Here is a 144,179-nt window from a genome sequence, read left to right as displayed (position 1 = left end):
TCTGTCAGTCACAGACCATAGGCAATGGGGTGACCTGGGATACAGAGCTACAGGAAGAGTTGTGCCTTTTGCGTCCTTGCTGATGAGACTGTGATCTTTCTACAGATGTAAGGATTCTCATATCAATGCCCTCTTCTCTTTCACCATTCCACTGACTGCCCGTCACACAAGTGACCCACCACTGGACACCTCCTGCCCCTCCACTCTTCCCCTTTTTTGTCAACTGAGCCCTAACTCTTCACCGTTCCTGAACACACACACTGGCCCCCATTTTCACTGCAGAAACTCAAGACGCTTGAAGTGTCCTCAGCCTGGCAGGGGCCCAGGACCAGATGGTGCACTCCTGCTTCTCATAAAGCCTTGACTCACAAACAGGTCCAAGCTTACTGGCCTCAAAAAAAGCTGTTTTTCCCCATCCTCCAAAGCCGTAGATGGAAGGACAACTTGTTGATTGGCTCTCTTGCCATCACTGTCAACACCCTGTGACCTCTGAATGGCACACAAATCTTCACTTGTGTCCCCCATGATCCCTGGAAGGCCACTGATGAGAATGACCTCCTCTCCCTGAAGGAAAGAAGGAACTCAGGCCATGAGACATTAACAACAGGCGACAGAGGAGTTCTGCTGTGAACCCGCCACCTCTCAGATGGGACTTTTCGCAGCTTGGTGGTGACAAGCCCCCTCAGGAAAGCTGAAACCGTTAATTGCCAAGCTGACATCATGGGGTTTGGCTGGCAGATTGGCTCTCAATCCGATGTAGCTTTCTTCCTGAGCCGATGGGGCATGCCACACATGGCCCTCGGTGTTACAGCACTCTTGGGTGACTGAAGAGCAGAGGGACTTCATAATGGAACAGAGGACTTCTCACCTCTCCATCACCGACTCAGGTGCAAGAGCCGAAACCTTCTGGATTTGACATGAGTGTCCAGGCTATATCAGCTGCACAAATGCCATTTGCGTGACCAACAGTCACCACAACATTTCATGGCAGGACTTGGAAGTGCACTCTCTCAGGTCACGCCATGAGGCTAAGGAACAGAATCCATGGCCCTTCTCCACCTGCTCTGTGACCTCTAGGGGAGATGGTTCTCTGCCAACATCAAATATTGCAGAAATGCAAATTTCCTTTGGCTGCATTGAAATTACATTTACAGTTCAACAGCTTTGTTCTTCCTGGCTCTTAATGTTCATCCATTGCTGACAGAACAATGGAAACACGTTACCAGTTACCAGTTAAAAACTTTATGGTAAGTCCTAGCTCACCTGCCTCATGGGAAAATGAATACTGACCGTGAAATCTGCCTGTACATTTCAGTTCACAAATATTCGCACACTAGGGAATTTTCCCCAACCCTGGAGCTCCCTCCACAGCAGCGTGGGACCTTGTCTTGCCAAACACCTGAGTTATTTCTGGAAAATAACTTTTATTTCCCAAGAAAAAATGGCAGGTGACACAGAAACGTCCCTTCTTGTTTACCCCCTGTCCATCATAAGGTTCTCTTCTGAGTTAACCCCTTTCCTTCTCTTCACTCCATGGGGTTTCTCTTGCCTCTTTCTGGAAACTTCTTGCATAGTCCCAACCCCCCAGAACTCACTTCTTAGAGTTGAAAGCAGAACTGTCCTTTCCAAGGGGCTTAGTCATCCAGGGAAGCTTCTGGAATTCGTGCTCATATCACCGAGGGCCCAGCAGTGAGACTCATGATGGGAAACTGGCATCATAAGTGAACACCCTTCCCTCCTTTATCCCCCTCTGCCCTTCTGTGCCCAAGCCCTTCTTTGCCCAAAGGCCCTTCCTACCTGCTGTGACCACCTGGATCCTAGCCTCCCCAAGGAAGCCCTCCCCTGCCTCCTCACATACAGGAACTTACAGTGAGCACATGGAACCCAAAAGCACATATGACCCAGAAAGATCTCCATTGCCCCCTCTAGCTGAAGGCTCCAGGAGGTGGGGGTGAGGACAATTCTTTCTGATCACCTTCTCTCCTCTGAATCCCAGAACTACATGAAAAACCGGCACACTGTGGGCACTCTGTGGACAGGCATGGGATGACCAAGTGTCTCATTAATGTTCATCACAACTCAACACCTATGCTTTTTTAACTCCCTATTTGACTAATAGAGACTTAAGGGCTCCAGGAGGATACAACCTTGCCTCAGACTGTGCAGCAAGATGGCAAAAGCAAAACGTGAGCCTGGGGCCTCGAACTCTTCTCTTTCCATTGTGTTAAACCTGCTTCTGAACCTCAGACAGTACTGAAAGGTTCATGGAAAACAAAACACCCTTGTCCTCAGCTCTGATCTTCGTCTTTTTTGTGGCAGCCAGGTAGGGTAGGAAACTGGGTTGCATCCATACAGTTAAAACCTATGATAGTCATCAACCATTCCCCTCAGTTGAAATAACCTCTCTGGTTCCTGAGATGCCCTCATACCCACATCAACATGGTTCTGAGACACAGTGGGGTAGGTGAGGCACTTGTCTTGGATTCCAAACATAAAGTCACCAGGATTTCAATAAGCAAAAAAGTGATCCAATGCAGTGTTTAAAAACTGACATGCAGGGTTGGGGAGAGAGCTTGCCCAGTGAAGTGCTTGCTAGGTGACCATGAAGACCAGGGTTTGTGTCCCCAGCACCCATATCAAAAGCTGGGTGTAGCAGCACCCTTCTGTGATCCCAGCACTGAGGAGACAGACAGTGGAGATCCTGAAGCTCTCTTGGCAGCCGGCATAGCCAAGTTGGTGAGCTCCAGGTATAGTAACAGAGCCTGTCTCAAAAACTAAGGGGTAGAGGAATTGAGGAAGACGTCCTGTGACAACCTCTCACCTCCACCTGCACATGCCCACTCGTGCATACACACCTGCATATATATGTGCACATGCATCACACACACACACACACACACACACACACACACACACACACACACACACACTAAACCTGACATCACTGGTAAAGACATAGCTCCGTGATTTATTAAGGCTATCATTAAGGAGTTGGAGAGAGGGAGCTAAAGAGATGGCTCAGTGGTTAAAAGCACTCAGTGTTATTGCAGAGGACCAGCTTCATTTTCCAGCACCAACCAATTTGGCAGCTCACAACCATCTGTAACTCCAGTCCCAGGGTACCAGTCCCAAGGTATCACATGCCCTCTTCTGACCTCTGTGGGCACCAGAGATGCACATATATCTCAAAGATACATGCAGGTAAAATACTCATATATGTAGAATAAATCTCTTTTTTAAGTGGGGAAGGAGAGGGGAAGAGAAAGTCAAACGTTTGATAATAAGCAAAACATCTATGTTTTGCAGAAAAGCAGAGTGGGCAAACTGATCTTTGCACTGCCTCAAGTTCCAAGGTGGCTGCACAAGGCTCTGCTCTGAGTTTTGTAGCTCTCAGAGGTAAGCAGAGGTGGCAGACGGCTTGACATCTATCAGACACCTCAGTCCAGGCCCAGGGCAGGTTAGGAACATCTGTCTGGCCTGCTACGCGAAGAGCCCAGAGGAGCATCCACAGACATGTGAGCATTTCATTTTTTGAGTGTCCTCATTAGAAGTGGAGCTATAAGCCGGAAAGCCACAAATGATGGAGTACCGCTTCCTGAAAGAGTTTCAAGGGCATCTGGACCACCCTACGTTCTAGGAGAAGCACTACCCCAGGAGGCCCGGAGGTCACAGCTCTAGGGAAATGGACAGGATTAAAAGCCCCCAGGGGCTACCTTAGCATGATAGGAGCTCCTATGAAAAGGGACTAAGATCTGTAGCCTTGAAGGATAAACATGAATCAGCTCTAAGCTGAGGGGACAGGAGCATCCTGGGGTTGACATGGGCTGGTGTCCAAGCTTCCAAAGTGAAATGGTGGCTAAAGAAGAGCAGTCACAGAGTCTGGAGCTGATTTTATAAGAAAAAGGAAGGTTATAGCTAAAGAGGGGCTCATCTGGGGACCATAGTAGCAATAAATACTCAGTCTACTGATGGCTCAGTTGGAAGGGAGGGAGCATACGGGTGGGGAATAGGACAGTGGCATCACAGTGGTCCATTACACCAGGAGCTACCAGGTGAGGTGAGGAAGAAGTGACTGACTCCAGACACAGTCCAGGAGGTGAAGCAGCATGGCTTCCTGAGAGGTTCAGTGTGGAGACGGAGGGAGGCTGATCCTTGGATCTTGTAACAGGGCGGGGTTGGAGAGGCAAGAGAAGTCTTAAAGTGCAGGAGCTGTGAGGTTCAAGTTGGAGTAGGGGGTTCTCGTCAGTCTCTGGCCAAGGTATGATATGAGAGAACAGGATAAACAGCCACTGCAGTGCCCTGACCCCCAGCTGAAAACAATCACCCCAAACGGCAGTCTCCATCAGCCCCTCCCCCTCTCGTCTTACTCACAGCGATGAAGTTTATTCCTAATAATACGGTTGTGATAATTTATTCACCGCCCTTGTGTTTTAGAATTACCATAGCTGTGGAATTTATATTCAACAGCACCATTACAATTTTCAGCTACTAATGAAATTATTGTTTCTGTTTGTGATGTGTTTGGGAGCTATAATGATAAACATTTCCTTTCAAAAATAACCACTGCAATGTTTATGTCCTCAAAACCTGCCATAAATGACAAATTGCCAAGGGCCCCTAAGCAGTTAAACTCTCTTCTTGGGAAGGCTGAGCTTCTCGCTTTTGCCATAGTGGGAATTAGATCCTGGAGTAGATAGGATTTGCAATACCAAAGGTTGACATTTATAATCTAGGACTGTGTGGTCTCCAGGTATTTTTGATACTATAGCTCATCAACCACAACAAAAAAATTTAAGTTTGGTACATACTCATAAAGCATGCTGATGCTCGATTTATAATATAACATAACGTAATTTCGCTGTGATTATTTTCCACTGAGCTAATTAATATACAATGCATACAATGAGACATCCACCAAAAAGAATTTGAGGGGATAGTAAATAGAGTCACACAGACCTGCTACCTCCATCCCTCTCCCCATTGTGGGGAACTTGCCTGGGGAGTCTCCCTGTGATGTGGAGAGCCTGGCCTAGAACATTGTCTTCCCACATCCTCCATCTTTCTCATCCATTAAGAGAGGAACTGATATAATATTGGATTCCCAAGCCCCAGGGCTAAACACAGAACCCTGAAAGAAGGCTTGCTGGGGAGACGGGAGCACCATTTTCATCTGTTTTAAATTTGAGGGTTTTGAGTGAGAAATTCTGCTGAGCACTGGGGCTTTGTAGTTAATAAGATCAGGTCTAAAAATCCACAGCTCCCCAGAGCAGTGAGGGCTCCTGATGCATGCTGGGAAGAAGTTGCCTGCTCGCCCCCTTCCATGCTTTTTCTATAACCCTTGCTACACTTGGCCCCCAGGCTTTTCTCTCGGGTCCAAGGCAGTCCCAGTGCCTCCTTACAATGTATAACTGTTACTGGGCAGACTCTTATACCCAGGGGCAATACAGCCACCATCTGGGTTCCAATAGCAACTGCTTTTACCTTAAAACAATTTTTTTTCAAAGAAATGTTTAAAAGTCTATGCCACCTCTGACTAGCACCCATGGGAACATTGAAGTGGCATGGAGTGACTTTGCCATAACTGTTCTCATCCCTGGACATCAAAGGTTCAAGACTCAGCTAATAAGATGACCAGTAGACAGTTACACACAGCAAGACCTAAGGCCCTAGCTTTGCTTGCTGTGTATGCCTCTGCAAGTCCCTTACCTCAGAGCATCCTCTCCAGAAGGAACATGCCCAAAAGAGAAGCTATCTTGAGTCCTTCACTCTGAACTTCCCTCCTCTTTATCCTCTCTATCTCAAATAATATGCCTGTTCCTTTGGTTCATGGAGATCCTTCAGTCTAAGAAGCACAAAGAGAGGTCTTCCTCCTTTCTCAGAGTTCCTGTAACAGGAACTCTATCTCATTCCCTTGCAATTGAATCCTGAGAGGCCTATACCATGTTATTTCAATCTAATGGTAGGAACATTTGCAGATACCCCTTCATTGCTCTGAGGTTGACCAGAAGTATCTACAGAACAGAAACCCTTGTACATTTCCCTGCACACAGTGGTTATCAGGGAACATTTGTTGAATTCCAAGTCTCTTCCAAGCTCCTCATCAATTTCTTCCTTTAGCTCCTATCAAGAGGACTAGGAATCCCAGCCTAAGAGTGAGGCTAGACCAAGAAGGGAGGAAACTAGATCATAGAAGATGCTTAGTACCACATGCCTCACACCTTAAACCAAGCCAAAACCTGTAGCCCTGGACACATTTATGCACACACCACCCCATTATTTGGTAATGTTTAAGTTTTTGTGGTTTTGTTTGGTTGTTGACATTTAAAAGCCAGCAGACTCACAAAGCAAGGAAAGCATAGGTAAAAGTGGGATATCCACTCATGCTGAAAAAGCCAAACCCACAGGGCAATGATGGACTACTAAAGGTTTCCTCCTCTCCAGACATAGAGGTCCTTTTTGCTTTACAAGGCCCTCACATTGCCCAGAAATCTAGAGCAGCGTGAAGCTAAGATTTGAAATCCTATCAACTTCACATTTCTTTGAACAGCTGTCACTTACTGGCCAGAGACACTGTAGGGTAGTGACTACTGTAGCGAAGGGCAAACACACGCTCTAGTCACCACGCAGCCAGACTCCTGCAGTCCTGGGAGGGTTCCACCTGCAGTGTTCACTTAGCACAGGTTTCCTGACCCACTTCCCCTATCCTGACACTCTTCTCCCTGCTTTGATTTATTCTCACTATAATTACCTAATTGCTTCTGTGTCCTTCCACTTCCTTTTCCGATTAGTATTCCCCTGCCCTGTTCCTGCCATGAGATCCTGTTGGTAGGACATCTGAACCAGACCTTACCTCATTCTCAGAGTCTAGGCTGCTGCAGCCTTGCTTCTGAAGCAAGTCAATGAGGAAGGAGCAGGGGCAGGACCATAGGCCAAGCCATGGACCTGGCCAAGGGCAGGGCTAGCGGCAGTAAAATTCATTCCTAAGGCTGGGGCGACCTCAGTCACAGGCCCTGGAGGCCCAGGAGGTAGGAGAAAGGGTCAATGCCCAGAAAGTGCAGCTTGCTGGCGTAGGTGAAGGCCAGCCTCACATCTGTCAACCCCTCTGACCAGGTTCTTTGCCAGGAGAGGAAACAGAAATACAGAGGCAGAGGTAGAAAAGGGGGAGGGGCGGTAATAGAAAGAATGGCAGCAAAGGAGTTTGCAAAAGGAGAGGAGAGCTCAACAGAACCCCTGAGATCCAGCAGGCTCCTCGCAGAATGCGTTCCTACCCAGAAGCACACAGCATCACCTGATTTAAGCAACGCAAGGAATGTGAAGTACGATTTGTCCTTAAAATTCAACAGCACAAGAATGAAAAGAAAAGGCTCCGGCGAGTTGTGACATTTAAGTGGTCATGCATTTTTCAACATATCGGCTATGCAAAGATGTTTATATTCCTCTCCTCCGCAGTCATGTTTCATTTAAATAGGGTGAAAAATGCCTTCAAAAAGTTTAATTAAATAAAATAGAAGCACAGAAAGCAAAGTTAGCTGCAAAAGACTTTAAAGGTATTCTTCTTAAAGGGGGGAGAGAAATATAAATTCCATAAATAATGAGGGAGAGAATAAAAAGCCAAGGGGTAAACTAAATAAATACCCTTGTTATCTCCACTCCTTGCCGTTTCAAATCCAAGTGCATTTTTATCTTGTATTATATTTCTAAAAATCCAGAAGAAAAAATGTCAGGAGTTGACAACATGTAAAGGTTCATGGATGCTGAGTTAATCTAAAGCCTTTCACGAAAGGGGGGAAAAAAACTTCATTTAAAGAAGCAATTTTTAAAAAAATCTGTAGGGCTGCACGGACGGATTTAATTCATCATCTTGCAAGCATGCACAATGAAGTTCACAAAGGTCTAATAGCAGCCCTGGCTAGATTCTGGCCCATCCATCTCGGCTCTCTGTTCATACACGCCGGCGTTAATACGCACCATAATGACAGCAACAATAATGACCTTAACTTGGGTAATCCATTTGTTGACAGCAGGTGATAATTCGGCCATCCTGATAGTAATCTGTTTTTTTGGCAAACGGGAGAGAAGGCTATTTGCCACGTACATTTATTTTTATGGGGATGACATGTTTTATAAAGCTGGATGAGGGACAGTACAGGTGTGGAATTAATTGTCCAAGTTGCAGAATATGTTCGTGCTGGTTAAATCTATAGCACACAGTGGCCCTGACACAACGAAATGCTCGCTTCCATTAAGTAACCACAGGCCTGGCTTTCCAGTCATGGCACTGCCTTTTTGCTGAGTGAAGAGCTTGGGGCTTCCTTTTGCTGCCGGTTTATGATCTGAGCTCTTTAATTTTCCCAATCCAACTCTTAGGGCCACAAAGACAAGCCGCCTGACTTTTAAATAACATATTCCCCCTTTTAAATTTCTGCTTCCTACCATTTCCTGTCATGATAATTACAATAATTTGTATGTAGTTCCTGGGATCACATTCCTAATTGAGTCCTAAATTGGTTAGCCTCATGAAGTTATTAGTATGCTTTTTTAACCTGCACAAAATATCTATTTTTTTTCCAGCTGGGCAAACAATCTTCATTGTTTCATATATTCTTTACCTCCCTTCCTTTTGTTTTAATATCACTATTTTAGTTCAAAAAAAAGTGAGACTTTTCAAAACAGAAACATTAGAACCGAAGGGGAAGATTTGGTCAGAGAGAGTCTTGCACGTGACCAACCAACCAGGTCAGAGTTCAGGCTGGCCTAGAACATTCTAGGTAGCCCAGGCTACTCTTGCCTGAGTCCCAGAGTTCTGGAATTACAGATGTGGAGTCACTCTGCCCATCCCGTGAAAGTAGTTGTTTTTTAAAGGGATTATCACAGCCAGACTTCTGTTTTAGAAACATTGATTCTTAGGCAGTTCAAATTAATAGTCTATGGAACTTGTCTAAGCTAAAAATATGTAAATGCAAACACATAAACTAAAGTTAGAGCAAAGAGGAAAAAATGAGATTGGGGAATTTTCACCTGCAGGGAAGCGCCCATTCAGCTGGAAGATGAAACTAATTCAATAAAACAGAACAGCTGGGCGTGATAGTGCACACCTATAATCGGAACCCTCAGGACTCTGAGCACGAGGCCTTTAAGTTCAAGACCACCCTGAGCTACACAGAGAGACCTTGTCTAGATGAATAAATAACAGAGTATAATACAAAGTTGCTATGGTCTGAAATGAGTTATCCTTTAAACGCGCACACACACACACATGAACTTGCAATCCCCACTATAAAGTGTTGAGAGGGAGGGAATGAGGACTTTGCATTAGGGAATGGGTTCATCCGTCTGTAAGGGAAGTGCATCAATGGTAAATGGGACCTCTCACAAGTAAACTGTTTGGTTAGATCTTTTGCCACATGATGCCCCAGCATCACTGTGGGACTCTATAGCTAGAAGGTTGTCACAAAACAAAGTATCTTGACAGTGAGCCAGAACCATGGGCTAGCTTCTTGCCTTACCAGGAAACAGTGGCTTGAACGTGTATGTAAGTCATCTGCCTGGGAGAAAGGAGAACGGAGGATGGCTCTTTGGATAACCTCACCCCAGACCTGGCAGTGCAGCTGTACTTCAGCCTGCAAGGCCTGAAGTCAGTTCAGGGAATCTTCCGCTGAAACCTTCTCCCAGGGTTAGGCCACTGGAATTTCAGGTCTACCACAAACACACATCCATGTTTGATCACTACATCGGCCAGAATCCAGACTCCATGGTCAGTGGCGTCCACAGGTGTGACCATTGAATAAGATCTCAAGATGGATCGCCTTGCTCTATTGAAGGCACATAATCCCTGACTGCTTTTTCATTTAAGCGTTTTCTAAATCATGTGTCTGTGAGGCTGTGTTGAGACAAAAATCAATACGCTGACAATTCCTCTTTGTCTCTTCTGACGACAAACCAGTCTGTCAGTGCCCCTATCCTGCCATTTCACACAGGCTCCTTTCAAAGTGGCAGGGGCCGGGTTTAATATAATTATACAATAGTAATGACCTCACGTGCGGAGGATGAAATGTGGTGTTTGCTTGGCTTAGGGTTTAAAGCATGTCAGTGGACCAGAGCGCCGATCCTTAGCACGTTGGAGGTTCTCGGGTCTGGGTAGGGCAGGAGAGAGGTCTTAAGCCCTTCCATGTTTATTGGACAAATGCACACACTCTGAGAATGCAGAGAACATTTCCGGGAAACAGGTGTTGATTCAACGCCACTGAAATGGGCTTCTAATTCCCAGTGGCGCCTTGCCCTGGAATCTAGCATGTATCAAAGTCAGAATGGGAAAGCAGACAGCGTGCTTTCTCCACATCCTCACTGCCTCCTGTTGTTTCTGTTTCTCAGTTTGTTGTTTTTGTATAGTTTTTATATAATTGGTTTATAGTGCTTATATATATATCTTATATTGTTTTTATTTATCACACAGAGGTGTGGTGATATCAAAATGTGGTTTTGATTGGCATTTGCCTGCTACTCTAGTGACTGAGCGTCCTCTCATACTTCTGGGCGTCTTCTGGTGATCCGTGTATTCAGGTCTCTGGCCTACAGTCTTGATTATTTTTAAGGTAGCACACAGAGTGGGTCTTGTCATGGCACTTGTGTACCTGTCCTTATACTTGATTTTCCTTTGTTTCCTCCCCGTCTTCCCTCATTGGCGTCTCCTCCCCTTCCAGCCGGTTCCCCTTCTCCCCCAAGTCAGCCCCACCCTGCCTTTTACTTTCTTTTCACCGAAGTCCCACTACTATTTCTGTTTCCACCTCCCAAAAGATCTCTCCCTTCAGAGTTGGAGAGGTGGCCCAGTTCTTAAGAGTGCGTCCCTCTCTTGCAGAGGACCCAAGTTTGATTCCCAGCACCCACGCAGAGCAGCTCACTCTAGCTCCAGGGGGATCTGACTCCTTTGGCCTCTACAGGGCAGCACTCATATGGTCACTCCCACACACAGGGACACCGTAATTAAAAGTAATAAAATCAATCCTTTTTAAAAATCTCTGTCCCTCTCACGATGCCACTTCTAGCTTCAAACTGTACAAATTTACACACACACACACACACACACACACACACACACACTTAAGCTCCACATAGCAGAGAAAGCATGTGGTATTTGTTTCTTTCCTGAGTCTTTTTAACCCATTTGGACTTACACTATCTAGTGCAGAAACTCATCACATATTTTAATCCATCAAGGAAAGGAAAGAGACAGTCTATGTTTTGTGTAATAACTCAGAAGATGCTGGGGAAAGGTCTGGCTCTCACAGCAGAGAATGTGGGAAACAGAATCTTCTAGAGAATTGTCTCACATCTTTGCCTTTTCTTGCAAATCTGTCTGCAAACTACATATACATGTACACACACACACACACACACACACACACACACACACACACTCCTTTCCAGTAATGTTCTTGTGCCCTGCCAGGCTCTCTCATCCACCTGACTGTTGCCCCTTCTTCCCTGTGTTCCTCTAGTCCTCCCTTAGAGCAGCTGTGGAATTCTCCAGAGCCCAAGCCAACTGGAGAACACCAGCCAAGTCTTCTTCAAGAATGACAAGAATTGGGGCTGGGGATTTAGCTCAGTGGTAGAGCGCTTGCCTAGGAAGCGCAAGGCCCTGGGTTCGGTCCCCAGCTCCGAAAAAAAGAACCAAAAAAAAAAAAAAAATGACGAGAAATGCTCTCTGTTCTCCGCGTCCTGCGCCACGATGGCCAGGCCTTTGAGAGACGGAAGATGGTTCTTCACCAGACAGTAGTGCATCTCCAGTGTTACCTAGCCAGCTCCACTGACACGCTGCCCAGCCAGAGAGCCCCAGGCTCCGTCAACCAATGAGGATGAGGCCTGTGAGTCCAAAGGCTGACCACAAAGCACTAACTGCCCTCTTTAAAACTGGGACAAGTAAAGCAGAGACAGCCAGTGCAGTGCCACACAGAGATGGCTCTGCCCCTGAGATGGAGAGAGTATAGGATCAGAACATGCCGGCAGCCCTTTGCTGACTCAAACCCAAGTGAGTCAGAACAGAACTGGGCTCTAAGAACAAGAGACTCAGCTTCACCTCACTCTTGACCGTGATTGCAAGGTACGCCAGAGTCCTCCCAGGGTATCTGCTATGCTATCCACTCTTACAAACCAAAGAGCCAAGCAAAACAAAGAATAAAAACCAGGTCCCCAGGTTCTACTGTGTCCCTCGTCCACTCCTTTCTCTCATACTTAACCTAACCCTCCCCATTTAGGTTTCCCTCAGCATTAGAAAAAAAAATTGGCTTGAAACATTCCCAAGAGACATTCTTTTCTATGGGACAATGGCAGCCTATGACTCACATCTCCCAGAAATGTCGTTCTGACTTATCCCTTCCAACTGGGCAGCTCTTCTGCTCCCTAACCAACAGAACAGCTGTCTGCTTTAAGAAAAAAAATCCAAAGCCCTCCACTGTTAAAAACTGAGTGCCTAGACTGTCTCCATCCTTATCAGCCATGGAATCCCATCTCATGATAGAGAATCACGGACACCTGCCCTTCGCTTCTGCCATGCTGAATTCCCTAGTCTCTCCCTCAAAAAGGATGGTTTCCTTACATAGGCAGATGGAACATTCTCAGAACTTTACAATAACCCAGCTGTCCGAGCCAAAGGCTCAGCACACCTTGGGTGTGGGGTTTGTCTGCTGTCCAATGCCTGAGGGACTGACTTCAAATTCCTATGCTCTTACCAAACACGCCCATTAGCCTGGCATACTGCTGGCAAGCAGAAGCAGCTGCACAAATGCTTTTTGGTTTAAATTAGTGTCTTAGCTTCTTCTCCTGTTGCTGTGATAGAAGACCCTAATGAAAACAATTCAAGGGAGGAGGGATTTATCTGACTTGCCATCCCAGGTAACTGTGAAGTAAGCTGGCAGCAGCAGGCCTTGAGGGAGCTGGTCACCATGCATCTGCACTCAAAAAGCAGAAAGCTGTAAAGGCTTGCTTTTGTGTACTTAGCTTACTTTCTCGATTTTGACAATCCAGGGTGGCAGCCAGGGAATGGTACCGCCCACAGTGGGCACGCCTTCCCACCTCAATTAATGAAATCAGGATAAACCTCACTAGCATACCCAGAGATTATTCCCATGTTAGTCTAGACTCTACGGAGTTGACAATTAATGCCATACACAATGGTTAGCAATTCACTTTCTTTAATCCCTATGACAGCCACCTCTCACCTGACTCACACAAGAGGCTCCAACTGACCTCATTCTTACCCCTTCTCTGTTAAGGAGTCAGACATCAGAAAGCATCAATCAGGCCTAGTCCTTCCTCTGCTCCAAACATTCTCAGTGGTTTCCAATGTCATTGAAATCAATTCTAGATTCCTCATGGGGCCTGTGGTCCATCATGACCTGGGCTATGTAATTCCTGATCTTATCTCTCACCGCACCCTCTCTGTTCCTCAGCCAGTTTGCTGAGTGGAGAATGCTTTCTCTGGAGCCTGCCCTGAAGAAGGCTCAACCAAGCCCTTCCAAGGAAGGTGACAACTTCCAGCCTGGACATTTCACATCTCATGCAGTGTGACCCATTCTTGTCACAGGTTACTCTCTGTGGCCCATTTTCATAATGGTCACAGACATTTTCAGATAGTATCATGTGTTGACACCACTCTGTCCAGTGTTGTTGGACTGATTATTTTGTTCTTGCTTTCTGTGCCCAAGTCTTCAAATCATGCCTGCTCTGCTATAAGTACTTGCAAAGCATTGTTCCCTTATTCAGAAGGACAACCTCTTAGCTTGTATTCAAAAGAATGGGTGTTTTTGAGACACTTTTGTTCATAAGACATTCCCCATTTCTAACCCCAGAGTACTAATTTCCACCTTGATATTACTTTCTCCCCCAATAATAGAAATAATAGCCACCATTTGGTTTTGAAATACCACTCTATATTAAATACCTAGACAATCTGCATTTATTATAGGTCAACCAAAAAAGAACTGGATATTACCTGTCTTCTATAATTGGATTGTATTTTCTGAGGAATCATGTTATTCTGGAGTTTTGCCTTCTAATTTTCTTTGGTATTATATGTTTTTATTCCTTGCAAATAAATGGGCAAATTGTTCCATTTTTGCATGCAGAAATCAGGAGGGAAATATTAAAATCTTAATCAGACTACAAACCTCCTAGAAATGACCTGACTCGTGTATATCTGAGCATAAGGCTTCTGAATAAAGCAATAAACAAGTGCATTCTTAGAAAATACTGTAAAGAAACTGAACTCACCATCATCATGATCTCTGGGAATAAATCCAGCATAGGATAGCTGAATCAAACAGACCATGGTTTCTCAAAATGGTCTCTTGTATATCTAATTAACATCATTTAATATACCACCCCTCTGTCTCTTTCGTTCTTAATGTTTTATTAATATATGTAAATTATACATAATAATGGGTTGTTATGACATTTTTATACATGTACATAATGTATTCTATCATTTCCCTCTTATTCCTCTCTGTTCCCCTTCTCTACCCCCATTCCCATTAACCTTCTTCTTCCTCCCATCCCTCCCAACTGGTCTTTCCTTTGTTTCCACTCAATGTGTGTGTGTGTGTGTGTGTGTGTGTGTGTGTGTTGTCCCATTTGGGTTTCATTAGGGTTGTTTGTAGTAGTTTGTTTGAGTGAGTTTGTTTTACAGGAGAACATTTGCCTTACTGGTGGCTATACCACTGAAGAAAATGTCCCATCATCCCCCACCAACCGTTATCTGCAAATAACTGGAAGGGTAGGACCCCAAAAGCTCCTTCCCTAGGGTGCTGACCAGCCTAGTCTTCTGCAGAGCTTGTGCAAGTTCTCGTAGCTTCTCTTGACTTCAAGGTTACCACAGCCATGCCATGTCTTCTGTCAACATTCTGCACCACTCCTTTTGTCCCTTCTCTGCGTCTTGGAGTTTGGAGGGATGATACAAATGTCTCTCTTATGTCTGAGCATTCAACAGTCAATTATTCTCTACACTTTGACCAGTCTGTCTCTCAGTATAAAACTGACATCATGACTTGCTCCCTATGTGTCGAACATGTTCCTAAACTCATAGAGCCTATAATCTCATTTAACTGCTAAAAATCAGAAAGTAGATGTTGAAGGTCCATTTCACAGATCAATAGACAGGGTTAGTGATGTGCAAAACCAACTGTGAAGCATGCGACTTTCACTGTCACATCTAGTTACACTACCTCTGAAACTTTCTTGTAGAAGGATTTCTCCCAGGGGAGGCTACAATGTTAAAGCAAGGCAGAATTCTTATACGAGTCTGCCTAGGAAGACAGAAATGTTTTGAGAAGTCTCCTGGTAAAAGCGAAGGGATGACACTCACTAGGAAAAATGGTGGCAGCATTACTAACAGCCTTGTTGAATTTATCACTACAAGTAACCTTTCTCTCGCGCCTTGATTTTATAAACACTGCATATTAAATCTGGGCCAGGTGCCTACAGTCATCTTTGAAGAGCGTATTTCATCATCTGAATATCTGGCCATTGAAGAAAAGAGAATCGCTTGTCCCAACTTCTACCAGTGTTTTCTCTGCCCTGTGATAATACAGGGACCCGCCCTTTCCTGCCTCATGAATGCCACCCAGGGACAGTACTTTTGCTACAGAAAGATTTTCTCAGAAACCAAAAGCTATCTAGGAAAACAGTGGTTTCTTCTCTGAACTCCTCTACATCTGCTCCAAGTCAGGAAGCATCGGACATTTGAAGAGAGCCACAGACAGAGTAGATACAGGGGGAGGACAAGGGAACACAGGCTGTCAGCACTTGAGCCTGCCCTCCTGATCAAACACCACACGGTTTTCACTGTTTTACCATTCCAGGCACACGCCATAAACTTTGATTTCATGTTTGCATAAAAAGGAATACTGTTTCTATATTTCTGTTGTATCTTATTGACCAGAATTTAATTAACCCTCAAATAAGAATATTAAAGTTTCCTTAAATATTCAGGGCTTTTCCTATCTCCGACAATAGTTACCCCTAAGTCCTCTGACTATTTATTTTTAAACTACTGAGTATGTTTTTAAACATTGACTGACATTGAAATCAGGCAGTATCCTTATGATGTCTTCAAGGTCATTCACTTCTACCCATGTATACAATCAGTGGCTAAATTATTTTTAAATACTCTTGCCTACACTATGGCTACTACATTCTCTTCCCTGGGATCGTCAAACGTGGAATGTGTGATATAGTTTGCCAAAGGTTTGACCAGACAATTTTCTGAATGTTTAAATTGGATGATCAACATTTAAATGAGTGGATTTGAGCAAAGCAGATTACCCTCTCTGGGGTAGATAAACCTCATCCAGTCTGATGAAGGTTGAGTGACGTTTTCTTGTAAGTTAAGCTGTGACTCTTCCCTGCATCTCAAGCCTGACAGCTTACCTTGCAGACTTTGGACTTACCAGGTCTCTAGAGCAGCATGATCCAATTAATTACAAACAGATCCAGTAGATGAGAGATTTATAGATAGATGAAGATATATTGATAGATGATAAATAGGTAGATAGATAGAGATAGATAGATAGATAGATAGATAGATAGATAGATAGATACTCTTGTCTATTTCAGAATCCTGAATAATATAGACTGATTCAGACAATTTTAACATCATCGTCATTGGCAAGGTACCCCATTTCTTTAGTTAACAGAACATGTGCTAATCACCCAGCAGATCTGGCAAGTTCCACTCTGTCAATTTTCAATCGTTCTGTACTGGTCAGAATCCTGTTGCGAATGAGTAAAGAACAGAATCTTGTCCATTCCATGGCGATGGTCAGACTAAAAGCATAGAATCGGGGTTCACTGTTCTTCTTTGTCTTATAAATCTTGAGACCGTCATGTCTCTGGCAGACTATGTCCTCAGAGTAGCTAATTTTACTTCCTTTTCTATAAGCAGAAAAAGTTGGCCATTTTTGTTCAAGGTAGTCACTGTGTATCAAGGGATCTACTCTTCCATGACTTAGAAGTCATGAAGGCAAATACCCTACCTTCAAAAAGCTTAGAGTCCAGAAGAGCAGAGAAAAATAACAACAATATTTGACATTAGGACCAGAACTCTCAGACTCCTCTCTGGACTCATCCCTGTTCTGTGTGTGCACATTTGAATTTGTGTGTGTGATTGCAGACACATGCACACACTGGCAGGTGTATGGAGGTCAGAAGACAACCTCGGCTTTTATCCTTCTAGGTTATTTAAAGCAGGATCTCTTGGATAGCTGTCCAAGATTGGCTTCTGTCTCGGCCTCCCTTTGCCCTACAGGAGGGCAGAGATTACAGACATGTGCTATCATGTCCAGTTTCATGTAGGTGCCCACTGAGCCATCTCCTCAACCCACAGTGGAGTGAAACTGAAAATTAGCTGATAGAAAGTTATACTAACAGTATTACTTTGGTTAAGTTCAGGATGTGGTCAGGTTGGAAGAAAGGGTCCTTGCAGGTATAAATACATGCAAGGGACAAAATTAAAGTGTCCCTTAATCCAACATGACCGGTGCCCTTATAAGAAGATGAAATGTGGACTGAGATGCTAGAACAGGAGTATTCTATGAGACACAGGGAGGAGGTGGCCATCCTCAGGGAAAGGATCCAAACCGCCAGTATCACAGACCTCAAGCCTGCAGACTACAATCTGTAAATATCAGTGGTTCAGGACACCCAGCTTCTGGTACTTTGCTACACTGGCCTTAGAAAACTAATGCAGATGTCAAGTATGAGAAACGTGTTGGGCAGCAGGTGAAGAGGTGTGCAAGTGGGGGAGCCACCATCGAGACAACATTATCTTCATCAGATGACTGACCATAAGTAAAAGAACGTTCGGTGTGAATCATGTAGGGTTACAGGTACAGTAAGCTATGAGGTGGCTACTTGCTTTGTCACACATGCGAGAAACTTTCTCACAGTATGTCTTTAAAGACTCTCTGAAAGGTAAACTCTCCCATCAAGAGTTAGAGTACCTTCTTCCTCTTCTCTCCGAATATTGGCCTGAAGCTGGCCCTGTGATTTGCTCTGACCAATAGGATGAACTAGAAGTGATCCCTTGTGTGCTCCACTCCAGGCCTCCTGAGACCTCACTCTTCTTGGTTTTTTCCAAGAATCCTATAATCACTACTATTGGGTAAGTTACAGCTAACTTCAGAACGATGGGCTCCTAGCTCAGTTACCCCACTCCCCTGTCAGTAGCCAGTCATCTGCCACCATAGGCACAATTACCAGCTGCTTGCTGGCTGCAGACACAAGTGATCCAACAGCAAACTCCAGCAGAAGAACCACCCAGCCGACCTCGACACATGTCCTTGATGCATATTGTACACTTACTCATGGATGCTGTTTTAGACCAAAGTCTTGGGGTGACTTTAGTATGCTGCAAAAAAAATAACAGCACACACACACACACACACACACACACACACACACACACACACACACATTATGTATTGTTGCCTTCTACCCAGATAAGTAATTCAAAAGCAATGGAATCTGGATGGAAATTCTCTCTTCAACATTCTGTGTTACAAATGTCTATGACACTGTTGAGTATCTTGCTGGTTACATAATCCTGAAACTCACAGGCGAGAAGGCTTATCTGAAATACAAATCTGAAAAACAGTGAGGTGGCTGATTTCCATGCACGGGGAGGTCCCTCTAAAAATAATATGGACAGAATGAAGAGGGAATCAATTCACAGTGAGAACTCGGAATCAACATTTAAGGTTAAACAAAACAAGAGAGTCGAGAAAGGAGAGGAGACAAGATGACAGATAATAGAAGGGCCACAGAAGAAAAAGGCAGTTCTCAGCAGAGTCAAGTCATTGATACATATGTATGTATATATATATATATATATGTGTGTGTGTGTGTGTATATGTATATGAATATGTATATTCTATATATGTATATACAGATAGATAGATAGATAGATAGATAGATAGATAGATAGATAGATAGATAGATAGATAGATAGATACACACACACACACACACACACACACACACACACGGCTAAACCAGGCATGGTTTACTTTTTATCCTAGTACTAGAGAGACCAAAGCAGGCAGAGCTCTGTGAGTTCCAGGCTAGCCCAGGCTACACAGTGAGACCTTGTCTTGGAAAAAAAAACTGATAAGATTCCAACATTTATGACATTATGAGGAGATGGAGATAAAGGAGCATCCTCACCCTGATAACCTGATTTCAGATCCCTGGACCCTACATTTAAAAAAAAACAACAACAGCAACAAAAGCCAAATCCAGTACCTGTACATCTGTCACGCCATTTGTCTTAGAATGAGATGGGGGACAAGGGCACTCCAGGAATAGCTATCCTGGACACACAGTGTAGCAACAGACACAGAAAGGCTGCCCCCTGACCTCCATGTGTGTGCTATGACTCATGTAATATCTCTCTCTCTCTCTCTCTCTCTCTCTCTCTCTCTCTCTCTCTCTCTCTCTGTGTGTGTGTGTGTGTGTGTGTGTCTGCATCTCTCTGCGTCTCTCTCCGTCTCTCTCTATCTCTGTCTCTCTCCCTCTCTCCCTGTCTCTCTGCTCTCTGTCTCTCTGTCTCTCTGTCTCTCTGTCTCTCTCTCTCTCTCTCTCTCTCTCACACACACACACACACACACACACACACACACACACACACACCCCTTGCACCAAGATTTAAGAAAAAAAGAATTCCAACATTTATGAATTAGGCAACATTACTACAAGACCAGCAAATTATTGAAGGCTAAATTCATATTAGAGGTCACCAGACGGAGGAGGAGGAGGAGGAGAAATGAATGAATGAATGAATGAATGAATGAATGAGGTTTTAAAATCATGAGTGAATACAATTCTCTTGCTGAGTAGCACAAATTTATCACTCTGCCTTAATATTACCTGCCTCTTGCTCTAAGAACCTGTGAGCTACAGAACACAACCAACCTCAAGCATACAGACTGACGTCATTAAAATGTATGGTCTCCAGTACAAGCTGAGCCTTTCACGTCACACAGTAAAAGGAAAGAGACAGCCCTCGAGTGGAAGTGAAAGGCTCACAGAGGGATTTCTTCAAATAAGAGATTTGGGGGCATTCGTTCTGAACTTGATTGAATCATGAAGTCATAAGTTAGATCAAAGTCTAAAAGAAGGAAGGAGATACGTCCACAGCACTGGCCAAAGGAAAGCCTCAATGGGGATTGGGTGATAAGAGGCCAGAAAACTTGGATTACCAGGATTCCTTATCTGGGAAGGAGCCCGATGATGCTCAAGGGACTCAAGAGTAGCAGACAGTGTTTGAAGTTGCAGATAAGATAGTGAATGGTACGGACAGAGGTGGAGGACACTAGATTTTCACTGTCATTCTTTGGAATAACTGGTCTTTATCCAACACCATGGCTTATATGATGAAGCAAAGAGGATGGGTAGACTGAGGAGGATGGGTTTTTTATGGACACATATAGGGGTGTAAGAAGCTGTGGTCTTTGTGACTTAGGCAAGGTAGCGGTTTAAGTGATGGATCCTGAGATTCATCACCCATTTTCAGGGAATAGGGACAGCAGGTGGTTGAAGATCAGGGGGAAAAGGGGGTTTGGGGGTTTGCAAATAAATGCTCAAAGAAGCACAGGGAAGAACTTCGAGGCTGTCATCCAATGCTGTCATCCGGTGTGGTTATAATGGAGGCTTCAGAAGGGTGGGGCTAGGGTGGCATGGCTGGGCTGCCTGAAGTGTTGCAACTGTGAAATTAAACCACCAGATAGTCCTCTGCAGGGGGATACTAAAGACCACCACAGAGGTAGAAGTCGAGGTAACGGAGGAAATAAGACCAGCAAGTAGCTGAGCTCTCAGGAACAGTATCTGGGAACAGAGTAAGGTGTGACATGTGTGTGGGGGTAGCCATACAACTCTTATGTGTACACAGATCCTCTAGGCTAGCAGTTCTCAACCTGTGGGCTGCAATCCCTTTGGGGGTCATATATCAGATATCCTTCATATCAAATCTTTATGTTACTACTCATAACAGTAGCAAAATGGCAGTTATAAAGCAGCAACAAAATAATCTTATTGTGATGTTTTGTATATGCTAGGTCCAGGGAGTGGCACTATTAGAAGGTGTGGCCCTGTTGGAGTAGGTGTGTCACGGTGGGTGTGAGCTTTAAGATCTTCATCCTAGCAGCCTGGAAGCCGATATTCTGCTAGCAGCCTTCAGATGAAGATGTAGAACTCTCAGCTCCTGATGCACCATGCCTGCCTGGATGTTGCCATGCTCCCGCCTTGATGATAATGGACTGAACCTCTGAGCCTTTAAGCCAGCCCCAATTAAATGTTGTCCTTATAAGAGGTGCCTTGGTCATGGTGTCTGTTCACAGCAATAAAACCCTAACTAAGACAGTTATGATCTGGGGAGGAGTCACCTCAACATGGGGAACTGGGAAAGCAGCACTGGGAAAGTTGAGAGATGCTGCTCCAGGTCTAAGGAGTGTGAACAAATGAGCAGTTCCTGTCCCCTCCCCCTCTGTCCTTTCCTAAGGAAGAATCAGACCGTAGCAAAGGCAAGATGTGGAGAAGAGGAGTTAGTTTTGAAAAGACAAGACCCAGCAAAGCTGTGACTGTCACCTGAGGACAAATGCTCAAGAGCAAGCATGGCAACTGTGCCTGCACCACGTGGACACATTTCATTTCGTTTAAAAACTTTATTTTCACAGAAATATTTATGTTTCATGATGGTTGGGTCTGGTCTACACCAGAAACGTGATGCTTTCCTATATTCTACAATGGTGGTCTTAGACTTTTCCTGGGAATTGCATTAGAACTTGACTGAGAGGGAGCTTAGGCTGACTTCTTGCTCCCAGTGACTAGAAAGACATTTTCTGTATGTCTCAGAGGATCTAAGCTGGTAGGTGTTTTCAGGGCTACGGAAAGGAGAGAATCAAGGACCCGCCTGATAACCAGGGTCAACACTCCACACCACTGGCTTAAATGACATGCCAGACGTTTGGTTCCAGTTTGCAGAATCTATGGCGGAGAAAGTTCTCTTCTGGAATGAATGTGACCTTTGGACTGATACAGCAACTAAAAAAAAAAAAGTTTGTTTTTGAGTTTTCAGTAGATAGAGAATATTCTGGGAAAGAGGGCACATTTTAAAATGGCCATCATTTGGTACCCTGGGCCTGGAGCTGTCCGGAGTGAGCTGATTCATCTTCATGGAGAGGCAACAATCATGAAGTCTTGAAGTTTTGTGTGCTCTTTATCCAAGTCTTTCTACTACTGTGCATTGTCCTAAAGAAGGAATTATGATGTGCATCACTAGTATGAATTTGTGATCCCTAAATACCTAACGGTCCAGGAAGATTAAGCAAATGGCACTATAATTATGCAACAGAATATCTAACAGTCACATATGACACAGAGGGATGTGAAGCAGCATATGGAAAATGGGTTAAAAAGTCAAGTTATAAAAACATTTACAGGTGATGCCTAGGGGAAAAGTTGGGGCTGATGAAATAAGTTGTCCTCTGTGAGCCGTACACACACTGTAGTCCTTATACCCACTCACTCGCACACAAGACAGAAATAAATAAATAACTTTAAAAACTGGGAAATTATGCATTGAAAAGTGATCTGTAATTCTCTTTAAGTGGTCAGTTAAAGGTGGTTTTGATTTTCTTCGTTTTTTTCTGATTTTTTCTAAGAAAAATCCAAAACAAAAAAGTTACCACAAGATATACATCTATAACAAGAAAAAAAAATGACTTTAATCATTTCTCCAGATATAGTTTCCAGCAATGGTACTCCAGGAAACAAAGTTTAAATATATGTTTAAGCTAACCAGTAAAATATAGATACATATTCTCTATAAATTAGAATGCAGATTGAGAGAAAGTGTGTGTGTTAGTCCTCCTAGGCCCAAGAGAAAAACACCACTTTTCAGAAAATGTCCTTATGTGGAGATGCTTTAAAGAATCTTCCTTACCCTCTAGCTCCTGGTCCTCTTGATTCCTAGTTGTGTGACTATGAGATGATCATGTCTCTAGGTTGATAGAAGGAGTTCCAGGTTACTTCTCTCATAAATGGCCAATAGGATCTTAGTTAGCCCCTATCCTATGCCTTTTGCTGTATTTAATGTTGCAAGTGATATGTGATGTCATTTGGTGATGTCAGAGGCATGCCAAAATACACAGGCATGCACGCGCGCGCGCGCGCACACACACACACACACACACACACACACACACACACACACACCCCAATATGAAAAAAGAGGCATTTATAAATCAATTGACAAAAATCTGTAGCTATTTTTACTCTAAATATAAGGGACATAAAGGAACTAAAGCAACTCGCCTTCAAACAATGCTTAATATTTATACACTGTTGGGTTTTTTTAATTGCATTTTCGAGATAGGGTCTTGCTGAGGAGCCCTGGCTGGCCTGCAACTTACTATTATATCAGATAGAGGCCTTCAAACTTACAGTGATCCTCCTGCCTCAACTTCCCAACTCCTGGGATGACAAGTTTGGCTTGCAACTTCCTTAAATATGGTCTATTCCTACATACAAGATAAAAAAAATTTTCCCAAAATTCTCTAGGAAGGGACTATTTTAATATCTTCATCCATTCTCGCATTAAGGAGCGTCTCTAATTACTTTATTTAAGCAACTAAGTGATGCTTGGGGGAAGCTCTTTAGCCCGAGATGACCTCAATAAAGCTACAGGAAGGGATACTTAGAGAGACTGTAACTGGTTATACAGACAATGAAGAAATGTAAGAAGGCTAGTGATGACTCGCAGGCACCACAATGCAAGTATCACTGTAAACAACCATGCTCACATAACTTCCTGAGCAAGTAGCCAGTATGGTTCTTTAACACTTCTTCTGTTCCTGAGTCTGCACTCAAGGCTAACAGTCCCTCTTTTCACAGACGTACTCTTCTTCCGTTGTGAGAATGACAAAGAGACAACCATGTACACTTCACAAACACGCCCCAGACAGTCTTCATCCTGAATTATACTGGTGTAGCGAAAGGAAAAACAAGACCAAGGCTTTTTAAAAAAAAAATAAACATTTATTTGTAATCCACATAAACAACGTGAAATCAGGGAAAATACTTTAAAATTATTTTTAACCCAGCTATTACTATCAGGGTCAGAAAAATCAATTAGCAATGGAGTCTTACTTCTTAAACCATAAGGCTTTGACAAGTATTGCCAGGATCGTGCCATTCCTATTTTTTTTGCGATGTTTTGGGCTCTTTTCTTCAAAGCCCTGTAACCCTTTTAGGTTGACATCATGCAAAGCAAGGCGTCAAGGATTTCATTAGCACGGCTGCATGGGCCTCAGAGTGTGTCCCAACCTCCGATACTATGTCACTCTCTAGCTTGGGTGACTAATTTTAATCTCAAATAAAGTTTAGCAATCGAGTGAAGTGCAATAAAACCTCAAAATAAAGCTTTACGTTTGACTTACTAATTAAACTGTTCTTTTGACATTGTCAGCCAAGCAAATTTCAGTAATACAAAGATCTTAAGGTTCCCCCCAAGTTCAAAAGCTTGTTTGCTTGCTGGCTGGTGTGAGATAGAACAATGTGTAAAAGAACTCCCCCAGGCTGGCTCACGAGATCCCAACTGTGCCATCTCTTTCCCTTTGCTAAGAAAGAGTTCGAAGAGTATCTGTTGGTAAACAAAGTCAATGGACCCAAAGAAGGCCTCAAGTTCACACTGGAAAGTGCCTCCCTGTCCATTTCCAATTAAAAGTTCATGATGACCAGATGAGAGATAATTAGATCGTAGGTAGATATCTGACAGATGACAGCCGGGAGTATACACACCATACATGAATCGATGATAAAAGATAACATATGCATATATGCATATATTATGTATGTATAGATATGTCTATATGCTTTATATATAGACATGTGTAATAAAGATGACATTTATCTACCTATTCACCTATCTCGTGTATACATACTATAAGCAAATGTGTGTGTATGTGTGTATGTGTGTGTATGTGTGTATTTGTGTGTATGTGTGTGTATGTGTGTATGTGTGTGTATGTGTGTGTATATGTCTGTGTGTGTATGTGTGTATGTATGTGTGTGTATGTGTCTGTGTGTGTATGTGTGTATGTGTGTGTATGTGTGTGTATATGTCTGTGTGTGTATGTGTGTATGTATGTGTGTGTATGTGTCTGTGTGCGTGTATGTGTGTATGTGTGTGTATGTGTCTGTGTGTGTATGTGTGTGTGCGTGTATGTGTGTATGTGTGTATGTGTCTGTGTGTGTATGTGTGTATGTGTGTGTATGTGTCTGTGTGTGTGTGTATGTGTGTGTGTGTTTGTGTACATCCTACTAAATTATATATCCTGGTAAACAGACATAACACAAGTACAAGAAAAGTGTTAGATACATTTTACCGAATAAAAAAGTTTTACCAAACAACTGCCCACTCTGAGATACATCTCCATTGTGCTTTCCCTCTGGCTGGACTGCTCCTTGCACACCTATCCTTTTTGCCTACATTGTTTATCCCTCAAAGTCCATGGCCTATGGACTGATCTTCTGAAACTCTGCAGTTCCTCCAGCAAGAAGGCAGGTCCCTCCCCCATGTTGCCATAGTGATGTTTGTGCCTTGGTCACTTTCCAATCACTCTGAGCACAAGTGAGGGTCCCCATGCTGTGAGAACTTTTCCTTCATCCTCGATTCTCCTCTGACCATTCACCCATCTGTTCACCCAGCTGATGGTAGCTGGTGGTGGCTTCCTTGAGAGTTCAAACTTCGACTTGAGCAAGAAGCATGCTTAGCTACAAATCCTGGCTCTCCCACTTTGCCAACAGGGTGACCTTGGTTAGGCCACTTGTCTGTTCCTCTGCTACATTGCTTGTAATATACAATACGGGTAATAGTGGCCTCCCCATAGGGCTGCTTTGAAGAGTTGATCATGGAAATCACTTTAATGGGTTCCCACTGTTACAGTAATGGATCAATATATGGATCTTGCTGTGACAGGCCAGCATAATTTACTGAGAGTCTACTGTGTCCTAAACTCTCCCCTTATAGGTATCCCATAGAAAATGGAATAGATGAGAAGTCCTATCTTAACCACGCCCTAAAGAGTCTTCAACGCAGGTCTTCCAGGTCCTGAGGCTGACTGTCCTCTCTTCTGTTCTACCCTACACACCACAAGCTTCATACGTGAGCTGCTCCCAACGTTCACCTCACAAGCCCTCCAACTTCTAGAGACTTTTTTCCGACTCCCTCCTGCAGCTCCCTCGACTTCACACGAAGCAACTTTGCCAGCATCTGCTCACTCCCGTCATTAGATACATCCTTGTGTGTGTATAATGCACCACTGATTTGTTTCAGACTAAATCGTGGGATCTAAAAATAAAGAGATGTTGAACATATTTCTCTGCATATTAACTTTAAAGAAATGGATTAATCTTTTAGAAATAATCAAAAATGAAAGATTTACTCAGTGTGTAGCAGTTGCCAAAGAGCATTGAAATGTAACACTGCTCTCACCCCGATTCTCATCCCCTTACACTTTCTGAGTGTATTAAGCATAAACTTTATACTTTTTCACTTTAGAAATTAAGAAGTACAAGTGAGCCTATGGTAACCCAGCCATGCTCTTCCCTGGGGACAAGTTAATAGAAACAGAATTCATTTGTTCTCCAAGTCAGATTCCCATTTTCAAAAAAAGGCAGCGCAGAACTGACTTTATCTTCCCAAGCAATTGAACACAAAGATATAAAGTAACATACAAAAAGGGAAAAAACGACGTTTTCTTATATGTGGGGAGCCATGTCTCCAGTACATACATGCTGTCTGCTGCAGGCTGGACATGGTGAGGGACCAGGAACATAGAAAGCCGTGGCTTTCGCTACAAAGAAGCTTCCTCAGTAGAAACGCAATGGCGAGGATACATAAGGAGTTACAATCAAGAGAGAAAAAGTTAAGGGTGGAAGTGGAGGGGCTAAGAAAGTCAAATCAGAATATGATTGACCCGTGTGATAGGGCACATAAAGGGGTCTTCCTTCAGCCATCTTCACCCACTTCTGTCTTCAGTCCGACCACCTCCTCCCTCCCCTGCTGCAACCTGAAAATGCCCCAGTCACCAGCCAGCCCTTGGATAGTCATCTGATACCAAAGCTTGATGACAGAACTCATTGTGTTGCTATTACTCAGGAAGGGTTACAAGTAACGTGAAGTATATATTCTGGGTGTACCATGAAATAACGAGGCATAAAGCAGCTTATGAAATGCAGTCATCCCCTGCCAGTTCCGTCTCAGCAGAGGGAGCACTACAGCCAACTGGGTGGGAACAATTACCAAATTGTCAATGGAATTCAATAAACGTTGTTTTAAAAAAACTAATTATTTGTTACAATAACCAGCTACTCGTGCCACTTTGTATTTGGAGGTTTGTAAACTACTTCCATTTGAAACGTAATTGATTCCATTTTTATCATTTGTTCAAGTTTATGTGGTTGTTCTCCTCCTAAGAGATGATAACATCTATTTTCAGCAAATTATACATTATAATTCCTCATTCAAAAGCTGTAACGGAAAACAAAATGCTAATTTATGCTGTAAACGAAACTACGGAATCATAATCACTCATTGTTAACATTAGGGACAAACCGCTACTGGAAATAATAAATTGGACTAAAATGTGGTTAAGGTTGCTGCTGAGTCTCCTTCCTTTTCCTTCCTGACTTTTCCCAGCCAGTTTGATTTCTACGGCTATTTCCCCTGAGAGATTTCTTGGGTGTCTTGTCTTCTTCTGGAATAGACCAAACATTCCCTTTATCTTTAGCTATTACCTGCAGCTCGATTTCAAATGTACAGGAAGACGAGCTCACAAAGCAATCAGAAGAGCGCGCTACGGAGGGAAGCATATTAGAGCCACACACCTGCTTCTCTACGTTCCATTAAGTTCCATTCCTACACATCAACCATCATCGCCTACCTCACCCCAGGTTCCCTCTGTACCAAGGTCCCTCTAAAGTCCCGTCTGGCCAAGGGGAGCCTTCTCTCAGTGCAAGCTCCCCTTCTTAAGTAAATACACCAAAGAAATAAACAATTGCACAAGCCCAGTTACATTCTTATTAACAAAAACAAGGGGGGAATGAGGGATAGATCTGGCACCATATTCCAGAAAGGCACTGGGCTTTTTAAATAAGTATGTTTGGGAGAAAAGATTTTAACCTAGGGTAATGGCATTTTTCTCTTTTCTTCATTTTTAAAACATATAATAGTGCAAACCAAATGGAAAGATTTAAATACAAGCATTATATCAAAAAATGTGAGTTCTTTGAAGGGACCAAAAAGTCACACCGTCTTGGCGAGTGAGTCACGTTTCCGCTGCCCTTTGATTTAATGCCATCTGCTGCACACGTTTACCTCTTTGCTGGCAAGGTGTGATCATTGATTTCCTATGGTCTCTTGGAAGGAAGCTCTGCTTCCTTGATGATGACTACAAAGGGGAGGTGACCCCATTCCCACTCCAATGCAAACCCTGCACTTTTATGTTTCCGCTCGGGCCACGGGAACAGTGAAGCCAGCAAGAAACATCCGTATCGCTGCTGACATCAAGTGTCTTTTCTCCCCGTCCCACAACTACAGGGTGGAAGAACACAATGTAAGGGCCCAACCACAAAAGGGCACAAAAGGTTCCTGATGGACAGGAAAGTTAGGTGCCCAACTCCTTACAGAAGACTCCTGGGAAAACATGGGCTGATGAGAGAAGCAAGTCTCGGTCTGAATTGAAAACATAGCCAAGCTGATAAGAATTCATGTATAAAAGGGACATAAATGCATGCCTAAATTGTGTATACACGTGTGTGTGTGTGTGTGTGTGTGTGTGTGAGAGAGAGAGAGAGAGAGAGAGAGAGAGAGAGAGAGAGAGAGAGAGTTTTAATGTGTCTGAGAAATTTAAAATTAGTCTATTTGATTCAGGAATTCAACCAATCTATAGATCTATAGGCTGTCCATTTCTCTGGCCAGATCAACTATCCAAATCAAACAGAACAGCAAACTCAAGTATCTAGCAAGGTCCATCACCAAGGGGAGAAAAAAAAGCATCAGGTGGTTATAGTTGGCTCTACCAAAGCAGACAAGTTCACCCAAAAGAATTCTATCTACAATATAAAAGAAAGGAGAAGAGGGCTGGGGTTGAGGCGGGGAGATGGACCAGTCGGTAATGTCCATGATGAGCTGTTTAAGCAACCTCCTCAGCACCTGTATAAAAATCTACAAACTGGGAGGCAGAACCAGGATAACTGGATCTGGCCGGCCAGGCTGTCTAGCTGAATTGGTAAGCTCCGGGTTCCGTGAGTAACCCTGACTCAAAAGAATAAGGTGAGAACACCTGAAGAAAGCACTTGGCCTCAACCTCTGGCCTCCCCGATGCATGCATACATACCTGCACATATATTTATGTAAACACACATGAACATGTACGTGTGCATACTACACACACAAAAAAGTGAAGAGAGAGGGGTATGTAAAGATTTGGACAAGCACAGAAGATGTTCACTCTTTGTACAGGAAAATAAATGACATCGTCAGAGACTTTCAGGGGACCGATGTGTAGCCTCACAGCGCCTTTGTGTTGCAGAGAGGAATGGAGAAAGTGGAGACAGTAAGAGGAAGCTGGCCTCAGGCTGCCAAACCAACCCCCATTACTTGCCCCTAACTAGCACTTAATTCTGTCTTGTTTGCATTCTCTGTAGAATGGGACTAACAAGACAAGGCCCTACCCTGTGCTGTTATACAGACTAAAAGAGTCATGCATGTGTACAGTGTTTGAAACAGCATTTTAATTGTATTTTATTTATAAAAATAGTAACCACCATCTAAATCCTTTGATCCCAAGTTTATAGAAATTTATAAAAGGTGCCGGATATTTTCAAACCAAAGCTACCAGAAGGAAGCTCATCTTACAGGAAGACCACAACAAACCTATGTATGCCTTTCTTTCTGTTACTGTGTATTGTGTCATGTATGTGTAAACAGACATACATCCTACACGGATGAGTATGCACATGTGTGCATGTAGGGGCTAAGAGACAGCCTCGGGTATCACACTCGTGAGCACCGTCAGGTCAGCACCGATCCAGACTCCACTCCCTAAGCTGAACTGACTGTCTAGTGAGCCCCAGGCCTCTTCCTGTCTCTGCATCCCCTGCGTGTCCCCATGCCTGCGAAGTTAATGTGGGTGCTGGAGGTGGGAGAAGACTCTTCCCAGTTGCAAGTCTTGGTACATCTCTATGGATCTAAACACCGCCATCACTTTAAGAATTGGAGTAGCCAGAAAGAAAACATAGATATACTCAGTTCTACCTGGTGTTTCCTGCTTTGTCTATTTCTTTTCCTGGAACTAAAGCCAAGCTCCTCCTACTCCTCCGACCAAAAACAAAAGGCAGACAAAAGTGTTCAACAACTTACCCACCAAACTCCCTGTAATGAGGCTGTATTAAAACTTCTGCCTTGCTAGACAAGAGAGAGTCACAAGCACTGAGTAGCTAAAAAGATAGAGTGGAATTCAACAGGAAACCCGACTGCTCTGCAAAGGAGCAGTCCTTCCAAGGAGGCCATTTTTTTACATTGGATACTTTCTTTATTTACATTTGTTGTCCCCTTTCCTGGTTTGGTTTCCCCTCCAGACACCCATCCCATCCCATCCCCCCACCCCCTGCCTCCATGAGGGTGCTCCCCCACCCACCCACCCACTTCCTCCCAAGGAGGCCATTTTATATTGAAAGCCTAGAGTAGGATGGCTCAGGAGGCTAAGTTAAAATGCATAGTCACACCAGATAGTGATGTGTCTTTCACAAACTTGGAGTTAAGCTGCCAGGTAACCAAAGAACTGGTCGGACGTCTGGCCTCTGGGACACCCACGCAATCAGCTAATTGGCTTCATTTTTCACTTTCAATGGATTGATTCTGTATCATACAGACCCGGCCTGCTTCGATCTGGGCTTACATAGTGACAACTAATAAGGTGACCCAGGTTCCAAATGCAAGCAGGTAATGGCCACCACGGCAGAGGATGGAGCCTGAACGCTTAAACAACTCCAGGGGAGATGCCCAGGCTGAAAGGCGAACATAAAAAGAGAAAGCTGGGTGTTGGAAGCTTGCTCTACCGCCATCCCTTGGCGTGAAACTGTAAATTAAAGAACGGGCTGCCGGCTGCTGCACTGAGCCAAAGCAGACACATCTCACAGATACACTTTAATTGGGGGTTTCATTCTGACTGAAGCAGATTCTTCCTCAGCAGATGCTTCCCCCACACTCCACTCCTGCCCACACACACACTTGTGGTTTGTTTTGCACATTGGAAAGCCCATGCAAAATACCTGCAGCACGGTCTCAGAAACAGGATGGAATCTCCCAGTTTTAAAATGGTAACAGATGTAGTTTCGGCTCTAATACACATTAGACTCTTTCTCTCTCTCTCTTGCTCTCAAAAAAAAAAAAAAAAAATCAACATCCACCCCCTCCAGCTTCAATAAATGTCACAGAATATCTAAAATCCTTCCCTTCTACAATGATCTGTAGCAGGAGTATTTTCGATGTCTGTTTCTTTGCTTGTTTTTGTTTGCCTGGTTTTAGAAGTGAATAAATGACTCGCTACTTTCCAGATTCTCCATCTCGTCCTATTTTTCAATCCCTTGTTTATAAGGAACAGTGTCATAATCGTGCTTCTTGTGAAAACGAAAGAAATCAAACCGCCTTGTGATTCCAGGAAAGGAGGTTCTTCGTAGACATGCCTGCCTACTATTGATGTTGTAAAAAGGTTCCTTTTACATAGTATTAGATGTTGAGAGCACATCATATTGATCTAGAAATAAAAAGCTTGATTTTTTTTTTAGTACAGCCAACCCTTACCTTCATAAGCACTTTATAACACTAAGGAGAGGGTTTTATTTTTAATTGAGGTAAACAAATTATAGTTGAAGAACGTTGCTATTTTTAGGGAATGAAGGGTTTGTAAGCTTTTTGGCAGCAATTCAGGTAAAATCATGAATAAGTCTCACTCTTTCAAATTTGGCCCAGGCCTCTCTCCCCATGTCAGCGCTGCCTGAATCCTGGGTTAAGATTTTAAACTATTGCCTTTGTTTTCTCCTTGTTCTTCGTAGGAACAGTTGCAAGCAGCTTTTGCAGTCATTTGCCCATGCTCGGATGCTGAAAGGGCAAACTGGAGCTCAGTAAGGCCTAATGCATACGCTGTATAATTCTCCTTCCTTGAAAATGGTGGTGGTGACTGAGCCGGAAACCGCAAGTCCGGGTAAGGCCTTGCTCTGCTGGCAAGCACTTCCCACCGGACAAGCACAGCTCGGGTAGTGGCCGCCCCTTCCTCGAACAATGCACGTCTTTCGTTTGTTTCTGCACTTTATCTTAAAGTTCATACCGTAGCACTGGTGGAAGAAATCAATACTTCAAATCATCTGCTTTCCCCGCCATCCAATTTCTCTACACTCAGGTTAGCTCGCTCCCCAGTACCAGTCTGTGAGCTAATCACCCTCCACAAATCAGCCCCAGATGCCTTTTCAGAAATTCTTTCCATTTTCTGAGCAACGCAAGTGCCCCTTTCTGGAAGAAAGATGTTGTCTTTGGGAGAGCTGCTTTTTCCTAATCAAGTTAAACTAACTTTACCCAAAGAGAAGCCAATAGTTTGCCTCTTTCGAAAAGGACCCCTCTTTAAGGTTCTCATCTCTTCGGGGTCTCCCAACCTGACCCCAACGAACCTGTCTAGCACCCACACACACAAACCCAGACGCCCACCAACTTGGGCTTGTGATTGCCTATCTTGAAAAACAAGGCCCCGGCCCTTGGTTTTTCCAAGCTCTTGGACTCCTTTCCCATCTCCTTAAAGATGCTGCGAAGCCTCCCATGGCTCTAGAGCGGCGTTGCTGAGTGCCTGGCGACACCCACCGGGTCTCCCTTCTCTCTTTTTCCTGAAGAATAGCAAGTGGACGAGTTTCTGCTCCCTGCGGTGTCGGTCAGAGCCACTTGCCCGGAAACTTAGCCTAAAGCATTCAGGTCCAGGAACGGTGAGAGCCGCGCAGCCGAGGAATCCCCTACCACCCCCCCGGGCTGGTGGCCGGTGTATGCTTCAAGCCTCAGTCCGCGCCTCGGTCCTCAAAGGCGAGCTGGGGTTGGTTTCTGACTCATCGACAGCCACACGCGCGCGTCACATACACACACACACACACACACACACACACACACACACACACACACTCACAACACACACAGACGCGCTCATGCAGGCTCCTGGAGACTGGAGTTTGCCAAGCCCCAGGGGTCCGTGGCTTTCGGCAAATACTAGCTGCCGCGGACAGGCGTGGAGAGAGCACCCCGAGCCTGCCATGCGGGGTGGGGTAGCTGGGTAGAAAAGCCTCGGGGCGCTCACAACCTGCAGCCAGGGCGCCCCCTTGACCCCATCCGTGTCTCTCCAGGGTCCCCAACTCCACCGCCAGCGCGACCACCTCCGCAGCTCCCGCAAGTTTCAGATCGCAGCCGGGCCTGCTCTCTCCCGCCGCTCTGCGCCCCGCGACCTGCCGGCTGATCTGGGGGCGGCCCGGCGCCCCATCGCAGCGGCGGCCGGCCGGCTGGCAGGATCTTATAGCCCCGCTCCTGGGCGATTGAGGCGGCGGGAGCCTTTTGGATCTCCCGAGCGGTTTCTGAATTATTCACTCCGGCGGCCTCGGCGGGATCCGGCGAGCCCACGCCAGGGAGGCGAAGTCGTCACCTGGCCACTACTACTTTAGCTATTTGTGCCTGGGAGACGTGGGAGGTGATGAGGGAGTAACGGAGTACATTTTTCTGTTCTTTGGCTTTAGGGCTTCGGTTTATTTATTTTTAATTTTTTTCCCCTTTACGCGAGCTCACAGGAGCGCGCTGAGATCTGGGCCCCGGAGGGAGCGCGCCAGGGCGGGCAAGCGCGGCCGGCAGCCCGGAGAGCAGCCAGAGGCTGGCGGGCGGGCGGGCGGGCGGGCTCCGGGAGAAAGACGCCGCAGCAGCCTGGAGAGCCGTGCGGGACCGAGCAGTTCCCTTCGGCACCCTCGGCCTCTCGGGCCCGCGCCCTCGGGTGCGCGCTCCACCGGGCCCAAGAACTCCCGGCGCCCTGACCGGCCCACCGAGTTGGTGCCGCTTTCACCAATGCTCTTCCACCTAGCTTCTGGCCCCAACTTTCCCAAGCCGTACACACACGAGCGCGCGCACAGACACACACACACACACACACACACACACACACACACACACACACACACACACACTCCTCCTCCCATCCCTAGACCCCAGCTCCACTTCCCCGGTAGTTTGAAGATGACAGATGCCTGTAGACTTTCACCAAACAAGCGGTGGGGGCAGCAGACTACAACAGTTATTTAATTAAAAGGAATTTTTTTTCCCTCTAATTCTCGCTCTGGCTCCTGGAATAGCTTTGGCAACCCCCCTCCCAGAACCTGAGCACATGCCTCTCTCTCTCCAGGTAATCAATGGCCGGAGGACACCGGTCTCTTTCCACGCCCCCACTTCCCTCATCCACCTCCAGTTTCCCCGGGTCCCCCAAGCCACACCGATTCACACACCTACAGGCCGGCAGCGGGGAACGTGCAGGACACGATGCAGCCGGACTGCATTGCACAGTCATCAAAGTTAAGTGTGTGTTTGTGGGGTGCTCGTGCGCACCCGGGAAGGTGCGGGGTCGGGAGGAGTAGAGCCTCCTCTCTGCTTCTCACTACCACCCCCATCCCCGCGGGTCAGGGGACGCATCTACTTGAGATTGCAGCCATTTTAGGGAAAGAGGTGGCTCCGGGCCCCAAGGGAGTGGAGGGAGGGACAACGCGTCGCGGGGGGTCTCACAGCTAGGCAGCCTCGGGGCTCAACGGGAGGGCGGGCGAACGCCCGGCGCACAGGGGCGCGGCGCCCGCGGCGACTTGGTGAAGGTTGCGCTCGAGTTCCCTGCTTTTGCCTGGAGTTGTCCGGGGTAACGCGCCAGCTCCTGCCTCTTTCTCGGGTACCCTCTGGGCTGGGAGGTTTAGGGGCGAGATAGGTGTCTATAGCCAAATGAGCACTGGAGGGACGCGACAGTCTCTGGAGCTGGCGCTATGTATGGGGTTATAGAGGAGGGGGAACACCTCTGTCGCCGGTTGGCGCTGACCCAGACAGTGCGACCCACTTGGCCCCCCATCCTCCCCACCCCCTCCCGAGAGTCTGTCTACCCGCCTGGTGCCAAGTGAGCGAGCAGCGGGGGGCACGGGGAGACGCCGCCCGACACTGAGACACCCCTTACCTGGTTGGAAGGGGTTTCCCAGGAGGAGCCGTAGTTGTAAAAGAAGGAGGAGAGGAAGGTGTCTTCCGACAGCCCGCAGCCCGCCATGCTCTGGATGCAAATAAAACGAGGAAAGAAAAAAAAAAAAAAAAAAACAGGACACACACACACACACAAAGCAACCAAAAATGTTTCCAAATCAAACGAAACCAATAAGGCAGCTGAAATTCTCTCGCAAATAAAGAAAAGGAGGGGGGAAGGGAATGGCCGAGGGGACGGGAACTCTCGGCGATGCTCCCTCTCCGGCTGAGCAGGGATGCTCGGGCTGCCGCCGCCGCCGCCGCCGCTCTGCCGCCTTCTCAAGACGGTACCTAGAGAGGTTCGTCCTGACTCCGGCAGCCGCCGCCGCCGCCACCGCCGCCGCCGCCGCCTGTGCCGGCTGCGTGTATGCGCGCGTGTGTGTGCGTGTGCGTGTGTGCGGGGTGTGCGCGCAGAGCGAGAGACCGCAGGGGAGGCGAGAGGGCGAGAGAACGAGCGAGCCGGGATGCAGGACGCAGAGGCAGAGCAAGCGGGCGGGCGTGTGCGCGCGAGGCTGGGTGCGTGCGTGCGTGTGTGAGTGTATGAGTGTGTGAGCGCGCGCCCCCGTGTGCGCGCGCGCCTGGGTGTGCGTCTGTTTGGGGAGCTCACCGGAGAGCCGGGGCCATCACGTGGGCTCCCCGACTCCGCCGGCTGCCGGGGACAGCCTGTACTACAGCCCTGGCCACTAAATCAGCCCGCGCCACCAGACCTTTGCAGCCCCTGCGGCCGGCTGGACCTCCTGGTCCTCCCCCTTCTGGCTGTGCGCCCCCAAGACGGCAGGGGGCGCAGGTGCTGTCGCGGGCAGGTGGGTGGATGAGGAGAGGGCCAGGCCAGCGGAGAGAGACTATGCCTAGGAGATACACAGCACCCGGTTACAACCTGACCCTTCCTCGAGCCTTCCTCCCACTCTGCTAGAAGATCTTTTTCATCTTAATTCCTAAAATTGTCTTCCTATGCAGGGACTCTTCTCCCAGCTACGGGAAAATTGTGTTCACACAGTTGCTACGTCTCGATTTTCTTCCTGTCCGGAGCCACTAGTCCACCCCAACCCCGACTGTGAGCACAGACAGACAGCCGCGCGCGCGCGCGCGCGAGCACGAAGACACACACACACATATACACACTCACACACACATATGCACGCGTGCGCGCGCGTACATGCACACACACACACACACACACACACACACACACACACACACACACACACACACACACTGGTGGCTGCCTTCTCAACCATTCCAAAGGCAGATCCACTTATTTCGCCGGTTGCTGTAGTAGGCGAAGTCAGTGCTATATCAAACTAGGCTAGGCTGAGAGGGCTGGAAAGTGGATTTAGGGGACAATACTGCCCCAGCAGGAAGAAAGACTCTGGTCTGGTGTTCTGTTGATTTAACCATTCAAAACAGAGAACTATTTTGTAGCTTCTGCCCTAAGAGTCAGGCCCTTCGAGTTACAATTCTTTAAAGAGATATAGCCTCTTAAGTCCATTATGTGTAATAAAAATGTAAATAATGTAATTTCCTCCCCTCCCCTAGCCAAGGTATTTCAAAACCAAATCATTGTGTCCCAGTAACTGCGTAGCTGAAACTTTTTTCCCACTGTAAGATATTCTTTCCTAACTTCTCTTGACTCTTTATATAGATATTTATAGAAAGTAAAATTTAAAAAGGCATATCTGTGTATGATGTTCTTCTGAGTACTTGATTCCTCTCAGGGAAACTTGCAAACAACCTCTTAGCGGTTCATATTGCTTTCTTTCTGAATCTCCTCTTTCTCAGACCAATTTTGTTTTTCCAAGAGTTTGCACTTCCTCTTCCAAATTCCCCACGTGAGGCCCAACTCCTCTGTGGAATAAACATTTCCACAGCAACCCAGTGATGTCACAAACCTTCGGCTCATGATTGCAGGAGGGAAATAAAGCAAGAAGAATGGATCTCTCTAGAAAGACGGCTCCCTTTTTATTCGCAAAAAAAAAAAAAAAAAATGGCACCCAAGTTTTTGGGTTTGTAAACTACGTGTCTAGCTAAATGCCTCTTTTCTTCTCTTTCCTTTTCTTTTCTTTCTTCTTTCTTTTTTTGAGATTGACTTATTACAAGATTGACTTTCTGAGATATGTCTAATGACCTTTTAAAAAAAATAGACCAACATCCTAACTTCTGAGTCCATGAAAAATGACATTTCAAATCACTCGTTCCTAGATGTACTGACTATTTAGATTTTTTAATAGGAAGGAAAAGGATTGATGCTTTTCAAACACAACAAACAAAACATGCTAGAAAGAACATTATGAGATGAAATTTAATGTAGTAACGTCAGAACCAAGTAATGCTGACAGAGCTTCGAAAGTGCAACTAATTCTTTAAAATATTAGGCCTATGGGAACTCTATTCAGCTCTCCATGACTGAGCTCATCCGTGTTGACTAGAGAACCTTCTCTACCTCCTCGGTATCCTGGCTGTGACGAAGAAGGGACTCTTCATCATGCTCCTGTTTCAATCTCGACGATGAGGTGTCACCCTGCACACGTTAAATACAGAGGGAGAGTCGGACACAAAGCCTTGAGTTTACTTAGGAACTTCCCATTCCCCTTCCAGGTCAATGGGAGTTACTTCAGTCTCGGTTATCGGTTCGCCTACTTGTTGAATAGATGGATCTATTCATCCCAAAAACTCTGGAAGGATTTCCCTCCCTTATACAGATGGAGAAGTGGGCTCAGTGATATCCTGGGTCATGCAGCCAGGACGTGAAAGCCGTGAAATGCAGGTCTTGCTAACTTGTCTGCTCGAGAGGGCATCACTGTGCCGGCTACTTCACAGGCGAATATTCACGAATGGAAACCCCAGCCTTCCCTTTGCCCCCAGTTGATAACATCTCCTGGGTTGTGGCAGGGGCAGCTTGGTTTGAGCTGTGTAATACAGGCCCTTACTCTATCCCCAGATGACATGGAACTCACTGTACAGTGAGTACATAACTCACAATCCTCCTGCCTAAGGCTTGAGTGCTGGAATTAAACAGTTGAGCCACCATACCTGGATTTAATTTTGTTTTATAGATGAATAAACTAAGACTCGGTGGGAAACTCTTGCCTCCCCTCCTACCCACACAACTGGGTCTTGAAGAAGACTTTTCAGCTCAATACTTCTCTTTCTCTGAAAGCTGGTCTCTCCCATTACTAAACTGACAGAAAAATAAATACACGCAACCGCCAAGCATGCCTAGGGCCTGCAGAGGCATCCAGAGAGAAGCAGGGAGGCCCAAGTGACAAGAACTTCCCTGGCACACTTGGGGACAACCATACACATAAAGGTTGACCTCTAGTCATCAACATTTGGCTCCCCTCAAATCTCTAGCACTTGACTTTTTTAATAGGGACATCCAAAAGAAGACCACACCGCTGGCAGTCTGTTTCTGGTAAGCTGTCTCCTTTCTCTGTCCCGCGTGGCCGTCTCCTGGGGCAGCCCTGCCACCCCAAAAGAATTCCTCTCTCCTCAGGTTTGTTCAACAGCACACGCACAGTAACGCTGAGGTTCGGCTGCTAGTTCTCAGCGACATGAAAACAAACCACCCCGCCCCACACACACACACACAAACCCCCAGGGCCAAAACAGATGGAGTTGGGCCCTTTGGGAAGCCCTGGGAGCAAGCAGCAAGCTCATTGAGAAACGATAGCTCCAGTCACCTTGCCAGCTCCTCGCTGTGCAAGAGACAGACGTCTGAAGAGGAAACCAACCCCACAGCAGCAAGCTTCTGGTTTCCAGAACCACAGTGGCTGGATCTCCCAAGACAAGCTAAACCAGTCATCTTCAGTGTGGTTTTCTTCATCATAATGCCAAGTCACGACCTGTCTCGCTAAAAAATGCACAGTGTTGACTTGCTGTGGCCTTGCTAATGAACCATCCTCCTTCATTCGCAAACACTTCCCCCAAAGACGTAGGGTTAGCAATCACCTCACTTTGGAAATTGGGTAATAGTCCAGATGATGGCGGGGTGGTTTCCTTGTTTATAAATGAGTTGCATTAACACTCTCGTACCACTAGGGTGTCATTTAGTGACGGGCTGCTCAGCTCTGCAGATGAAAGAGGCCAAATTCTTATACATGGAGATATTAAAAAAGAGAGATGACTTTGGCTAAAACTGCTGATGGGAAGCAAATGTAGCCTACAGACAAATTGGGTCTCTTTTCTCAGTTTCTCTCTTACTGAAATCAGTCTGCTGTCTTATCTTCTGCTTCCTTCCCTTCCTTTTCCCCTTTCCCCTTCCCCTTCCCCTTCCTCCTCCTCTTCCTCCTTCAGCAACCTGAATACAACTATTAGTGACACAGCTAGATCAGAACCAAAGAGTTCTAGCTTGTCATAGTAACTTCTGGCAAAGTGAAAGCCAATATTTTATCCCTATCCCCAAGAAGTTTACAGTGTCAGCAAAAGTCTGGATTACTGTTTGTTTGTTTGCTTGCTTGCTTTGGAAAGAGATCTAAAGAAACTAGTAGAGAAAACTGGGAGAAGCTGTGCAGTGTCCTTCTAGGCCAGGAGGACTCAGTCCCATTTGGAGCCTCTAGGGGCAGTATGGAATGTGTCTTATTGGTAGCCTACATCAAGGACGAAGTGGGGTACTGATGCCCAATTCCCTGGTGGACAGCTACTGGCAAGTGTCACCTTTCTGGCACACCCTCCCTGTGGCCAGGACAATTGTGATGGGATCCAGCAGCAGGGAGAATGTCTTCAGTCCATCAGCTGAAGTGCTGGTTATGGGGGCAGTGTCCCTGGGAGTGCTAAGGGCTGTGAAAATGTGGCTGGGGAAGCAATAGCATCTGGCCCAGCATGAAGTTATGTTCTCTTACACAATCCCGGTGAAGTGGGAATGGCCACATCTCCAGGCTGCCCAGGAGGATACAGTGGAGCAGTATAGAGTGGAGCAGCTAACATCAGTTCCCTGCTCTGCCTTCCAGAGCCATTTCCCTTCAGTCTCCATCATGGTCCATAATTGCCTCCCTTCATGGGTGTACTAGGAACCCAATCGGACCCCACAATGCGGAGGACATTGGGAAAGAGCCTCTTCTTCTGTCAAGAGCAGAAGGAGGCTGGAGCTCCTCTAGACTGTATTACTGTCACGGAACAGATAATCATCAGAGTTTAGGGCAGTTGGATCCAGTCCAACCTGGGGCTGGACACTCCCTTAGACTTTCCAGGTGCATAAGCCAAATTTTTTTTTCTAATTATAAACCAACTTAAGCCCAATTTCTAGAATTAGCAACTCAGCCCGAATTGCACATTTTGTCTAGGGGATATTTATGGACAGTTTGCGTATTACTCAGGATTCTTGGCTACAAGTAACAAAATATCAACACCTATGCTAGAACAATAGATATTTAAGTAAATGAATAAACAAATCGTTTCAAAGGCTCCTTATTGGCTCGCCTAACTGAAGGAGCTAAGGATTGTGCTATTTTTCAGGGTGTTTTGGTTTGTTTGGTGCTTTGACAGGCAAGCATCAACAATGCCTGGCTCACCCTCTCGTTCCTATCAGTGGCCCGCAGTAGAACCTTTCTCCTCCCTCCCTCCCCTGGTCTCTCCCTCCCTTCTCTTTCAGGCACAAATCCTGAGGTTTCAAGTGACTCTCATCGGTATATGCCTCTACAGTCTCAGACTGGCCAGGCTGAGTGACTGATATTTCTACAGAACTGGGCTCACCAAATCAAATGACTGAGCCTGGGTGAAATATGGGACTCCCTGGAGGTAAACTAGGGTACACGTTCATCTCAATCCATAAGAAAGATGAACAGACACTAAACAGGCAAAAGTGTCAGTAACTGGGGTTACAGAGAGAGCTCAGCTCACAGGGGCCAGCAAGAAGGCTCAGCAGATAAATGTGTTTGTAACCAAGCCCAATGCTGTGAGTTCAATCCTGAGAACCCAAATTAAAAACAAAACAAAACAAAAACAGAAAAGCAGGCATGGTGACATGCACCTGTCGTCTTAGAACCAGAAAGGTAAAGATATGAAGACCCCTGGGGCCTATGGCTTACTAGTCAGCCAGTCTAAACAAATTGGGGAGGGGGGTTCTGGGCCAGTAAGAAACCTTGTCTCAGAAAACAAGGTAGACAGCTTGTGAAGAATGATACTGGAGGCAGCCTACACACACACACACACACACACACACACACACTCCACGCATGCACGCACGCACGCATGTACACACATCACATCATCACACGCCTGCATGCATGCACATCTACATACACATGCTCCCTTATATACAAACAGCAGTTCTCCACAGGACATCCATTACTTGTCTACACAGAGGTTGAGATTACCAGACACATGACCCCTTTCCTGTCTTTAAGAGGCTCAGACTGTTTAGAGAAAAGCACCATTGCACACGCAAAGGAATTGGGTAATAGAGAGTGAAGCTACAACTCGGGTATAGACAGAAAGTTCTTTACTAGCCGGCAGCAGAACTCATGTTGAATACATCAGGCAAGAAGGTCTTGGGGAAGCTGTGCGATTTCTGGAAGGACCAGAGAAACGTGTCTGGATGATGCAAATGAGAAGAAAGCTGTGAGAGATAAAACTTGGGTGGCACAAGGGATCGACACCCCACCCCTGCCATCCTCTACCCTGGGAAGAAGACCTAGCCATTGGATTCTTCTGAACGTAGCCAAGACCATCTGCCTATGTCTAGAGATAGTAGGTTTTCTTGAGAGTACCTTGATTTCATAGTTGGTTTTGACCCTCAACGTAACCCATCCTAGAGTCACCTGGGAAAGGAGTCTCAATTGTGGGACTGCCCCGATCTGACTGGCCTGTGTCTGTGTCTGTGGGGAGTTGTTTGTCTAGGAAGACTCTGATCCCTGGGCATCTAGTCTTGGGCTATGTGCTAAAACTAATTAAGCATGAGCCAGCCAGCTAGCAACCAGCAGCCAGCTAATAACCAGTATCTAGCTAGCAACCAGCATCCAGCTAGCAACCACCATCCTCTGTGGCTCCCACTGTGTCTTAGTTTGAGTGGATTTCCCTGGATGGAGGTGATGCTGGGCGAACTGATGAGCTGTCCTGCCTTCCGGTTCTTGCCTTGACCTCCCTCAGTAATGGGATGTGCTTTGGAAGTGTAAGAGGAAACAAACCCGGGGTTGGGGATTTAGCTCAGTGGTAGAGCACTTGCCTAGGAAGCACAAGGCCCTGGGTTCGGTCCCCAGCTCCGAAAAAAAAAGAACCAAAAAAAAAAAAAAAAAAAAGAGGAAACAAACCCTTTCCTCCCCTAAGCTGCTTTCAGTCATGGTAGTTATCATAGCAACAGAATAAAACCAGAACCTGAGCTCTCATGGTCTAACCTGCAAAGACATCTGAGAGGTAAATTTCAGCTCTGTGGCCTTGGAGTGAATTGTGAGAGTGCTGGAGTCATACCCTAGGAGACGAGTAAGTTAAATGTGCAGTATCTATTGTAGAGCAGGTTGTGGACATCCACTACCGAGAAGATGCTGGCTGGGCCTAATACCAGGTCCCTGGTCACACTGATAGCCTAACTTCAGCCAACCTTTGCTATGTGAGAGAACCTAGATGCCAGGTGACAAAAATGGTCATAGAAGCCACTGTGGGCATAGAAGCCACTGTGGGCCGAACCTAGAAGTCTTAGAAGTAGAGAAGGGAAAGGACATCAGCAGTGTGGACCATGTTGGAGGGAAGGCTTGACTCTACCCCCTCAATATCTATATCCAAGACCCCTTCGTACTCAGCCACCTAGAGCAGTTCTGCCCCCTGCTGCCACTACAGTAGAAGTCTAGCAGGTCTTTTCCATACATACTTGCCCTCCACCATGCATACTTCGCCATGTAAAGGGACCTATCTTTCCCAGGCATGGGTAGCATCCCAGCCTCCGTGTAATGACTTTCATTGATCTTTGGGTCAAAAATCTTTATCTGAAAAGTGATGCCAATTCCTTCAGTTTAGCTGCCAGTCCCCTCCCTCATAGGTGGCATGGTTTTCCACAAGCCTACGGTCCCTTTAAGGAACTGAAAGGCCTCCGGGATGGGATTCGTGCAACTTGCCTCTGGGATTTCAAGAACCGTTTGTGTCTCCCAAGTCCCATGTGACCTGGGGACAGCCCACACATTGAGATTCTCGGCGAGGATGGTCTCTAGGGCATGACTCCACACTTGCATTGCTCTGTCCAAAACTCCCTTCCTCCCCTATCCTGACAGTCTAGCAAAGCCCTTCACGAGCTCCAGCTTTGAAGCTGGGGACAAGCTCTTCATAGGGACAACCCGTTATACTAGTCTTAGAGGCCATAACCCATGTGTCTCACTTCTCCCCCACGAATACGGTTTTCTGCAAGCTGAGCTGCACACCTCAGTTTTCTGCATTTAGCTCAGGACCTGCTCAATACAAGTTGACTGGAAAAGACTGTATAAACCTTTAAAAGAACAAGAGGAGGGAGAAAAAAGCAATCCCTACACAGAGAGCCGCAATAAAGAAAATGTGTTCTACTACTACCTTGGGACTTCAATTAATGTGCTTTTCTCCTCGTGAGTCCTTGCTTCAAACAAACAGAATCTGACAGGCTGAATTAAATCATTTATCTTTCTACTTCTCTGCCTTGGCTCTAACGCTAGTGTAAAAGCCCTGATATTTCATAAGAAAGTGGCAAAAACAAGAGCTGAGGCCTGGGCCCTCGACTTTTATCTGGTTGTATGGTCCATAAATACAGATAATATGGGAGAAAGTGTTTGCTCCTGATGCAACTGTTACCCAGGCAGAATTAAATACCAAGTTACCATAAATGGAGTGTGTGTGTGTGTGTGTGTGTGTGTGTGTGTGTGTGTATGTTTGTACATACGTATGTATGTACAAGTATGAGCAAAAGAAGACCAGAGGTCAACATCCAGTGTTAGTCTTCAAGAGATGGCTACATATTTTTAAAGATCAGGTTGCTCAGTATTTTGAAACTGCCCAGGTAGGCTAGGCCAGCCAGCAAGCTCCAGGAGCCTCCTGTCTCTGCCTCAACACTAGAATTACAAGTGTGTGCCAGCCACCGTGCACAACTTCTCATTACACAGGACCTGGGTTGAACTTGGGTCCTTATTCTAGCAAGGCAAACACTTTACCAACTGAGCTATCTTGTCAGCCCTCATAAAAGACCTTTGGTCTCTCATAAATGCCCATTAGGTGGTTGGGGGCCGGGGAGAGAGAGAGAGAGAGAGAGAGAGAGAGAGAGAGAGAGAGAGAGAGAGAGAGAGAGACTATGCACATCTGTGTATATGTATGAATCTGAGTGTATGTATATATGTATGTATGTGTTTGTGCATCTGTATGTATGCATATATGTATGTACGTGCCTATATGTGTGTCTCTGTATGTACATGTACATCTGTGTGTATCTGTGTTTTTACATGTGTATACAAAAAGCATGCTATCCAATTCTATCTCTTTGTTGCTATTGTTGTTGTTGTTTACCACTCCAAGAGCTCTAGCAACAAAGACAACAGCCAGAAACACAGCAAACATCTGCTAAGTGTTCTGTGCACTTCCTTCTTGCATACTTTAACGCCTTTCATGTGGGGCAACTATGGGTTCCCAAGCCTGGGCCACCAACGAGACAGCCATTTACACCCAGCCCGGTGTAGTTTAATGCCTAGATAAAGCTTCCTCCAGTTTTGCTTTCTGAGGCAAACAAGGTTTGTTTGCTTTCCATCACTGTGTATGAATAACCACAGCAGTAGGATTTACCTTGCTCTCTATCTCTAGGTCCTTAAATCAGGGTCCCCTGAACTACCCTGGAACAGATCACAGAGGCTTTGGGTTTGGAAGCCTGCAGTATTTACTTTTTCCCTAAATAACGAAAATATCCTATTTACTGCACACTATTTGAAAAGGGATCATGGGGATAGAGCCACTCAGTAGATAATTCCACGCAGGTCTACGGATTCAAACTTTTTTTTGCCTATCAAATCTTCGTCTGGAAGCTGCAGATCAGTCCAGAGTGACTGGTCCAAATGTTGTTGCAACTCACCTTTGCTGAGATCTCGAGATTGAGACGTCAGAGCAATGATGTCAGGGTCCCTCAGGGAGGAGGCAGGTGGTGGGGAGATCCTAAAATGAGATGGGGACTTGATGCTGAGGAAGAAGCATCAAGAGAGGTACCAAAGGCAGGAGGCAGAGAGCTGGGCTTCTTAAGCACCTAGGATGGGGCTTAGGTACCTGTATTTTCTAGAAAGCTCCTAGCATTGCTTGGCCTGCCTCAGCTTGAAGCTCACGATTCCAGTGAGTAAGGCGTAGACTTGGAGCTCTGATTCATGTGGGAGAGGCTGGGTGTCATTTGTCACAGAGGCTGGCACTCTCGGCCAAGGTGTCAGATGCTCCTGATCTGGAGACTTTACCATGTGGTGATGATAGAACCTGTGACCCAGGTCTACCAAGAGGATTAAATTGTGAGGGGCTTAGAAGCAACAGTCACATCATATGAGCACTTGATGAGTGTGACCTCCTGTAATCTTACTCTGACACCTCTTGTATGGAAGGGCATATCCATCATGATAGAAGGGGGGCTAGAGCATCCCCCAAGTCCCTGGAAATGGAATCTTGCTCAGTTTATTATTTTATTGTTTCCAGTATTTAGATTAGGCTGGGTCTTGTTTTCTCATTACACAAAGCAATTCACATTGATGAAGAAGAAAGACAGCACAACAGTTAGAGCGGTAAGAACAGAAAGGGAGGAGAGAAGAGAGAAGTGAAGAAAAGGGAAGGATGAGGAAATGAGAGGAGGGGTGAGGAGAGGAAAGAGGGAGGAAAGGAAGGGAAGAGGGGTGAGGAAGGAGAAGGGGCAGAGGAGAGGAGAGGAGAGAGAAGAGAGAGAAGAGAAGAGAAGAGAAGAGAAGAGAAGAGAAGAGAAGAGAAGAGAAGAGAAGAGAGGAGAGCTAGCATGGCGGTGCACATTTGTGAAGTGGAAGCAACAGCATCAGAAAGCAGTCAAAAGCCAGTCTGTTCTCAGGTTAAGGCCTTGTTTCAAAAAGAAAAGAAAGAAAAAAAGGAACAGAAAAGAAAAGGCAAGCAAAAACTCATTCCTTTTTTGTTTCTATTTTGTTGCATTTATATTTATTTTCTGTGAGTGTGTACATGTAGGCAAATGCATGCCGCAGCACATATGTGGAGGTCAGAGAACAACATGCAGAAGAGGGTTCTTTCTTTCCTCCATGTGGGCCCCAGTTGGCTGCAATCACATTGAACCACTGGACCATCTTGCTGGACCAGACAAAGCATTTCTGCATGGAGAACAAGCACCATTTTGGCATATATATTTCCAATCTTAATGTATACTTCTAGTGTACACAGTATTTTGTAATCTTTTATTGTCTCCAGATAGTTTACAGTAGTAGTAGCAGTAGGGATCACCACACCAGTAGCTGGTCTTACAATGTGCCAATGCCCCTTAACAGTCAGTAGAATGTCTCTTTGAAGCAAACACATCCTTACAAATGAGATAAGTGATATGGAAACTAACACATGGTGATCTCAGGCTGAAGAGCACACAGCTTGGTCCTGTCACTCTCCTTTTAACTCCATGTTCTATATCCTTTCTTTTCTGTTTTTATTTTTGTCACATTTATATTTATTCTGTATGTGTGTGCATGCCACAGCTCACATTTATCCTCATAAATAAATACTGCCTTATAGCCTGATATTGCTTCCACTTGCTGTAGTGTGAACATCCATACTATCCCGTGCATGCATCCATTCTGAGCAGTACTTGGTATTTTGCCTGATATTTTACAGGCTAGAAAAGCATGGCTTCACATGCAAATCCCTGGTAAAGAGTAAGTGGGAATGATCACAACCTGCCTAGAAGCCTAGGTGCTGTCACTCAAGAATGCTTGCCTGAGGACTGGAGAGATGGCTCAGTGATAAAGAGCACTGGCTGCTCTTCCAGAGGTCCTGAGTTCAATTCCCAGCAACCACATGGTGGCTCACAACCATCTGTAATGGGATCCTCTTCTAGTGTGTCTGAAGACAGCACATAAATAAATCTTAGGAAAAAAAATGCTTTCCCACAAAGGAACACCAAGTAGCTGTATACACAGGACATCTGTTGGTCTCACTGGAGACTGGAAGACCACTTCCGTTGTGGAACTTGGGGCTTAAAGGGTTGAGAGACACATAAGGACACCAAAAAACAAGTTATTTGAGATGTGGATATAGAGATGTTATCATCCTTGACATGATGGATACAATAGTGACATCTCAGAAAACTAGGGGGTGGGGTAAGTTCCAAGTGCTATTCGAATGTCAGGGAGGCGGTGACACCAAGAAATCTAGAGTCACATTTATTTAGATCTCCACATAAAACAAACACTTCACATAGCAAACGGTGATCAGAATTTGCCTAACACAGCTCTATAAAGATGGGGCAGAGAGCAATCAGCCAGGATGGAGTAAGAGGACTGGTGGGGTGATCCTGACTTGATGTTGGCATCCCGTAACCTCTTCTGCAAGACAGGGAGGGACACCTGCCCATCCCATAGGCCATGAAAAAGGCACACGAGGCAACCAGCCCACAGAGGACCCTGAATGCTTTTCTTCTGTTGCCATGATCACTGTGCGCTAGGTTTTAGATGTGTTTGAGTGTTCCCCCAGTGGTCTGGCCTTGAGGCAGCCACATCAGAAGTGATAGGGTGTTCAGAACAGACAGACCTAATGAAAACTGTTTAGGCGACTGCAGGTATGCTCTCAGAAGGGACTGGTTGAGCTCTCGTGAGACCTTGGTTAATTGAATGAGTGAACCTGAGCCTCAGTGTAACCTAGTGGTAGAGCCCTTGTCTAGCCTCCATGCACACAGTCACAGTCTGCAAACACTTAAGTAAAACAGGATGACTTTTGAATCTCTGGTATTCCTCATGCAATAATTCACTCCCACTCATGTTCCCACCATTAAGGCCACCACTACACCACACAGCTCAGCAAGCACAGTAGAAGCCAGCATAAACCTTCTAGAAACCATAAGCTTAGCATACCTCTTTTCTTCATAAAATGTCCAGCTTCGAGTATTCTGTTACAGAAACAGAACACTGTCTACTATATTGTATACTATACTATACTATACTATACTATACTATACTATACTATACTATACTATATTTGTGCTCTCATTTGGAGGGTCTAATCTTGGGGACCCTAAGACATTGGGCATAATCAGTAATAGGAAAAAAGGATTCCAGAGGCCTCACAAAATACACATATATAAGTGATGGAATTATACCATGTTTAAGATCCTTTATTTGCTAAACTCCCACTGTGGCAGCTTGGAAAATTCAAGTTAAGTTTCTTCAGTTTGATATTTAACCAGTTTACCAGTGAACTGGGGACCTATTACCTACACAGGGCCATCTTTGACCTTATCAATTCTCCGGTGGTACCACTGTTGAGGAAGAGCCCTTAGGGGAAAGTTTCTAACTCTTTCACCTTGGTTTTTAGCAATAAATAATGCTGGCAAAGGCTCAGAGCCCATGGTGGGCATGGGATGGTGGGAGTGGTGGTGATGGGGCACTTTTTTCCACAATGGAACAACATCCTCCACCATTCTTATTTTACAAAAGTCCTCTGGGAAATCCCACTGCACATATACAACCAGCTTTGGGCTGGGTCCTTTCTGTGCTGCACGCCTAGCCCTAGCCTCACATTGGCATGTCGGCCTCTGTGCTACATTCTCCCTGGTGAGCTCTCACCTTGTCTTCAGATCTGTTTTGTGTCACTTCCTCAGTGAAATGACCAGGTGATGGATGTAGAACCAGGGTCAGCATCTTCTTCCTTCATCCTGCTGGTCACAACTACACTTGGGGAGTTGTTCCCCTGGATCCATGTGTTCAGTGGGGTTCAGACCACCAGGTACTGGGTTTGGGAGCAAACCCCACCTCTTTTCGTCTGAGTGACTTGGGACACATTATTTAGCTCCTGACCATCCCAGTTTCCTGGTTTGTAAAGTGGTCATTACAGTAATGAACACATCATAGAATGGCTACCACTCTGAAATACTCATGCAACCAAAGGATAAGGCAAGTGCCCCACAGACAGCACTTGGTATGTGTACATGAGGAACAGACTTTCTCCTCAAACTGCACAGCAGAGGAGGAAATGCACAAACATGTATGAATACTCATGGAGTACCAACATGGCCATACTCATTTAATAAGCAAGACTGGGTCACTCGACCAAGGTTACCAGCTAGTTCAGAGGCCGAGACAGACCCTGAATCCCCTAAGCATGCTTACTTAGCTCTGCATCTGCCATAAGGTCTTTCTCATAGGCAAAATGGGAAAAACTAGCTAGAAGCTATGGCAGTGCACTCCTGAGGATCATGAGTGCCTGCCTGCCATTTTGAAGACTTGCTTCAACGTCTGATCTCTATTTCGATGCCTATGAAAGGTATGGAAGCATTGGAGAAGAGGGGTTCATGAAAGGTCTTCCTGTTATTGGGACATGTACTTTAAATAGATTGTGGGAGTCTCATGTGATATCAATTTTGTCAGATTGGTGGGATTTAAAATTCACTATAGTAACATACCTCTGGGCGTGTCTATGAGGGTGTTTTTATGAAAGTTTAATGGAGCTGGTGCCTCGGTAATTTCTATTGCTATGAAGAAACACCAAGACCAAGGTAACTTTCAAAAGAAACCCTTTATGGGAACACATGGTTCCAAAAGGTTGGAATGTATGAGTATCATGGATGGGAACATGGCAGCAGACAGGAAGGCTTGGTGCTGTCCAAGTACCTGAGAGTTTACATTGGATTCACAAGCATCAAAGAGCTAACTGAATAGTGTGGGCTTTAAAACCTCAAAGCCCCACCCCAGTGGCACACCTCTCCTCTAGAAGGCCACACCTCCTAATCCTTTCCAAACAGTCCTACCCAATGGGGACCACACATTCAAATGCAGGAGCCTAAAGGGGTCATTCCATTTGAAACCAGTACAGTTGGAAAGACCTGCGCTGCATTCTGAACATAGGCAGTATGGGTCCGCCAGCTAGGGTTCCAGGCTGAACAAAATCCAAATGCACAGAATTTGGTTTTCTGCTTCCTGACTGTGGGTACAGTGTGACCAGCCATTCTCTCTCCCTATGGCTTTCCTGCTATGACAAGCATACTCCCTCCAACTGTAAGCTACAAGGAGCGTTTCTTCCCTACCCTGCTTTTTGTCAGGTACTTGGGTCTAACTCAGAACAGTAACTAATGCCTTTGGTCTCTTCACTTCTTTCTCTTCCCACCCATAAGGTGAGCAATATTCCTTGCCATGAGATGCTGCCGTAGTCCCAAAGCCAAACCAAGAGCCAGAATACGCCTTATCCTCTTCATAAGTTGGTCATCTCCAGTACTGTTAGACATCGGGATGCCTCAGTGGGGAAAAGTGATTGCTGCCAAGTCTGAAGTTTGAGTCTGAGACTCCCATAGTGAGTAACCAGAGAGAACCAACTCCTGCAGATTGGAGGAAGGAACCACCCTAAAATGGAGGGCACCCGCCTCTACCAAACACACACACACACACTGCATTCAGATTCCCTTTCGGTATGGCTGCTCTGAGCAGCTGCTAACAGCTGGAAACAGGCAGCAGTCAAGGGGCTGCAGGAAAGTCCAGAGAGGAGCCTTGGTAGCCCAGCTCTCTCTGCTTGGGACAGTGCCACCTCCTACCCAGCCTGGCCTGCTGGGAAAGAATAAAGACTGGGATCTCCATGTACCAAATGCCCCAGTGTTTGGAACTCGCTCCACCACTTCCTGAGGGGCCTCCCATCCTAGTATGAGCCCATGATTTCCTGAGAATGTTCTACCAGTGTGCTCCTTGTGTCTTCAGAGGAGAATCAATCCAGTCAGACGATCTCTGTGCGACCAAAGCAACCTGACATCTTTTTTTTTTTCCTCTCTTGAATTTAAGAGCCCTGCAGACGCAAGGATCCTTTTAGCTTTTAACATATTTAATAATTTATTATTTATCTGATATTTTTGTAAATGTATTCCTCAGATCATGCCTTTGCCGCTGCAGTTTCCAATTTGCACCTATCTGACATCGTTTATCTTCCAGCCCCTTGATGCTCCAGAGGGCGGGGTTCCTCTTTAACACTTCCTTAGAGTCCTAATGAACGTCCGTGCTTCACTTACTGGGGAAGATGGCGCGGACATGCACACGCACACACATCCACACACACACACACACCCTTTTGCATTTTCTTCTGCTCACAGGCATAGAAATTGTACGTGCCACTAATACAGTGTTGATTTCTCCCTAGGTTGCTTTCTTTTTTTTTTTTTAAAGATGTTTGCCCTTCAGCCTGCTATTAACCAGTTTCTTCCTACTTTGAAAAACTCACTCTTTTACATTTCATCATACAGTATTTCCCCGGGGATTTTACCGTTTATTAAGTAGTCAAAACCAATTTTGGAGCAATCATATATACCAAATAGTCTCATGAATCTTTTGTATTCTCCAGCACAGGTGGGCACCCTGCAGGAACATCAGAAATACTCACTGGCTAATCCATGTGACCAACAGGTAGCCTCCCGACAGGCAGGCTGGAGTGCTGCTCAAGTATCAGGCTGTGCGGGTTTAAGCGATGACACCCTCTTGGGTTAGCGGTGTGACCTTAAGCAACTGACTCAATCGCTCTGTGCTTCCACTCACACTGTAAAAAGGGAATCCTCTCTACCATTGTGGGGTGAGGATTAAGTATCCGGAGCATTTTTACCGGGCTGAGGAAGTTCTTCATACACAGTAATTTTGCTCTGGAGATGTGACTCAGTTGTGGGGCATTTATCTGCCATGTGCAAGGCTCTGGGTTCTATCTCCAGCATGCTAAGTAAGTAAGCTGTATTTCTTGAGTAGTTTTTGGAAGGAATTTAGATATTAGAGATGTCCTTGACATCTCGGCCTGGGCTCTCTATGCAGGCATTCAGGTGTATGGTGATCACCCATCCATCCATCCATCCTAGTGCCATCAAGTCACTTATGTGTGACCTCAAGGTCACAATCTGTAAAACGGGGGTGGGACTCATAATCCCGGTTCTCAAACCTCTCACCTTCGTTCAAATAATTTCTTGCCTAAGAGGACTGTCTACACTTAACCAGTAGGCAAGAACGCCTCAGCTCACGTGGCAGAGGCAGAAATGCCCACTAGGGGGCGCGTGCGCTCTCTTCAGACCCGTGCTGGGGAGGAAAGGCGAGCTGGGAACCTTTGGGGCCCATCTGTGTGCATCAGCACTGGCAGACCCTCCACTGCCCACCTCACGGCTGAATTCTCTTCATATTAAACCTAAGAAATCTGAGGTTGGGGAATTAGTTAACTCACCCAGGATCTCAGAGCTAAGAGGAACAATGGCGATGGAAAAATGAGTCTCTCTGGCTCTGCCAACCAGTCATTAGGACCAGGGAAGGGCCGCCCTGGATTTTGCCTGCAATAAGGGAAGAGAATGTGGGTACCCTCAAATAGGCACGGGTGTGGGACTGTTACCCAGTTCCCCCGAGAACACTGACACCAGGCGGTGGCGCTCTGTGAGATTTGGGGTTAGAAGTTAGTAAGGCACAGCAGTAGCCAGCCTCTCCTAAATGCATGGTCCCAAGAAAGCCCTGTATGAAAGAAGCTGGTGTGCTTGACTTTGCTGAAGCAGCCCAGCATCGGTCGGACCTGCTAGATACCCTGATTGTTAAAGACACATCAGAGGTGTAAACAATTAGCTTGACTTATGCTTTGCCCAGAGTAAGGAACGCGTTGAAATAAGGACGTGGAGTATCGTGCGTTTGAAAAACAACCTCACATCACTGTTTCGGAGGTAAGAATTTCACTATGTAGCCCTGGCTGGCCTGGAACTCACTATGTAGCCCCAGGTGACCTCAAACTTCAATAATCCTCCTGCCTCTACCACCTAAGTGCTAAGGTTACAGGTGTGTACCACACCAGGCTAAATGGTTGTTTTATACTGCTATATTTGAGGTGATTTATTGAACAACAAAGATAACTCAAACACCATTTAACTGCGCTGATACTACTGGACGCCAAAGTAGGTACTGTGCGTTCTCTCTTCCAGTCCCAGTTTTTGAAGTAGGCTCTCCCAAATCCTAGGTGGCTTCAAACGTATTGTGCAGTTGAGGATGACCTTGAAATACTTTGTGCAGCACCATGCCTGGTTTTCAATGTCTCCGTAATCTTTAGTTGCACAGTCATTGAGAATGACGACTCAGATTAACAGTGGGCACACTGAGAGATGTAATCAATGGGGCACTAAGACATGGCTCAGCAGTTAAGAGGACTTGCTACTCTTACAGAGAATCTGAGTTCAGTTTCCAGCACCCGCATGGCCAATCAGTGCTTAAAACTCCAGTTCTAAGGGATATAATGCTCTCTTCTGGTCTCTGTGAGCATTCCATACATACATACATACATACATACATACATACATACATACATACATACATCACTCATATGCGTAAGATAAAAACAAATCTGAAAACATATTCAAAGCCACAGGAGGAAGCCTGCTGTAGTCATCACCAAGACCTTTAATGATAAGGAAAGTAGGACCCTACAGTGTGCTAATGATCAAACGGGTAGTGGAAGATTTACTGGTGGCCTTGTGTGGTATAAGGGATGGCATGAAATAATACAAAGTAAGAGCTACAGACGATAGAAAATATCCTGACCCTTGGCCTTCAGTTTTGCCACAGCTATGAGACTGGATGGGAAATGCTTACATATTAACATCTTTCTGGAAGTGAGCAAGGCTCGAGTGCCAGTGGCCCCTAAGCTCCGCCATTAGCCTTTCCTAATAGCACCTATTAATAGGGCACCTACTGTGTGTATGGCAGAGTTTGAGGTACTCCACCTGTCAAGTGTTTCTCAAATCCATGAGGGTTTGAGTTCACAAACCCTGCTCACCCATGTGCTCTCATTCCAGCATCACAGGTGCTGTTTCCGGGGAGTGATGAAGCTGTCAATCAACAAATAACTGTATGCAGGCTCCACCTATGTACCTGGGAAATCATGATTCTCCTTGCCTCCCCACCTCAGCTAGCCTGCCTACCTCTTGTCTTTCTTAACACCTTCTGTGGTGATGTTTTTCAACTGTTGTCCCCTCTTGAGTCTACAAACTTTTATAGACAAAGGATCCAAGTGTAATGTATGAGGCAAAACAGGCAAGGGATGGGTGCACCAACGAATGAATGAGTGGGCAGGGAGAGTATATATGTGTGGATGGTTGGTGTCTGGTGACTTTTCCCAGAGACACATTAAAAACAACCCACATATTCACTCCAGAGAGAACATTGACAGACCAAAGGAAGGACTCTTCTGGTCAAGTCCAGTGTGGTCACCAGTGGGTTTACTGGGGTTACTTAGAAGCGCATTGGTTCGACTCTTAAATAATCTCAAAATGGAGAAGGCTCATGAGTCTGAGTCTTTCCACTCTCTCTTGAGGGGCTTGTGTGTGGGATCATATTGTCTCCTATTCGGGACGTCAACAGTAACGTCCAGCTCAAAGGAACAGCTATACTACAGTGAGTAAATGGGCAAACAGATGGGTAGGTGCGTGTGTGTATGTGTGTTGAAGGCAGAGGGAGTAGGTAAATTGAAGGGTGGGTGAATTTTTTTTTACTCAGTCCTGTGAATGGAATATCAAATCTAGACACCCAGCACAAGCCTCCACATGTTGGACTACCTATCTGGGTCCTGGGGTCTAGCCAGATTCAAATATAAAACTAACCATCTTAAGACTCTACCCTGCTAAGCAATTTGGGGAAAGAGAGCCTAGCAACAAGTGTAGCAGAGGTGAAAATCCCCAGGGAAACAGATACACTGAACTTGTTTCTCTCAAGAGAAAGTGCTCTCTACGGGACGCTGGAGTCTTTTAAGAAAATCATGCAAAAGGGCCAAGGACTCTTTCTGATGCTCAATATCTATTTTAAGAGGCTTTTGGTCCATCTGAGGCCGTTTACTTTCAAGAAATGTGGGAAGATTTGAACAGACCCAGAATGGAGCCAAGGCAACTAAAGGGCAGCACAGAAAAGCTGGCCAATTCACCATCATCCCACCATAGAGGTGCCTTCTTCACAGGTGCTATAGAGAACTCAGATGCCTGGGATAGGAACCTGGAATTTTCTAAACCACAATTCTCAATCCAGTTATGAGATGAGATATATGTTTTCAATGAGTCAGGCCCAACAAGTGGATACCCTGTACCACACAGAGAACTCAGTAGTCTTTGAAACGTGGGTTCTGTTTTCTAGGTCTTGTGCATGACTGTACTGTGGGCAGCCGGGGGTAAAAGGTACTTCTGTGGTGGATCATTACATAAAGCTTGGAAGTCGCTGGGAACAACATATCCCTTCTCATCCAGGCTCTACCATTTACTGAAGTGATTGCTTTCCTGATGAACTAGGAGCTAGAAAAAGCTAGCCAAATGGGATGAAATTACAGAGCAGTTCCTTCTGCCCAGTTCGATGAGGAGTAGGGGATCTCTCCCTCCCCCACCACCCCCACCTCGGATGTTTTCAAAGCCTGAGTATCAGTTGGGGTTGTGGGCATTGGGAGCTGACAAGCTGAGAGCTCACACTCAGCTGAGTCCATGCAGCAATCATAGCAGCACACAACCCTGTCTCAGAGACACAGCTATGCAGTTGGCTGTCGTTTGCTACTTGGTGGGTTCTTCTTTGTCCCTTCTTCACCTTTTGTCTTCCATTCTTTCAACCCTCTAACACTAGATAAGAGAAAAAGGACAGAGAGGAAAGAGGTTCTTGAATAAAGTCAGAAGCTGAACTACTTCCTGCTGATCAGTAGGAGTGCCAAGTTTCCTGAGGCAAGTTTGTTCTTTGCCATCATGATATCTAATTTTGTTGTTGTTTCTTCTTTGCACTCAACTACTTAACAAAACTGTGACCAACAACAACCAACCAACCAACCAACAACCCACCCTGCCTCTGGGGGCCCTAAAATGTATGTACCCATTGAAGGATTCCAACCGTCACACAACTGCACAAACTATCTGCAGCTGGCAAAATCACAGCCTCACCCCCACCAGAGCACGAGGCAAATCACAGTCAAGTGCTGTGGACAGTGTTGCAGGAAAATGTTGATGCAATGAATATTTTTATCATAAAGAACTTCTAGTTGGGGATTTGGCTCAGTGGTAGAGCGCTTACCTAGCAAGCGCAAGGCCCCGGGTTCAGTCCCCAGCTCTGAAAAAAAGAAAAGAAAAGAAAAAGAACTTCTAGAAAGTACCACCATTCTTCCTGCCTACAAACACAATGGGCTAGTTTGAAAGTTTCAGTATCTGTGAATTCTACAGCTCGCTCGCTGTTGGTTCTCTGAGTATCTATTACCCAAGTTCAAGGCCACCTTGTTCCCAAAGACTGGCCAATTTAGAAATGGCTTCACACACTGAGCGAATGAGTTACTGCTTCTTTCATTGTTTCAGCAACGGGGCCAAAAGTAGCCCAGGCTTCAAGCTTGAAGTCCCAACTTGCACCTCTGCAGTGCCTCATGCCTCTACCTCATTGTAGATGGTGCTAGGAATCTAATCCAGGGCCCCTCTCTGGTAAACTAGGATGGCACTCTAGTCACTACACTACTCCCCAGTACCCCATCTAGTGACTCAATCATCCATTGGCTCCCACTGGGGGAAGGTGTGGAGAGAATCCTGTTGTGATGTTGAAATTTTTGACAGAGTCTCACTGTACAGCCCTGACCTGGAACTTGCTGTATGGTCTAGGCTGGCCTCGAACACTGAGATGCACCTGCTGGTATTAAAGGCGTGCCCCACCATGCTCAGCTAGTACTTATTGTACTTTTAAGCATTGCTTTTCAACACTGTGTTGCTCGTAAGGAGTACACTTCATACTTAGAACTGAAAGGATAACTTTTCAGGCACTGGATACCGTTGGACAATTAACACCGGGCCTGCTTTCCTGGAACCTCTGTCTAGAACTGCATCTCCTGCGGATGATACCCACTCCACTCCCACGTGTTGCTTTGAAGCCCATGTCTCTCTCATGCACAGTGACAGAGTTAAGGAGGGTCCTTTTCACCTCTGTATGCTCCTTATCACCTGCTGGAAAGGATACACTACCTCTCACCATGTCATTTCCTGTCCTCTGGTGAGGGCGTGTCCATGGCTTAGGACAGGAACAAGAAGGCTGATTCAGGGCCCTTGCCCTGCCTCTTTAAACATAATGTGGTAGTTTGTTTTTTGTTTTTGTTTTTCAACCAGGCAGCTTATTTATTACCCATGGACCATTTGATGATGCCCACGGCTGGTGGCATGCTGGAAGCTCCACTTGACTATGCCCCCAGATGGCTACCTAGTGAGTGAACGTCTGCGTAGCAAAGCTGTCAAGGATGCTTTAGGAAAGCTGTCAAGGATGCTTTACTCCATCCTAGACAGACACCTGAACCCTATGAGGTGGACACAAATCCCAATTCTGAAAATGTACAGAAAACAAGACAGACGGGGCCCGTCGACAGGATGCAGTAATTCTACTTCTTTGCTTTTACACTTGCATTACATATTATGAAACCTATTTAAAAACAAGTGTGAAGTTCGTGTTCCTATAAAAGCTGGGTGGATCGTCCTGGCATGCCTGGAGAGATGGAGGTTGCTTAGAAGAACATGCTGTAGGATTTGGCATGGGCCAGGAAAACAAAGCGTTGGAGGTTAAAGTGAGATTCTCCGATCAGTTCTCAAGGATGTTTAACTTCCTCTTGGAGGCCACAGTTGGTGCATTATTTAAGGGCGTGGCTTCTACAGGACAGGGCACGTCAACCAGCACATCCAGATGACAAATAGAAACTTAGGCCAGCAAGGAGCCTGGGGTGTACGTACTCAGGAAGAGGAGACACAAGAGCAGCCGTGGGGCCCACACATCCCTCCAGTCTATTCAAATGAGGGCTTGTTTCACCCAGCTCCAGTCCTGCCCTCCCTCTTCAGATATGCATTTTAAGTTAAAGCGTGGACGGAATGGAACATTATGAAAGAGTCGTCATTCCATTAACTCAGCCATCCTCATTCTTGTTGGAAAGAGCGTCTACAATGTGCAAAAGATTTACTGAGCTTACTATAGTAAAAGTAAATGTTTGCTGAGTGGGTCCTGTTCTGAGTCCACTCCTACCTGTTAGCCTGTGGTCTGAAATGTGACCCCCCCACACATACTCCTTATCATATTAAAACTCTAAGCATTAGTGGTTGTATCAGAGGGCAGGGAGGCTGGAGGTGAACTGGCCATGATGGCGGAGCTCTGGAACACTTAGGAGAAATTAGGATCTTTAAAACTTACCCTTTCTATCACTTGAAGACACTGCAACCTGACAAGATGTTGTCTGTAAACAAGGGCACAGCCCTGCCAGACACTAAGTCTACCAGTGCCTCGACCTTAGGGTTTTTACCTCTGGAACTGTGAGAAACACTGCTGTTGATAAACTATTCGGTCCCTGGTATGTTACTAGAGAAGCCTCAGGGGATAAGACTGTGGTGGGTACTGTAATTTCTCTTCCAACTGTTCACGTGAGCAAACAGGCATTGAGATACCTGGAAGCCATCCAATCAGAGGGCCTTAGGAACTACCGCTCCAGGCTGCTGGGACCATGGGGCAACTCAGCTGAAGAAGAGTTCTTGGCCATGTGCTACTTTTTTCCCTACAGGCTCAAGGCTGTTCCAGGAGCCACTAACTCCAGGCAACCCTGAGTACCCAGGAACAGCCTACGGCAGGGACTACACCATCAGATCTAAAAGGTCAGAAGGTCACCAGTTACCGGTCAGTCTCTGCACTGATGCCACAACAAAAAGCCTGTCAAGTTCCTTGCAGAAGCCTGGGAAGCCAGGGTTCAGAAAAGAATCAATGTTTCAGGAGCCAACTGAGATTGGCTTTGGTTCACACAGGGAGGCAGGGAATGAATTGGCTAACCCAACTGCTCCCACTTAGCTGTTTCTCTGCTAACCTTAGGTGGTGAATTAGGATCCCACCTTACTGGGCAGCATGGCTTAGGGAGGCCCAGGTGGCTCAGCCCAGCAGCTTAAATCCCTGCAACTGTGGTTGTTTAGAGCTCCTGGCCCAGCGTAGGGCACTCACTTTTGTCACATACTGTGTCAAATAAACACCAATGTCTTGCTGAGAATCTGCAGCGTTTGAAGAATTTCACAATTGAAGCAGTATCATCTTTTTAGTGGAAAATTTTAGGTGAAAAATATACGGACTAAACTGTAAGAACACGAGTGAAGAACATCACTTAGGAAGCCCTTAAGTGGGAAGATCCTTACGAGCAAGTTCCTTCCTTCCTTTCCTCTTTCAACAGTGACTTAATGGGCCCTCGCTCTGTGCTAGGGGAAAGTGAGTTGTGCTAAGGTCCTGCTCTCACATGGTAATAAAAGCGGAATCGTTTTTAGGCTGGAGAGATGGCTCAGCAGGTAAAGCCGCTTTGCTGTCAAGCTTGATGATCTGAGTTCAATCCCTCTAACCCACATGATAGAGGAAAGAAAGAACCCATTTTCATAGCTTAGTCTCTGACTGCCACATGCCTACTTTGGAAAGCACTCATGCATGCACACACACACACACACACACACACACACACACACACACAATAAATGAATCAATATTTAAATGTTACATAGAAAAGGATGCTCTTAAAGTAATGTCAGGTTACAGTGAACAATATAACAAAAAATAAGAGTATCCTTCTAGTGGGGCATGATTGGAAGCAGACCTCTCAGTAGATGCGTCCCAGGCTCAAGGAAGTGAGTGAGGCTAGGAAGGAAGCCACGTGAGTATATGAGGGAGGCATCTCAGGGACAAGGGCTGTCTGTCACCGTGATCAACCGCTTCTACAGAAACCCGTCACACATTTGGGTAGTCTCCTATTGCTGCAAGGACGATTCATCACAAGCTTACCCACCTTTTTACAGGAGGTCCTGATAGGCTGTCAGTGAACCTGCATTCCTTGAGCAAGCTTTAGGAGGTAGAGCTTCCTTTTCCCTCTCTGGTTTCTAGGCTACAGGCATTCCTCCCTTCCTCACAAACCTCCGACCTCTGCAAACGCATCCTATCCACGTGACTCTTCTGCTCCCTCTGCCTTGTGATTACTTTGGGCGCGTATAAGCATCCAGGATAATTCATATTTTATGATCCTTAATCCCACTTACAAAGTCCCTTTGTGAATGAATGGCAAGTCTCAAGAGTTCAGAGATTAGGGTGTTGACAACTTCGATAGTGCATTATTCAGTCTATCCCATGAGTACGCTGCCTACCTCTGACCAGTCAAAATGCCAGGACCTCCGTCTTCACACTCGGCTGGTCTAGATAGGGAAACCAGAGAAGGGCTCATTTAGTAGATGAAGAGTGGACTGAACATTAAGGGTAGTCAGGAAAGCCGAGAGGGGAGCGGGGATGGGGGGGTGAGGGGAGAGGGACACGCAGGTACAACAAGCAAACCATTACTCAAATCAGGTGAGGAACTAGTGGCTGTGCTTTGGGTTAATGACCTCCCAGCTGCTTTAAAATGCACCCCAATATGACAGAGCTGTGAACAGGATTTTAATATAAGGCCATGCAGTGTCTAAATGGCTTTAAAGCATTCCTGTGTCAACTAAACAGCTGAGGCAAGAGCTGTGACAAAGTTGGCAGAATGGTACCTGTTGGTGCAAGGGGGCGGAAGCACGGGATTTCATTATATAATACCCATCCTTCTGTGCAGGCTTGAAATGGCTCATTGGAAATCTGAACTCTTGGTTTTTCTGCTACAAATGGAGAGTCCTCTATTTGCACTCAGATATGTGCGAGCACACTAGCAGAGGGGTGGTGACTAGCAATAAGCTGCTGACTTGGGAAAGTGAGAAAACATGCAAAGACCAACTGCCAGCAGCAATGTGTGTGCACTGGGGAAGACATGGGAAGACCAACACTGCATTTGCTTGAATAAGGCACTCTGGTCTCAGTGTAGCTGTATGACTGCAGCAGCATGGAGAACAGGAGGCAGCTGCAACTGTGACCAGCATGAGGTGGTGAGAAGCAACAGAGATGTGCCCACTGCAATACCAAGGGGCAATACTTAGTCCTAAGGGGGGCACGGGGGGGGGGGGAGTAAAGTCTGAACTCAAAATCTAAGTATCCACTTGACAGGACACAGTAGAGGCACGGGTTATCTGGGAGTGGACATTAAACACTACAGCTCTTGCTCAGGTCAGACCCACCTTAGACCACCACCGAGACTGAATGAACATAGTTAGTCAGAACTTTGTTTCAGCGGATGATGTCCCTTACTAGAGAGTAAATCAAGTTTCAGTACCTGGATCTAACCAAAAGGAGCTGGGGAGATGGCTCAGCAGTAGAACACTTGCCGCTAAGTCTGACAACCCAGTTTCTCTCCTGGGCACCCACGGAGTGGACAGAAGTGACTCCTCCAGGTTGTCCCCTGACTTTCACATATGCCCACCCAACACCACATAAATAAGAGAATGTAGACTGGGTCGTCAATATAACAAGGCCTAAATATTCCTGTTCACAGCTGGGAGAGCAAGGCAAGATTTACTTCAGAGGAAACAGACCTCCAAGAGCCCTGGTGAGTTAGATATTGCTTTGTGCAGCCGAGGCTACTGCTGGAGTAACAGAGTAGGAATATATCCTCTTACAACCCACATGTACTCTCTCCACACTTCCCACACTAAGACATCAAAAGGCCAGCTGCACACAAACATGCTGGGACAAACCTGGAAAGGTCATACGTATATATAGCTACTGTCAGCTCTCAGTGCAGGGAGAAGTTTGAGGGTAGTGTCACCTCAGATGGATGGGGAAGTCAACAACGTCCTGTCTAGTTTGACAATAGCTACTGTCATTGAGGTGCTAACAGTGACCAAGCACATGCTCAGTATTTCAGATGTAAATGTTTCTAAATCAGAACAAGTACTCACACATTAATGCTATTATGACCCCATTTATGACTAATATGAAGGTATCCCTTAGATCATACAACTGGGCAACAGCCAGTCAGCATATTCATCCTGACCGTAACAGGAGAGTAGTATCACCATGAGTGGATATGCAAAAGAACCTTGGGATGTGCAGACTGTCAGAGAAACTGACTCCACCCAGGCATGTGGAGCCATAACTGTGCTCAACACTGCTGTCTGAGGTCCACCATTTCAAGACTGCAGACCGAAGCACTGACTCTAGTGGACAGATTCCCATAAAGAGAAGACCCTTCCCTGGCTAAGTGTGACTGTCTAGCAGCCCCTAGTAAGGAAATGCAGACTGGAAGCAGCTGGAGCCTGGGCTGAGTAGGCTTTCGGGTAGCTCCATGTTAGCTCACACACTGTTCAAGGAGGACCCGATCTTTCCTTTTGGCTTTGAGAAGCCTCTGATGCCACTTGGAAGCTGAAATTTAAAGAGGGAGATTTCTTGGAACGATAACTATGGTGTCTGGATTAGAGAAATTAAGATCCTAGTGTACACAGAAGAACCCAGGCAAGCCGTCTCAAACCTCATCATTGCTGGGCCTGCATCACTCAGACATTGGCCCAGGATGTAGGTAAGAAGCAGACTGCTTGCCTGGCATGTTCAAAGCCTCATGTGTGATTCTCAGGCACTGTGCAAAACAAAGAGAACAAGAGCAAGAAGGCTAATAGAGGCATTTTCTCCTGCTCTAACTATATGAGTGTCCCACTCAAAAAGAGCCACAGAAACTGACCAAACATTTGATCAAGCTAAGAAGTATGCTGCTCAATACATTCTCACTTAATACAGACAAAAGGGTGCTACATACCCATTCAACAAAGTACAAATGTAAAATATGCGATCTCCCCAGCAGATCCAGAATTTGACTCCAAGCCCACTGACCTCATACCATGGTTCTCAACTATGTATTCTTTTCAATATACCAAGCTTTGGCCACCAACTTCTGAGACGAGAACTGGTGTGAAGCAACTGTGAGGTAGTTCCTCAAGCACTACCAAGTCTTTAACTTCCCACTCACACGTGGAAATTCATCACAGTAAATAAGGCTAAATAAGTGGAGAATTCATACTATACAATAAAGAGCATTTCACAACAGTTTGGAATGCTGCCCTCAGAAATGCAGACATCACAATACCTGACCTCAAATACATATATACATGCATACATTGCAGAGCTAGAGTACAAAAACAGCCTGGTGCTGACATGAAAACAGGCCTGTGAAAAGACCTAGAAGTAGACCCAACAAAGCTATATATGGCCACCCAATTCTTGACAAAGGCAAAAAGACACCAGTAGAAAAATGAAAGCCTAGTCAGAAAACTAGCATGGCAAAATTCAATGTCTGTGGAAGAATAAAATTACAAAGTTACTGTTTACCTTGTACAAAAGTGCCAGCACTTCAGAAGCAGAGACCAGTGGATCTCCAGTTTGATCTATATTCTATCTCCAAGCTTTGGCTTTAAGTTCCAGAATAAACAGGTCCGTGTATCTATCCACTGGGTCCCCAAACCACAAACCTAAACAAAATCTTCCCACCACAGAAAGCTCTGCCTCTACCATACACCTCTGACTTGTATCTCTTAACTATCTCATAATGTAGCGCTCAGGACCACTGAGGTAATAAGGTAACAACAAACCACACCCCGGTACCCCTGGTTCTCACCAGCTGTCCATTTGCCGCATACCTCTATCTTGGGTGGGCTGGAAGATCTGTTCTCTGATGCCTTGCTCTGCAGCAGTGCCCTAGTGGAGGGAACTTGAACTGCACATGGATTCTCCTTTTCCGCTTTCCTCTAGAACCATCCTCAGATTATTCTGCTTAGGTTGTATTGGCCTAGTCTTTAAACCAGAAATACCTGAGGAAGGGCAATGCCTACCACAGGGATAATTTACACGGCATTTGTCACACAATAATCCCCACAGGAAAATTCAAAATTTCAAGTAGATGGCAGCAAATATGGATTCAAACAGAAAACCCAAAGTAACAGTTCTGAACAACTATGCCCATTACTTTGAACACCCTAGCCAAAGGCTAAAGACTTTCAAGGCTGGCCCACCTCTTCATTCTCCCGAGTCTCCTTTATGGGCCTGTTTTTCTTTTATATGCACACATCTGAACAAAAGCCAAGCACATCATTCCTCAAAAACATCTAGTATACAACTCTACCACCACACTCGTGGGGAGCCAATTCTGGGTGGCATGCTGACTCTTCAAGTCTGCATGACATGGGAATGTGTTTTCTACTCTACAAGGGAGAGAACACTCCAGGCAGTTATCTGTGCCCCAGGCTGGAAGGCCAGACAGACACAACACCACCCCCAAGCTGGCCCCTGACCCACTGCTTCAGTGGAGAAAATGGAACAGGAAGCTGAGAATTTTTCGGTTTTCTGATCTGAAAGCCCGACCACAGGTGTCAGTTACCAAAGGAATGAAAATAAAGAGGTGGTTATCATTCCCACTTAATAATGCCCACAGAACTCGTGTGAGACTTGCCAAAGAACTGAAATCCAGTTGGCCCAAGGTATGACACTAATGTCAGGGAAAGCCTACTAAACTTTCACTCACACAAACACATCAATATTCATCTGTCCTAATCTATACAAATAATTCATTAGGCAGCAGAGGGTTACGACCTCAATCCTTCCTCTTGATTTAAAGATGAGGCAGTAATTTAGAAGACAACCTAAAAAAGGCTGCTGGCACCAGAACACCTGGAGCTGCAACGTCTTTAAAAGCACAGTGGAGCTGCTGGATGACTGAAATTTCCAGCGGTAAGGGTGTAACCAGGTACGTTCTGACATCTGCCAACAGGCAGACACTGACAGGAGGAAGGGAAGAAGCCATAGATGTGTGATACAAAGAGTGCAAGGCTAAAACACTGAAGTCTGTCTGCACTGGTGAGGGTAGAGCACAGGGTACTGCATGATGCAGACATCAAGCTGATGGGGGCCATTGTGGACCTCACTCATCTGGTGCTGCCAACGCTTGGAACAGAGTACTCCTTCACCACGGGGCTGGTGATACACTCTCGCAGTGCTCTCTAGCTTTGGCTGGTCCATAACAAACAGCAAATGGTAGTGCTTAGGATAGTACCCACACTACACTAAGTGTTCAAACAGCAGGAATACAATCAAACTGGAAACCTGTCTTCCATAGATCAAACTTTCTCTTAAGATAATCACTATACAGTTATGCTATTATCTACCTGCAAAATTTTAAAGAAAATTTCATCTCTAGTTGTATAGAGCCAAGATGCCACAGTCCTATCAGAACCTAATCACGTAATTAGAAAATGACTACGGTCAGATCATTAAAATGAAGAATACTGTTTTAAAATTATCACATTTGACCAAGCTGGCCTTTTACTCACAGGAATACACATAGCTCTGCTGAAATAAAGACTTTCACTACCACCCTTAGCTTGAAAAATAATGTTTCTGGGCTGGAGAGAGTTCAGAGATAAGACTTGTTGGTCTTGTAGAGGACCTGACTCAATTCCCATCACTTACACCGTGGTTTACAACCACCAGTGTCTCCAATGAGGAGAGTCAATGTCCTTGTTCAGCCTCTGCAGACACCAAGCATGACTTTTACACACACAAGTGAAACACATAAAATAACCTAATAAACTTTTCTTTAGGTAAAATGGGGAGCTCACGTAGGATTTAAAACAGAAAGGCAGCACCAATGTGTTGTTGAGAGAACATGCCCTCCTCCCCCTTAGAATGAAGAGATAAATAACAATTTGAATGACCTTGCACATAACTTTTATCTCTAAGGGGTTTAAGATGAAAATGAGAGTTTGAAGTCAATGATTCTTAGCTCCTTCAATTCTAGGACATTTCTCCTTTTTGATTCTAGGACAGTTATTCCAATTGCAAAGAAATTCCCACCCATGTGGCCCTCCCATTCCACAAAATGAAAACACAGTATCATTTTCAAAGTCAGAGAGCCAGAGTGCCATAGGACTGCAGAAGGATAAACCCCAACCTTAGTAAAACCAAAATGGCTTTTTAACCTAGCAGAAAAATCTAAGCTGACAGAGCATGCAAAATTTAGTTCAAATGGCAACAGCCCTTCCTTGTCTGAGTGCCTTGGAAAGTGCTTAGTGTTCACTGTTGACTGTTTGTGTCATAGGAGCAGTAAAGCTGGAAATGGGGATGTGATATGCTTAGAAGCTGAACCTTCAGACACCAGGGAAAGTCTTCAAGCAGTAACAGACTAAAAACCCTACCAATTCATAACGTCAATTGCCTGACTGCTTTGACAATATTAGAGGAGTCACATCATAATAAACTACCAACTGTATTTTCATGTCTCCAACCTTTCATAGTTACTAGATTTTGATACAATTCTAAGTTTAGATTTCCCAGGAATGGATACACTGAGACATTTTCCAAATAACTTTTCATGTAAAGTGGAACTTATGGGAAAAAAATTCACTTATGAAATCAAATCTTAAATAATAAAAATACTCTTAACTATATCATTCACACAACTGTGGATTCAAGAGCTTATCTGAACAGAACCTTGCAATTAAACTGCCTTCACTCAAACAGTGTCAGAAGGCAACTATCCTATTTAGTACCCACTGATGAGTTATGACAACACCACTTCCTAACCTGTCATCCTATTTCATTTAACCCCCACCACCATGCTCAGGCTTCCTCAATGCAAAGGGCTTATCACAAATGCTTTAGTGTATCAACTGTTAAAAAAATAAATAAATAAATAAAAAAAAACAACAATCAGGTGGTAAATGTTATAGCCAGAAACCAAATAATTACCTGTACGAAAAAGGCATAGGAGTGACAAAATGACATTTCACTTTTAATTATAATATTTTCTAGTAAACAGTACAGTCTAAAGCAGCAACCACAGAGACAAATCTAACAGACCTAAGAGATTCTATAAGAGATCCAATGGCTGTGCAAAGCTTTCGGAGCAGCACTACCAGTTTTAAGAAATACCCCAACAGAATATGAGCTTAAGGCTGAAACTATCAGAATTACTAAAGTGATACAATCTGGCCACAAAAACAAAGCATTCCAATAGAAGGGCAGCAGGCTAAGAGCCTCACTTGTGCCACTTGAGTATGTCTTTTGCTTTTCTTAGAACTGGGAGTTGGAGAGGGGTGAGGAATAGTACAAAGGGCTCTATCTCAGAAGACGCCTATCCTCTGCCCTCTGCAGTCACCCTCTGGAGATGGACAAGGAACGCTATCAAGCTATGCACAGTTGCCATGGCTGACACTGATGACTGGGCCAGCGACCTTTAGTTTCACTTCTTCCAAACTCAGTCATCTGCCCTGGGTCTATGTGTGCTACTCAGTTCTGATCTGAAATGCTGAGTCCCTGAAACAACCATCACTACTGATTGCTTTTTTTCCTATTACCATGCTATTTTCTCTACTGCCTTCAACCTTGCCTGCTGGATAAAACCTGCTACTCGCGTATAACTAGACTCTACCAAATCATACCTATCTGCCATCACATGACGACAACTGGGGAAACCTGGGTTTTGGAGGTTTACCTAGTCTCCTCTCCATCAACTAACTTTACAAAGTTACCAGGGGCTAGAGACACTGCTAAAGCAGCAAGCCCTTTGTGAAATCTTTTAACAGTTAGAAAATAAAATTCCTGTACAGAGGCCTTGAGAGATGCAGGTGCACCTGTCTAAAGTTTAGCGCGTTTCTTCGAAGTCAGCTCCTTGTAAGTATAAAAGATTAATTTCAAGTCCAGGATTTCACTAGAAATGAACACAGGAACTAAGCTATATAAAGCACAAACATAAAATCTTATTTTGACCAAGTAGGCTTCAGTATGTTTTTGTACAGATCATACATTAAAAAGTACAGTAAAACTAACTGAATTCTCTCTATCAAGAATCAGAAGTTTTAAAAAATTCTGAAAGCAACTGTGTTTCCCTTTTTGAGAATGTGGCTATAAACACTGGCCAATAGTCCCCTGGATGAAATATCAGGTTCTTTCCTAAGACACTGAGCAAATACCTAAAGTATTTTCTAGCTCCTCATCTTGGCAATAGTTATACAATCTAAACTGATAAAAAAAATGCAGCTAATATTAAGCATTAAATTTCTGTTCACTAATGGTCTAAGTCATCCCCTAAAACAGCCACATCTTAATTCATTCTGCTTCTCTATTCAGAATTGAGAAAATAAAAATTTCTTCTTTAAAATGTTCAATTATTTCTGCAGGTATAAGCCCACTCTCACACATGCTGGACTTCATAAAGATCAGATGTTTAGAAAAATGTGAGTTCCCTTCCTTTGGATATTAAAATGACTATTTGGCTGAAAATAGTCCTGAGGGTCACAGACAGTCTATATTTGACTCCTTTGGCTACCTGCCTGTTGCCTCTACCTTAAACCTAAATTAGCTGGCTAGCTAAAAACCACATTAAGTTCAAAGCAGTTCTAATTCACAACTTTCACCACAGTAGTTTGTTTTGTGATAGGCACTTGCTAAATGTTTTACTTTTTGTTTCTGCCTACTGGAATTTTAAGAAAAATTACGAAATTTGCAAGCCAGTAGCGTAATAGTATAGCATTTTGAAACTGGAAGCTTTCAAAGTTACAAGACTTATTGCATAATCCAACAACTTTGATTAAGCTTAGCTCAAGAGATAAAATATGTCCATATAAAGACCATAAATCCGTGACATTATTCATAGAAACCCAAATATACTTAACTAGCAAATATGTAAGTATGATATGTAACGAGTAATAAATACAGACACATACATTTAAATCTTAAAAAACCTGATATACATTGGCCTAATTCCACTTATAATTCTGTTAAAAGGCAAAACTAAAAACAGAAAAATGCAATGGCTGATAAGAACAATGGGAAGAGAGACAGTAATTTTGAGGGGCAATGAAAAACTGCTGGGTAATATGATTACTACTATGTATCTGCCTATCAAACTATGCACCTAAGATAAATTTTTATATGTAAATTATACTTCAATAAAGCAGAACTCTAAAAAACCATGTTAGCCAGAATACTACTAACCATCTAGGAATGTAAAAACCATTAAAACTCCACAGGAGACCCTGTGAAGACAGGTGGCTGACCCAAATGGCTCACACTGGCTTCACTCCGGTGCACTAAGACCTGTCCAATCTTAACTGATCCTGCGTTGGGTATCTGGTTCTCACTATGTTCCTTGCACATGGCACCTATAGTTCTTTGTACAAGTTTTTAAAAACTCAACTAGACCTTATGCTGAGACTGCCTACCTTTAGAGATAGTCTCACAATGCCTGGGCTTTAACTGAACAATACTTTAGAGCATTTAGAAAAAGACTAGCAGTTAGTAACATACCTGGCAATCGGGCATAAAGATCTGAGTTTCATTCCCCAAACCACATACAAACAGTGCCATTGTGGTGCTCGTCTGTAACCCTAGCCACAGAGGAGGAAGAAGATGGAGCAACAAATGGGACAGCCACAGCTCATTGACCAGACAATCTAGTCAATCAGAGGGCTGAGTCCAGTGAGAGGTCCTGTCTCAGAACAGTACAGTGGACAGTAACAGAGAAAGATACCTGACATTAGATTTTGGCTAATGTATTCATACATTTTCTCTCTCTCCCTCCCCCTCAAAAGAAAATTAAAAAGTTGTATACCATGTGTTCTTGTATTTCTAACTCCTTAATCAGGTTCAACCTACTCTAGTCTAGGTCTGGTATAGAAAACTAGTGGTGTTCTAGATTCAACCCACAATATTCCATTCCCAATGCCTACAATCTGTGCATTATAAATAATGAGTCTATAACAATTTAAAGAGGAAAAAATGCAACACAGTAATTTTTAAAAAACGTGTAGGACACTTGCCAAACACTCAGGTTCAATTTCATCTTATCCATGTAAAAATGAAAAAACTACCAAGGAACACTTTTGCTTTTCTGAGTTTAAATGGCCTGAAACAAGTCAAAGTAAAACTCAAGTTTCCATAACCTGAAATGATGCTTGTCTTACTGGTGGCCAGGCTAAATACTTAATACTTACCCTTGTGTACTAGCTGCCTGTGAAGCATTGTATTCATAGGTCTTAAAACCTATGTTTTTGTGGGGGACCAGTAAAAAAATTCTGACGTGATTGACTCCCTCTCCACATCCTCTAATGTGTATTATATACAAAAATAAAAAAATAAAAAAACCAGTGTGCAAACAAGTATCTACCAAGCTAGCCAGTTTTACTTTTAAATTTCATATGGATTAAATTTGATTTTACACTAGTGAAATGCATCAGGCAGACACTTCCCAACAAACCCAAACATCTGAGATCAATCCCCAAGACCCAATGGTAGAACAATGACAGGAGTAACAAAAATTAACAAACAATGAGCTCCTAAGCCAGAATCAAAAAGGAATTCTAATCAGATTCTCTATGAAGTATGTCTATGAGTCAGTCCTAGAATTCTAGGGCTGTTAGGTACACCTGGGCACTTTTCGTAGCCTCCGAGTAGGTTCTGCTAGAAATGCTAGATTAAAGGTCTTTAATATTCTGGGTTTAATTCTCTCTTAAGACATAGTTAAACAAGACAGAAACAATTGCAGATATCCTACTTTCTTTCTCGTACTGTCAACGCCAACGAACAATGAGTTGTTTTCCCCTTGCCTCTGATGTGGTTTCTAGATGTCCTGAACTACTAGGCATCATGTAATAAGAGGCGCACTAAAAAGTATTCAACTGACACATCCGTCAAGAGATCACAACTATACATTTCCCTTCCATATTTAGAAAAACTGAGGCAGAGATAGGAGAATCAGTGATTTCTGAGGCCAAGCTAGTCTAAAGTGAACAGCAGGCCACCCAAGACATCATAGAAAGACCCTGTATTACAAAAAGCAAAACAACAAAACAAGGGAAAGGCACATCTAAATTTAGTGACAGTATTTAGTCTGTAAGTGAAAAAGAATTATTGTAGTACTGTTGACTAGCCACATCCACCATCTCATTTTGGTTCCAAAAGGATTATAGTTTGTCTACTGTCTGTTAATACAAAGCTCAACTTCTCATTTTTAACACACTATACAAATTACACTATAAAAGCTTCCAACATTCAATATTTAGCAAAACTAATGGCGATCCAGAATACTGTTCCTTCCTATCCAATACCAACAAACATGTGCTAGCTAGGGGGCTGGAGCCCTTAAACTGTTCATCTGAGTACAATAAGACCTGGCACAACGCATTAAACAAGGTAATAAATGATCAGCTTTATGAAATGAGCTTTGAGAAGAATGAGGACAAAACCATTCTTCCATTATTCTGTCTCTGGGGATCCAATTTCAAAAAGTATTGCACACTTTATCCCATTAGATTACACAGTGATTAACCTAAGAAAGTGCTACATTATGCTCTTTAAAACTCAGGTTTAATGGCTACTGTACCTAAGGAGTACTCCTTTCAAAAAATGCTAAATATGTAGTAACAGTATAATTACAGTGAAAAAAAGAAAAATCCCAACATTCGGGAAAAGCGGCCACTCACTATAGACACTCTTAGAATAAAAGATACGGAAGAACTTGGGCCAAGATTAGTATAAATAGACTTTATTGAAGTCAGTGCCTCTGTGTGGAGACAGAAGATTGTGTCTACAGAAGCACAAGTTGTAACATTTCACAACTTCTAAAAGGAATGTCAACAATTACAACGATCATGCATACCATGGTCGATAATCACATTTTAGAAGCATTTTCAACCATTTCTAAAGAAATGCTTATAACATTGTTATATATAGAACTACTTTCAATAAACTGCAAAACATTGATCGACTTTTCCAGTATGAGCTACAGTGTCAACACAAAAGGGAGGCATAAATGTTTAATTTATGAAATCAGAATGGAATATTTACTGTAAAGAAAAATTAAAAAGCTTTCAAATAAAGGCCATTATTGAACCAACATGAAGAGCACAACTTGAACTTGACTTCATTCATCTTTAAAGCTGTCCTCTGAGGAGCTTCAGTTCTAAGCAGTGCACTCAGTACTGTGAATATTCCTTGGACTGAAGTTTGGCAATAATGCGGTCCAACTGTCTCTTTGCTTCACACTGTGGGAAATTGCTCATGTCATAATATTGAGGGGCAATTTTCACCAACCTGTCCAGAATGGGGGGGGGGGGAGAGTTATGAAATCAAGATTTAAGTACTAGAGTTGCTAATAATTACACTGCTGCTGAATGAAAGCAAATATTCAAATACAAATCAATGATAAAAGATCTAAAACGCCATCTTTACAAACATCAGTTTAGGAAATAACAGCTTAGCAAAAATATAAATCTTCTGTTGATCTTATCAACTATGAAAAAAGTATCAGGATTAATTTTTCTAATACTTATGTATATTAATATGAAAACACAAAGCTTGAGTGTTTCATTCAACCACACTTTTTAACCTGTATTTTAAAGGTTATGGTTTTAATAGTCAAACAACTTCATCTCATTATCAGTATTAAGAACTACAAATATAAAACTGTATCTTTTATAAACTATACATTTTAACCTTGGCAAAACATGTAATAAAATGGTAACGTTCTAAACAATTGAAGTGTCAAAAGTCATAAATCAGTGATGGATGGAAGCTGGGAAATACTAAGTGACACAACCCACCATAAATGCTTTCCAGTCCACTTGGCTGACATTCCCATAACTTACAAAATGATGGTGGTAGAGAAATCACAAGGGCATCATTTAGCTAAAAATTGAACAGCCAGTCTCAATTACAATTTTTAGAAGCTAATACGCTAGGGAACAATCTGAGGTAATTTTTATCTTTACATATGGATGCATATACACATCTTTACAAAGATATACACAGCTAGCTGAGAAGTTCAAGCTACACAATGAGCAGAGAAGGATACGTTCATCTACTAGACATATTCTGTCCACAACAAAATATTAAAATCAAAATTGAAAACAGTGTGCTTACTTACCATTCTGGCTTGATATCTGTACAGGTTCGGATATAATTCTTTGTTGTGAGCACAAACTCATTATAAAGCACCCATTCAGGCTTGTGATCAAGCACAGTAGAGGGATGCAACTGGACCACCTGGTTATCTTTCACAGTTAAGTAATGCCCTGTTCGTTCTAAATGTGCCACCTGAAACAAAACAATTAGTGTTTCCAGTGAAATATTTATAAAATAGCATGGGGATATTTACATGAAAAGAGAATTCAAACTTAAAAAAATATCTGTGACTTTTGTTTTACTGTGTGTGCACATACATGCTTGGGTGTTTTGCTTGCCTATTTGTGTACCACACGTGTGGCTGACTAAGGAGGTCAGAAGAAATGCTGGATCCCCTTAGAAACTAGAGTTACAGTTGGTTTTTTGATTTGAGTGCTAAGAATTGAACCCAAGACTTCTGCAAGAGTACTCAGTGCTCATAACTCCCCAGCCTTCACTCCTATCTCAGGCATGTATCTTCAGTACCACACACTAGCTACAAACTGGACAAATATTACCACACTCCTAACGCGAAGAAAAGAATTCTAAGCAAAAAGAAAGCAGCAGCCTACAAAGAAAAGAAAATGGTAAGAAAAAAGCATGGGAAGAAAGATCACATAATCCTTTCCTATTTTCTTTTCCTAATTACACACTTACATTCATGATGCCTAACAACTAATAGTGCAGGACAAGAATGTTTGCCCTTCCCAACTCTACATATTATGTGACTTAATAATTTAATATCAATTAATGAATATTTATACTGAATATATACTAGGTGCCAAGTACCATTTCATTTGTTGTCACTTTCTAGAATAGGAGCTGAGATACTACAGTTCTTAAGCACAGCTTTCTCTCTCTCTCTCTCTCTCTCTCTCTCTCTCTCTCTCTCTCTCTCTCTCTCTGTGTGTGTGTATGTGTGTGTGTGTGTGTGTGTGAAAAACTTTAAGAAATACCAAGAAAAAGTTATTACATGTTAGTATATATTAAAATAAATTAAGTCTGGAGAAAATAAATTTATGCCTGATTGTGTTGTTTACCTCATACCACTATAAGCATTCCTCCTAGACATAGAAACTACACACACCTGTAATCTCAGCACTTGAGAAGGCAAAAGAACCACTGGAGTTTAAAGCAACCCTTTTGTGAGACTCATTCTCACAAAACCACCAACCCACTTTTTCCTTATACTTTAATTCAAAGACAGATACTTCACAGGATCTCCTTTGATTTTAGATTATGGAACCAAATGCATCCATATTCCTTCTAGCTATTGAACACAAATGGCTTTAAGGCTAATGTAACTGGTTTAAGAAACATTCAAAGACAGAATAAACAAGTATGAGATAGACAGATTATTTTGAAAAACAATTTCAACTCAAGCAATGTATTTTGAACTAACTACCAGAAAAGTTTTTAAACATCATTTTGTTTTACCCGACCCTTAAATTTTCAGGAGCTACAGACGTGGCTTAGCAGTTAGAGTATGTGCTCCTCTTTCAAGGGACTTAAGGTTCAATTCCCAGCACCAACATGGTGATTCACAGCCCACTCTAACTCCACTTTCAGAGTATCTGAAACCTCTACCTGAACCAGGCATGCAACTTATCCAGACATACAGGCGAAATACCCATACATAATCAAACAAAAAAATTTTAAAACCTGCTAAGAGTATTTATCTGTTATTTTTTATTCCTATTCCAATGACCTCTAATACATACATTTAAATTAAATAACTTATAAAGAAAAATTCAGAATGGCTTAAATCAAAGGACACATGCATTTTATAGTGTCCCAAGTTAGTCATAAATACCAATGAGCACTGTATAGAAACAAAGGAAATGTAGTTATTTAAATGTGGAGACATGGAGGCTGGAGAGAGGACTGAGGAGTTTAAGAGAACAGGCTGTTCTTCCAGTGGACACAATGTGTACACACACACAGGCTAAACAGTCACATGGAAAATAGTGGAGATGCTTAAAAATGAAAAGAGACTGTAGGATTCATGCATTTAAAAGCTTCATTTTGGTGGTCTTATGATAATATATTTTAATACCAAGAGTTTGAGAAACTTTAGTAGGTTTATCAAAATTCAACGGTTAAAATTTCTATTTGTACCTGAAAAGGCCAAGGTACTCATTTGTTAAAACAAAGACTCCAGTTACTTCTAACATTATATCCAAACAAACAAAACTTCTTAGTTAATTAAGGCACTAACCTGTCACTCATAAGATAGGATTCTGAGAAACTAGACCTAACAGTAAGAACCAACTTTTTTAGACACTTTTCACCTCAAACCAGACCAAAAGCAAATACTGCCTGGTCATTTAACTACTTACCTGCATAAAATACCCAGTAACCAATGCTTTTCTTATATTAATATAATAGTCCCTGCTTGTGAAATCAGTACTTCGACGAGGCAAATTAAATCTGTCCATAATTCTTGATAGCTGCTGTCGTACATTGTCTGCAGACATCAGGGACCGGTAGTTAATGAAGTTGTCATAACACCACTGAACAGATTCATGATCTAAAAAGTAGGAGGGAAGGAAGAAAAGGAGACCATGAATCATCCACACAGTAGAAAACTTTGAAAGGCATCTTTTTTTTTTTTTTTTTTTTTTTTCCAGAGCTGGGGACCGAACCCAGGGCCTTGCGCTTCCTAGGTAAGCGCTCTACCACTGAGCTAAATCCCCAGCCCCAAAAGGCATCTTTTTATAAAAGAAAAAAAATAGGCTGTGGGGCTGGAAAGATGGCTAAGTGGTTAAGAGTGTGTACTACTCTTTTAAAGAAGCAGAGGTCGGTTTCTAGCACCCATGCTGTGCAGCTCACATTAGGACACCTGCAGCTCCAGGTCCAGGAGGATTTGAAGCCTCTGGTCTCCTCAGGCACTTACATTCACCCACAGACAGACAGACAAAAACAAAGACCCACAACAAGATAAAATCTGTAGTAAGAAAGACAAATAAACTAAACTGAGAACATTTATACACATCTTCTTTAAATAATTACCAACTTTTCTTAAAAGAAAAAAGCAATAAACCTCTCAAATGAATGCAAATAAACAGTACTAAGGTTTCTGGCTAATCGGTAGTAAAACAATGATTTTGAATCAATGGTTCTTAGCAAATTGAATTATTTACCTATTAACAGCCACCTGGCTGTTTCCAACAAAGGATTTATTAGACACTGGTAGATTCAGAGAACTTGGTAAAATGCCAGATTTTGCTCATTTTCAAAGAAATCACAGCCTTAGCTGAAGAAAATCAAATACAACATTAATGAAGTGAACTTCAAACAAGTAGCATGATGCTCTCTAACTGCCTAAACTAGTCCTCTACACCGAGATGCTAAATTCTTACTTGCAGCAACACCTGCCTGAGCAATTTACAAGCAAGAATTTTACTGTCATCCGTGTCTTCCAAGGCCTATGAATAAGCATGCCAAGTATTAATAATTTTACTACATATTATCAAAAAGGTATTTCTCTAATGATTTCTTGAAAACATCCAAACCAGTATTATTCAACTCATAGCTCAAAAGGTACCATATAAATCAAAGGGAAAGAATACTTTTGGAGTAGCCTATTTTTGATGACAGTCACACAAGAAAACTGCAACATCTGCTTCACAGATCTTTGATATTGATAAAATTGAGAGGGCTTCAAAATTGGAAAAGTATAAAAGAAGAAAGCATTAAAAACTAGAACTAGGTCTTCTTAAGCTATTCTAATTGTAGTAAATTGTTTTGTACTTGGTGCTGGAATTCAAGCAACTGAAATGTTCAAGTTTTAAACAGACTTAAATAAGTAGACAGGCTTACCATTTTACAGAATATACTGCCATTTTAGCGGTAATAAGCAGGACTATGAAATACATCTTCCAACGAACTGAAGAATTTGAGCAAAAGCTGGGCAATGACAATCTCTAAACTAAGGTGTTGCTTTACATACACTAATCAAGAGTGCAGCTTTTTAAAGTTTCCCAATTTTTAAAACTCAAGTATCAAAGACTAACGAGAGCTTGGTGTGGTTAAATACGACTGTTGTCCTAGCTCCTCAGAAAGGGAGTATCATCCAAGTTAAATGTCTGCATGGATAAATCAACTAACTAACTATCTATCTAACTAACTAACTAGCCAACTGACCAATCAAATGACAATGTTAGTTAAGATAACCACATATCACCTGATGGCTCTACCACATTTCTGATAAAAAAAAAAAAAACAAAAAACTAAACAGTATAGAAAAAAACTAAACTAATACTTGCTAGTTACTCCTTACAATGCCAAGAGCTACTTTAAATATTCAAAGGCAAAGCACTTGTATGTTAGAATGAAGACTCCCCCCCACCAAAACAAAAACAAAAACACTAGAATGAGGGCTCCCTATATACAGTAGTATTACACTATAACCTAAAGTTTAATTGTAAGTATACAGATATTAAGATATCATTTTATAACATAAAATCTTAGCTTCCCCATATTTCCAAGATAAAAATTCAATAAATAGAATTTGAAACATTCAAATAATATGGTGATCTGAAATTTTTCTTTTTACAAACTGCATTTATTTTTAATTCTGTGTGGCAGCAGGTAAGTTGCTAGTAGAGGCCTAAGTCTTCAGATCCTCCTGGATCTAGAGTTAACAATTTTTGTAATCATTCAATGTTGAGTGTTGGGAAGTGAACTCAGGTCCTTGGGAAGAACAAAAAGGGGCCCCTAATCACTGAATCATCTCTCTAGCCCCAAAAGTTTGTATTTTAAAAGGTAACAGTTAGTGAGTAAGACTAACTGTTCTACTTTGAAAGTATCTGTTCTATCAAACACATGTGCTGCCTCTGGTATAATACAAGGACACAGAGTAAGAGGTCTAAAACCCACTAAGGCTTACCACCCTTTTCCTAGTAACTAGAAACATTTAATTAAAAATCATGCCTCTGGGGAATTAATATTACTTTCTAATTCATTTTCTACCTCTGGCTTCTGTTGATAATACAATAGGCAGAGTAAGACATCTTTGGATATCCACTGTTTAATATTTTCATCAAATTCACCTACCAAAAAGTCAAAATACGCATATAAATACTACTTGTATATTTGAATCTCATAACTGCTTTGATAAAAATTAGAGAAATTAATAATTAAGTGGGCAACAAATGTCTTAATTGTATAGGTTAGAAACCCTGCAAGTGAACTTTTACAGACACTAGTAGTATGACTGAGAGCAGGGACTCAAACCTACTGCCTGTTCAATTTGTTAGTTTTATTTAAAAAATGTCAGTGTCGATCACATAATACAAAAATTACTGGAAAATGTACATTTAGAAATAAAACATAAAGCATATCACAATTTTCCTATGTTGGCAGTAATACAGGTTTCATTTGTATCACTGTATTTTTCAAGTTTTTTATTTAATTGTTCCTCTTTCCTTGAATATAAACCCTAATAATTTTGGAAGAGGTTGGCAATTCTATTTTAAATGCTAGTCAGGAGTTTTCCTAACAAATCTTGTGACAGATTATAAATGACATCGAGATGAAAAAATTATCTTCTATGTTGCAAGTGACATTCAGACAAAAGAGTACCTTCAATCTGACTTTACTTACTTTGTTTAAAAGCGTGGTAAACATTCAGCAGTGTCAGATGATCTCCATCTATGTGGGCAAATCTCATCTTGGCCTCATCTGCAGCTTTCTTGGCCTCCGTGGGGCGAACAAAACACTGTGGGACTAAACAAGGTTGGTATGGGCCCAACACAAACGCCCATATCGATGAGTCACGCATTCACAGATAGAGGAACAAGGCCTAGCTAGGTCAGTTCACAGAGCATAGGGCAGGGCAGGATGGCCTCCAACTGCATCTTGGACTGTTTACTACCTTGATTTGGTACATCACCTAACCACATCTGTAAGACAAGAGGGTTTCAAAGCTACAGAGTACCTGATTATTTTAACTAGATCTAAAAGTAGGCATCAAAACAGCTATTCTGAAGGCCATCAAATTACTAGAAAGCTCAACTTATTTCAAAAACCAGTGCTGATAGCTCTACCAATAACCAGAAGTATGGTATCAATAGCCTTTTAGTTAATTGTAATTTTTCAAAAGGCCATCCATTCAATCCACTGAATGGCTGTAGTTAGGAAGCTGTACTTGCCCACTGAGAAACTAAAACAACCAGTCTACTGCCATGTTTCTATCAAAATTGTTTCCCTAAATCTGTGGCTATTACCAACTGGTGGGTATCACTATTAGCACCGGTAAGCAAAAGCATATGTAAACATTAAAAAAAAAAAATTCAAGAAATCTTGGGTTTGATGATAGCAGTAGTGGTGGAAGGTTAAACCGCCTTAGAATTAAGAAAATTCAAGAAGGCTGGGATATTCAGTCTAATGTTGCATTTTAATAACAACAACAACAACAAAAAAAAAGTTAATAAAGCCCCAAGTTTAAAAAAGATTTGAATCAAACCCTCAATATAAAAGTAAATCCAATATTAAAGAATTGACAATTAGACTCAAGCAGTCACTATTTCAAGGGTCGTCAAAATATTGAACTACAGTAGTTGTTTAGAGCCTCAAGATTAATTCACAAACTTAAGTTCTTACAAAGTATGCACTACATTTTTTTGAAATACAACCTAACTTAATTCACTTTATCAATTCCATAGTTAGAAAAAGCAGTATCAAAATAAATACTTAACAAGCTTGGGCCTTTTCAATATATTTTGAAGCTCTTATATAACCTTACCAATAAAAATCATGATCAGTTCAGATAGAAAATAAAGGGAATAATCAACAATGAGATCAAACACAGCATCAAATTACTCTTTCCCTTATAGTTTCCCCCTTTAGAGATGCCAAAGTAGCCAAATAAAGATGTCAAAGCAATCACAGTAAGCATTACAGATCTTGCTTAATGTAACTGAAGCGAGGTAACTCATCAAAGTCCAGAAACATCTCACAGCTCTAAACACTAACGTGAGAGCACATAGGCCTCTGGTTTTCAACTCAGAATCTCAAACTAATGAGAGGAAGAAAAAAGAAAGAAAAAAAGGGGGGAGGGGGAAGCTTCACAAGCTCTAACTGCTTTTTGTCCATAAATAGCTTGTTTAAAAAACAATGTATGTATGTTTATTTTCAATAGTGTAAAGACAAGCACCAGAGGTAAATCCTGGGTCTTTCCTAATTCCTACTACATATAAAACTGAGATCTAGCTTATTAAGTTCAATCTCACCACAATGGCCACTGGAAAGGACTAATTATCTACGTACAGCAACAGTACTGTTTCCTATGTCTGAGATGAAACCCGCAGGGAGAGAAGTCCTAGAAAACACCACAAGCGCACTGTCTACTAATTGTCACCCTCCTTCTGAAAACTAGCGTCGTTGGGAGATTATGACAAGCATAAGCAAGGCAGACAACAACCTACCACCACCTCTGCAAGTGACAATTGATTAACACTGACACTGCCCTGCCCGTCTGCTCTGAGTCTGATCAGTCATAACTCTGCAAGAAAACATTTAGCTACTTCTTAAGTAAGTCACACCATTAGAATATACCATCATCTGAACTATGCCATAATTATATTTTAGAAAACTTTATTCTTTAATTCTGTAGATTTTTGAATTTTGGCAATAAATAATTCAAACCAATAAACCATTCTGCAATTAAAAGTCAGTTCTCTCCAGCACTGAAACTCATAATATACAGTACTATGATTACATTTAACTTTAAAAAAAAGAAAAAAGAAAAAAAAAAGATTTCCGGAAATCTAATTTCCAAGTTAAAGTTTTATTGCCACTAAGAAAGAGCACTATTTCTCAATGTTTAAATATTATCAAGTTTATAAAAGATACTTCTTTAAGCAGGTGTTTTCTGCCATTGTGAAAGATTATCAAAATCAGGCTTTGACTTCAAGTCCTAAATTATACATCACTACTTCTATGTGACCCTAAATCAGAAACTTGTGTTTGTCACTGAATACGCCTACATGTAGGAAATGGTCAATTTAAATGGAACACAGGCTCAGTGAATAGCACCAAGTACTAACAAAGTTGGTGTACTTTCAATAAACTTAAAATAGGACTAAGGGATCTAAAGAAAAAAATGCAGTTACAATTGCATTCAAATTTATTCTTATTGCAAGTTCTGTCTGTATTCAATAGAGCCAATGTTTTACTATATTTTGGGCATTAAAAACTTTACTTCTGTAAAAATTTTTATAAAGCTATTTACAAGATATTTAGGAAACAAACTAAGTTCCTTAAAACCATCTGTAAAATCTATTACCATACTGAGTAGTAGTAATGATGATGATGATACTACTAATAATAGTAATAATAATAATAATGGTAACCAACAGAAGGGAAGTCCACCCAAACTCTGAAGAGCTAGGGTTTTGGTCCCTCTCCCTCTATTACCTGACAACATGGCAGTAATAGATAGGACCTCATTAGAACAGTTGTAGTCACAACTTGCAATAACCATTTTAGCGAGCTGGGGATCTAAAGGAAATTCTGCCATCATGGATCCCAATTCAGTCAGATCTCCATCATCATTTAAAGCGGCCAAATAATTCAGAAGTTCTAGCGCTCTCATCAGAGTTTCGGGAGCTAAGTAAGGGAAAAAGGCAATCTATTAGATGAGTTGTCTTAAGTAAGCAAAAATATGACAAAGTGCAAACTATTATAAGCAATCTCATTTTTCATTCATTACTGGATCCAGTTCAGAACTCAAATTGTCATCAAATTCAATAATATAGATAGAGCAAACAATACTATACTAAAATGACTTTCAAGCCAGACATTGTGGGAAATACCTATAAAGGATATCCCCAGCAGACAATTATTTTCCCATGAAAAATTATAAGTATAAAAATAATTTTTATATTTGCTTACTTTGGCAATAATTCAATTAATGTAAATTCCCAGAATAACATCTAGAGGGGATGTATTCACTATCATTAATTAACTGCCACTATTTTTAAAGTTTTAATGCTACCCTACCCCATAAAACCAATCTTAATGCATATATACTTTATAGGACTCAAAGAAATACATCTTCAATTAACAGAGCTGATAAAAGGTGCTGTTTTAAGTCATACCTGGTGGGTCCATAAAATCAAAATGTACCAAGTCATCAATACCAAGCTTCTTCAATTGCAATACAACTGATCCTAAATTAGAACGCAGAATCTCAGGATAGGTGTTATCCTAATAAAAGTAAAAGCACATGTTATGATAATAACACTCTTTGTCCTTGCCTCCTCAACCTCTCGCTTTGGCATTATATTACTTGTACATTACTATCTCACAGGGAAAAAATACTTGAGATTATCCTAAAAGAAAAATCATACTTTTCCAACTACTTCTGTATTGTTTAAGTTTTGGAGCTAGCCACCTGAATTTGAAAACTTAAATATAAATCAGATAGATCAATATATTATACCATTAACTAATTTGGGGCAAAGGTTAGCACTTAAGGTTCTAAAACAGTGGTTCTCAGCCTTCTTAATGCTGCCCTTTAGTACAGTTCCTCGTGTTATGGTGACCCTAAACATAAAATTACTGCTACTTCCTAATTGTAATTTTGATACTGGTATGAATCATAATGTAAATATCCATATTTTCTAAGGCCTTCAAAACCCCAAAGGGATCACAGCCCACAGGTTGAGAACCGCTGTTCAAAAATGTTAGCGAAATAAAGTTCTTTTTTCTTAAATGCACATAGTATTACTCCTTACCTGCATTTCTGTTTTATAAGCTTTCTCTGTGTACAGCCTGAAGCATTTCCCAGGTCTGGTACGTCCAGCTCGACCAGCCCTTTGCTGAGCTGAGGCTTTACTAATTGCTGTCACCAAAAGAGACTCAACTCTGATTCTAGGGTTATATACCTATCGGAATGGAGACAGTTTATTATTCTTTCTTCAGCAAAACATGAAGTTAAATGCAACACAACACTAACAGGCTACAATTAATGTCAAATAACTGGTAGTTTGCTGACCATGACAATCAATCAGCTTCCACACTGTTCATCTCACAGTCTATCTTTCTTTTGGGCATTCTGGCTACCATTCCAAAAACTGAAGTTAAATGTCTAACACACAGAGGGCTTACATCTGTCTCTCTGAAGTTATTACTATGTTGTTAGGTGAAGGAAGAATTTTGCCAGTCCCAAAGAAAGACAAACAGACAGCAATTTAGTTATCTGTTCTTAAGAACAAGCAGTGAATAAGTTAGTCACATGCATTCACTTTAACGAGAAAGCTTTCTGTTAATAATATACCTATAGATTACATTGTGGTTACTTACCCAAATCTTTGAACATTTTAGCAACTATTCACTTAGAGGTAACTGGGTTCCTTTTCCTGGGGAATTAAAGTATTCCAAAAGAATGCCCAGTATACAAAATAGAAACTAATTCTGGACAAGTGGCTGACCAACATTAAGTATGATCCGGGATTTTCTATTACTACCATTTTTCTCCATACATGAGACCACATGCCTAAGCCACCATCATACACAAAAGGAACACAAAACTTTTATACCAAAGCATGTGGAAAATGTGGCCTAGATTACTGAACACAGCTTTAATTTCTAAGAGCAAGAAAGAATACAGGGATGTTACAAATTTCAAAAGGAAATCCAAAATTAGAGAAGTAACCCTGAAAAACTGTGTTAGTCACAAGATAAGCAAGCATTTAGCATCCTCAGTTCACATTATATAAAGTAAGCTCCAGCCATAGCTACCTTTTGCTTTGCAAATCCAGGGTCAATAACAAACACCACACCATCTATTGTCAAAGAGGTCTCTGCAATATTAGTTGACACAACCACCTGTTCAGAAATCAAGCAAAATGACCATGACTTAACCTACTGTCACTAACAAAAGAACTTTTAAACTAGCAATTCTTTATCAACACGCGATTATCAAGCACAGTGATTATACAAACAGAAATGTAGCATCAAAAGGCAAGTAATAAAATACACTATTAAGCACAGTTTATAAAATCTCAGATTGAATATTCCCTTCAAAGTTCACATAAGCATGTATTCCAGTATTTTCAGGCAATATTTACAAGTCTTACACACACAAACACACAGCAATAATTTAAATAAAAATGGCAGAGTGAACAGAAGTAAATTAATAAAAAACAGAAAAGCAAAACCAAGGTACAATTCAGTAAAAATTGGCAGATCCTCACAATGAAATGTAAACAGGAAGGAGAATGCACAGATTAGCAAAGAAAAAATAAATGTACTAACAGGGAATGATACTTGATGCATTCACATACTATTATGATAGTCTATTCACAAATTTGCACCATTTTCCTAGATTTTAGAATGTCTTCAGAAATTAAGTTTGAGAGGGCTCACTCAGCTTAGAGAGTGCTTGACTAGCAAGTCCAAAAAAATAAGGCTTGGTCAAGGAGGGTGGGGGGGGATAGGATACTGGCGGGGACGACACAAAATTGGTTTTACTTGGGAAATGGTATTAAATACTTTTTCTATTAAAACAAAAGGAAATGATGGTAATGTTGACATTTAGAGACATGTATGCACCATGTTCACATAGATGTATCAAAGATGTATCAAAGTCTGCTCCTACACAGCCTGTATAATTTGGACGGTGAGGTTAGACATAGAAAGTATAAATGACAAATAAATGCTTTGAGTTTTAAAATGTGGTTATTTTTTAATTCAAGATAAAAATAGCTTTTAGCATAGGACCTGAATGTTAAGACAAAATTTCTGAGAAATTGGTCAGCTCAGCCAAGGGTTTATACGTGACTATAGAGACACACAAGAACAGAAAGAACTTGTATTCTCCCTATTCTTTTACTTCAGGGGGGAAAAAAAAGCAATCTTTTAAGTTAAAAACCTTAAATTCGGGCTGGGGATTTAGCTCAGTGGTAGAGCGCTTACCTAGGAAGCGCAAGGCCCTGGGTTCGGTCCCCAGCTCCGAAAAAAAGAACAAAAAAAAAAAAAAAAAAAAAACCTTAAATTCAGTGACTAACGTTCACTACTCTAAATAATATAGATTTCATATTTAACTGGAAGATTACAGTAAATACTAGCAGAAAACCTTGGCATCTAACAACAAATATTTCAGAATCATTTAATGTCAATAAATGTCTTTTACACTGGTCAACTTATGAAAAACAATGACAAATAGCAGAAGTTAGTTTTACTTTCCATAGATCACATATTTATACAATCAATAATTAGAAGGGAAACAAACATATAATGCCTAACATTAATGATAAGAGTCCCAACCCACGTGCACTATTCTTTTAAAGTCAGATTTTTGTTGTAGCTCATACAAAGTTAAGCAAGTATCAAAGCTGGAAAACAAACCAGAATACTATGAAGGTATTAATACTCTTCAGTGTCAATCTGTATTTAAAACTCCCTATTAGACCATTAGACTAGTTAGTTAACACAGGGTTGTGGGGTACACGATTACAGATCTCATTTTTAAAATGCCATTTAAATACTTAGAAACATGTGTATTTTTGAATTCTTCAGGAAGATTTAAGACAGCGAAGCTAGACAATTATTTTGTTATATTAAAAGTGTACTTCACAGGGTTCTTTCAATATACAATGTGATAAAATTTCGTGATGCTGCCAACTTTAAGGAATTACAAATAAGCATCTTTGTTAGAACATAAGCAAGTAGCATACACCCTCTGGATATGATGAACTGATGAAGATTCACATTGTGTGCAAAAAGGGAACTGCGTAGTGAAAATGTCATCATGCTTCTAGAACAGTGCGTTAACTTAAAACTTGAGAATTATATTTTTTCCTAAAATTAAGTATTTAAAGATTATGATGCCCACATGTAACACCAAGAAGAAAGTAAGACTATGAAGCATGGTTTCTTGCTTCAATTAAAAAAATTTTTTTTCTGGGAAAAAAACAAACAAAAAACCACCTATGCATGTAGACATGTGGCCTCCACATGTTTAACAAGTAGAGGATAGTGCTGACTCAGCAAGCTTCACGTCATTACTTTTAACTATCCGTTGCTAGGCATATGTCAAATCCCACAATGTCAGCCTGGGGCCTTTGTTCAATAGTTACTGAAGTCTCTACTGCTGAAATGACAGGATTTAAAAATCATAAAAGGTAGTTAAGAACAAAAAGGGCTAATTTTCATAAATGTTGTTAGAATTAAGATTATTTCTACAGACTAGACCTCTAGATCTGAAAATAGCTAGATAACATACAAAATACATACAGAAAAATGAACGAACGAACGAATGCAAGAGATGGTTTATAGAGCTGCACTGCAGCCTCATCAATCAGGTAAAGCAAGTAGTAAATATGACCTAGACATAACAGTTCCCTATTCAATTAGGAACTAGTCAGCAAAGCGATCCTGAGGTAGTCAAGGGATTTGCTTGGGAAAAGTAGGAATGTTACACGCCTGTTCTAGACTGTAACTTTGTAATAAATGTTCAAAACCAGCAAAGTGTTAGAATCTCAGGCCGAGGAAACTACCTCAAGGCACACTGCTGTAGTATGAAGTAAGTCCTCAGCTGGCGTTAAAGCTAAAAATTTGAGGTTACCCTCAAAAACCTGTATCTAAATAAAACCAATATTTAGTTCACTAACTGCTATTAAAGTAGAAATTGTCCTGCTTGGACACAATAATTATCTAAATTAAGCTAATTTTCATTCTTTTAGCCACCAGAACATGAGTGTTCTCCTCCAATTCAAAGACATTTATTTTATTAGCTTGTGTGGTTAACTACTTTAAATAACAGGATCAATAACCCTCCCTTCAAAACCATGGAACCATCTCTGTAAGGACCATGCCCCATTTTACTAAGCAATTCCTATTTTGAGGCTTAATAGTGACTAATTAGCCATAGCATAAACAGAAGAGACTCCAACTATTCTTAAATTCTTTATCCTCCTGCCTCTTCTGCCAGAGTGCTAATCATAGGCATGTACCATGACATCTAGCTTCTAGTTTGAGTGACAGTACCATGCAGGTTTCCTACTATCAACAATGACTATAGTGAATATTTAATGTTACCTTTCTTCCAATTGCTCCATTCTGTTTTTTTGGAGGTGGTGGCTCAAAAATGCGCTGTTGCTGCTGGGGTGGAAGTGTAGAATATAATGGAATGATTTTAATATCACCAACTTCAGGACCCAAATCATCAACTTCACGCTTTATTCTCTTACAGGCCTCATCAATTTCCTAGAAAATAAAAATGTTAAGAGTATGAAAACAAAGTCCATCTTTGTTGTACACATTCCATTTGTCATATCTATGATCTACCTTCACAGATAATCTATTTCAAATGTGGTAACCAAAATTAAATAAATTTCAGTGTGATTTTGAAACAACCAAAGAAATTTTGATTTCTGTATTGAGCCAAATATGTAAATACCATATTTGCATCCCAAAACCCATTTCTTAAAGACTCGGATGTCCTAATTAATTCTCAACCAACTGTATTAAAATTGAAATTTCTCACCCAGGAATATTTAACTGCACTCATAACCTTTTCATTTTCACAATCTAAAAGAAACTGATGAGTTATATATTTAAAATACAGTAATTAGGCTTTAATGTCACATATCACTAACGTGATTATATCAAAGAATTGCTTCATTATGCCTAGTAAGAACAAGCACTTTTACAGTATCAACGTAGCTATTTCATAAGTATGCTGACACAAACACATTAGAGCCACGTCAGAATGTTCTCCATCAAGGCAAACTAATCCAATGTACTTGTATTCAAATACAAATTTAAAGAAAGACATAATAAATGCATTTGGGAAAGAAAGGAGCAGCAGCTCTGGAGGTAGCAAATGGCTTTAAAAAGGAAGGCTGATGGTGGACAATAAATGTTTTGCTGAAGCAATTAAACTTGAAAACACATTAAACGATTATTAAACAATCTTTCATGTATTAACTAGGCAGTCAACTATAGTAACAAAGAGTATCGTTAAGAGAAAAAAGGATTTTCAGGTAATTAGTTTTGTATCAAATGAGGCTTCCTGACAATGATTTTAAACCAACTTGTAGATTCTGTGTTAAAGAATATAAAATCTGGGGCTGGAGAGATGGCTCGCTGTTAAGAGCACCACTGCTCGTCCAGAGGACCGGGGTTCAAATTCTAGAACTACGTGGGAGCTCACAACTGTCTGTAACTCCAAGGTCTGACACACTTACACAGACATGCATGTAGGCAAAGCACATAAAATAAATGTAAATAAAAAAATACACATATTTGGAGGTTGGCTCAGCAGTTAAAAGTACTGGCTGTTCAAAGCACCAATATGGTAGCTCACAACCACTTGTAACTCCAGTTCCAGTGTATTTGGTTCTCTGTTCTGGCCTTGAAAACACAAGGTACACATCTGATACACATACATAATACATGCAAGCTGCATACATACACACAAAATGAAAGTATAAAATCCTTGGACAGAACCAACCTTTTTTTTTTTGCCTACTACAAAATAGCAATTTTCTTATAAGGTTATTTGACAGAAGGAAATTATTATTAAGAACCCAAAGTTTGTTTTGAGATTTCAAGTTTCTAGAAAATGAAAAGTCAATGCCATCTATTTGAAAGAAAATTAAAGTCTTTTAAACAAAAAGATTGCTTTTAAATGCTCTATAAAGATCAGAATGTCTCCTGCTGGCATGCAAATATGGAATTAAGATCCCTATAAGAGTGAAAAATTTTAAATTAAGAAAATGAGACTCCTAATATTTCAGATTTTTTAATACCAGCTCACTTTAACAGTTAAGTGATAAGCCTAAGAGCTACATTCCATGTATTAAAAAAGACTTTAGCAAACATAATAAGGAAATCTATGCAAAACAAACCAGTTGGAAGTTTTCAAACCCAAAACATAATGAGAGTACACAACTATAACTTTACTTCATTTTACAACATACCAGCACACAGCTGAAAACACGAAGCTTACTGACTTCCCTTCCCCCATGAATGAAATGAATTATAATAAGCAGACTCAGAAAAAAAGCCTTTTTGGTTCTCTCCATGAGATCAGCTGAAACTTCCAATACCATTCAAATATGCCTCCTTCCAGAGTAGATTAAGTCAAGAGGAAGTGAGAAATTGTAGAGAACAAACACAAGAGGAAAAATGAATATTGCACAAGCATTAGCTTCAACAGTTAGAGCATGAGTGCTGTTTACATGCCATGGGTAAGATACTAGTTAAGTCTTTCAAAAGATTTATGGAAATTTTTCCACTTTAACTGCAAAAAAAAAAAAAAAAAAAAATCAGTTACATCAAAAGAGGGAAGACTATCCAGAAAACTGGATGCTCAACACCCTTAGCTCACAAGAACTAAGGGAATGTGTCTACAGGAGAAGAATTTACAAACACATTTCCCCAAGACATTTGGCAGCATCTAAATATCTTTGCTGGTTATGGCTAAAAAATACTGCTGCATCTACTGAGTGCTGATAAATGTCCAACAATTCAAAGGGATCTGAGAACACAAAAATTTCCAACTCACAATATAAATAGTATTTAATCGTAAGGATGATTAAAAAAACACACACACACAAAATACCCAAGATTAAAAAACTTATCCCAAATTCATATTTCTTAACTGAGTGGCATTTACATCATCTAGCTAGCAGTTCTATAAGAGCTGGACACAATAAAAAGAAGAGGTTTTGGTGTGTTTGGTTTGCATGAGATTAGAGCAATTTTCCACTACAGTTTAGGTGCAGTTATGTATCATAGTGGGGATGTTTTGGACTATAAAACACTCCTCTGGAAAAGCGACCAAGCCTACATCTTTTTTTTTTTTTTTTTGGAGCTGGGGACCGAACCCAGGGCCTTGCGCTTCCTAGGCAAGCGCTCTACCACTGAGCTAAATCCCCAACCCCCCAAGCCTACATCTTAAATGACCTAAAGAGCTTACACACTGTGTTTTCTCCTCAAACTTCACTTATTTCCAAAAAACATTAAACAAAAAAACAGAACTTGTTTTAGCAAATTCTCTTCCTTCAGACCAAAAATCTACTGACCATACTTAAGACATTCTAGAATAGAACTCAAGACCTTCTACTGTAAAAGGCACCCAAATATTTAAAGGAATTACAACCATCTACCATTTCAATTGTATTTTCTTCACCCTTTAAATATGAGTGTATAAAAGGATGTGGTTAAGTATTACATATATTCAAAGAATTACACTGAAAACTTGGAAGGACTGAGATGAGAAAAATACGGCCAGCCTTGGTTATATAAGTTTAGAGTTGTTAGGTAAAGGACATTTGTACACAAAAATTACATTAAGCAAATTATACCTCTTGACCAGTCAAGAAAAGAAGAAGGTCTCCTTCCTCCTCTTCACACATATGTATTTGGATCACCGTTCGAATTGCTGCTTCAAGATAATCTCTCTCTGGTTCGGGAGTATAAAAAATCTCAACAGGATGTGTTCGGCCAGGTATAGTTAAGAGAGGACAGTTATCAAAGTAAATCTGGAATTTTCCAGCATCTAGGGTAGCACTCATAACTATAACCTGTAGGAGGAAAACAGCAAATTACTTTTGAGGCTTTATCTCTATAAAGATTCCTAGATGATCCCAAAGAAGAAAAAAAAGTTACTATTCTATATATATTTATTAATCAGCTATGAAGATAGCTTTATCCCAGACTAGAACCAGGGAAGCAGAGGCAGACACATCTGAGTTCAAGGTCAAACTAACTACAACACAAAGAGTTCAAGACAGCCAGAGCTACATAGTGAGACCCTGTCTCATCATCACCCCTAGAGGGAAAAAGACAGTCTTTAAAGAAACATTAAAAACAAAATACAGGCCAGTGTAGTGGCACACATATTAAACACTAACACTCAAAAAGACGTAGAAGTAGGTAGATCACTGTGTGAGTTCAAGGTCAGCCAGGGTTAGAAAGTGAAATCCTATTTTTAAAAAACAAAAATAAAATATAGAAAGAAATAAAATACGTTGAGATTTTTTACATTTTAAACTACATGATAAGTAAATAACGTATAAGGCCTATGTAAGGGATACACTCATATACCATTTAAGCCAATATGTTGTAACATGTAATAATGCGTAATGATACAATTAATTTTTAATTTAATACATTGCATTATTAATAAAAATCAAATAGAGCAAATAGAAATTTGCCTTAAATTAAGCACAGCTATTTTGAAAATCTAAAAAATGCTAGGGTCATTAGGCTGGCTGGCCAGCAAGGCACTGGGAGCTACATATCTCTGGCCCTGGGATTACAAGAAGGTGCTATCACACTTATACAAGAGTGTAAACAAGCTAGGTGCGGTAGCTCGTGCCTTTAATCCCATCACTCTGGAGGCATAGGTCAGGGAATAAGCCTGGTTAACAAAGCAAGTCCAGGAGAGCCAGGGCTAGCACTTAGAGAAACCCTGTCTCAAAAAGCAAACAAAAAAAGCAAGTGTTTCTTTGGGGGTGATAATCATATGTATAGTTATTCCCACCATGTCATACTCTGGCCCCTGCAAGCACCCACAGTTATGTGCACATGCATACACAAACACACACTTAAAAATTATAAAGCTACTTCTTCACCTTTAAATCTGATCTCTGTCTCACAACTTCCTTTAGAACACCCATAAGAATATCCGTAGCTAATGTTCTTTCATGGGCCTCATCAAGAATTATCACACCATAACGCTCCAGGAGGGGATCATTCATAGCTTCACGAAGGAGCATCCCGTCAGTCATATACCTTCAATTACAAAGACAACATTGGTCAAAATCATCTATGTATATTTAAAACTATCCTAAGTAAAAATTGTAAAAATTAAGCTTGCAAAAGAGACACTAAAGTTATATCATAACATCTTACCAAACACTACAATAGACTAAGAAATATAATACAACTCCCCAATCATGGCATAGAATGATCACATAGTTTCACACAAATGACAAAACTAACTAAATTTGTCATTTAAATGCTTTAAAAAATTTCCTTAAAAAAATTAAAACAAGCCAATAAAGCCAATAAACGAACAATTTTAAGTTGTCTCATGCCATCACACTACTAAAATATTACTATATGAAAAATGTACATTTTGGGGGGAAAAATGAAACTCAAATTTTTTAAGGTAATAATGTAACAATAGCTAACAGCAAACAATTCTACTATCCTCCATCGATATCACAAATGAAGTGACCTAAAGGACAAAATGAGTTCATTCATAAAGGTTCTGGGAATAATTGACAGCATCAGCACCATGAGAATGCTGATATATAGATGTAAAATCAAAAGCAAATGACATCAAACAGAATGATGACTCAAAAAAAAAAAGAAAAAAGAAACCAGGCTTAGAATGGCTTCAGAGAAGGCAGTTACTACAGAATCCAACCATTACAGAAGGAACCATGTAGAGTCAGTATCAGATCAAGGATGGTTTGTAAAACATTGTATATATAGGTCAGCCATCTCCTGTCCATTCCATTCTGGCCAGTGCTGTCACTAAAACAAAACAACTATCCTTAAGTTGGGCACCTGGACAAAAACATAGCATGCCTTAAAATGCTAAAGTCACAGTTCATGGTCAGTTAAATAAAAGCCCATTTTTTTATTTAGAAATGGCATTAACAAAAATCCAAAGCCATTATTTATGACTTAATTTTGGTTCCTTGTCCTGTAATCTAACAATATCTAATCTTTTATAAACCAATTTGACTTCAGTTTATATCATCTAGTGAAACAGTTAAGTTCAGCATACAACACAGTGAATCCATCTCTTTATTTACTCTAAGAGTAATTCTAAACGTATCAAAACATTTGGCAAACAAGTACACTTTCACTTCATGTCTATTTTGAGGCAAAGAGTTATTACATACCTCTGGCTGGCTTGGACTCTTGAGTGCTGCTGGTAAGAGTCATTATACCTAGTCCCCATTTATACAGCTTATGTTTCTACCGTATTCTTTTCAAAATAAATCCCCACCATTTCTACAATCAACTCCAAGATCTTATTTTAAGAACATAAAAGAAAAATCACTGTAAATGTCATAACAATCCAGTCAGGTACCTACTAAGCCACACGATGGCTTCTAGATGCCTTGAAACTTTTCATTTTGCATTTTGCAATTATTATTTTCAGACTAACATGAGGTAGGCAATCCAGTGACAAAGTAAATGTGGATAAGTACCTTAAGTGCACAAAACTCTTGTTTTAACTTTTAGGGGGACATAAAAGAAGTGGTTCTTATTTCAAGAAGATTTGCTCAAATGTCTATCTATACTGTACTGTTGCTACACATTTCTAGACTATCTTTGCTAGTCTTTCAATAGGAAACCATGTATTTCTGAAAGCACTTTAATTAGCATATTAATTCTGTCTGTTATTTCCAAAAATTCACTGAGTATTTGAAATATACACAAAACTAAATCACTATCAAATATTCACAGGAAACGACAAACACCAAACTCATCAATTACAAGACTTCAACTGATTCTAAGATATACCTCAATTTATTAGAAAGTTGCAAAGCTGGCATATTACAACTAACCTAAACAGGCATTCAATCATAATTATTTAATAAAGTAAAGCCACATAAACAAAAAGCCAGAATTTGTGAATAGCACTAATCTAGCTTAAGTATTTTTCAACAAATATATACAAGTAACATAGACCAATACGTTGTATGTAAGTTATTCCTAACTAATGGTAATGAAAACAAACTTCTGGGTGTGCCAATAAAGATATTTCCAGAAACTTTAAGGGAGTGGGAGGACCTACTGTAGATGTAGGTACAAACAGGCCATAGGATGAAGTCCTGGATTAGAAAGCACCTGAGCGTTACTTCTGCTTCCCCACTGCAGATAGATTATGACCAGCTGCCTCACACTACTGAACTCTATGCCTTCTTCATGATGAAACCCAATCCTCCTTAAAAGGTAAGCCCAAGTAAGCTTTTTCCCTTACAGTGTCGGTATATGGTCACAGCAGAGAGAAAAAACAGATACACACACACTGACATACTCACATAAACAAGTTTGTAGAAAGCAATTGTTTAAATTATAAAGAATCAACATTCCTAAAAGACATTATGATCTTTTGAATATATCATCCTTGGAGAACTGGTTTCAGTACACCAAGCATCTGTGTGGATTCTGTCTTTTATACAAATTAGCCTAGTATTTTCATATAACTCTAAACATTTTCCTATATATACATTTTAGTTTCTAGATGTACAATACATAATAGACTCTTACATCAAGTTGTACAGTTTAAGGAAGGAAAAACCAAGTGTCCAAATTTAATATAGTTACTCATTTTTCCAGATTATTTTCAATTTTCATTTTTACAAATGCAAACCCAGCAGTGTCAACTCTTATTTTTATATTCTTTATTAAACAGCAGTTAGCAATAGAAAAGTTTCTGGATGACAGTAACAATGCACACAACAAAGGAAAAGCGGCTTTCATTTGGCAGAAAACAGATCTATAATAAAGACAGTCCCCAAACTTTGGGTAATAGTTCAACTCTACCCTAGCTTATCTATTAAAAACACTGGATTTCTGGTGGACTAATTCAAAACTTATAGCATTAAAGAAAAACTTCAGGTAAACCTTAGAAATCTCTTTATAAACAGTCTATAATCCCTGGCTATGTTATAGACATAGCCAACGGAGTTTGGATAGTTAATAATCTCAATACACACACACACACACACACACACACACACACACACACACACACACACACACCCCATCCAGAGCCAATCAATTAAACAACTATTTCCATTATAAACTGGTCACTTGAAATGATCTCCTAAATAATTTAAGTCTTCAAAAGAATCATTCATCTTAATAATATAAAAGGTAACATTCCTAATTCTAAGTAGCTTAGTGTATCAAAAATATTTCTTGGTAATTTTCGCAGGATCAAGTTCAATCTAACAATACAATAGTAAAGCATATTACCAATTACAGTGAGATATACTAGATGTGGTGCTCACCTAAAAATGAAATATACCTCAATGTTCTAATAAAACAAACAAAGTAAGAACCAGGAAATATCAAGCTCCTTTGTGACACACACACACACACACACACACACACACACACACACACACTCTCTCTCTCTCTCTCTCTCTCTCTCTCTCTCTCTCTCTCTCTCTCTCTCTCTCTCTCTCTCTCTCTCTCTCTCGGCTGAAATGCTTAGCCCAGACACCCAAACACGCCGAACAGTTTTGTTATGCCAAGTTATTTAGCCTGTTTCAAGTTTAAGATGCCTAATCAAGAAAAAGCCTAAAAATTTAACAACTATAAACAAACAATTTTTAAATACTTGCCCAATTCCAACTCTAAATTTTGAAGGCAATACTCTTTTACTCCCAGAACAACATGACAAAAAGCTGAGATTATAATTTCTATGCATTTTCCCACCAAATACTGGCACTGTGCAAACAAAGTAGGCCTTCTACAAGTAATTTTTTGCAAGTGCATAAATATTAGAAATAAGTAGGTGATCAAGTTAGCTTACATTGATAAGTCAGTAGAATTCTATTTGAAGGGGGCAAAAAGACCTGAGTTCAGTCTAATGATTAGAAAAGCCAACTTCTGACCTTCGTAAGTGGTACAGCACACTGCCTTGCATATATACAGATTAAAAAAAAAAAAAGAATCCCACTTGAAAAGTAATATTTCAGTCAACTGCTTAGTCAACTTACCAATTATTCTGTACTCCCCTGCCTAAGAGCACAAAGATCAAACTAAACCATTTAGCTTACACACTAGAGTTCAATAAGAATGGAGCCTACTACTATAAATTACTTTTAAATCGTACATATGAGGCTTAAAGTAGTAGCAGACCAGTTTTTACTTCTTATCTCAAGCCCTAAGGGCACTTGCCTACATTCACTCCACAATGACAAACATCAAATTCTAATTCATGCTAATATCCTCAACTGTAATTCAATTATTGTGTTATACAGAACTTTACATTGCTTTATTAAGCTCCTTTTAAATTAGTTTAGCTGGTAGGCACCAGTTAGTTACTTTCCTATTATTGTAAGAAGACACCAAGACCAAGACAACTTATAAATTTTTTGGAAGTTTGCTTTCAGTTTCAGAAGGCAAGGAGGATTACAGCATGCGGTACTGAAGCAGTAGCTCAAAGCTAACATTATCACCTCAAAGCTGAGGATTCAAGAGACAATGATCCACCCTTTCCTAGTGACATACCTCCTCAAACACTCCCAGGAGGAGTCCTTCCCAAATGGTCCAACTATAGGGACCAAGCACTCAAATATTTGATCCCATGGAAGCCATTTTCATTCACACTAAATCTGACTAGTAAGATTCTACAATATAGCTGGAAATATACTTCCACTACCACCAGCAGTGTGTTAGCCATGTTGACTACATAGTTAAGCTGAGTGTCAGTATATCATGACTGTACATAGATCAACACACTTAGAATCCTTGAGACAGTTATTAGCTCCTTCCTCTGGAAACTTGCAACTAATTAGTAATAGGGCTGGGACCCAACTCAAGACCTTAGGATAGAGGGATCATCTTGGTTCTCAAATTCCTCATCACTGTGCCCTGTTGGCTAATGCTACAGACTCTAAATTCTTATACAGTTAGCACTTCAGTATTAAATTTGCCAGGCAATATATCATAATTCTCAGGGTGTCATCCTTAAATGTTCCCTACCACCAAGATCGTTACTGAGTAGTGTTTGTATTTTGCTAGTAGGATCTTTTGGCTTCTTCCACCTTCTTGCCTATAAAGAACGCCTATCTTTAATATTAAAACAATCCTATAAATTTTTTTATCTAGATTGTATAAATATACTTCTTATTAAAAGTGTATTTCCTTTAAGTTTTAAATGGAGTTTATACAATGAAGACTGCCATTCATTTTTCCCTATGTTTCAACCATGTCATTCCTCTTGTCTTTACCTTTTCTTGGCTTCCTAGCAGCTTAACCTCAAATTATACCAGACAAAATTCTGGGTAGAGTATGAGAACAGTAGTTAACAGAACTCATATCCCTTCAAAATTATACTTGTTTTATATACTAACTTCAGAGTCTCCTTTAAAATCCCAAAACTAAAGCTAATCAGATAACCAAAACAGATACCGAATGAAAAGGAAATTACCTAAATCTCTAAATCTCCATGTTCTGCTTCATCAACAGAACCTTAAAGAATTTTAGAAGGTCCTTATTATATCTTCACCTTCTCTTAATTTTGCTAAACATTCATCAAGATTCTTATAGTCACAAGTTTCACATTCCTCTGTTGCCGATTTGACTTCCTCAGAGTAAGTGGAGAAGGGAAGAACCCACCAAGTTCCACATACAAGGCAAGCATAGGAGACAGACTCAAATTCTATCCCAAATTTGTAGCTCCACTAAACAAGACATTAAAAATCCCACCTTTGATTATTGTCCACAATAATCTAGTTCTTTAATAACTTAAAGTAATCTGGCATAAAATGCTTATATGTTTGTTCAATGCTTAAAAGTTTTATTACTCACAAAGTAACTGTGGTACTTCCTCAAGCAAAAAACTTTTAAGTGCATGACATGGTCAGGAAGCTCAGGCAGAACTCATTTCTAGGCAATCCTAATCTATAGATATAAAGCAAAAACCAGGACAGGTAGGGCTATAGAAACCCTATCACATGTGCACATACACAACAGAGAGAGCCATACATTGTTCTGATAAACACATATATGCCATGGTTAGCCATGCTCAAACCGACACACACATTACATATTTAAAGGATTAAAAGCTAACCTTTCCCTTAAGGGAACAAAAAAATTGGGGGTGGGGGTTATCCCATATGCCTAGAATTCTGGCACCCTGTACCTCAATCTTTCTATTTGCTTCATTCAACTGGATCGTAGACTGAAAATGCCGACTACACAAAACTGAAATATGGCTCACTGGTAGATCACTTGCCTAGCAAGCATGAGGTCCTGGGTTAGACTCCACACTGTCACCAAGAAACCAACTTCTCCATCAAACGTGAATTATTCTTCCATATAAATATGATCTGCTTCAGCTATCTGAAACTTTGTATTTATATTTGCTCTTGATAGACATAAACCAGATTAATTTCTTACTACTATATATTGTCTAATACATAAAACATTGTTCAATGGCTAAAGTACTGAGTATTTCTTGATAAATAGCTGGATTCCCTCAACATCAAACTACTTCTATTGTTCAGCTGTTATCACCTCAACTACCAGTAATATTATCTACAAAGTCAACTCCAAAATATTTTTTCTACAGATTAAACTGTTCCCTTTCCAAAGTCATTTGTTCCCTGAAAATAAACTAAGAAATGTTCTATGATTTGTTACAACTCATACCAAGAAATTCTTCAATCCATAGCAATGGTATTACACATCAACGTCTTGTTCCAAACATCACGATGAATCATGATGCTCTGACATGACTGTCACAATGGCATTTATCCTTAACCCACTAGTTTTCAGACTGGACTGTTTCTTTAGATTCCTTAATGCTATGTCTGATCTCCATGTCGACTAATTTGTACAAGGTCAAATCCTCTGCCAACAGTACAATACCTAATGTAGAATTTAATGCATCTCAAACATTGAAAATATATTATGGATACCATATAGGACCAATTTTAAAGACACAAATGTAGCTTCGAACTGTCTGTCTATATTCTGAGATGTTCAAGAAAAAAAATCTTTAAAATTTAGTCTCCTCTACTATCCTTTTGTATTAAAAGTTTGACTATTTGATGAATATGTAAACACTTTAATTTCTAGATAGAAAAATAGTTAATGCAGGGTAAGGACCTGTCTATACATGCATTCTTCCTACTCAATACACAACTGACCTTCAGTTTAAAAGCTTTGCCAGTTTTTACTCTCTGGGTTTTCAGTGAGTTAATGCAAATATATCCAGGTACTTTTACAACACTTCTTAGTGAAGTCACCCTATCAATTAAAACTACCACTAACACTCTTACTACTAAGAGTTGCATTACAATTTTTCTTTCCTTGAAGGAAATAAAACACATACCCATTTCCAAGTCCATTAACAATGCCAGGTTAGTTTTAGAGGATGGTAAACAGATTGTAGAATACCAACAAGCTTAGTTTATCTAGAATAAGTTTTAAAGCTTTAATTACAAGATCCATCTTTTGAAAGTCCATCCTTCCTCTACTTCTACCAGATACACTATTAATATGGTTTGTAATTTTCTCAAAAATCCACACTGCTTTATTCCCTTTACTGTAGCTTACCGAGAAAATATGGTACATAATCAAATATTGAAAAGATACTCCTTGTAGAGATGAGGAAAAATCTATTCTTTATTTTCAAGTTCTTGATATCTACATCTTATAGAGTAATAAAAAAGCTGATTTTATGCAATATAGTCATTATACTGTAATTTCAAATCACAGATGTTATCACCTTAAGTTTTATATTCAATGAAAATGAAGATACAAGCCAAAAATACATTCCTTAAAAGTAAAAAACATAAGCTGATTAGTATTTTAAAGTTGAACTTCTATTAAAAAATTATGAAGTTCAAATGAAACCCAAGAACTTAAAAAAAGTGAAATATAAGCTAAAAAGTTAACAGGCTATCTTAATTAAAAAACTGCCTTTTCAGTTATAAATTTTAAGAGACACACTAAATATTCAAAAACAAAAATATGTACTACTTAAGATCAATGCTCAGATATGGATGAACCAAGAGCCTAAGGATGGTGGATACAGAACCTCATACTATGCTACTGTACCATTTTTCCTAATCCAATCAATCTCATTCATCTTACCACAGGGCATTTCCACACCACAGGTTCACATCACTGACCATGTATTCCAGGTTTGTTTTTTATAACACACTTGAAAACTGCACTGTGACCAAGTTATTTCTAAAACTGACTAATGTCCTATAAATGTGAATACATAAAAGCAAGAGGAGAAAGTAAGATTTGTTGGACAGCAATTATCACTAGTTAAGCAGAATGTAACTGTAAGACCCAGAAAACAACTATATAAATTAAGTTACAAGGCTCAAAATGGTCACAGAAGCAGGATCTTGAGATGGTATAAATACTTTATTACAGAACAAGATTCTTCCATGAGCTCACACATAGCAAAAACTACACAATTTTCCTTACCCATAAATAAATCACATCCCTCCCACATATCATCTGTTCTAAACATAACTTTTACTAACATTTTTACCCTTTATTACATTTAAATGAACAATCTAAAACACCACACTTTATGCTATTATTAACATTTTACACAGGATATAGCACCACATAACTAAACTGAAACAGAATTTCTTTCTTTTTTTTTTTTTTCCTTTTTCTTTTTTTCGGAGCTGGGGACCGAAGCCAGGGCCTTGCGTTTGCTAGGCAAGCGCTCTACCACTGAGCAAAATCCCCAACCCATGAAACAGAATTTCTACTGAAAAGCTAAATATACTATCATCAAGAAAAAACACTGACAAAAATCACCTGGCATGTCTATTTCATTGTATTTTAAAGCTGGCAATTCCATTAGTAAAAGTCCTTAACTAATGAAAAAAAACAAACCAAACCTATAATTAGAGTAGTATCCACTTTAAAGATAGAGTACTTACTTAAGAATGGTTTTTGCACTACTGCAGTCTTCAAATCGAATGGAGTATCCAACTTCCTGGCCTAACATCACGTCCATCTCATCAGCAACTCTCTGAGCCACACTCATTGCAGCCACTCTCCTGGGCTGTGTACAGGCAACTCCCCTTTTGGGTCCTGGCAAGGATCGCATATACTCCACACACCACTGTGGTATCTATGAAATGATTTCACATTTAAATTATCTGTACCCTACCCACATACAAACTATATGTATCTAATACTTTATCTTACTGTAATTATTTAAAACAAAATTCAATTATGCAAAGTTGTTATGACTCGGGTTACACTAACGCGAGCACTCTAAGCCAGAAGGGCTCATGGACAACAGGGATGTAACATAATTACACTCCTGGGAAGACAAGATCCACTCAGAGGTGCTCAGTGTGCTCCGCAGTACAGCTGCACCATTAGTATTTCTAAGCAATGGAAAAACATCCAATTTAAATTCTATCCTTGAAAGAATTTTAAGTCTCAGAAGTAAAATACAGCAATGTATACTTTTGAAAATCACATTCTTAATTATAAAAATGTAGGCACAAGTATCATATAAATTGCAATCCATCAAAACGTCATTATAACCCTGTTAACTTTTCTCTCAGGAGCAGTATTATGCACAGTAACAGTACCTTAGATAACATCTTAACTAGTTAAGTTCTCAAAATCACCACCTTCAAGTTCAAAGGGACTGAGAACAGCCAAGGGGAAAAGAGAAAAGAAAATCTGAAGCTCAAGGTGGTCACTATGGTGACCAATTACAATATGCAGACATGAAGGGCTTCTCTCATAGTTTGGTTCTCTAGTCATTTAACGGAAAAGATAGGAAGATGTAAATGTTCACAACCTTAAGAATCCTCAGCTATAAGTACCTCGATCTGTCTCATCAAGGATTCTGAAATCTGAAACATTCTAATACTAAGGTATGTACAGGGCTTGGATCTCAGTGCTTACATGACGACATCTGATGAGAAATGTTGGCTGATACACTGTTATATATAATTTAGTTAATTACTTTTGCAATTTGACTAGCTCATGCATAAAAACAAATAACTCAAAGGGGAGACAATTATACTGTTTCTCCAAAGAAAATAGTGTATGTTTTTCAAGGGCCTAAATGAAGAAAACTACTAACTAACACTATCTTCCTAGTTCTGGAAACCAACAGAACCATAGTGCTTTTCTAGGAAAGCTTTAAGGATCTACCTTCATTTCACCAACCCTGCTCCAAAAGAAAAGGAAAGTAAAATAAAATCAAACAATGTGAAATTAGAAGCACTGACTAGCAGATTAAAGGAAGTTAGTCCTTAATTCTTAAAACTGTTCAGATTTAAAAAAAAATCCATTCTAATGAAATGAATGACTTAACTTCATTTTATTTGGCAGATCTCAAACTTTTAAAAGTTCTTTATACTCTTAAAATAACTAATGAGAAAGTAATAGATTTACATATTAATTCCTAATGAAACCCATCTTGTATAAACTTGCATTTTCACCCCACAAAAAATAATTTTTTCAAACTAAACCTTTCTAGTAGGATGTATTTTACATATTCTCAATTCTGATGTCCAACCTGATAGACAGCACTTAGTTCTCTTTATGTCTGTCCATCTGCACAATGCAAACTACCTTCAATGTGGCTATTAATAAAGCATGAAAAATACATATGGTTTGACTTTCCAAAAATATTAACAAAGATTGTCAATAGCATCTGAAATAGTTTAAAAATTCTACTGGCATTGATAGAGCCACATTCTCATGAATTTTTTTTTAAAAAGACATTAAATTTAAAAGTTAAGGGTTTGTTTGATACAGGGTGTCTCTCTGTAGACAAAGCTGCCCTCAACATGCTGAAATTAAAAGTGTCACTATCCACAGCTAAAAGTTTGAGTTATTAACATAAAGTTGTCCCTCAATTAAATCTTTTAATATTTTTGGTTGCTAGAATATCAAAATGTCTCTATGAAATACTCAGTTTTGATCTGTAGAACATAATTTAAAAAAATCCTAAGCCAGACACAGTGGTCCACATCTAAGGTTCAGCAGGCAAGAGGATAGCAAAACTAGAAGCCTAAATAGACTGAATAGCAAGATCCTTTCTTTAAAATAAAAAAAACGGGGGTGGGGGGGGGGACACCCTGAACATAGAGCTCAATGGTAGAGTACCTGCTTTAGCAGCATGTTCAATTAGAAATGTGTACCCTACATTCATAAAAATGAATGAATAAGTCAAAAAAGCCTTTCATCTTTACATATTAAAATGGGCAATTATTAAGTTGATTTCAGTATTTTCCTGTGTTTTAGAAATATTCTACCATACCCAACAACTTTTGTAATCAAAATGAGACTCTTCTCTGATGGCTTCCCAAGTGTCTATTAAATCCACAATTACTACTAAATTCAAGTTCAGGGATATAACCAAACAGCTGACGGGTGCTCCATGAGGAAAGGACTATTTGGCTACATGTAGTACGAGTGCAATAAATCTAGACATTTCAAAAATCTACAAACATACTTGTCCCTGAAGTTACTGAACAAAGCCTAAGGTTGGTATGTCAGCTCAGTGAGTTAAAGGCACTGGCCATTAAGCCTTACAATTTGAGTTCAATCCTCAATACCCATAGGATGAACAGTAACTCTCCTAAGTTATTCTGATTGACACATATGTGCTTTGGCATGGGTGTACCCATACACAAACATTCACACATAAATAGATGCAGTAGTGTAAAAAATTATAAAAATAGGCTGCACCACCTATCAACAAGATCAAGTAATGGCTTGTTCATGTTTAAAACCTTTGAGCACCCGATGAGCCCCCTTTAACAGTGTTTAGTACTACAACCCTGGAAGCAGATGGATGCAGGTCACAACCATACTTTGTACCTTGCAGCATTTCTAATCATTTTCTTCTTGTGAGACAGGATCTCATTATAGAAAACTGACCTCGAATTCGGAAACTTGCCTACCTGATTCCTAAATGCTAGAAAAGATTTGCATTATCATAACTGGCAATTTCAACTTTTTTTACACTGTTCACATAATTCGAAATATTTTAACAAATACTTGGAGTAGAAACAACTACTTCAATTGTTCAGGTTTCTCTACTCAAGCACTCAAAAATAAACTTTGTATTTCTAACTCTGTATTGTCTTAGGGTTAAAATGTGTTGAAAATTATTCCTGCCGTACCTACAAGATGAGACCATACCAGTTATTTTCCTATGTGGACTCAGAAAAACCTGAACACTCTATTTGAATCACACCCTTAAAGTTACTAAAGAGTGCTCATCAAAGGACTCTCCAAGGTACTCTATAAGACAAGACAACTGGAAATGAGTTGACAGACAATGGAAAGGACTACCAAGAACCAATCAGCACATTTAGTTTGAACATGAACGTATTTACCATGGTCTTTAACAACTCACCTGTGTTGTTTTACCAGACCCAGTCTCACCAACCAGTACAAATGACTGATGTCTAACAAGAATATCTGTAAATCTATCCTTGTATTCCCAAACAGGGAGCTGAAGACGTTTCTTTAGAATATCATAATATCGAGGAGTATGGGGCAGGTTGGTAAATGGATTAATACACTGTGGAAGTGATGTGTGTCCTGCATGTCCGGTGTGTGTTGAATGGGCAGAATGTGTAGAATGTGTTGAATGAGCGGAGTGGGTTGAATGAGCGGAATGAGAAGCTTTTAAAGGTGGCAATCCAGCACTGATAAGCATAGCATTGGTGGAAGCTCTCAATTCCTTTTCCTTTTCTTTCTCCCTCTCCCGTTCTCTGTCTCCTCTATCACGTTCTCGGTCTCGATCTTTAGATCGGTCCTCTCTATCCCGATCTCGTTCCCGGTCTTTCCTAGAAATACAAAAATTTAGAAATCAGAGTGATTTTAAACACATATCTCAATTAGTTATTAGAAATTATGACCAGATTCTTCACATACCAGCATAATCATCCTTTACTAGACTAAGTCTCTAGTTTCATCCTTCTAAAACCTTAAGCATAGCAACACTAAGAACTGACCCATAGCCTATTGAAATGGCTCAGCTCCCAAGTCTGACCACCTTAATTCAATACCCAGGACATAGCCTCAACACAAAATGCAATGTAATTAAAAAACACTTGAAGCTGGGTATAATAGCATACATCTTTAAGAACCCAACACTTGGAAAACAGAGGAAAGTGATCTCTGTGAGTTCCTTGTAAATCTATGAACCTGGATCAATCAAAATGAAATGTAATAAAATTAAAAACTTTCATAAAATACAGAGTTGTTTTAAAAACTAAGAAATTCAGAAAAGTCAATTACTTTTCTAAACTTATTTTTAAGCAGTCATTTCTGGTATCTACTACAAATATTCCTAGTGGAGTAATTTTAAGATAATTTATAATAGAAGACAAACAATATGGCTTTGAGTTGCATCTAAAGGTGGTCTGAGTAGTTAGTGATAGAAGGAACCTGTTTACTCATTCATTCAAACTTTACTTCAGACCAATTCCTTAAGTTCCCATAAGGTTTTGGGACCCAGACTAAAATAATGAGGCATTTTGGAGATGAGACAGAAATAAACCCCTAACTAAACCTGTCATTGCTCTTTACTTACAACACATAAAAGTCCATTTCTTGGGACCTAAGTCTCAATACAGCAGAGCAAGGAAGAGCACTCACTCTCCACAGTCTGATGGGGGAGTAACAGTAAAGACCTTAAACAGAACACAGCTAAAATGCTAACTAAACACAGTACTGTGTGAAAATGGTTCAGCCACAGCTGTGGTAAACTTTATCCAATCTTTTTTGTCTTGGTCAAGGTTTCTATTCCTGCCCAAACATCATGACCAAGAAGTAAGTTGGGGAGGAAAGGGTTTATTCAGCTTACACAATTCACATTGCTGTTCATCATCAAAGGAAGTCAGGACTGGAACTCACACAAGGCAAGAAGCAGGAGCTGATGCAGAGGCCATGGAGAGATGTTACTTATTGGCTTGCTTCCCCTGGCTTGCTCAGCTTCCTCTCTTATAAAACCCAAGACCACCAGCCCAGGGATGGCACCACCCACAATGGCCTGGGTCCTCCCGGCTTGATCACTAGTTGAGAAAATGACTTACAGCTGGGTCTAATGGAGGCATTCCTCAACTGAGGCTCCTTTCTCTGTGATAACTCCAGTTTGTGTCAAGTTGACACAAAAAACCAGCCAGTACATTATTCTTAAAATATGAGATTCTATTCCACATAATCTTAAGAGTGAAGAAAAGCCTCACTAGCCTGTGACTTCTCTTCTATTCTAATGTCCAGGCACACACTTGGGAGCCAGAGGTGAGTTTGAGGCCAGCCTGGTATACAGACAGTTCCAGGACATCCAGAGCAACACAGAGAAACCTTATCTAAAAAGACCAAAACCAACCACCTCCTCTCCCCCCTCAACCAACAAAACAAAACAAAACATCCCAACCCCCACCCTCACACAAAACTAAATAAAGTCTCACAAGCCAACCAAAACCCAATTCACCTGCAGCTTCATTACTACAGTAGAGAAAAAAATACAATGAAAAAAACACAAAGATTTGCTAATCAGTGAAGTGAAAATTTAAATTAAAAAAGAGGGGCATGACAACCACAAATGTTGCAATACACGCGAAGGCCTAAGACTCACTTTATCTGCAAAATGGGAACTTTCACTACAAAAGTTTTGTTCATAAAAATTCTCTAGTTGAAACAATGCTTTTAATTTTAAAGAAAATAAAAACAATCCCAATGTGGTGGTTAAAACACGTTAGTCCCAGTACTCTGGAGGCAGAAGCAGGCTGATCTCTGTGAGCATGGTCTACAGAGTGAGTTTCTAATAGCCAGGGCTATGTAGAGATGCTGCCTCTTTTTAAAAAGAAATGATGGACGGACGGATGGACAGACAGAAAAGTGCTCTAAATAGCACTTTAGTTTACACTGACAATTATCGAGAACAGCGTTTCCTTGCTCACGTGCAAGCTATGGTTTTTGAAATGGAACTAAAAACATTTAATAAGCTAATAATGTAATGCTGCCTGGAATATCTGAAATGCACCAGGCAAATACTGGTTACTACTGATGTTCCATTTAAATTGTACTTGGAATAATAACGGGCACTAATATACTGCGCTAAAAAGGATGGAAACTAGTCATCTACTTCAGATATTTTATATAAACACTACTAAGCATGGGCATTAATATGTATACATATCTATAGAAAAAAAACCCAGGAAAGCACTTAATATCAATGAGCAAGACAAGAGATATGCCTTACAACTGGAGTACTGCACAAATAGGCCCCAAATTCCAAGAGCTCAGATATTACATTTTGTATTTAAGAATAAGTATGGTCTCCAAAGATGGAAATAATGATTTGGAGTAACTTACTGCTCTTTTCTTTATACCTTAAAGTGTGAAAATTTCTTGCTCACTGCATCTTATTTAATTTCAGCTACCACAGGATTGTAGTGAAACACACTTCTACCTACAAAGAATCATAATTATTGAGTTTCGATCAGGAATACTAAGAACCATTAGAATAAAAATGTCCTCAGATTTTCAGAGCTGGTGAGATGGTTCAGAGTGAAAAACTGAGTTGACCCCTGGGGCCAGCATGGTCAAGAGGAAGTATCTAATTCCATGTTTTCTTCTGCTTGCCACAAGCAGTGGTCATACACCCAAACACACAAAAGTGTGCTGGAATGGAGACAACAGGGTCTGGTGACAGCTGGGGTGACAAAATGAACAAGCCTATGCTGTCAAATACACTAAACAGGAGCAAAAAGGAAGGAAAAGAGGGAGGGAGGGAGGAGAGGAGGGACAGAATCCCTGGCAGTCAAAAGTGCCTTCAAACTAAGTGAGGAAGAGAAAATCAATAGATACCAAGCACAAATACTGTATAAACTCATTGCTAAAGAAAATCAGTTCTATAAGAAAAAGTACTCAAAACACTTACGAAACAGCAACAACTGCCCTCCAGAATCTCTAGAAATTAAGGAATTACTCTTCAACTGAACTCTCCTGTACTTACTGACAAATATTAAATACTCAGAGAAAACATGAAGCTACCATGATACACCCAAAGTCCATTTTACCAATGTTATACATTAGCAAGAGAAATCACCATGATCACTGTGATCAATGTGGAGCCACTAATCGAAATAAATGCACTGAGTAGTGAACACACACACACAAAAACACTGAAAAGAACTATCTCAGAGTGACCTCTAAGTGGGAAATTAGTTGCATCTTAGCCAAATGTGACAATCACTACACTTTATCAATCCAATAAGAATGGCATTATGACAGGTGGTAATGTTTAACTACAGTTTTATGTTTCATGTTGAGAAAAGGAGATTTCTAGATGCCACTGTAAAGTATGGAAAAGATCACTGTAATGTTGCTCTCCCTTGGAGAATAATCATGAGCTGTATTTCTACCTAAGAACTGACTGAGCTCAAATATGAACGCTTGGAATTTTTGCTTGCGGGAATAGCTAGCTGTCTTGGGATGTTGTATTATTACAATGCTTAGTATTACAAGCTTTAAAAAAAAAACTACAGAATCAAAACATAACAAACCTACTTTCCATATTCAATATTTCAATCTAAGGAGAGCATCAGAACACATCCTATCCTGACCTATACCTCCCATTGGTAGTTAGAAAGCAAGCCCAAAAGACTTAAAATCTCAAGAGACCACACATCTGACTTGACAGCTAGTGTCACAGGACGTAAGAAAATGATAAAAGCATACAACAGTTTTGGACATTCGGACTTCTGTGTTATATTTTTTTAACTAACCAAACAGATCTCTGTACTGCCAAAGTATAAACATACAGTTAATTAAAATGGAAGGGTAGGAATATAAGCTAAAGTACATTTTAAGTATGAACTGTGACAGAAAAGCTGGAAAATGATAATACAACTGCTTACATGCTAAATGCCCCGTCTTTGCAAAAGTCTAGGAAAAGGAACCAAACTGCCAGACCAAGAATCGGTGTAAGCATTCCTCAATCTGCACGTGGGTGTTGTTTGTTCAAACACGCTTAAGATCACTTTTTGAAAAGTGCGTCCAAAGTCGGGAGGAGATAGAAATAACTTACAGAGCGGAGGGAGATTACGTATTTTCACAGGCCTACCCCACTGATGCTTAGCAAGGCCGGTTTTTAAGCAAAGCAGGAAATAAAGGAGATGGCGGGAGGGCAAGCAGAGGGCGGAAGTTGGCAACGGCCTCTTCTGAAGTGCCTCAATGGAAGGAGGCCGTCCGTCTCCCGCCAAACAGTGCGCCCCGAGGTCGGCTGGTCTTTATCCCCAAGTAGACAGCTCCCGCCGCCGCCCGGGGCCGCTCAAGGGGCAGTGCCCTTGGCCACCCCATTCCGGACACTCTCCCCGGCTGCGGGCCTCACGCGAGCACCGAGGCCTCGCGGCCCGCTCCTCACGCCCGCCGCCCGCGGCCTCGTGGCCACCACAGGCCTCTCACCCTGACCGCACACACTCGGCCCGCGCCCCAGCCGGCCGATGGCAGACAAAGACTCGGCTGCCGGGCCTGCTCCCCGCCACAAGCCAACAAAGCCCGAGCCGCGACTGCGCACCCGGCCTGTCTTACCCATCGGTCCCCGCACGCTTCTTGCCGGAGGGGTAATCCTCCCCCAGGTCCAACCGATGCCTCTTGGACATCTTCGCACTCCCAGAGCGGACGCTTAGGAAGGAAGGAAGAAGAGAGACTCCAGCAGCCGGATCCACACAGAAGAGGCCCGCTGCTCAACTCGCAGGGACCCCCACCCCTCCCGCCACCACAGACCGCTCCGTGCGGCCCGAACCAGGAGCTAAAATGGCGGCCACGACGAGGGCAGGGCCTGCGCGCGCGCCGCCGCGGCGGGCGTGCCGGCGTGGTGCGCGCGCACGCCGCCCGGAGGCGGGAACTCCCGTCCCGCCCGATGTGCCATTGGCTGAATGGCTCTGCGCCCCGCGGGCTCCTCCCCTCTCCTCCTAGCTGTGAGCCGCTCTGAGCGATTGCGAAGGACGAAGATGAGCCTCAAGCTGTCACTTGCTGCCTGGAGTTCGTTCGGAAAGTTGGAAAAGCCTAGTTCTAATTAGGAAATCTATCCAGCTGTGTATTTACTTTTGTTTTTAGGGTCTGAAGCTCAGGAAGGCTTAAGGAAACAAGATCACACAGCTGGTAAGTGGCAGAGCAGGGCACAATTATTTTATAACTCCAGAACAGGAATTTGCAGTTGTTGCGCCAGATTCCCAGCCGCGGTGAGAAACATGTTAATTTACTGTGACTCGTTTTGTCCACTTACCCCAGAACAGTATTTATTCAATCTATAGGTGTTTTGGATAGGGTTCAGAAAATTGGAGGAATTCGTACTGGACACCTTATTTTTTCTCCAATCCTCTGCCCTAGTCTCTCTCCGTTTGTGTATATATGAGTACATATTAGGCACTTGGAGATGTTAACCCTATCTCTGTCCTCGTTTGGTTTGGTTTGGTTTGGTTTGGTTTGGTTTGGTTTGGTTTGGTTTGGTTTTCTAAGACAGGGTTTCTCTGTGTAGTTCTGGCTGTCCTCAAACATGCTCTGTAGAAGAGGCTAGCCTGGAATTCAGAGATCAGGTGCTGTCTCTGCCTCCCAGTGCTGGGATTAAAGACATGCCCTAGCATGCCTAGTTGCTGTGCTCCTTAGTAGAGTGAACCCTGAAAGACATTTTATAGACATAATCACCTAGACTGAAGGAAATCAACAAATAGCGCATCCATTAAAACTCCACTGTAATGGCAAGTTGTTGAGGGAAGGTGACACTTAAGAGGTTGTGTATCTTTCTCCCTTCAGCCTATGTGCTTGCTCAATTGCATTTATTTCCAGAAGTGTGGGGGGAAAGAATTCTAATGATCAGCCCAAACACAGAGTATCACTTCATGTCAAGATTCTCCTTGACTGCTCCTTGGCTCTAGTCCCTCAAAAATTCTCAAAAGATTAAATACAACAGAAACATGGCAGATGACAGCTTCTATTTTTGTATCATCCATCAGTACAAATTCAAATGAATATCTTTTTGTTACTTTCACAATACCCAATACAACCTTCTAAATGTACATTGACAATCAATTAAGCCAGGTGTGGTAGTAAGTGCCTTTAATCCCAGCACTCCTGAGTGCAGAGCCAAGCAGATTTGTGTGGGTTCAAAGTCAGTTTGTTTTACATAGTGAGTTCCAGGACAGCCAGAGTAACATAGTGGGTGTCCCCCCCCCCCCACAACCAGCCACTGAAAAGTCCCATGAGTATCTTACAGGCAATTCCATTCAAAAAGAGCCCTACCCTTGTCAGTTGTATTCCTCTTTATAGTTCCTGGATCGGAGGGGCCTCTTGTTCTTGTGCAGACTCTTGAGCTTTATAAACCCCATGACCATCCTTTTCCCTCCAAGATGTGTGTTGATGGGTCAGTCCTATGAGGAGCTCATGTGAATTACCATCATAGCTTCTCTGATGTAGGATAATGCTGGTCATGTCCAACCAAGAGGAGATAACTACTACTCTATACTTAATACTTAATTGCCTTAATCAGGGTCCTACATGTGAGAATGAAAATGTAGATATATATAGGAATTTCTTAAAGTGAATTATAGACTGTGCTCTGGCTAGTCACTGTCTTCTAACAGAAAGGTCAAGAATCTGGTAGTTGTTTCATCCATGAGGCTGGAGGTCTCAGCTGGTCTTTGACCTTCATCAGAAGCCCCCTCCCCCCAAAATAGGTTCTAATACCAGGGAAGGAATACCCCAGCAGCAGGACAGATGAACTTGCCAAGAACAAAAGAACAAGGGCTTCGTTTTTTTATAGGGGCTGCCACCAAGAAGGTTGAAGAGCACCTCTAGTTCTAGCACTCAGGAAACAGAAACAGGTGGATACCTGTCAATTCCAGGTCTTCCTGGTCTACTTAGTGAGCTCCAGGATAGCCAAGGACCTGTCTCAGAGAAAGCAAAACAAAACAAAACAATACAAAACAATTCTCACAGGTACGCCCAGCTGCTTGGGTTCGAATTGATTTCAGATATAGTCAAGTTGACCTCAAGATTATCCATCAACCAATCTTTAATGTATTCATTCAGTGGATCTTTTTAAGCCTGTGTCAGGCATTGAGTTAAGTGCTAGAGAAATGGGGGGAGGGGAGGAAACAACAACACAAAAACAGGACAACTGTGTTTTCTGCCTTCATGAAACTTACTGAAAGGAGAGAAACAGCATTGAACAGCTAAGTGCATAGAAAGGTGCTTTGACAAGACTGTGACAAGTCCTAAAAATGCCATCTAGAGAGGACTGGGGTGGCGAGAACGAATAAGGGGTCTTAGTCTGGACTGAAGTTGAAAGAATAGATCCTGAGGAAAGAGACATTACATAAGGTCCGCAAGGGTCATAGAAAGTACACCACTTGGGAGGCAGAGGCAGGTGTGTCTCTGAGCTGGAGGAAGAAAAGGAGGGAAGCATTTCTAGCAGAAATCCTAAAACTTTAGAGACTCATGTGTAGGCCCCAAAGAGAACAATCGATACTGGATAAGGAAGTGCCATCCTCTGGATGCAAAGACAGGCCACTTATGCACAACCTGGAGAGCCCTGCCCAAGAGGTAAGGGCTAAAACAGCAGCAAAGCACTTAAGTCCTGCTTTTATCTTTCCTCCTTTAAGCCGCCCACGCTGGGTTATTCGATCACTGCGATGGAGAAGCAAGCACTACATCTCTGGACCCCCATGCAATTGGGTCATCAGCTATGTGATGTTACCTCAGACCCCAAAAGTTAAGGTCAAGGTTCCTTTAAAAGAAAAACAACAACAACAACAACACCCCTAAAGATTCAGGACTGGAGAGATGATGGCTCAGTGGTTGAAAGCATTCACTGCTCTTGCCGAGGAGCTGAGTTCAATTCCTAGCACCCACATGTCAGCTCACAACTATCTGTGACTCCAGTTACCAGGGCTCTAACACCCTCTTCTGACCTCCACAGTCACCAGGCATGTATATGGTGCGCATAAATACATGCAGGCAAACACCCACACGCAGGAAATCAATCTAACAACAAACCTGAAGATGTCCTCTCCCTAGGTGCCATCCATAAGCTCAGTAGTCCCCAGACTGCCTTGGCCCCTGTTCAACCAGGGACAAGTTCTGGTTTAACAATTTGTTAGAATGACTTGCAGAACTCAAGGAAGCAACATGTTCATTGTAAGGGATATACAATCTGGTCCTTATCCCATAGGATCAGGACATAAGACCCTGTGGTGATCGCTCTGTAAGTTTTAGGCAAACAGGAGAAGATAGTCTTCCAGGGAGCTATGAGGAGAGTCTTAAAACCCACCCCCACAGTGACATGCTTCCTTCAACAGGGCCACACTTCCTAACAGTGCCACTCCCTGGCCAAGCATATTCAAACCACCACACTATTAATCATCTAATCTATCTACCTTTCCCCCCACCTTTGGTTTTTTGAGACAGAGTTGGATCTGGCTGTTCTGGAATTTGCTCTGTAGATCAGGTTGGTTTCAAACTCAGAAATTTGCCTACCTCTGCTTCTCCTGTTTGCCTTTGGGATGGGACAAGAGGTAGAACTGTCAGCCCCTCTGGTGTGCCATGCCTGCTTGGATGTTCTCATGCTTTCTTCCATGATGATAATGAACTGAACCTCAGAACCTATAAGCCAGCCTCAATTAAATGTTGTCCTTTATAAGAGTTGTCTTGGTCATGGTGTCTCTTCTCAGCAAAGGAAACCCTAAGACAGACAGACAGACAGACAGACAGACAGACAAGCAGGTAGGCAGGCAGGCAGGCAAACAGAAAAAAAAACAAATGACTCCCTCTATCCCCAAAATTATTCTTAGTACTAGACACCTAGAGTCTCCATTAGAAGAAAACACTAAAAGATGGATTGTTGGGAATTAAGGCAGGCAAAGAGATTCCGATTCCTGATTTCCAGACCTTTGTATTCTACTGTTAGGGAAATAGCTCCATTAGAGGTCATTCATTCAAAAGGCACATGGTGCTCTAAAGGGTAGCATGCCATCTTTGTAAGGTGTTCCCTCCAGCTGGTGACTCTAAAGTGGCTCTTGGTACTACAATATATGATATAACAGCTGTCCTGGGTTCATGTGTTTGTTCCTAATATAATAATTCAATAAATCTGATGGGGGCTGGCTGATGTAATGGGATGGTACATGACTTTTTAGCATCATCTGTGTAATGGATGCCTTCTAATAGGTATGAACATGGGAAATAAAGATTTTTACACTATGCCCACTTCTATGTGTTTTGTTTTTATTTATGAACCTGTTGTGAGCCTATGGATGCCATTTGATAGTTTGAAATCAACCATAATGGAAAACAAATTTTGTTTATCCATGTGCTATGGTTTGAATGTGCTCAGCCCAGGGAGTGGCACTATTAGAAGGTGTGGCCTTGTTAGAGTAGGTGGGCTTTGAGTGTGGGCTTTAAGGCCCTCATCCTAGCTGCCTGGGAATGAGTATTCTGCTAGCAACCTTCATATGAAGATGTAGAACTCTGTTCCTCCTGTACCACGCCTGCCTAGATACTGCCATGTTCCTGCCTTGATGATAATGGACTGAACCTCAGAACCTATAACCCAACCTCCATTAAATGTTGTCTCTTAAAAGAGTTGCCTTGGTCATGGTATCTGTTCACAGCAGTAAAACCCTAAGACACTATGTTGCCACTTCTCTGTGTCTATTTGGGCACCACATTGCTCCAAGAACTGTTTTGAAAAGTACATATTTCTCTTTTGCAGTTGGTATGGCTTTGATCCAGAATCCACACCATGATTCTCCCCTTGGAGTTTGCCATAAAACCTACACCTCATTTTTTTTTTTTTTTTTTTTACTCAACGCCCTTATACTATAGGATCTACTGGATCATGTAGTCTGAGGGGCCAACTTAAAGCTTTGAATCTCTTTTCTATGTCCTATCTATGTGAGCTGGAATACTATTCTAAGAATATAGCCTCTAGGGCCTGAAGAAGCTGTTTTACTGACCACTGCATTCCTATGATGAGAACTGCAAGGTACGTAAGTTCTCTACTTTGGAGATATCTCAGTGTGGTGAACTCCAGGTTCTCTCTCTCTCTCTCTCTCTCTCTCTCTCTCTCTCTCTCTCCAATCTTTATTAACTTGGGTATTTCTTATTTACATTTTGATTGTTATTTCCTTTTCCGGTTTCCAGGCCAATATCCCCCTAGCCCCTCCCCCTCCCCTTCTATAGGAGTGTTCCCCTCCCCATCCTCCCCCCCATTACCGTCCTCCCCCCAACAATCACATTCACTGGGGGTTCAGTCTTGGCAGGACCAAGGGTTTCCCCTTCCACTGGTGCTCTTACTAGGCTATTCTTTGCTACCTATGAGGTCAGAGTCCAGGGTCAGTCCATGTATAGTCTTTAGGTACTGGCTTAGTCCCTGGAAGCTCTGGTTGGTTGGCATTGTTGTTCATATAGGGTCTCAAGCCCCTTCAAGCTCTTTCAGTCCTTTCTCTGATTCCTTCAACGGGGGTCCTATTCTCAGTTCAGTGGTTTGCTGCTGACATTCGCCTATGTATTTGCTGTATTCTGGCAGTGTCTCTCAGGAGAGATCTACATCTGATTCCTGTCAGCCTGCACTTCTTTGCTTCATCCATCTTATCTAGCTTGGTGGCTGTATATGTATGGGCCACATGTGGGGCAGGCTCTGAATGGGTGTTCCTTCTGCCTCTGTTCTAAACTTTGCCTCCCTATTCCCTCCTAAGGGTATTCTTGTTCCCCTTTTAAAGAAGGAGTGAAGCATTCGCATTTTGGTCATCCTTCTTGAGTTTCATGTGTTCTGTGCATCTAGGGTAATTCAAGCATTTGGGCTAATAGCCACTTATCAATGAGTGCATACCATGTGTGTTTTTCTGTGATTGGGTTACCTCACTCAGGATGATATTTTCCAGTTCCATCCATTTGCCTATGAATTTCATAAAGTCATTGTTTTTGATAGCTGAGTAATATTCCATTGTGTAAATGTACCACATTTTCTGTATATCTTGAGAGAGAGACTGTGACTCCAAGTTAGTACCAAGTTGGTTCAGTCTGTACAAATGATGACTACTAAGCCAGAAGACTCATGTTCAATCCCAGGAACATAAATAATGAGAGGAGAAAACTGACTCTTGAAAGATGTTCTCTGACTTCTATATATGTTTCATGAAGCATGTGCTCATAACATATGATGAATAAATGTTAAAAAAACAGCTTTTTAAAAATAAAAACTAAAAACTATTTGAGTTGATTCATACAGTCATACTAATTAGCTTTCTTTTGTTAATGATTATAAAGTGTTTAAGTATATAATTGACAAAACTGTACACATATGTATTGAGCGCTATGAAACTATTCAGTAGAACTGCAGGTGTGCAGAGGGAAGACACTGTTCTTGGATAAACATATCCTGCCACCTGTGGACATGCTGACTCACAAGAACAGGAATCAAATGGCAAGACTGCCCAGATACAGGTTCCCCCAAATTCCATGTTCCAATGCGGAAGTGGTTTCATGAGGTTTGATCGAATCTTTACAGAACAAAAACAGTCATAAACCAGTGCAATTTAAAATACATTTGTGGGTACATTAGAGAGTGAGCAAGATGGGAAAAGCTTTTCTATAGGCCCAAGATGCTATCTGACAACATTCTTACTTTTTGCTTTGGTGGAAGCTAGTGGTTTGATTTAATGGATTAAAAAACTTTTTGGTTTTGTTTGTTTGTTTTGTTTTTGAGACTGGATTTCTCTGTATAGCCCTGGCTATCCTGGAACTCACTATATAGACCAGAGATCTGCTTGCTACTGCTTCCCAAGTGCTTGGGTTAAAGGTTCGTACCACCACCCCTGACATTTTCATTTATCTTTATATGTGCGGTGTTTTCCCTGCATGTCTGTCGTGCACCACATGCATGCCTGGTGCCTGTGGAGGCCACGAGAGGGTGGATTCCCTGAAATTGGACTTACAGATGCTTGTGAGTTGCTGTGTGGGCACAGAGAACTGATCTGGATCCTCTGCAAGAGCAGTATGTGCTTTCAGCACTCGATCCATCTCTCCAGATCATCCCAGCCCCATTCCTAATGTATACAGTGCAGAAAAATTCAGAACACTTGTACACCTATCCCCAGGACTTTTTCACCTTGTAAACTGAAACTCTATACCCATTAATTACTGTGTTTATTTTAATAGACTCCTCATATACCTTTGCTCTTGGAAACTGCTAACTAGAATTGACCCTATCTCAATATTACTATCTATTAGTCACAAGATGTTAGTTTAGACACAGATGTGGGCAAAGATTGACTGTTCTTAGGGTTAGAAGTAGGCCAAGGTAAGATAACTAGCTCTTAGACCTCCAACATTCCAACCCTTCCACAGAACTGCAGTTCTAACCAATCAGGCTCTGCAGACACAGCTTCCTTTAGAAGTTCTCATTCATATACACTCTACCCAGACCTATGCCCCAAGTCACCATTTTATTTTGTGGCTTACTGAACTCCCCTAGAACACAATTTGCATTCCTTGTCAGGTGATCCATAAGCTGTCACTTCTCTGAATCAGATTCTAGAAAATCACAGTTCCTTTAATATTGTCTTTCTTCAAAATGTTCCTGAAAGTCACATATTGTCCCTTTTCCACTTGAAGAAGTAGTCAGCTGTTACAGTCTTGTTATGGAACTTGCAAGTAACAACTTGTGTCCAAGATAGGTCTGGCCACTGGTCCTCAATAAGCCAATTAAGCCAAATTAAAAATGGAGAACCAAAAAGGGAAAGGTATTCAGTGTAGCCACATGGAAAGAGGGACAAAGGAACCCAGTTTGGATCTCTAGGATCCTGAAATGGGATTGAAGTTTAAATAGACGGCTAAAAAGTTGTACACTGATGACCTCTCATTTAAGGCGTGGTTCCATCCACCATTAGCCCTTCATTCTCCTCCTGTAAGATAGTCTGTCGAGTTGCTAGAACTGTGTGAAATCTCTCCTTTGAAAGAACAGGTTTCCCTGCCTAACTGTTACCTTTCCCTTCCACAAGCATGAGATTTCTGGAGAAATTGCTTTTTCTTTGGGGTCCATTGTTTGAATAGCCTGGTGACTGAGAAGCACAGGTGTCTCTGGAAAATACCTTCATTTCTGCTAGGCCCGTTGCACTCTTCCCTAACTTTAGAGAGAAAACCTTCACCACTCAAACTTGCCTAGAGATCCTGAGACTCTTTGATACTCTCTTTCCATTGTTTTTGTGTTTGTTTGTTTGTTTGCTTGCTTGTTTGTTTGTTTGTTGAGACAAAGTCTCTTTATGAAGTCCTGACTGTCCTGGAGTTAGCTTTGTAGACCAGGACAGCCTTATAATCATAGAATTTCTCCTGCCTCTGCTTCAGGAGTGCTGGGATTAAATGTGTGTACCACCATGCCCTGCCACGTCTTTTCTGTGGATACCTATCTTGTCACCTCCCAGGTGTTGGGTATATGGAAATTTTCTTGACTTTTTTGACCCTGCAGAGTGATGTCATGGATTAACAGGAATTTTTCATGTAATGCTGTGTGTATAGGTGTATAAAGTAAGCATATACAGAGAACATTTACTCTTAATAAATAATCAAGGAATGTATTTTAAGATAATTCCTGGGCGTACATGTAATTTTATCATTTATTAAAGATGAAAGCAAATTTACATACTAATGAAGTAAATATGCTTATTCATTTTTACATAGAAAATTAAATAGCCAGGCATAGTGTTATGTGTCTTTAATCACAGCACTTGATAGGCAGAGGCAGGCAGATCTCTATGAGTTTGAGGCTAACCTGATCTTCATAACACATTTCAGAACAGCCAGAGGTAAATATAGAGCCTCTGTCTTGCAGAGGAGGGAAAGAGAATTAATATATCTGCCAGGCAAGATAGGATATTGGCATTAACAAATCCAACTTTCTGATTGGATTTGAAGCCTGCTCCACAATAGGAATTTAATACTTGTCAAAGTTCATTGCTTTAGGAGGTCTTAGGACCTAGAGGGGGAAATCTACTACTGTAAATTTACTAAATGGCCATGTTGTCAAACTGTCTTTTAAATATTTACATCTGTACCTGTGGATCTGTTCTCTTAACCTTAGAGAAACTTTTTTTTGCAGTGGATAGTGGTTAATATAAACTCATAACTGATGAGATTACTGAGAATATGTGGACTGATGAGTGTTCAACCCTAAAAGGGATATTTATATCAACCTTCCCTAAGACTCAAGGAATATCTCAAGGAGGATGCAGAGAGAATGTAACAGCCTGAGCATAGAGTGGAGTGCTATGGGATCTGTCTTCTGGACATGAAATTCTGCTGTACTTAGGAGTTATGGTTTCCTGCACAAGACGTACACAACATCCAGCCAATGTACATTCTAGCATGAATGAGCAGGAAGCTCACAAGGTCATACTCCAGCTGGGGAACTATTGGCTGTTCACGGATACTGGGCATTAGGAAAGTAGTTCTTCTCTGGGAGGGCGGCCACTGGTACACTGCTCATGCCCCGTGGATGGCCCTACACTTATTTACATTCCCTCAAAATTTGATGCGTTTGAACCCCTTCTCCAGCAAGACTACCATATAAAGGCTCCAAATCTTTCTGAAACTGCCCTACCAGGAAGGGACAAATATTCAGACATGTGAGCCTGTTGGAGACATTCCCCATTCAAACCACAGAACACATCCATGTAATTAATATGCAATTTTATTTATTCTCTAATGTTAAAAGTATATCCACACCAGGTATCTTAGTTAGAGTTACTATTACTGTGATAAAACACCATGACCAAATCAACTTGGGGAGTGAGGAGGAAAGGGTTTCTTTGGCCTACACTTCCATTTCACTGTTGATCATCAAAGGCATCTAGGACATGAACTCAAACATGGCAGGAACCTGGAGGCAGAAACTGATACAAAGGTCATGGAGGGCTGCTGCTTTCTGGTCTGCTTCCCAGGGCTTATTTACCTGCTTTCTTATAGAACCTAGAACCACAATCTCAGGGGTGACCCCATCCACATCAGTCAATGGGCTGGGTCCTCCCAAATCAATCACTAATTAAGAAAATGCTCTACAGACTAGACTACAGCCCAATCTTCTGGAGGCATTTTCTCAATTCGGGTTCCATGCTCTCAGCTGGCTCTAGCCTCTGTCAAATTGACAGAAAATTGGTCAGCACACTAGGTGTAATGGTTTGCATATGCTCAGCCCAGGGAATGGCACTATTAGAAGGTGTGGCCTTATTGGAGGAAGTGAGTTACTGTGGGGGTGGGGAACCTCCTCCAAGCTGCCTGAAGATGTTCAGTCTGTTCTTGGCTTCCTTCAGATGAAGATGTAGAACTCTCAGCTCCTCCTGCACCATGCCTGCCTGGATGCTGCCATGTTCTCTTCTTGATGATAATGGAGTGAACCTCTGAATAGGTAAGCAAGCCCCAATTAAATGTTGAAGCTTATAAGACTTGCCTTGGTCATGGTGTCAGTAAGACCCTAACTAAGACAGAAATTGGTACCAGGAGTTGGGTACTGCTGTGATAGGCCTGACCATGCTTTTGTTTGGAAGAATGTAGATTTGGATACTCTGGAAAGCAGTGGAATGAATTCAGTTGAGCTTAATGGGCTAGTCCTAGTAAGAATAAGGAAGACTTTGTTTCTGAGGGTGATTTGAACTGTGTAGCCTGGGCCCAAGAGGTTTCAGTGGAGAAGAATTTCAGAATGTGGCCTAGATACTGTTTTTGTGTTATTTTGGTGAAGAATGTGGCTACTTTTTGCCCTTTTCTAGTGAGTCTATCTGAGGCTAATGTGAAGAGACTCAGATTAAATTGCATTGTCAAAGGAAGTCTCAGAAACAACCATCATAGATTTTGTTCTCTGGTTAAGTCTCATGAAGAAAATTTTGAACAAGAAAAGCAAGCTGAGAAAGGAAAAATATAAAATATATGGTTGGAGTATTAAAGGGGCACCAGGAAGTGAAATGGAGCTGAATTCTGTGTTCAAGGATATTAAATTGAATTAAGGGAGTAATGACCTTGTGGCAAGATTCCTCCCAGCTAAGTTTAGGTTCAGGCACCGTAGTACAAGCCTTTAATTCCAGGAAGAAAAGACAAGCAGATCTCTGAGTTCAAGCCCAGCCTAGAACAGAGCAAGTTCTAGGAGAAGAAAAAAATTAATTCCAGGCTTGGTGAACCACACCTTTAATCCCAGTGCTTAGGAAACATGCATGCAAATCTCTGAGTTCAAAGTCAGTCAAAGGAAGAAGTTCCAGGACAGTCCAGCTTAAGCAATGAAGGAGCTGGAAAACAGAAAGCTGGTGATAATGTGATAGAAAAAAGAACACCATGCTCCAGGTCCAGCAAGCAGCAGAACTCAGCAGTTTTGGGCACATGGCTCTGACTTTAGAGTGAAAAATAGAAGCGACTACTGGGACAATTGGTGCTGGTTAGCTGGAGCTAAGAAATTAGTGGTGATTAAGAAGAGAGCAGCACCACTGAGGTTAAATCTTCTGGGAAATGTTTTTTGAGAGCCGTGTCCCAGAGACAGCCAAGGTTGTACCTCATGCTGCAGCCGTACTTGGTAAGGTGTAAGAGTCACCCAGGTGTACTGGTTTTGAAGGCATGAAGGGGTCATGAAGAGCAGCTAAAGCTTGGCACTGTGAGAGGCCATGAAAGGCCATTAGTGAAGGTGCAGCCTCCATTGTAGTTGACAGCCCAGGACTGAAGGGATGATACAAAGGATTTGAGGCTTGGCACCATGAGGAGAGCCTGTGAGAGATTATTGGTAAAGTCTAGTTGTAGCAGAAGACTCCAGTATATTGGATACGCCAGTCCCTTGGGTTGATCACCAAGAACAGCAGTGGTAGTGGAGTGGATCAACCTGAGCTTAGAGTGCTATAGAGGGTAGAGTTGGAGAAGTGATGCCAGTCCTTTGGATGAGCCCAGAAGATCATGTGTGGATCCCAGACACTGAAACAAGAAGCTGTAATGCTGAGGTTGCCTTGGAGACTCCAGGATGTTTGAGATGCCAGAGTCATGGTCTATCTGCTGAGAAAAGCTTCTAACAGGGAGTGGAACCAGCCCAAGTGAAAGAAGTTTGATGCAGTCAACAAAGATGAAAAAAGAAGTTGGAGATCTGAAGACTGCATAGACATCAGACATGGAGATGTTTGGAGTTTGCCCAGCTGGTTTCCTGTCTTGCTTTGGAGATTACAGCTAAGTGATTGCACGAATCTCAGAAGAGACTTTAACACTGTTGAGACTGCTATAGACTATGGGGACTTTTGAAGTTGGACTAACTGTATTTTGCACTATGCTATGTTTAGGTATGGCCCCCATAGACTCATGTTTGAACAAGCCAGGGAGTGGAATGCAATGGTTGTATATGCTTGGCCCAGGGAGTGGCACTGTTAGCAGGTGTGGCCTTGTTGGAGTAGGTGTGTCACTGTGGGGGTAGGCTTGAAGACTCCTCCTGGTTGCCTGAGGATGCCTAGTCTGTTCTTGGCTTCCTTCGGATGAAGATGTAGAACTCTCAGCTCCTCCTGCACCATGCCTGCCTGGATTCTGCCATGTTCTCTCCTTGATGATAATGGACTAAACTTCTGAACCTGTGAGCCAGCCCCAGAAATTTATAAGACTTGCCTTTGTCATGGTGTCTGTTCACAGCAGTGAAATCCTAAGACACCGGTCTGTGAGATGACTCAGTAGATGGAGGTACTTGCTGCCAAGACTTGAGTATCTCCTTAGGATCCACATGATAGAAAGAGAGAAGTGACTCCTGCAAGTTGTCGTTTGACCTCCACACATGGTCCATTGCATGTGTATGCATATATACACATATGCACTCAATAAAAATGTCATAAATATATTTTAAAAATATCAACTGGGTATTGGTTACACACACCTTTGATCCCAGTATTCTAGAGGCAGAGGCAGGTGGATCTCTGAGTTTGAAGCTAGCCTGGTCTATAGAGTGAGTTCCAGGACAACTGAGGCTACATTATATCTTTAAAATATATCTAAAATTTTAAAGTAAATTTCTTAATGATTTATTCCCAGAAAATGTTTTATTCATATATCTGTCTTATAAACTATATATTTAATATAATATATATATAAATAATACATATTTAAATTACTGAGTCAGGGGCTGAGGTTGCAGCTCAGTGGTAGAGTACTTGCATGTATAAAGGGGGTTTGATCATCAGCACCAAAAACAAATTTCAAGTGAAAATGGGTTGCAAGTGAAAAATATTTATGAAGTCCCTACCTCAATTCAAGGAGCAGTTCTGTTGGGATTGTCAACAGTAGCATGTCTTAGGTGTAGGAGGAAGCACACCATCGAGTTAGGTATCCTGTAGGTGAATGTAAAATGCCATTATAAGTTTAGGACATGCAAGTGTATAAATACCCTCTGCTTTCTGCTGTCCCCAGATAAAGCTTCAATGTAATGATTTAGCGAATATCAGCAAGTGTGTTTACAGGGCTTCCAGACAGTTCCTCCAGTGGGCAGAAGGACCTTTGGTTGCAGCCTTGAAGGGTCTGGGTAGGAAATGCACCTGACCTGAGCACCTGACTTTCTTTTCTTTTCTTTTTTCTTTTCCCTTTCCTCTCCTCCCCTCCCTTCTCTCCCTCCCTTCCTCCCTCTCTTCTTTCCTTTCTTTCTTTCTTTCTTTCTTTCTTTCTTTCTCTTTCTTTCCTTGTCAGATTCAAAGACCCTCCCCCAGCCTTATGCAAAGACTCAAGAGCAATCTGAAAAAGCTGCCACAGAGCAGCGAAACAAATAACATTAATAATTATGCTACATTGAAACCATATCCATTATGCTTATATCTGACAGTTTAGAAGTAAAGAAAACATAGTTACTGTCTTTAGCAGGTTCCAAGAGACCACATCCTCTGAACAGTCCTGTTGTCTTCTATATTCCCAGGCACTAGGTGGTTGGAAAAGATACCAACTTTTGTAGAAGGACCTTCGAGAGCTGTTCCAGTTAACAGAGATGAAAGGATGGATCTATTCAGCGTTGTGGAGGTCCTAACAGATCGGTAGATGGACTTCTGACAGCAACAACAACAATTAGGCCTTCTCCACGACCTAAATGAATGTTGGACATTGAATGACACCACAACATTGCAGATAACAAAGCTCAGGCTAAGGGAGTGTTTTGGGGAAACAACCTCTTTACTTCAGTAAAGAATGGAAGAAGAGGGGGGATTCTGTAGACTAAAACAACCTGAACACTTAGCACCATCAGCTCACTGACAGCTTTAGCTATCAGGATTCTATCCAAATAAGCCATGAGATAACGGGGGATTAGAACATGATCAGACATATCTTCATATCAGGAATCGCTTAATTTTAGCTGTTATAAATGGCCTGGAGAGATCATCCAGTGGGGAAGAGCACTTGCTGCTCTTGAAGAGGATCAGGGTTCAGCACATACACAGTGGATTACAGCTGGCTGTACCTCCAATTTCAGGAAATCAAACATCATGCTCACTTCATGTAGTGCACATACATACCACATAGACAAAACATTCATACCCATAAAATTAAAATACAGAACTAAAAATAAAATGCTACTGAACTTTTCACGTACTCCAGTGAAGAACAATGCCCTTCTTAAGAGAGCGGTAGCATCCGAGTTACAGTCTGGACAGTTCTCCCTTTTACAAGGTGGAATAAGTCAGACAGAGTCATTCAGAAATCCACACACAAATATCCTAAGCTTGAATAATAACAACAACAAAAAGTTCTGTTGAAGATAAATAATGAGAGGCCTGCCTTCAACTGAAAGCCGCAGTGATAAAAATCACAGTAATGCAATCAACATGGTATCGGCATCAGGACAGACAAATCAGTGGAGCCGAACACTGAATCCAAAAATAGATTTCAGCATATATCATAATTTAATATGTGACAAAGGCAGTATTTCAATTCTGTGGGAAAGAATGGTTTATTCAATAACCAGTGCCGGTGTAACTGGCTATTCATCTAGAACAAAATGAACTTGGGTCTCAATTTCACAAGTCTAAAAACAGATTCTAAATGGATTAAAAACTTAAGTGTAAGCCATAAGCCTTAGAGAAACATTCAGGTAGCTACACGCAGACGTGGGTGACAGAGAACACGTTCCAAAAACTAAAACCAGGAACTCGGGAAATGGGAAATGGGTGGTAACAAAACTCAAAACCTCTAAATGGCCAGAGATGCCAAGACCGTCATGTCAAAACTTGTTTAGTAAAGCACGTGAAACACAGATAACACATGAGGGGTAAATATTTCTCACAAGCAGCAAATACATAGAAGTCGATAAAGGAAAGATAAAACATTCCAAGTAACTAAAAAACATGTTAAAAGTTTTTAAGCTCACCAGCATTTTGGGTTTTGCAGTTAGGATAATAATATCTAGCCAGATGTGGCAGCATATGCCTATAATCCCACACTCAGAAGGTAGAGGCAGGAGAAACAAGGATAGCCTTAACCACATAGTGAATTTGAGGTCATCCTGGACTTCCTGAGACCCTGCCTAAAAACACCAAATAAAATTACTCCACTAGTTACGAGGCATTATGTTACACCCATGAGATTCAAAACATTCAAAAGACTAATACTGTTGCAGTGTTTGTGAAACTGAACTGTTGCTGTAGTCCTAAAAAATCTGTTAAAAAATCTGCACAACCTTTGACCTAGTGATTCAACCCCGAGGCAGGTGGAAATAATTAACAACAAGCCAATATGGAAGGCTTTATGCAAAATTGTAGTAGCAAAAAATTAGAAGCAAAGTAAACGCATAACCGTGAAGGAACAGTTTAATAATTTTTTTTGCTACATTTGCAAACGTGCTGAATGGTGTCTCTGCTTCATAAAATAGTAGGCTTTGACTTCCAAGGTAGAAGGGAACTTTTAGTGAATTAGGATTCTCACAAGCGTGGCGTGAGAAGGGCAAGCCACTGGAGTCTTACGGCTCCTAGAGGCAGACTGATGTACATGGTAAGTTGTGTGTGTGTGTGTGTGTGTGTGTGTGTGTGTGTATGTGTGTGGTGTATGTGTGTGTTTATGTTTGTAAACAGACTTCCATCTGTTTAGGATTGCATGAGCTTAAGGACATGGTAAGGCACAGACATGGGGTTAACAGTGGGGCTCTGCCACTCTGGAGTACGATTTGGGTAGATGCTGAAAGGAGGAAGGTGAAAGAAGACACAGGTCTAAAGTTTTCTAAGAACTTCATTCAGATTAAAAAAGAAAAAAACATCTAGTGTGAGTCAGGGAGTTGAGGCTGGTTCATGCCTTTAATCCCAGCATTCAGGAGGCATTGGAAGGTTGATCTTGAGGTCACCCTGGTCTACAGAAGGAGTTCCAGGACAGTCAGGGCTATTCGGTGAAACCTGTCTCACAAAAACAAAACAACAAAACCTACTGTGATATGCTATTAATGTGTCTGCATCTTAATGTGTTTATTTGCCTTTCTTGTTTCTGGGACCAAAGACCGGACAAGAAGCAACTGAGGAGGGAAGGACGTTTTGACTTGCACAGTTGGGGGAGGAGGGCACTCTGGCAGGGAAGCCATGGGAGAAGCAGATTTCAGTTGTGATGACAGGATCTCTTGAACCTGCTAGCTCACATCTACTCGTAACACAAAGCAGAGAGGAGACAGGACGTAAGTAGATGCTAAACTTCAACTCCACCAGACAGCTCCCAGAGGGCTGTTTCCTCCAGATAGGTCCTACTTCTCAAATGGTCCACAACTCCCACAAATAGTACTACTAGTTGGGGACCAAATATTCAAACACCTGTTCCTATGGGAGAGACTTTGCATCCAGACCACAATCATATATGTTTAAGCATTGTATGTGTGTGCATGTATGCATATATACGTATATTGCATAGACATAGACATAGAATAATATACACTACATTGGCAGAACAAGATGGAATTAATTATACCCAAGTATTTGAGAATGTGATTGATAAACTATTAACATTTTAAAAATGGTAACATGTGATAAGACTGTGTTTTGACACAGTGGACATATGAGAGAAGGCCTACAGAGCTGAGTTATATAAAAGCTTGTGATTCTACTGAGCCATGCAAATGATAGGAAAGGACAAATGCCATGTTGTTAATGTGGTACCCCTAAGGGAGTGGGGATGGATGCAACAATGGACTGTTTCTTTTACACATAACTGTGCTGTTTTACTTGTTCAATCGGTCTGAATGTTTTGTAATTTGAAATAATAAAATAATTAAAAATATAGTCTTTCACCTAAGGATATGGTAGCTTCCATTCTGCATTGAATTCTCCCCCTCCCTCCCAGATAGTTTCTTGGTCCCTCTAGCTTCCTCTTGATATTTCTCTTAAGTCAAGAATGAGTGTTTGAGGTTTATGGCATTTTATTGGCCGAGTCTCCTAAGACAGTCTGGTTGCCCTCCCTTCTTAATTGTTTGTCTTCCTTGTCTTTTTGTGTCCTTTGTGGATGTCTTATCCAGTCTCAGGGCTTTGAACACAACACCTATATGTACAGTCCCGGGTCTGGAGTTCTCCTGAGCTCCAGATGCTGGATTCCTGACTGCAGATAGCTGCACTTGAACATCTGTTTAGACCTATCTCAGTATGACCCCGAATGGAGCTTTTGACCAACAGCCCTCTCCCTCCTCTCATCTTCTCCAAACTTCACATGACCTCAGAGGGATTCCTGCGGACACACATGGGTTATTCCGTAACTTTCTTGGAAATTTCTGTTCCTACCACTTTCAAAAAAGATTCTGAACAGGTAACTTTCGTCACTCACCACTCCCAGCCTGAGCAACAAAACCGCCTTCCTTCACTGGATCACTGATTTCCCCAAGCCTCTTCATATCCCTCTTACAGTCAGTTCTCAGCAGTCACCCTTGACTCGGTATGTATTCTATGTATTCAGCTCCGTGCCTCCCTCATTTAGGACTCTGAACCCTCCACTCCTCCATACACTTTTTGCTCTGCCTTTATTTCCCCTAAGTTCATCCCCAAAGGAACACGAAGGGACATCTACACACCCTCAATCCCTGTGACGTCAGCCTCGGCCCTTCCACCTGCCAGTTTACTCTCAGGGCCACTGTGGCTTCCCTGCATTTCTCCCCACCTGTCAGGCATACTCCCTCCCACCCTCAGGCCTCTTCCCTCTGTTTCTTAGAAAGCTCTTTCCCAGGAGGGTGCTAGGGGACTCTTCACTCCTCCCACAGACCATCCCAGAAGCCTTACTTAGTCAGAGCCCACCCTCCTACCTTGACATAATTCATGTTCCACACCTCTCGCCCTTCTCTGATCTACCAAAATGTTTCTGTTTCGCTTTGGTTTTCTGAGATAAAAGCCTAATGTAAAACAGGATGGCCTCAAACTGGCGGTGTAGAACTCTCATCTCGTTTTGCCTTCCAAGAACTGGGATGACAGGTGTTACACACGTGACACTAAGTCTATCTTGTTTATCTGCTCACACAAGAAAGCTCAAGAGGCCTGGCGTGATATTGCAAGCCTTTAATCCCAACACTTGGGAGGCAGTGATAGGCAGATCTCTGAGTTCCAGGACAGCCAGGGCTACACAGTGGCCCTTTCTACAAGAGAGACCCTTTCTCTTGTCAACAACAACAAAGAAACCAACCAAACAACCAAGCAAACAAAAAACAGAGAAAGAAAGCTGCTAGAGGGAAGCAGGTCATCCTAATCCTTGATGTTATTCAGATGCCAAGAACAGAGCCCAAACATAAAAGGTACTTAAGGGCTGGGGGCGTGGCACTTACTGTTTATCCAGTGTAGTGTACTTAAGTTCTGCATCACTGAGAGACCCTATCATATACAAAACAAAACAAGGTAGACAGGGGCTAGAGAGGTAGCTCAGAAATTAGGAGGAACACTCGTTCCTCTTCCAGGGGACCCGACTTTAATTCCCAGCATCTGCTTGGTGACTCATGGTAATCTAACTCCCATTCTAGGGGCACTGGTATCTTCTTTTGACCTCTGCAGACCCCAGGCACCACATGAGGCACACAGACAAAGCATCCATACACATAAAACAAATAATAAATAAATAAAAATGTTTAAAAAGACAAGGACTAGAGAGACCATGCTCCACGGTAAACAGTGCTTGCTGCTCTTCCAGAGGACTCTGGTTCGATTCCCAGCACTCACACGACAGCTCAGGACTGGAACTCCAGCCAGTCCCAGGGGTCTGACACCTTCTGTCCTCTGAGGGCACTGCTCGTACACTGTACATAGTCATGGATGTAGAAAAAATATACACACACATAAAAATTTTAAAAATCCAAGACAGACCGTACTTATGGAATGAAAGTTGTCTTCTGTGTTCCACACAACTCCCCCAGCTCCATGAGCAATAAAAGGACAAATTTGTGCATTGTGTTAGCTCTACATGCCCTGAGCTAAACCAGTCCTTCTAGGCATTTTAATTTCTCATTTATTATTTCATTATACACACACACACACACACACACACACACACACACACACACACACACACACTATGATGCACAGGTAAGGAAGTTGATTCTCACCTTTCCCATGTTTTTCCCAGGAATGAAGTCAAAAGGCACCAGGCACCCTTTCCTTTCCTGCTGGGCCTTCTCACTGGCCCATTCCTCCCTGCTTTAAGAAATGGTTTTCTGTAAGATGCTTTTTGCTCTTGACTTTAAATCCTCTCCTAAGAATAATTCTGTGCTCGCAGCTCACCGTTTATCATAAGAGACCAATTCTTACCAAAAGTAACTCCTCAGTGCCTGCCTAGGATTTGGCAGGCTTAGGTCTCTCTTACGGGTCACTCAGTCTTGTACCTTGAAAGGCTGCTTGCTGGTGAGTCATCGTCCTCACGTCTGCACGAATCTGATGTGTGGGAGCTCCTGGACTCTGGGCCTCGGTGGCCACCCTTCCTTTTACAAGGTAGTTTTGTGCAGCGTGACTGGGCTGCCCGCCACCGGCGGTCTCTATGCACAGCTGCAGCCCATTAACCGTACCCTCTCCCCTACGAACCAAGGCTTTATGAAGTGTGCTTCAGATGCAGAGAGGAAGTGAGTGGCACAAATGTGACAGAACCAAAAATGCGTTCCTAATGCTTGACGCTCCTTTTCCTCTCCACTAACCGGCTCGATCATATAATCAAAGGGACCGCATGGAAACTCTCAGGCAGCTGGAAAACTTTCTAATCTCCTTTTACCATGGCTCTAGTCGGCAAACTAAAGATGGTTCAAAATTCAAATGTGCATCTTTATGTCTGTTTTCAAAATCACCAAAAGACCAGTTTTGACCATTGACTTCTGCGCTCAGCGTGCTTCCCCTACCAAAACAAATGTTAGTTTGAGAGTTTGGGAACATGTTAAGCTATTTTTAATCTAACTTACCTTAGCATAGCATTTCCTGCCCACATAGTATTGCTCAGCCACAGAAAAATGTGCTTTAAAAATACTCTCAGAAAATGATATTCTCAAGGCTCTGGTTGTTTGATATAATTCTGTAACATGTTGGATTTGAGGGACAAACTGGTCTCTGTTCACTCATTTGTCCAAGGCCAAATATGAATTAGTAAAGATCACAAAGTCACTCAGTCACCCAGATTGTGATTATCTACCCACTCCTTTGGATTTAATGTATATGCCTGCATCTATGTCAGCACACTACATACATGCCTGTTGCCCTCAGAGGGCAGAAAAGACTGTCAGATACTGGAACTGGAATTATAGATGGTTGAGAGCCACGATGTGGGTGCTGGGAATTGAACTGTGAACTGTGAAGGGCAGCAGTGTTCTTAACCATGGAACCATCTCTAGCCCCTGGCGCTCTCTCTCTCTCTCTCTCTCTCTCTCTCTCTCTCTCTCTCTCTCTCTCTCTCTCTCTCTCCCCCTCTCTCTCCCTCCCTCTCTCTCTCTCTCTCTCTCTCTCTCTCTCTCTCTCTCTCTCCTTTATTTTTCTTTTCTTTTTTCTTGTTTTGTGTACGTGTGTGTGGTACACGTGATGGAGCCCAAGGCCTTGTGCATGCTAGCTAAGGGCTCTGTTGTTGAGCTTCGTCCTAGTCTATCACTGTTATTATAAGATATTGAGTCAGCACCTCTCTCAGTTGATGAGGCCTCCTACAACCCCTCCTAGAAACACTCATGATAAGAAGGTAATGAGCAAGGACCATGCATTTACTTCTTTCAGCATTGTCTAGCTTAGGTGCCCTAAAGATCTGCCTTTAATCCCAGCACCCGGAGGCAGAGGCAGGCAGGTCTCTGTGAGTTCAACATCGACTTGGTCTATATAGTAAATCCCAGGCCAGCCAGTCTCAAAATAATATATTAATATATTTTTTTCAATCTTCTTCTAGAGGGTCCAGATTAGATCTTTCAACTACCTTAGTCTCAGACTCAGGGTACAGACCTATGCCATCAGGCCTAGCTCAAAACTGTTATTCGTGTGTGTGTGTGTGTGTGTGTGTGTGTGTGTGTGTGTGTGTACATGCCATGGAGTACATGTAAAGTCAGAAAACAACTTTCAGGAGTTGGCTGTCTCCTTTCACCTTGTTAGATAGGATCTCTTTTATTTATATTACTTCTATTCTTAATTATGAAAATGCATGGGGGGTTGCTGTAAATGTGGGTGCTCTTGGAGGCCAAAAGAGGGTATCAACAGACACCTGGAGCTGGAGGGACAGGCAGTTGTATGGATGCTGAGAACTGAACTCAGGTCCTCATCAATGTGTGCTCTGAACCACTGAGCCACCTCTCTGGCCCCTCTCATGGTGGTTTGTTTTGTTTTGTTTCCACACTGCATACTCCACTTGGACCTGCACACTTTGACACAATTCTCTTGTCTCTACTGTAGGAGTGCCATCAGGTGTGTGCCATCACATTTGGATCTTTAAAAATGATTTATTTATTTTTTCTTCCGTGCAGTAGTGTTTTGCCTGCCTGCATGTCTATGTGAGACTGTCAGATCCCCTGGAACTGGAGTTACAGACAGTTGTGAGCTGCCCTGTGGGCACTGGGAATTGAACCCAGGTCCTCTGAAAGAACAGCCGGTGCTCTAACCATTGAGAAATCTCTCCAGCCTCCATTTGGCTTTTTAATGTGAGGTCTGGGAATGGACCTCGGTTCATCAGACTTATATGTCTAGCTCTACTTTGTGCCCATCCACCATGCCAGATCATGGAAATTGGTATCTTTAAGAAAGCCACTTCCACTTTATCAAGCACAAGTGAAAAGATCCTAATTCTCCATTGAGAAGGAACTGTACCTGAGAACAGAGGACAGGGCAGACCTGTTTCTCCCAATCATCACACTTAGCAATAAATCCCTGCTCTGAGCTGGTGCTGAGTCCTACCTTCTCCCTTTACTCATTTCTGCAGTCTACACCAAAGAACTCCTACACCTCTGTAGGAGAGGTCGGATTACAGAGAGGAGTGCCTGTGAGATTCTCCGAAGAAATCCTTCTATCTCAGTTCTAAACTGTTTACGGAACATGGAAATATATCATTAAGAGTAAGATGTTTGAGGCAGGGCCTCCACCTTTGCTGAGAGTTTATCCCACTAGTGTAATGCCATGATAGTAAATAAGTTCTTCCTTGTGCTCATCAGAACCTTTTTGAAAATTCGCTCTTCCCTTTTTTCTTCTCCGCCCAGAGGAAAGGATGTGGACAATTATTGCTCATAATCTTCTGTATTATTTGCAGGGACAATACACAAGTTCTCTCTTTAATCCGTTCTATTTTCACTTTTACTTGTGGAAAAAATGAAAACCTACTTTTCATTCCTTGTCATGTTTTGGACGCTGTTCAGAATGTGGCCGAAATGAGAAGCTATTGACTAGATCTTTGTAGAGATGGTAGCTTTCGAAAGACAAAAAACAATGGGAGAAATTAAACAGGAAGTGACAAACTTAACTGTAGAGTTCTTGCATTGCTGTGCTATAGAAATTAATAACTCGAGCTGGAAAAGCACTTGTGTTATGCAGCACAGCTAAGACTCATGTGTGTGTACATACATGTATATACCGTGTACATACATGTATATGATATCTAACAAATTCAATTGTATTTATGAAGATACACTTATGTATTGTACCTGCTATTAATGAATATTTACCTAATGAGATTTTTTTAATTAGAAAAATCTTTTTGAATACATCAAGTTTCCAATAGTCTTATTGATGTTTTCTTTTCCTCAAAATCCAGTTAATAAATCATGTTCTGGAAGCCCCCCAAACTCCCAAATCCTTAGCAAAGTAATCCTCTTCAAACTCTGTGAGCTTTTATAAGACAGTCCATCACCCCTGTCCAGGAGTAGCTTCAGTTCTGAAGGACTGTGCATCATTCTTTATGCACTGTCTAACGAAGGTGCTCCAAAAGACACACTTTTAATCCGAGGGCCTGGGAGGCAGAGGTGGGCAGAGCTCTGCGAGCTCAAGGTCATCTTGATCTACATATCAATAACATTCGAAGACAACAATGAAAGCTAAACAAGAAACAACAACAACAAAAAGCCTTGCTGTTCTTCATACACAGACCTCTGATCCTTTGAACACGTGAAGAGCTCGTAGCCAATCAGGCCAGCCAGTCTTGAAATAATAAATACATAAATAAAAATTTAAAAAAAAATAGATCTTCCAGAGGACCCAGATTACATTCTCAGCATCTCTGTGGCAGTTTACAGCTCTTTATAATCCCAATTCTAGGAAACTGGGTTCCCTCTTCTGGCCTCAATATGCATCACACACACACACACACACACACACACACACACACACACACACACACACAGAGAGAGAGCACACAGGCATTCATGTGGACAAAATACTTATACACAAACTAGTTAATTAAAACATTTTAAATGGGGGAATGCATCTGTTAAATACTTAAATGTTTGACCACATCACAGTGCTTAGCCCTTGGTGGACTAGTGTGGAAACAGAGTCCATTAATGAGGAAACAAATAACTGAAAAGACACATGTCAGGGCTATTTAGAATAGAGCTGGTCTCAACAGCACAGTGAAGCGATGCTCTGTTCACTCTTTCTCCTGCTTCATCAGTGAGCCAAGTTGCAAACGAGGGGAAGCCACTTGACAAAGGCCACTTGAATCTCTTCTTTCACCCAAAGGAGATTCAATGACTCCAATCCCTGGAGGAATGCTGTAAATCACCAACCACCTAGAAGGAAGCACAAGTTTTAAGTTTGAATGGACAAGGCTGTACTAAATATGACATAAATTGTGAAACATTCATGTCCAATAATAACGCTGATTATTTAAATACTTCCCCAGAATTCTGACATTTGCATGCAAAAGATGTCTCTCCCAAATCAATAACATTCATAAATAAAAATAAAAGCTAAACAAAAAACAACAAAAAAAATCCCTTGCTGTTCTTCATACACAAAAGTCTGATCCTTTGAACACATGAAGAGTTCATAGCCATCCACGTAGAAAAGATGAAGGATCCAAAGAGAAAAGGACAATGGAGATGAATGCAAAATTCCTAGGAGAGAGGTAACCGACTTATCCATCTACGAAGAGGTAATTCTTTTACTTCTAAACCTGGCCCAGTAATCATTGTGTTCCTGGCCCCTCTTCAACAGAGACTTCTTTAACAACTATGACAAGGGGCTGGTTGAAGACCACTGATTGCTCTTCCAGAAGAACTGGGTTTAATTTTCAGCACCAAAATGACAGCTCACAGCTGTCTATAACTCCAGTTACAAGCATCTGCATGTAAGTGATTCCATCAAAATACTGGCGTGTTCAACCTTTATTTTTTTAAAAAAGGTTTATTGATTTTATGTATATGAACATGCTGTCACTGACACACCAGAAGAGGGCATTGGACCCAATTACAGAGGGCTGTGAGCCACCAGGTGGTTGCTGGGAATTGAATTCAAAGAGCAGCCAATGCTTCTAACTGCTGAGCCACCTCTCCAGCCCCTCAACCTGCTTTCTTATGCAACTGAAGAAAACCTGCCCAGGAACTGCACCACCTGTAGTGGCTTGGACCCTTACCCCTCAATCACTAATCAAGAAAATATTCATTAACATGCTTACCCATCAGTCTGATGGGGGCAATCCTTCAACTAAAGGTCCCTCTTCCCAGACGACTCTAGTTTGTATCAAGTTGACCAAAAAAAATGAGCAAATACACCCCAAACAAGACAAATTCTTTAAGACTCATTCTGGATTCCAGAATCAGTCACCAGCCGTACCCATAACCTTCCCCTTAGAGGTCAAGGAACAGACTGCAAGGAGTATCTGGGCGTCTTCTGGCTTTTCTATACTTCCAGCAAGGTCCCCATGTAGTGTGGGGAGACCTCTAATCCACCCCTGGGCTTTAGCTTTTTCTTTTGCCTCAGTCACCCTACTTCTCTCTATGATACCATCTGCTACACTAACGTGCTTCTTACACTTTCTTTCTTTGAGTTAATATTTACACACACACACACACACACACACACACACACACACACACACACACACACACACACACTCCCTACCTGCACCTTTCAGGAAAGCTGATTGTGAAGTTTGTGGGAAGTCTGCAAACCTCAGGAGGATCTCGAATGTGGTCACTGGTAGGAATATTTACTTCTTGTATAAGCGACTCCCTGCCCCGTGCCAGCACTGGCTGTTAAATTCCTCCCAGCTACCACTGCCCACTCCTTTATGATTTTATTTCCTCTCTCGCCTCCTGCAACCTGTCTAAATTTAATTCAGAAATCACCATTTCTAGTTAACACGGGCTCACAGAACATTTGCATTTGAAGATATAAACTGCTTAAGAGCAGATGGTGTCACCTCTCATAAGCCTTTATCTCCTGTCTGTACCGTGGTGATAACATGCTCCTTATTGGCTAGGGTGGGACTCGATGAGGACACAGACACAGACACAGACACACACACACACACACACACACACACACACACACACACACACACACACACACACACACACACTTGGCATAATCCTGCCTGGCTAGTGTTGCTGGTGTCCTCCCACATTCGCCCGGCCTTGGAGTATTCAGTGTCCACAGACACTGTGGTGCTGTTATCCTTCTGAGTACCTAGCATTGATGGCTCAGCAGTGAAGTGTGTTTGGAGCCGGAGAAACGGTTTGAACTGGAAAGGGTGGGTAACTCACAGCAACCAGTCCTCCCTTGAGTACTGCTATAGCATGTGAAAAGCAGGCCTGTTGTGCAGGACTGGACCCTGAGAAGTTTGGAATGGTTCTAAACGGCCATTCCTAGGTTGTTATCCGTGTTGGCTGTCCTCCTCTTAGACACTGTCTGCTCTGGGAGTCCTCACCCAGTGTTCAGCTCTGTCTAACTTTGCTTGGTTTTGTGGAAAGAGGTGTTTTTCCTAGCTGATGTGAATAGCCCGGGCAAGGTGCAGGGGCGGCCCTTTCCCAAACTCTTCTCTGAGTCCGAATTGAGGCCTTCCATGACTCCTGGCACCTGATTTGGGGAAAGGCTATGGACCTGTTTGGCTGGGTGGGATTTGAATTATTTTTGCATTGTGTGACCAGCATATGTGAGAGAAAAAAACCTGGCTCACCCATTCAAAGAGCTTTCAGCCTGCAAGGTGAGGAAGACACAGGGCAGGGGTGGCCCTGGCTGTGACAGTGGGAACACAAGGTGGCCGTTCACTCAGCAACAGATCAGGAGGCAGAGAGAGCAGCACCTGAAGCAGGGCCTGGGATTGCTTTCTAAATTCAGTTCCTAGAGACCTGCTACCTCCAACCAAGTCCCACCCCTTAAAGGTGGCACAGACTCCTTAAAGGGTGCCAGCAGTTGGGCCACAGGTGCCCCAAACATCAGCCTGCGGAGGACATGTCGGGCTCTAGCACAGCAGAATTCCTCTCTGGTTCTTTGAGAATGGAAATTGTTCCCTACTGTTAAAACCACACACATTAGTGACTCGTTAGTACCTCGGAAATGGATGAAGTTGAGCTTGGCGAGCTGGCTTCGTGGATAACAGCACTCAGTGCACAAGCATAAGGACCCGGGTCCTAATCCTCAGCACCCATAACTCCCATTGCTGTTGGGAGTGGAGACTGGAGATCAGTTGGATTTCCTTGTTGCAAGCCTAACTCTGACCTCTGACCTCTGGCCTCTGGCCTCTGACCTCTGACCTCTGACCTCTGGCCTCTGACCTCTGGCCTCTGACCTCTGGCCTCTGACCTCTGGCCTCTGACCTCTGACCTCCTTCTCCATCGGCCCCATGTGCTCATACACACCACACAAGTGAAACAAGCAAACAAACGCATAAAGCGTTTCGGGTTTTTTTTTTTTTTTTTTTTTGCTTTTTTGTCTGTTTGTTTAAATAGAGGTTGTTTGACCTTGGGAGGTACTAAGGTCTCTTTCTATTGTTTTTGCGGCTCCAAGGCTCCTATGGAAGAGTTCATTTTCAAGTTAGGTATGTTGGGGTATAATTACAAAAGAAAAATATCCAATAATATTTACCCATTTGGGTACAAGTTTCGACAAACACGTGTGCCAACACAGACCATATATAGAGCATTTACTGATGCCTTTCTCAAGTTTACCAGGGCTCCACATAGCCAGCCAGGGTCTCCCGCTCTGGCTGCAACAGCCACTAACTGCATCCCAAGTGTTGCATGCAGGATCGTACAGCATGTATCCTTTTGAGTCTGCCTTCTTTTGCTTAAAGTCACTTAAGACATATCTACACTGTGCTTGTGTTAACTTGCTCCTTCATAACTGTAATTTTGCTACTGTTAAGATTCGTACTATAAATATCTGCTATGCAGGACCCCAAAGGGGTTAAGACCCAAAGGCTGAGAACCACTGTGCTAGGTCATGATACACTACATGTATAATGGCAGTCCCATAGACTTTTGTTTTTAGAGACCACTTTTTATTGTTTTTGTTCCTGAGACAGTTTTTGTTTGTTTTTTAAGATTTATTTGTTTATGTATGTGAATACACTGTCACTGTCTTCAGACACACCAGAAGAGGGTATGGGATCCCATTTCAGATGGTTGTGAGCCACCATGTAGTTGCTGGGAATCAAATTCAGGACCTCTGGAGGAGTGGTCAGTGCTCTTAACCACTGAGCCATGTCTCCAGCCCCAGTCCTATAGATTTTAATGGAACTGAAAACTATCTGCCCTCTAGTGACAGCAGGCATTGTAAAGCCATAGTACCTTGTACTTGGGATGAAGGTGAGGGAAACATGCCACTGTACCGCCATCATAAGTCACTCCTGGCACAGTTACCACAGCGCAGAACCTTTGCTAATGACAAGAAACAACTGTGTCCCTGGGTTGTCTACTGCACTCTACTTTCTGTTTTGCTACTTACAAAAGCAGAGGCCAACCATAATACAGTATGACATGCCAGACCAGCCTCATTAATCTTGTGTTAGTTGTGTCTTTCTATGACCTCCCACAGGCTGTGAGGAGTGATTAACCTGTGCCATCTATATTTGTGTAAGGATGCCTTGTATTGTTGGCACAATGGCAAAACTATCTAGAATATGTTTCTCAGAATGTGTCCCCATCATTAAGCGATGAGTCTGTCCTCTCTGTTTGCTAAATAGTATTCCACAGTATGGAAGTCACATGGTTTGTTTAGCCATTCACCAGTTACCCAATATTGGGATTGCTTCTAGTTTGAAGCAATTAGGAGCAAAGTTCTTACACAAGCCTACCTGTAGAGTTTTGTATAAACTAAGGTTTTTGTTTCCTTGGGTACATTCTACAAACTGTTTTCTTTGCTTCTCCTACTCTTGAGGCTCCCTGGTTGGTTATCACCCTCAAACCCACCAAGATGGGAGCCATGTATTACTTTCCCAGGATACAAAGCGGTTCGTAAGTTCCAGATCTAGGAATACTGCTGTTGTCTGGTTCTTTTGACAGCTAACGTGCCTCAATGGACACAGGCACAATGGAGCAGTGGCGACAGCAAGGGAGGAATGAGGAGAGCACAGGCATGCCAGGATGGGGCAGGGCTTCTGCGGCAGGTGGTGTGATTAAGGGCCTCTTAATTAGCAGCCCAGCTGCCTGTAAAAACTGAACGATGCTTCTCTGCTCACAAACTGGACTGGTGACTCACTGAGTTATGATTTGCTTCAGTCCACGCTCACCATTTCTGCATCTGAGCTGATCTACAGCAGTGGATATACGGCTGCTATACAGCAGGGGATATCTGCACTCAAGTGAGGCGGTTAGACAGACGGTAATGAAATTTAAGCAACGATCCTAGTGGGCTTGCCATGATCTACTCTAACTCATTGGATCATCATGGTTACCCAGAGCTGGCAATGGTTTTCTCACTTTGAAGATGTTACGGGATCTGAGATACAGAGGCAAGATGACTAGTAAGGGGCAGAGCTGGAACATAGCCTGTTTGACTTGCAAGCCTGATCCTCAGCCATCAGACTAGCCTGCCTTATACTCTCAGCCCTTGACTCACATGTACTGGACCTCTTCTTTGGCTCTCTTCCTCTTCCTCTTTCCCCTTTCTCTCTCTCTCCCTCCCTTCCTTTCCTCCTCCCTCTTCCTCTCCCCCTCCCCCCTCTCTCCCTCTCCCTCTCCTCCCTCTCCCTCTCTGTGTTATCTGTTTCATATAACCCTCATCGGCTTTGAACTTCCCGTGTAACTGAATTCCAGCTCCTCCTGCCTTCGTCACTCAAGTACTGAGATTACAGTACAAACTACCATGCCCAGCAAGGTGACTCATTGTCTATTTTTCATAGATGAGGGAATAAAGACTCAGAAAAACGAAGGAGCTAAGTCAAGGTCTCCACGCCTGTGGGTCCTGGAGTTGGGAATGAAGCCTGAGTGCCCATGCTCCTACCACCTCTCCCTACCTCTAATAAAATCACTTGGTTTTCCTTGGACTTGACCTAAGTTGAGAGGCTGTCGAGGACATGAAATGAAGATGAATTTGCCCGAGTCTCTGTTAACCTTGCTGCCTGCACGTTTCTATGGGGAGCTGGCTCTGTGCAGCCTGCTGCCCCAGAGAGGATCTCTGTGGGGACCAGGAGGGACATTGTGAAAACGTTCTTGTTTTTACCTTTTCTGAAACAATAAACTCCCCCAGGAAAGCTTGGAAAGAACAAAAATGAATACTTGTTAAGAGTAGATTTACAATAAATGTCCTTTGCATCCTTTTGGCTCACATTCTCTTAATAGGCCGCTTATTCTGGGCACCACACTTGCTCTAATTAGTTTTTGCATCATGTGCCGGTTAGCCTCCTGAGAGAGAGGGAGCCTGAAAGCAGGAGCCACAGCTAGGCTATAAAACAGCCGGAGCAGCCCTTCATCGCTCTGACCATGTTTCTGCCTAGCACAGGAGAAGGCTGCCCTGTTCTGGTCCATCTTGCCTGTTCACAAATGCCCTGATGCAGGAGATGTTTGCCGCCCATCATCACCTCCATCAGTACCTTACATTAGCTTTCTGCTAGCGCCGTGCTCAGCACTCTTGGAGGCTTACTATCGCTGCAGGCTTTATGTAGCTGTCAATCCCCCTGTTGAATTATATGTTCCTGAATATGGAGAAATAGATCATGCAGGATGAATGGGATCAGATTTCCCATCACCCAGGAGCTGCTAGTTATATAGGAGAACCTGGCAGGTATATAAACAATCAGACTCCAGGGCATGCTCTGACCATGCCACTGTGACAACAACAGTAACAAGAAACATTTGAGGAGGGTGGATCCTGGTCTTGGCATCGGGAAAAGTTCTGCACATTTATATGCTTCCGTCTGCAGTGAAAGTGTTACTGTAACAGTTATCTATTATTCTGAGACTGGGTAACAGCCATAAACTCTCAGCAGAGAACATTTATTTTTGTTCCCTCATTCATGATTGGCTGCTTCCAGGGCAGCTGCCTGTTGTCTGTGGGCATCTGGGCTGCTGCGGGGAGGGGGTGGGAGGGAGTGGCAGCTCTGGAAAGTTCTCTGCTGAAACAATTTACTTGTTTTAGAATCTGGTCTTCTCCAATACTTAGCTCTAACTGGTCCTTCCAGCAGGGACCGGGCCAGGAGAGCCATTCTAAGGATGACATACTTGAACCCTTGAGGCTGGGACTCGAGTCGGGCACCCTCATTTCTGATGCATTTTCATTTGACCAAGGAAAATTTCCAAGGATAACCCAGACTGAGGGAATGAAGAGACAGATTTTAATTCTTGATGTGAGGAGTTCCAAGACTTATACTGTGAGGGGAATGGATTCCAGAAGGGGTAGAAATTGCAGCCACTTCTTAGAACTTCTGGCTAGCTCTATTACTACCCCTGTTCTGCAGATGATAGAACTGATACACAGATAATAATGGTAACACACACGAAAGGGATATAGCATCACCAACAGAAAGCTTTCACATCCTTTTACACAATCATGGAGGTGAGCTCACACTGCAGTCCTGTTGCAGAGGCCTGGCTGACTTGCCCAGAATGCAATTGTGGGTCAGTTGTAACTGACAGTTCCCATGTGCTGCCATCCCTCCCCTCAGGACTCTGCTTTTCTGCTTGAAGCTGTCTCCAGTGCCAGGATGCACTCCTCACAGACTAGAACAACATTCCTATTTTAAAAGTGAATTGACCTTTCTTACCACGCACTTGGCTATCTCCATATTCTCCATGCATCTATCTTTTCTGTACTGGGTCTTACCTTTTCTATTTCAGTTGTCTTATCCTGACTTAAGCTCCCCATGCATACACTTCCCAATTCACCCTATTTGCCCCTTCTCCTCATCAAAGCCAATCTTCCTTCTGCAAGTGTGCAAACAAGTCACAGCCAGCAAATGCAATCTGTGAGATGGGACTGTGCAAGAGGAGAATGTCAGAAGGTCCTGAAAACTGGTGGCCATTGGCAAGGGAATGAGATAAACACGGGAAAACTTGAGGATGACCTGCTCAACTTTCTGCTCCCCGAAACATCACCCCACAGCCTCCAATTCTTGGCTCTGTTCTTGCGGACCCTGCAAGCTTTTCAGTTCTCAATAATTCTCTATTAAAATGCAAATACCTACTGGGAGTTGTTAAGCCTTATCAGCTAATGGTTGACTGTGGAATGAACACAAGATCCTGTTTTAATAAAGCACAGGACAGCAGAGGGACAGGGCCACAGTGTGGAAGATTCAGGAAGGAGAGGGTATTTATGGAAGGGTCATTTTCTGGTCTTTCTTCTATTTTGGTCCAAGTGAACTTTGCTCACCATTATCCACAGCCACCTCCTTTGCCTTCTCAACAGCGGTGGATTTAAAATGGTTGGTTCATTTCTCCTTGACCTGAACATCCGCTGAATTAAGGAGGGATGCTGGCATAGCTTTGCTTTGCCTAAATTAGGCAGGGTAAGAGCAGTGCTAGCAAATAACTATACACCCCCCAGGTCTATATTTAGCTGCACTTGATTGCATGAGTCCCCTGGTACACATGTGGCCTTGGTAGCCCAGTGAGTCACACAGCAAAGCCAGGATGCAGACAAGGAGTTGGGCGAGCTTCTTCTGAGGCAGGAAGTAAGCTCCTGATTGTAGTCCTCCCATGGGTGCCCACCTGAAGGGACCAAAGGGGCACAGCTGCAGACTGTCCAACCCATCCCAATTCCCCAGAAAACCATAGAGCCATAGCTTGACTTCCACAGGGAAGGATAGCTGTCCCAGCCTCCTGGTAGGAGCAGGTCTCCATCTACCCATGGCTCTGAACATACATCTCTCTCCTACTGCACCTGCAGCAGGAGCCCAGGCTGTTTCATCACTGAGTGCACATCCAAAGTGCTTCTAGAGTGAAGGCGCCCACAAAGAGTTGGCAGCAAGGCAGCCTCATTTCAGAGCAGGATTAAATCATCCTAGTACTCCACACTTCCCTCAGGATTTGGATTCCCTTTACAGGTGTGATATTCAGAACATTTAATATTCAGTAAAGTACCATTACTAGCCAATCAAAAAAGAAAAGGAAGGCTTGCTTGCTCTGAAACAGGGTTCTAGGGCTGCCTGACATAAAGCACTAAGTCTTTCATTCCTGGAGCATCAGGCTTTCCAGGGTGATGCAGGAAGAAGATGGGTTGGCAAAGCCCCCCTCCCATCCCCCACCCCAGGGCTCGGGAGAAAATCTTCTTGCTGGATGGTATGGAAGTATCCCAGTTTCGTTTTGCTTTATTAACCCCACTGCTGCCCTGCTATATCCGGTCTGAGTGCCCTGTCCTTGGCCCTCAGCTCCAACTCTAAAACTCTGAAGAACCTGGGCTAGGAAAGTTCTCCTTGCAAGGCACTAAGTCTGTCTCTCTGTCTCTGTCTCTGTCTCTGTCTCTGTCTCTCTCTCTCTCTCTCTCTGTGTGTGTGTAAGAGAAAAAGAGAGGTTTCTAGATGTTGCAAATAGCCAATGACTACCACACTCACATGCACACACACACACACACACACACACACACACACACACACACACACACAGTCTCCTTGTAACCTTGAAACATCAACTTTACATTTCTTCCATTTTTTCCTTAGGCTGTTACCACCATTAAGAAAAAAATATTTTTTCATTTCCCAGTTACCTCCACATACCCTTCAGCTGGTGGTACACAGCTGGTACACAGTCCACTCAGGACCCAGAGCCAGAGGATTCAGAATTCAAGGCTGTCCTAGGTTACATCTTAAGCCGAAGTACATAGTAGGACTTGTCTTCAAAATAAAACAAATAAAATTATCTATCTATCTATCTATCTATCTATCTATCTTTCATCTATTAATGTAAAAACAAGCAAAATGATCTGTCCATAAGCAGCTGTTTGGTTTGTCCTGGTGGAGGATGGGGAGGTGGCCCACTCATTGAACAGCTCTCAGAATTCGATTCAGCTTCCACAGTCTCCATTCAAGCCTCATGGTTCTTGGTCTCTCACTGAACACGTAACTGGGGCTCATAGGTCCCACAATGGTAGTCAAGGCCTCGCTGGAGGAGGGGGAGGGGAGGAGGCGCCGAGCAGAAAGAAAGTGGGCTATTTGCAGTTTGTCAGAAATCCTAATGGAAATTATAGATTAACTGAGTACTCTTGTGTGCAACTAAGAAATTTAACTTCAACCGGCTTAGAGGAAAACAGTAGAGTTAATTGGCTCATGAAATCAATCCACAGGAAGAGCTGAAGTGAGTTGAGCCTCAG

The 144,179-nt window shown here is 42.2% G+C and overlaps 2 protein-coding genes and 3 long non-coding RNA genes across 7 annotated transcripts in view; 1 reads left to right on the top strand and 4 right to left on the bottom strand.

Annotated features, from left to right (window-relative positions):
• Nucleotides 1-35,954, bottom strand: part of Ppargc1a (PPARG coactivator 1 alpha) — a 655,952-nt gene extending 619,998 nt beyond the window's left edge. The window contains exon 1 of the mRNA XM_087584412.1: nt 35,328-35,954. The gene's annotated coding sequence lies outside the window, so the exon portion shown is untranslated. The remainder of the gene's footprint in view (nt 1-35,327) is intronic.
• Nucleotides 35,955-53,877: 17,923 nt separating this feature from the next.
• On the bottom strand, nt 53,878-63,906 carry LOC148001369 (uncharacterized). Its single transcript, XR_015637055.1, has 4 exons — nt 63,724-63,906; nt 60,642-60,689; nt 56,545-56,580; nt 53,878-56,102 (listed from the first exon to the last, which is right to left on the bottom strand). It is a non-coding gene; the product is annotated as an uncharacterized LOC148001369 (long non-coding RNA).
• Nucleotides 63,907-71,908: 8,002 nt separating this feature from the next.
• On the bottom strand, nt 71,909-109,859 carry Dhx15 (DEAH-box helicase 15). 2 transcript variants are annotated; one of them, XR_015636538.1, is made up of 15 exons: nt 109,621-109,850; nt 104,429-104,864; nt 100,971-101,164; nt 91,923-92,082; nt 90,651-90,869; nt 87,376-87,543; nt 84,076-84,162; nt 83,070-83,219; nt 82,431-82,539; nt 81,748-81,939; nt 78,934-79,056; nt 76,470-76,582; nt 75,666-75,856; nt 73,310-73,479; nt 71,914-72,477 (listed from the first exon to the last, which is right to left on the bottom strand). XR_015636538.1 is itself a non-coding variant. In NM_001191597.1 (14 exons), the coding sequence occupies exons 1-14, from the start codon at nt 109,689-109,691 to the stop codon at nt 72,360-72,362; spliced, it is 2,388 nt and encodes a 795-aa protein (NP_001178526.1). In that variant the 5' UTR covers nt 109,692-109,859; the 3' UTR covers nt 71,909-72,359. The 2 variants fall into 2 exon arrangements, 1 of the variants encoding a protein (NP_001178526.1); NM_001191597.1 differs by lacking the exon at nt 76,470-76,582 and having other exon boundaries at nt 71,909-72,477; nt 109,621-109,859.
• A 146-nt stretch (nt 109,860-110,005) lies between these two features.
• LOC108352757 (uncharacterized) lies at nt 110,006-127,326 on the top strand. 2 transcript variants are annotated; one of them, XR_015637054.1, is made up of 4 exons: nt 110,006-110,193; nt 116,795-116,887; nt 120,393-120,487; nt 123,986-127,326. It is a non-coding gene; the product is annotated as an uncharacterized LOC108352757 (long non-coding RNA). The 2 variants fall into 2 exon arrangements; XR_015637053.1 differs by lacking the exon at nt 116,795-116,887.
• Nucleotides 127,327-133,888: 6,562 nt separating this feature from the next.
• Nucleotides 133,889-144,179, bottom strand: part of LOC134481756 (uncharacterized) — an 11,128-nt gene continuing 837 nt past the window's right edge. The window contains exon 2 of the long non-coding RNA XR_015637052.1: nt 133,889-134,224. This is a non-coding gene — a long non-coding RNA (uncharacterized LOC134481756). The remainder of the gene's footprint in view (nt 134,225-144,179) is intronic.

Source organism: Rattus norvegicus, chromosome 14 (assembly GCF_021556685.1).
Source record: "Rattus norvegicus strain SHRSP/BbbUtx chromosome 14, alternate assembly SHRSP_T2T, whole genome shotgun sequence".
Lineage (NCBI taxonomy): Eukaryota > Metazoa > Chordata > Mammalia > Rodentia > Muridae > Rattus > Rattus norvegicus.
Note: the sequence above shows the minus strand (reverse complement) of the source record. Positions and strands in the feature narration are given on the sequence as shown.

Coding starts and splice junctions, on each gene's coding strand:
- Dhx15 (NM_001191597.1), bottom strand. CDS start 109,691: ATGTCCAAGAGGCATCGGTTGGACCTGGGGGAGGATTACCCCTCCGGC. Junction 73,480..75,665: donor TTACTGGGTATTTTATGCAG/GTAAGTAGTTAA, acceptor GTTTTGTTTCAG/GTGGCACATTTAGAACGAAC. Junction 72,478..73,309: donor ACAGATATCAAGCCAGAATG/GTAAGTAAGCAC, acceptor CATTCTGGACAG/GTTGGTGAAAATTGCCCCTC.